At 39.9% G+C, this 121896-nt stretch overlaps 1 protein-coding gene across 10 annotated transcripts; it reads right to left on the bottom strand.

Annotated features, from left to right (window-relative positions):
- Positions 1-3476: 3476 nt before the first annotated feature.
- On the bottom strand, positions 3477-109379 carry FGFR2 (fibroblast growth factor receptor 2). 10 transcript variants are annotated; one of them, XM_039480764.1, is made up of 19 exons: positions 108790-108882; positions 108377-108636; positions 94203-94460; positions 79744-80004; positions 78952-79026; positions 70869-71038; positions 61608-61731; positions 43410-43600; positions 40670-40814; positions 37796-37992; positions 24355-24506; positions 20556-20677; positions 19791-19901; positions 18790-18980; positions 14770-14892; positions 13155-13225; positions 10584-10721; positions 7840-7945; positions 3477-5235 (listed from the first exon to the last, which is right to left on the bottom strand). In XM_039480764.1, the coding sequence occupies exons 2-19, from the start codon at positions 108420-108422 to the stop codon at positions 5071-5073; spliced, it is 2646 nt and encodes an 881-aa protein (XP_039336698.1). In that variant the 5' UTR covers positions 108423-108636; positions 108790-108882; the 3' UTR covers positions 3477-5070. The 10 variants fall into 10 exon arrangements, with proteins under 10 accessions (XP_039336698.1, XP_039336697.1, XP_039336700.1 ...); XM_039480763.1 differs by having other exon boundaries at positions 37790-37992; XM_039480766.1 differs by lacking the exon at positions 40670-40814 and adding an exon at positions 42410-42548.
- Positions 109380-121896: the final 12517 nt, after the last annotated feature.

A 121896-nucleotide genomic window follows, 5' to 3' on the forward strand; every position in this document is an offset into this window, starting at 1 on the left:
TACAGATGAATACAAGAAGGAAAAGAGTAGCTTTCCAGACTTCCTCTCCAAAACTGAGGTCATATTATGCAAGAACCATGCTAAGAGTTATATGGAAAACACAGTTAAGCAAGGATTTTGCAACTGTAAAAGAAGAGGAAAGAAAGCTCACTTTCTCCACAAACAAAACCAATTGACTTCTTAACCTGCATTTCATTTCCAGATATGACTATTACGTAAACTCATAACCAATGCTCTGTATCCATATTTATAGGTGAGGCAGGGTTAACAACCAACCTTCTTAATGTGAACTGTTAGCTGTAACTGCATGTCATATTTTTAGGAGAACAAATTTATTTCATGAGGAATATTTTCCATATAAAATAATTATTCATAACAATTGGCTCATTAGAGTTATATAACTTCCATTTTATAAGAAGTTTCTTTATATTAAAAATGTTGGTTACGATTTTTTCTTCTGATACTAGTAACCTAATCAGTTTTACATTTGTGTCTAGATTTTTTTTTAAGTTTCCATACATAGTTCATAACACACAGCAAAAACAAAAAATAAAACAAAAAAAACCAGAAGAACCAACACCAAGAAAGTCCCTGGAACTTCTTCCTCAGAGATCTGTGTCTCAGTAAGTTTTTTCAATAGTTTCAATATGTAATGTACAAAATTTTGCAATAAAGCTGCCCATTTGATGAGATGCTTGATATTCACTTGCAATTACTTGAGCAACCGAAAAATATCTAGCTTTGCAATTCGGTTTCTTCATGACAGGGATTTTTCCTTTCATAGAAAGAGCAATTGTGATCATCTAGTCTGACCTCCTACATAACGTAGGCCTTAGAACCTCACCCAGCAGCTTATGCACCAAGCTCATAACTTCTATTTCAGCTATGACATATCCTTTAGCAATCTAGCCAGTCTTGATTTAAAGACTTCAAGTGATGGCAAATCCACCACATCCCAAAGAAAATTGTTCCAAAGATTAATGACCCTCACTGTTAAAAAGGTGTGCGTTGTGTCTCATCTGAATTTGTCTAGCATCAGCTTTCAGCCATTGATTTTGTTATGTCCTTTTCTGTTAGGTTAAAGAGCCCTTTACTCTCAGAAATTTATTCCGTGTGTAGGTAATAGTAGACCACAATCAAGTCATCTCTTAACCTTCTCTTGTATAAACTAACCATCTTGAGGTTCTTTTGCCTCTTCCATTATAGAGCATGTTCTCCAGTACTTTAATCATTCCTATGGCTCTTTTCTGAAATATTTCCTATTTTTTCAAATTTCTTTCTGAAGTATGGATGCAAGAACCCATAAGATCTCCAGAACGAGTGCTCATATTATTTTAAAGAAGAAACCAAACTTTTCCCCATCTTTGACCTTCATTCATAATTTTGAGTATTCAGTGTCTTAAATTAGGTTTTGACCAATATGAAGTGTAACATCCTAACAAAGGATGTGAGGTAAAAACAAGACAAGAGGTAAAAATGAAAACAAGTGAAGGAAACCTCCTTATAGACTGCAGCTATATTATCCTGTGCCATAATCCTGTCTTCTCACATGCTAAGTGGGGTTGGGCTAAATCAGTATTTGGATGGGAGACAATCTAAAGGTAAAGGTAATAATTGGAGATATACCAATCTCCTAAAACTGGAAGGGATCTTGAAAGGTCATTGAGTCCAGCCCCCCGCCTTCACTAGCAGGACCAATTTTTGCCCCAGATCCCTAAGGGGTCCCCTCAAGGATTGAACTCACAACCCTAAGTTTAGCAGGCCAATGCTCAAACCACTGAGCTATCCCTCTCCCCAGAAACAATTAGATGCTACAGCAAGTGGTAATGGATATTCAGTACATGAAACTTTTCTGAGTCACTTCTTGAGTCATGCTCTAGTCTATTGTGAGGACATTGTAGCGGTGGTGGCCCCATGTTTCAGGTGAGATGTAAAACCAAATTTCTGACCTGCTCATGAAAGAGCCATGGCACTTTTTTCAAGATTAAAAGGTGCTTTCCCTTGTGTCCTGGCCAAATTCTAACTTTAATATTTATATTCTACCTGCCTAAACTGCCCCTGCAATTCCAACTAAATATGCTATTCTTCACCTCTTACGTAGGAGTTGCGCATTGTTTCTGTGCTGCTGCATTCTGTTTCAGAAATGTCTGCCTCCAAGGGCAGTAATTACCTCCAAGGGATGGAGAAGAAATAGGGTAGCACAAAGAATGTAAATAGAAGTCATGAAATGAAATTAGGTAAAGGGAAGAATGTATTCCATACATCGGGGAAAGTCCTGCCAGTGAGATTTATGAAACTGTAGAAAATTTCACATAGTAAGAGGTGGAAGCCTAAATCCTTGGGTCATTTTAAGCAAGAATGAACAAAGCAGCAGAAAATATGCCATAGGAAACAATCCTGTACTGACCAGCACTAGTTTAGATGACCTAATAGATCTTTTCCATTCAATTTCTATGAGTCTATGAATGGTTTAATTTTAAAGATGGCCTGAAAGTTGGGAAGAGTCTTTAAAAAAAAAAAATAGATTCTTCTTATAGCCCCTAAGAAGAGCCTCTCCAAAACAGAACTGAGGTGCCACAACTAGATATTTACTAGACGTTTTATGAATTCTTTGGGTCTGGAGCAAGCATAGCAGTGGATGACAACGGATGCCTCATGGATCTAAATAGCTCTTTAGGGCACTGAACATCTATTGGTTATACAATACAAATGTTTGAAGCTTTATACATAAACATTAACTTGCTTTGTGATGTGTGTAAGAGGCTATGAAAAAACAGCATCTATGGCAAACTCCCCTCCTAGCGCACAAAAACTTCTTGTTAAATTGAAGCATCAGAACTTGTTTAGCTCTTACGCTTTATATATGAATCTAGGGTTGATAGGTAGCATATAAAAGTCTAACTAATAAAGGGGGGAAATAATTTGCCATGGAAATAATTCAAAATTCTAATTTAGACAGACCTTCTTTCCATCTGCTACGTTTGTTAGAAAGAAGCTCCGATTATTCCTAAAATTGTGTATAAGGTATCAAAGCAGGAATGTAGGGCAAAAATGAAAGACTTATGGCAATTTCCTTTCCTTTCGCAACAACCCTTGACACAAAGGATAGTACCATTCAAATATTAATATAAATGCTTACTAGCAATGGATATACGCTGGCTGGAACAAACAAAGATATTTTCAGAAACCAAACATTTTCTTGGCATCAATTTGTTACGTGGGCAAATCACACAACATTTTCAACTCAAACTAATATTCTGCAAACACCAAAACCTATATATATCTTTACTCAGGTAAGTAAAGTGACTCGTGCTTACATGTTTGAAAGACTGTGTACAAACCCCTGCACTAAAAGAATGTTTTGCTAGTATGAGATCTAATGTAAAGCCAATAAGAAGAATTACCGGATATGCCCCATCATTTTAAGAACAGGAAACCATTTTGTAAGACACACAGGATTAAAAAAATAAGCTGCATGACATTTATTTTATAATGTAACATTAATATCTGTAGAAACATTTTATTGTCAGTACAAAAGTTAACAGATGTTAATACTTTCCCCCAAAATTTTAATAAGTAAATCAGTGTAATTTGCATTTGTATTGCATGGCTGTATCAGTGTGAATGGGTGTTTTGAAAGTAAAAACACAATACTTAAAAAAATATATAAATGAAAGAAATGCGGTAATATTTTGTCTGACACCAGCGGTATGCCTGATATTAAGGAATAGTTTGGAAAAATATACTGGAGCCAGCATGAACTAATCCCTTAAAAAGATGGTAGTATTCCTACGGCAAATTGTCATTATAAAAATCTCTCTCTTTTTAACTTATGTTACAATATAGGAACAGCCTGAAAGGCTACTATCAGGCCAGAAGATCTGGAACCCATTATCAAGTCAATGAAGACAATACTAGTTAATTTGATGCATGAGCAAGGCAGAGTGGAAACTCAGCTCTCTTTAGAGCAGTACATTCTGCTATGGTTATAGACAAGTTAATGTCTTTCCTTACTTTAGGAACCCATTAAAGACTCTCCTTTTTTCTCTCCATAGAACCATTGTGTTATTTTGGCCTTAGAAAATATTGTTCAAGTGTCACACATGCTTTAGTGATAGCTACAAAACCAGACAGACATACAGAAAACAGAATACCTTCTTATTAAAGGATTTTTTTAAAAATAGGGGAATTTTGATATTGATAAGAACAATCATCTGGCACTGAAGTTTAAAACACAAATAAATCAAAAGCGTAATTCTCCCCAAATTAGTTATATACTGTAAATATTTCTTTTTTTAAAGATCTGACAACTACTAAAGTCTGAGCAATATATCTACTAGATCTCTGTGCTGCCTGCTTAGAAATGCCATTTAAATTACAAAAAACAACCCTATAAACGATTAATTGTTTTGTACATTACCAATTAGTTAATAAATTAATGATATACCATTTTCCCTGAAAGCAAAGTATTTTCCACCTTTGAATGGTGAAAATTAAGAAATTCTGTGTAAGAACAGCATTTAGCAAATAGCTGTTAAAAAAAAAAAAGAACTAATTTGCTAGGTGGATTGGAACATCCATTTTTAAATCAATACAAAAAATAATTCATTGTAAATATATAATATATATTTATACATATTTTGAATATATTTACATACATCCAGCACCTATATACTGCATTTGTGCTCTGTAAGTGTGTGCCAACATATATTTTCTCCAAATATTACAAAATAAACAAAAAAGGCAGACCCAGAGTTTGCCTTAAGTCCAACTGGTCCATGGTACAAAGTCCATTGCAGCTTGCAGTGAGCCAGAAAATTGACATGGTGAGGTACGTCCATACGTGGCCCATAAACATTCTCCTTCTTTTGGAATTGCTTAAGAGTTCCAAACTATATAATTCTTTACACATGTTCTGACCATCTTCCTCCAAGATATTTTTTCTTCTTCTTATATTTCATATGTACAAACAGAAACATTAGGGTCTTGGAGAAAAGAGCTCTTTACTTGTGGTAGGTGGGTTGGCATTCTTGTTTCTTTATTCCTCTGAGGAATAAGAATGCTTTCCTTTCATGTTTTAACACTACCATTTATGTGCTGGTACTTGGGAAGACAGGGTTCATAAGGCATTGGATCAGGAGAAAACACAGAGTCATCACCTGAAGAACACGAACTCCTAGTGTCAGGATAACTGGGTGAATACTGTTCAAGAGGTCCACTGAGGTCCAGGTATTCCTGAAATGGAAGAAAGAAATAATATTATTTATAAAAAGGACAAAAGCACATAGCCACATGATTTGGCTTTGTCATGCAGTACGTATATTTCACAGACAAAAAAATGTTCAGGCAATTCTATGCTAAGAAAGATCAGCTACATTCAAAATTGACTGGTGCCTATACATCAGAGAGAGAGAGAGAGAAAAAAGAGTCCGTCAGTCTAAGGCAGACGTGTCATTTCCAACAACACGAGCATTAACCGCATCAGTAGAAATAAACACACTCACCACATCAAAAGAGGACTTTTTGCTTATAATGATAAAAATGAAATTTTCATCCTAAATAGAACCATTTTTCTCTAGCATATGGTAATGATTTGGAGAAAAAGATACTTCCATTTTTATATTCCTTTGGTCAGTTTGACTATCTGGTTTTAAATTTAGACTTAAACATGTACTGCACTAGCATACTTATGAGAACTGAAATGAAAAATAACAAAACCATATTCATTGAATTTGGGTTCTTTACACTAAATATTCTGCCACTTTTTTTTTCTTTTCTTTGTTGTTGCCTCCTAGAGCAGAGGTTCTGTGTACCATTGGGGGTATGAAGAGGTCTTCCAGGGAGTACATCAAATCATCTAGATATTTGCCTAGTTTTACAACAGACTACATAAAAGCACAAACAAAGTCAGTACAAACTAAAATTTCATACACACAAAATTAGAGTGCTGTGACATTTTTGTAAGCAAGTAGTTTTTAAGTGAGGTGAAACTTGGGGATACGCAAGACAAATGCGTCTCCTGAAAGGGGTACGGCAGTCTGGAAAGATTCATAACCACTGTCCTAGAGTAGCCATGACCAAATCAGTATAACAAAAAGGAAATAATTTCAGTTTAATCCAAGGTTTGGGTTAAGCAACTTTTGCTAGAAACGGCAATTTTGGCAGGAGAATAAAGTTATTTTTTCCCTTGAAATGTTCCTTCTCTTTCAACTTCTGAAAGGCAGCTGTATTCATTTAATGCTATCTCTTCATTTGCTAAACCACAAGTTATGATCATGCTGATGAGACAAATCTTATCAGTCAGTATTTTATACTGCAGTGGATACTTTCATTTAATTATTTGATTAAAATTATTTTTCAAAATCATATCTTAAAGTGTCAGGACTTTATGGTTATAGCTTTAAAATGAGAGCAACAATGGAGGTTTTAAAACACACACACACATAGCAGGCAACAAAATGGTTCCTAGACTGCTGTTTTGATCTAATATAACTTCATATTTCACAAGCAATTTTTTTTAAAACTGGCCTCTGTGGCTGTCTGAAGACAGGATACACATGTATGTTAGGGAAACAGCTCTAGGGCACCAGAATGATCTGGAAATTTCTGACACAAATGGAAGCAGGAAGTACTAGAATATGAGAGAGAGAGAGAGAGAGAGAGAGAGAGAGAGAAACTCATTCTCATGAGATTTCTAGCCCAATTTCGCAGATCCAAGAGTTTCACATAATTCAATTAATCATCTGGGCTGAGATCTTCACCCCGCAGTCCAGCCTCTTTACACCACATATCAGAGCCAAAGTGGTGTAAAGGGACCTAAAAGCCTCATATCAAGCTGGAGGAAGATTACTGGTGCTGGCCTGGTAGAATACAGTGATAAGATTGCTCCCAAAGACCCCTTGGCAAGCCCCAGTGCAGGTGGTGTGCAGGGGAGGGAGGGGAAAGGGACATGGCCGTAGCATTGTGGAGATTATGGGCAGCTCAGCAGCCCATAGGTTAGCAGGCAAATAGGCCTCTGTAGGCTCTGTGGCCCCTAGAGCAGCATAGAATCGGGAAGGTGCAAAGATGGCTTTAAGCCCCCTCTCTTCCTCTTAGGGATGCAGCATTTATCCAAACCAAACCACCAAACTTTTTGGTAGCTTTACAGTGGTAAAAGAACTGAAATGATCCCTATCTGTATATCTTAATGCATTGCTTGCTACAACTAATAGATTTTCAGATCTCTGAAAATAAGGTTTAAGAATAAAATAGCGTCATGTATATTGCTAACAGGAACGGTGCTCGATGTTGCCCTTGTAGAATTGGATGGTTTCTCCATATTCCCCTCTGGGTTCTTGTTTTCCCAGCAGAACTATTTCAATGATCCAAATTAACTCCTAGACAGATCATTTGAAATCTGCCATTTACCTCGGCTGCTTTTTCTGACCTAACTACTATAACTGAGAATCAAACTAAGTTGATAAATTCAGAATAGCATAAACTCTAAATCTCTCCCGCACAGAAAACTGTAACGTTGAAATATAAATATCCTCCCCGACACACACACATTTTCCTGGATGATATGCTGAAAATATTATGAGATATGCAGAGGGACAAGTGAAAATGCTTTTGTGTGTGTGTCTGTGTCTGTGTGTGTTTTGTTACATAAATCAAATCCTCTAGAAGAAAAAACATGATTTCATTAAGCCATATAGTTTAACTATGTGAGACCCCAGTGGAAAACTGATAAATAGAACAATAATAAACTATGAAACTCTGCTCTATTTCTAATACATTACATTTATCTCGTGAACCTTATGTTCTGATCTGCTGGTTAGGAAGTGAATACATTTTACTTACCTCATTAGTTGTGAGAGTGAGAATTCGATCCAAGTCTTCTACCAACTGCTTAAAAGTTGGTCTCTGCGAAGGCACTGCATGCCAGCAATCTCTCATCATCATATAGCTGTATAAATATTTCACTGGGTTAATTAACCTTATATATCCTTGTTGCCTGTCCATTTAATCCACAATTATTATTATTTGTATTACTGCAGTGCCTAGGAGCACTGGTGATGGACCTCAGTGTGGTCATTGTACAACACTTCACTTCGGTTAAATTAGGGCTTAGCAATGAGCTTGCATTTCTAGTTTTATACCACTGCACATAACTGAGAAAACCCAACATCTAGATCACAGCATTTAGGCCCAGATTCAGGGAAGCACTTAAATTCCATCAGTTTCAATGGAGCTAAATCAGATGCTTAAAGTTAAGCACATGGTTAAGTACTATGCTGAATTAGGGAGTTTAGTCTCTGTGAATAGTAATTATTGCTCTCCCCTACTAGAAGTACAATTTAATGCAGTGGTGCCCCAACTTTTTACCTTGTGCCCCTTCCCTTACCCCTGTCTGTGCCCCTCCCCCTCCCCCACTCTGAGCTGAGGCCAGGAACAGGGCCACGGCTCTGGGCGGGGGACTCAGACAAGGGTAAGGGGGCTGAGGCTGGGGCCACAGCTGTGGGGGGGACCGGGAGCAGAGCTCGAGGCGCGGGATCAGCAGCTGGGGCCGGCAGGTGGGGCCTTGGGCCGGCAGTCAATGCCAGGAGCGGAGCCAGGTGGTGCTCCCCCTCCCGTTGGGGTTGGCCCAGGCCCCAGCCGTGGCCCCCGAATTTTCCGCCATGTCCCCCCTGCACGGGGGACGCCTCACAGTTTGTGGACCTCTGATTTAATGCCTACCTTTGGACATTCGCCGGGGTATAGCTTGGAGGGCAGATCTACTCATTTCCACAAAACAGCATGCAAGCAGAGCATGACATTTGCCATGACACGTACGGATTCTGGTCATAAGCCTGACAATTCATTTGACGTATACAGCCCCACTTTCACAGGTGAGGAGCACCCACATCGCCAGCTGAAGCCAATGGAATTGCAGGTGCTCAGCACTTCTGAAAATCTGGTCTATTTCATATCCAGACTGGACCAATCATGTTAAATTATTATAGAACTATATACTTAACAAACGGCTCTGCACTTTGTACTGCACCCTAACAGATATAGGACATTTGTACAGAATTCTGCAGATACACAAAAACACAGCCAGAACTAGTTAATTCAATGCTTGGCTTTGCCTAGACTGGGGAGCTAAAGTGCTATGGTGCAGGTATGTACCATTAACTTTGCATTCTGATATCTTTCATCTGAATAAAATATTTTGAGGGGCCACAGGGTGACCTTGTGTCTATGCTGTGCATTCCCACAAGTCTCTGGCTTCCTAGGAGGCCAAAGGGTAGGTGTACCTCCTAGTGACCCACTGGGCTCTTGACAACAGGAAAGTGGCTTGTAGAATTCTATCCTGCCGGGTGATTAATAAGTGGTGCAAACAGACTCTTGCACCTCCTCCTCTTTGGCTGGAGGAATGATGGATACTACAAAGGATCTTGAGGGTGGAGAGAACAAAATAGGGGGAAATGTGTAGCAAAGGCAGTCAAGGGTCATATTCATACCTCTGTCATCAAATGCAGAGAATGGTTTGTCAATAGATTTTAATACACTAGGACTGAGTATACCAAACAAATATACCAAAGATTGACTCATTGAGATTTTTTTTTAATTGTTTTTCAACAGTACCAAAGTTAAGTGAGTCAATGTCTATCCTGTGTCAGACTTTTCCTGGAAACATGTTGAAACAATTTCTTTTTTATATGCAATGCTACCATTTATAGAGTTAAGTAGGTTAGAAAATGTTGGATTCTGCATGGGATTCAAATCAGTATTAGGGTATGGCTACACTTGAGAGTTGCAGCGCTGGTGTGTGGCCACACTCACAGCTACCAGCGCTGCAGTGTGACCACATTTGCAGCATTTGCAGCGCTGTTGGGAGTGATGAATTATGGGCAGCTATCCCAGCGTTCAAGTGGCAGCAACGTGCTTTTCAAAAGAGGGGGGTGGGGTGGAGTGTGACAGGGACCGGGGGAGAGAGAGAGAGTGGATTTTTGGAGCCGACACTGTGTATCAGCTCCCTGCCTTGCAAAATCAGAAAATTTTCCCGACCCCTTACTCAACTGCAAACAGCCTACAGACCAGATAAGCAGCTGCTCCAACGGACTCCCTTTCTCCCCCCTGCCCCCGCTGTTTCTATCCTCAAGCAAACACTCATCCCCCTGCCTGCTTCATTCACAGCAAGGTAGTGGGTTATCTCATTTGATTGTTCACAGTCAGTTACAGATGTCAGTTACAGCAAACAGGAGCTGTGTTTGTTTTTTTTAGAGAGGCAGCATAACAAAACAAAGAGAGTAATTTAGTTAAAAGCATTCTGGGATATCTCCTAATACCCTGGAGGCCAATAACAGTGCTGGTGTGTGGCCACACTTTACGAGCAGCGCTGTAGCACCAGCGCTGCAATCGTTATACCCCAAGCAGACCCAGGTGTACAGCCAGCGCTGCAGCCAGGGAGTTGCAGCGCTGGATGTGCCCTGCAGGTGTGGACAGTTACTAATTGCAGCGCTGGAAAGCCTCCACCATCGCTGCAACTCTCCAGTGTAGCTATACCCTTAGTTGTGTGACTATGCTAGTGTTGTATTACTTTGGTAAATAATGGTCCTTACAGTTCATTGGTGCAGTTGGCAGGCTTATCCATTCTGTGCCCTTCTTTAAGCAGCTTAAAAAGTTCCTCCACTGGAATTCCTGGATAGGGTGAACCTCCCAAAGTGAAGATCTCCCACATCAACACACCAAATGACCAACTACAGAATAAAAGGGAACAGTGCATAATTAAATTAATCTTACCTATAAAAGCATAGGCATATCCCTGAAAGAGACAGAGAACAGTGATTCCTTGTTACTTACTACAGTAGTTCTGTGTTTAAGGGCCAGATTCCACCAGCCTTACCGTGTAGAACCTGTCTCCTCGAATACTTCCCATTTCACTGAGATGATTCATCAGATAAGGAACTACTCAATGTGAGAAACAATGGCAGAATCTGGTCCTAAATTTGGCCACAATTCAGCAGTCCATCCTTATTCAGAAAAATAGCTAAGCATGAAATTAACTTTATGTATTTGCCACTTTATGCATCTGCTGATTTGAATGGGACGTAAGCACATATTTAGAGTTAATCATGTGCATAAGGGCTTTGCTGAATAGGGATTTTCTTAAATGTTTCCCTGAATTGAGGTCTCTGTTCGATGTTCTCCAAATTCCCAAGTTGTCAGTTTCCAGGGCTATTGTAAATAAAACTGAAATTGTAATTTACGGTATAATTATTTATAAAATACATATATGGTAGAGCGGGTTGGAAATGTTATGACAGAACATTTCTCAGTCAGAAAATGCCAATTCATTAAAAACAAAATGTTCCACAAGAATGTGTCACTTTTGGCCAATCTTTGTAGGAAACCAGGCAGGAAACCCCGAGGAACTGTGGAGCTGGGCTTTTAGAGTCCCAGAACCTTGGCAAACTTGAAGACTACTAAAAATATACACAGATAAAATATATTTGTCAAGGTAAGGACTATATGTAGACATATGGCAACTTTTATTGCAAGTTTGCTCAAAAAAGTTGCTGAAATATGAACTCTCTCTCAAAAAAATTAAATCAGCTACACCTCTACCCCGATATAATGTGACCCAATACAACACGAATTCAGATATAATGCAGTAAAGCAGCGCTCCGGGGGGACGGGGCTGCACACTCCGGCAGATCAAAGCAAGTTCGATATAACGCGGTTTCACCTATAATGTGGTAAGATTTTTTGGCTCCCGAGGACAGCCTTATATCGGGGTAGAGGTGTACCATGAACTTGTGTTAATGGTGTTGTTTACAAATAATGAAAAAAACCTGCCTGAAAAACAAACTTACATAATACATTATTAACATTTTTAAAATGAGTACACATTGACTAGGTTATTCAAAATTGACAAGCGATTTTGGGAGCCCAGCCTGCCACACATTAAAGGTGGCCCAATTTTCACAGGGCGAGTGCTCAGCACTCTCCGCAGATCAGATGCCTCAAAAGTCAAGGCACCCAAAAATCACTACCTATATTTGAAAATCTTGGCTCTTGGTCTTAATCCTTCAGTTCCTCATAGGTGCATATGGTTGTTGCACTTCTGTGTAAGTGCAAGTGGAGGTTATCTACAGATGCAAGTGCTCTGACTAGTGCAGGATCAGACTCCTCCCATCCTGCCTTTTTTTTTTTTTTTTTAAACTTTGTGCTTATATGCTCAATTCCTCATGTCTGTGCTGTGCAGCATGAAGCCCTTTGGGGGTTAATAGCTCTTCATGTAAAAATAAAGAAATGTGCAATTTCCATCAGCACTGTATAAAGACTATGCAACAAAAGCAATGCTTAAATCTTTATGAGTAGTGTCAATTAGTGCTGTGATTCTGAGACCCAAAGTGACAGAAAAAGAGTTCTTCTGCTTAAATCAAACCAAAGTATAGGAACCAAAGAAACTGGAAAACAGTAAACATGTACACCATAAAAGAGTTAATTTTGTTTCAAATTGTAATCCCAGAATTATAAGGAGTGCTATAATTATCCTAGAAAACTTCCACAGAAAGTAGAGCAAACCCCAAGAGGTTATGCCAGCTAGATACAGTGGGGAAACTTAAAAAGTTTGTTCCAGTTTTAGAGGTATTAGTGATTCCAGTTATTCCCCATACTTAAAATAGGGAATGCTTCTGGAAGCAGTAATACCTCTAAAGGAGAATGAACTTTTCAACTAAGCCCACTGTATGTTTTACCTAAATCAAAGCCATTTTTAGCACAAATTTCAACAAGTGAAAATTTCAGGATTATTTCCTTTTTTTAAAAAAAAACTGAAGGAAGTTCCAAATATTCCCAAAGCCAAGCAAATTAGATACATGCTTTGTAGCTGCAGATCCATAAGTAAGTTCAAGGGGGGGAACTTCCACACTGACAGAAGGAGGTTAGCATTCTCCACCTTTCATGTGCTTTGAAGCCAGGCAGATTAGTAACAGAGCATTGGTTAGCAGTCTACCATAAAATCCTCACTTTCTAAGGGCGGCTCCTGCTCCTTCTATTAATGTGTGAAACAGAGAAAGCAAGCAGTTAAGATTTAAGGAAAGCAGGAAAAGATATAAAGATTCCCAAAACTGTAACTAAAAAATAAAATAAAATAAAAAAAGGCTACAGAAAATGAAGTTACTTACACATCACTTTGATGTGTGTAAACTCTGTCAAATAGGGCTTCTGGAGCCATCCACTTTACCGGCAGCCGGCCCTGGAAACATGAGGGGGAAGTGGGTGAGAAATAAGAAACACTGAATTAAAATTGTAGTTATTCACAAGGCAAATTCAGCAATGGGATTTCTAAAATATTCAATACTGCACTATAAAAAAACAAAGGTTAATGGCATGAAAAAACAAAACAACACACTGTTTACCTCGGTATTCTCAAAGAAAACAAAGACCGATATTCTCTAGACCCCGGGCTCATATAAATAGATGTAAAATTTTCAGACAAAATTAGCTAAGACACAGAGGATCCACAGAAAGAACCCTTACATGCCACATATCCCCCAGATTGCCTGTCAGCGGGAGGAAGAGGTGAAGAGAGTCAATAGCCTCATATGGGAGGGCCTTGCCCCTGGGACCCTCTGCAAACAGATGAATTTCAGCAAATCATAGAATCTCAGGGTTGGAAGGGACCTCAGGAGGTTATCTAGTCCAACCCCATGCTCAAAGCAGGACCAATCCCCAGACAGATTTTTGCCCCAGATCCCTAAATGGCCCCCTCAAAGATTGAACTCACAACCTTGGGTTTAGCAGGCCAGTGCTCAAACCATTGAGCTTTGGGACTAGTTGGCAGGTGAAGTTAGGGCTACTGGATTCACATTTATCCTGCTCCAGTGGCCCAAACCCAAGCATGGTGGGCACAGTGGAGCTGCAGAAGAGTAGAGACTGGGCATTTCCAATGACGACTCTGCAGAGGGGCTATGTCTTGCCCCAAGATTGATGATGGATTCTATTCCCTCCATGATAAAGAGCATGGAGTTGCCCACACAAAGCCCTTAAAAGTGCAATGGATGGTAGCTTAGAAACTCATTTTTATGAATTAACAATTTAACATAATACATTATATTAATATTTTGCACTAATACAGCAACTTGAATCAGAGGATCTCAAAGCACTTTGCAAAGCTCCCATTGACTTCAAATGGAATTGTGGTTGCTCAGGGCCTCTGAAAACTAGGCACAAGGCATCTCAAATTAGGTATCCCAAATCAGTGACCACTGTTTTGACCTAACTGCCTTGCTCAAGATCACACTGCAGATCTCCCATTCTCCTAACTCCAGTCCCACTTTGCTACCACCAAAGTAAAGTGTTTACAAACCTGAATACAATGAAAGTATAACCCAAAATATGTACAGTAATGTACATTATTCAGGTACCAGAAAAGGAAAAATTTTACTGTTTACTAAAAGTTTTCAGATGCCCCAGGGTCTGAGCTAATGCCCATTGAGGACAATGGGATTCTTTCCATTGATTCCATGGACTTTGGATCAGGCCCTATAAAAAGCAATACTGAATTTTATCAATCATAATTAATCATGTAATATATATTCTCTCAGGTTGTGTAAACAGATAACATTCATCGCTTAGTAAAAGTGCTTAGAGATGCTTTATGCCTTTGATTACTATTTTATTTTCTGTGATTAAAAGTTAGGCTGGTGTACAAGAAGTCCATTAGGATTATAATCGCACTACTTTAATGACCCACTGAAAGAAATACTGGTTCCAGAGATAAGACTGCAATCCACTTACATTAGTAGTCTTTTTATAATAATCTATATTGTTGATGTCTCTGGCCAAACCAAAGTCTGCTATTTTCATTACATTATTTTCAGTTACCAAAACATTTCTTGCTGCTAAATCCCGATGAATGCACTGAAAAAGAAAAAAGAAAAATTAAATTGCTTCAATATATGACTTCATTTTCCCTTAAGATTTTCTTGAAGCAGAAGGTGCATTCAGCATATGATAATTACTCTACTATAATAAAAAACGACACAGAGTACAATTTTAATGTCTATTTTTTCAGTGTATCCAGTTTGAAGAATTGCTCCAGAAATCTTTTTGAAAAGCCATTTTTTTATAAGATTTTCAGCTCAATTTTGCCATATCCAAAGACTTGGATGCTTACCTTAACTGAACCAAACCTTCTGTGATTCACCCATCACACTATATCAGAGCCAGTTACAGGTATAGGTCTTCCAGCTTTTTAAATATAAATTCTGATAATGAGTGTTTAATTATTTTGGCTCTTTCATATTACACTGGATTGACAAAGCTTCAACCTGACACATTGGATCAGTGTGTTAGCCTATGCATTTATGTCAGGCATAGTGCACACCACACTAATGGGTATTATATGCACGTGTTGTGAGGTTACGTTAACTGAATATATTGAGCTCTCCCCATAACTCTCTTCACCCATGTCAACTATCCCCAACACTTTGCAAGGCTGAAGTCAGCTTTGGCATTAGAAAATAGAAAGCCTGTCAAAGCCAAGACATGTGAATGGTGTGACCTAGCACAGGTTGGGATGTACCTCTATGTGCAATTGGTTTGGAATGTACTATCCAAAACAGAGACAAGAAAAGTACATAACAAAACAACAAGGTAAAGGACCGCTACAAACTGGTTGGTTGGATTTTAATGATGTGTAAATAAATTTGTAATTTGTAAAATCATACTATAAATACTGCTGGCTGAAATGTGTACCTTTGCAGCACACCTTCTGTGTAAGGTGAACATGCTGAGAGCTAAGAATTGCTTCCCGGAAGGAGGGTAGATTTGACTACGTTCGGTTATTTCATCTCTTGAACATTTTTAAAATTGACCCACAAGTATAGTCAAACAATTGGCTAAACACCTTTTAGTCAATAAGTGCAACCATTTTTGGTATAAAAGTTGTTAAAATAATAATAATAATAAAAAACACATACCATGCAACATAAAAAACTGAGGCTGTCAAATGGTGTGTGTGTGTTTGTGTGTCTGGGATGTGTGCATTTACTTGATCAACTGGATTAAAAGAGTTTAATTTGTAAAATACCATTTGGGGAGGATGTTTTGCTTTTGGGAAGGCCCTCATGTTGAAGATGAAAAGTTACCTCCTCATAACTTCATGTAAGCTCCCTCCTGAAAACTTACAACTGACCTTTCCCAGCTCTGAAAGGAAGTCTTTGTTGCTGATTGATACCACTGTTATGTTTAAGCAGCTCTGTCACGTGTAATACAAGGTAGCAGCAGAGACATGTTGAGAAACATTCTGCCTGAAGAAGTTCCCTCCTCCTCTCTCTTCTTTTTTTTTTTGGATGATCTCTTTATTCTAGCTTTGGCCATCCCTCCTTACACGGACTAGGGAAACCTGATCAGGGACATCAGGTGTCAAGTCGCCCCAACACCTTCTGCCAATACAACTTCTGGCCCCTTTTTTGCCATTCATTTTCTAAACAGCCCCTCACCAACACTGCTTCTTGCATGCCTCCCACCATCAAAATGGTGCCCTTATAAATAGCCATCTTTGATTATTTCCATTACTGACTGCCTTGCTGTGATGATTTGCTCCACGTCCCTTTTGATCTGGTCCAAACCCATGTCTATGTACCTGACAAGTCTCAAACTGTGGTCCATGGAATGACACATTCTGAGAACCACGCACTGAGTGGCTGGAAGATTTGGAGAAGAGGCATCAAGGGATCTAGGGTAAAATTTTAAGATGTGCCTAAGTCCCATTTTTCAAAAGTAATGATGGTACTTAGGAACCTTAGTCCCAGTAAAGATTAATGGGATGTGAACACCTAAAACCCAACTTGAGCTACCAAATCTCTTAGATGCTTTTGAAAATTTTACCCATAAATACTATATACTATGTGTGTTGATTAAAATTTGCATTTACATTTTTCATGGGATTTTTTTAATACCACAGTGAGCCATTTTTTGGTTTGAAATAACAAGGAATCTGGTCATCTCACAATGTCTCAGTTCATAGATGGTGGAAACACTGTAAGATAATCAGTTCTCTTATTATGGCAGCTCAACAAATGGCTCCCTGAAGGAAAAAGAGCTAATGAAATACAAACACAAATAGTGAGATCTTTGAAGAATTGGAATGCATAATCCTACTATATACTCCCTTTGTTTTCTCTCTGCTCTTGGCCTTGTGCAATGGCTTACCTTTTGTCAAGTTCTACGCTCATCAAGCGTTTCCAGGACTGGGACTAACTCAAGGGTGGAATGGTGTATGTGTGTGGGGCGAAGGGGAAAGGTGGCTTTCCTAGCAGTATCCTACAATAGCATTCTGGTGTCTCTGATCCTAGAATGTACCCATTTGCACAAGACGTGTCAATCAAGAGGTTCATTTTTTTCCTTTCATACTAGTTGCCTGCGTTCTTTAGTTGACCCCTCCACGAAAAGGCTATGGGTCACATCCAGTCAAGTGCTTCACTAATAATTTACACCAGCCTCAGATGCTTCACTAATAATTTACACCAGCCCAGCACCTAGGGTGCTCTGCTTATCCTGCACTCACATGAATTCAATTAGTAAATTTCACACTTGTAGCTTGAGTGCCTTCCAAGTCTTCAAGGTTGTACTTGGACATTTAGTCTCTCATAATGTAAGGATAAAACAAATTTGGACCAGATCTACAGGGGTGCAGGCACAGAGATGCAATAAAGTCAGTATCTCCCTGCATAGCAGGACTGGAGGCTCATACTCTGGCTGTCCTTGTGGGTGGATATGCAAAGGACCTGGTGTCCACATCTTCTCAGCCTTAGAGAATCTGGCACTAGGTCTCAGCCAGGACCCATCTTATTCCCAATTCCCTGTATTAGCATAGCAATATGGTGTGTTTGCTGGGTTGGTTACACAGTACTATTTAAGTATCAGAGGGGGAGCCGTGTTAGTCTGGATCTGTAAAAGCGGCAAAGAGTCCTGTGGCACCTTATAGACTAACAGACGTATTGGAGCATGAGCTTTCATGGGTGAATACCCACTTCGTTGGATGCATGTCGTTTGTTAGTCTATAAGGTGCCACAGAACTCTTTAGTACTATTTAAGAGTTTCCTAATTATAATTTAATCCAAATTACAGGTTGAGAAGGTTTTTTTTACCAGAAGTAGGTCTCTAGGGACTGGGTAAATATGCTCTTTCACTAAGTTTGCTCTGTTGACAAGTATTGGTTTTAAGTAGAGTTGAGTGCATAATTTGCAGTGAATAATGTATTCAGGGTTTTTTTCACCTCTTCTTCTGTTCACAAATATCCATGAGCAGTTTCAGATTTTCTCAGTATGGTTTTTATCATTCTCCAAATAATTTTGGAAACAGAGTCCATTTCTTTAGCATATTTAATATTTGAACTGTGTTAATAGATTTGATTGGAAACATAGGTGACATGGCATGTTTCTGTTCCCTGACTGAGGAACATAACTCTTATAATCAGGTGAATGCCTGTGCTTATGAATTCAATAGTTCATTTCAGGGAAATATTCTCCAGTATTTACTTAAAATGGAATGTTCCCCAGCCCTGATTTAGCCAGGTACTTAAACATGAGCATAACTTTAAGCATGAGTCGAGTACCATTGACATCAATGGGACTTACCATGTGCATAAAGTCATGCATCTGCTGGAACAGGGCCTCCATTAACATTTCTTCTGGTAAATACATTCTCTAGCTAACACAAAAGGGGTCAGACTAAAACTTAAGTGAATTAGTTTAAAGCATCAGACAAATATTCCCAGAAAGGTTTGTGCAGCATTTGCCTATTTCTACCTACTTTCTGTGAAGCCAAGTACTCCATGCCCCTTGCCAGTTGGTATGTGCATGATACTAAGTCTTTGAAAGTCATCTGCTCTTCTGGTACTCTGTTGATATCAAATGAATATTCCATTCCAGGGGGTCGCCGTGCTCGCAGATACTCCCGCAGATTCCCTTTAGAAGCATATTCAACTATCACATACAACGGACCTTTAGATAAACAGAACAGGCAGCATGAGAGTTGAAACAGGGACAAAGGGTAAAATGATTTTTAACAGAATCTTATATAGTGCTTTCCATCTTCACAGCACTGTACACACATACATTCACCAACTAAGCTTCACAGCAGCCCCGCAAAATTGGCAAATACCATTTTAAAGATAGGGAAAAAGAGGCAGTAACATTGTTAGGTGATTTGCCCAAGGCCACACCACAAGTCAGTGGCGGAGCCAGCATTAGCACTCCAGAGTTCCTAAATCCCAACCTTGAGTTTATTCCTTTCAGACCATGCTGTCTCCTGCACTTTAAACATTTGCAAAACAAAAATTGCACGAAACCCCCAAAAGATAACACTGCTTTAAAAAAAAGTTAGTTTTCCTGTCAACTTTACACAGTTCTGGACTCCCTTATACCTCAAAATTAGTTTGTAATTACAAAGTGGTAAATCATTCACAGAGTAAAGTGATCCCTTCCAAATTACATTAAAAGTTTCACTAAAACAGGACTGACAGTGTCAGAATAAAGTGTATAAAACTGCTGTAAAAAACACTTTTCCCTATAGCAGGTTTCACACTATACGAAGGTTTCACACTATATATTATCCCTCTTAACATTACAGCTGCAAAGCCTGTTTATAATCAGATATGGAAGTTAAAATATTGCTGCTAAGCTAAAGAAATATCTGCAAATCCCATCACAGCACGACTGTTTCCTTAAAAACTATTGAAAAATGATGACAAATGAGACACTTCAAGACCTGTTTGAATGAGAGCAGTGGCTAGCTTTCTGCTTTTTACTCACCATCCTGTGTACAGGCTCCAAGAAGATTGATGATATTTTTGTGCTTCCCAATCATTTTCATCATCTCCATCTCTGACACCAGGTCAGATAGGTCTTTTTCTGTAGCATCATCTGCACAAGAGAAAACAAGTTCATCTCACATTTTCTGGCATGCCAGCTTAACTTGGGTTGTCAGCCATTTGTCAGCTCATGTGACATCATCTAAAGGACACAGGTTTAGATGTGAGCTGCTAGGATTCATGTCATGTGACAAAGCCATGTGACCTGAAAAGCAGTAGTTTCAGTCTCTTGAAACAGGCTGGCCAGTCGCCCCCTCCCCCACCTCCCTTCAATAATATTCTATGTTTAGAGGAAAAAGCAAAAAATATGGGGAGATTGCCAAGACACTGCAAAACCTGAACTGGACTCTCAAGCAATTAACAGTTAAATCTTTTCTGAGAGCTAATCTTATAGCTCAGTTTATAACAAACATGTACCTGTCTACTTGGAAATGGAAAATGATGGGTATATCTAAATATATATCGTCTCTCCTGTGAATGAAACCAACAGACAAGAAAACTGAACCGTTCTAACAAGACTTTGATTTGCTTGTAAATTCACATTGCTGAAGATAAATAGGCTGTCAAAGGCACGGATTTATACTGAAAACTGCTGACGGCTGAGGTCAACTATGTGAACTCTGACCCCCTAAAATACTAGAGTTCAGATGCCACAAAAGAACTTTCTTGATAAAAATTACTACCTTCCCCTCCCCCCACCCTTTACCTTTCAGCATCTTCACTGCCACAGTAACCGCCTCTTTGGGTCTGTCCTTGTCGATTCCCATTGCTTCTGCCATGACAACTTGCCCAAAGCAACCTTCTCCCAGGGGTTTACCCAGTGTCAGCCTAGAGGTATAAACAGAGGATTAGCACACAGCATCTGGTTAAGGGATGTAGCCAGTGAAATTCCAGAGCAAAATATAAAAAGCTTGCAACAACTTGCTATGGCATGAATCATTTATCATAAAGAACAAATGAGACTCCTGGTGCATACCAGTTTTCATGCACACTGTAGCATGTTTTTTTTAGTGACACCACGGTGAGCATCCAAGACTACCCGAACAGTTACTAAACCAGTTTTTGAAATCTCCCTTTATGTAGAACAACAAACTATATCTGATGGCTAGCTGGTCAGATCTACAGGGCTCGCAAGCTGTAGTCCTTAAAAATTGCTCAACTAAAATGCAATGTTTCAGATTGGCCAACAGCGGCTGAATTTTTCACATCACTATAATGTGGTCGTTTTCTTCTTTTCCAGCCAGAGTGCCGGGTGAGGAGAAAGGGTTTATTTGTGTGTGTGGCTCTGTGTTTGGTTTCAACTCTACTTGTTAACTTGGAGTTGGAATGATTCTTGTGCTAATGGGTGATGATAACACTTTGGGGATCTTTTAAATATCAGTGACTCATGTGGTATAAACCCACCGTCTGGAGGCAATAGAAACAAGTTTCTCTCTAATGACATCTTGAGCTGAAGGGAGTAGGCAGCACAGAGACAGTGCCCCACAGGCACCATACTGGGTCACAACCCCATTTCTCCCACTAAAGGGTCCAGGGTTGGGGACAATGAGGTGACCAGACAACTTTCTGCTTATGGGAAAAGAGAAGGAAGACATAGGCAAGAGGGTATGGAAAGGGGAAATTGCCAGTGACGACCAAGCAGCTAGTCCAGAGAGAGTGGGGGTTGGGAGGAGCTGCTTCTGTAAAGCAGCTGTGAGAGCATACAGAAAGCTTCTCTCTAAATGCCTCCAAGTCTTGAACCACTGCCAGGAGCTGCCAGTGCTGATGGCTCTCCCGGCTCTGCTCTTCCCTTGTGAGCGCTGGCACCACTTACACAGAAGCAGCCTCTGTCCTTGGCTGGCCGGTTACTGGTGTAAGTGCTCTCAGGAGCAGCACCTCCTCTTCCCAAAGTGCTCCCCTGCAATCTGCCCTCTCCAATCAGCAGTAGGATGCCTGCTCCCACTCCTTCAGCCCCTCTCACTAGGGGAAGAGATCAGGATGTTACCTAGAGCTGTGACCCAATATGGTCTCTGTGGGGACAATTTCCATGCTGTATGCTCTCTCCTGCCCCAGATGTCATATGACAGAGTCTCCTAGCCAGGGGCTGGGGAAAGGAATGTTTGATCATAATACTTTGACCACAAAAGATTTTACCAAGAACATTCAGTACCCAGATCACCAGCATGTGTAAAATGCAGTGTGGGAGGACACCCGGGAGGCAGTACCCACTAAAGTGTAACAGAGAAATTTCATTCTCAAATTGGGGGGGGGGGGGGGAAGGATAAATAAATAAATAAAAACAATTGCAAAACTAGGAGATTTGAGAGAGTTCGCTGCCAATATCAGTGTTTACCCAAAGCTGCAGAACTACAAAATCAGTGCTTAAGGGCCATGTTCTGCTCTCTTTACTCACATGGAGCAGTATGTTATTCCACAAGTAGCCCCACTGGCATCAATGAGACGACTTGAGGAGTTTGCTGCTGCTATTCAGTGTGAATAAAGGGATCCAAATCACAGCTGCCAACTTTCACGCAGTAAATAAGCAGCCCGACTTTCACAATAAGCCAAAAATCAAGCTAATCCCATTTCAGAACAAGGCCAAAACAAGCCAGTCCCTAAGAACTCCAACACTCTACGTGACTAGATCCCCCTCGGGTGCAGTCTGGGACTGTAGTGGGCCCGCTGTGCACCCCTGACTCTCTCCCCCACTTGCCTCTGCTTGCCTCTTGCCCCTGCTTGCTGGGAGCCGATCAAAAAAAAAAAAAGCAACAAGCTACAAGCCAAAAACTAGCCAACAAGCAACTCACAAGCCAATTAAGCCAAAAACAAGCCCAATGTCTGCGTTTTTTTCATGGCTTTGGCATGTCTGATCCAAATATGGCCCTTGACATACAGGGCCATAAAACCTGCTATTGACGCTGTGTGTGTCCACTTTTGGAAGTAACATCTATTTCATATTAATAGATATATAGGATGGGCTATTCAGAAGAAAGCACTGATCATTGGTTTCTATCTGTTACCACTGAAGTAAAAGGGGTTTTTAGCACAGTGATGAACAGGAATACATTAGACCAGTGCTAAATGATTTTAAAATCTCACCTATTTCCTTGGATATAACAGGGAAAGCAATAGAAAGATATTTCCGGCTGGGGCAATTTGATGGACTTTCTTCAAATATTGTTTTTTAATTGAACCATAATACTAGTGAAAATTTATCAACATGCTTTGGATCTGTTTTTAGTGTGCACGCTAGCTTAAAAGGTACAAAGACTGAAAGGCAAGGTATGCTACGCTGAGGTCATTCTGCGTTTTATCCAGAACTATAATTGAATTTAAGATCTTGGCAGAGAACAAACATTTGCATTGGAAAATGGTTAATTTATGTGTTATTGCACTGCTAGCACCAGCATAACAATCCTGTCATTGTGTGCTTGCTGCCCCCCAACCTAATAAAATGCCTCTAAATAGCCTCCTTTCATTGCAAACCAGCTCCACCTCTATTTGTGCTGAAAACTGTTTTTAAATGTTTAGCACTCTAAAATGTTCCGCATTTAGTGAATCCCCCCAGGGTGAGGGCTGACAAAATTATGCATACAGACCCTCACTGTTGACCAGAACATTGCAGGTGGTAATTACAGTGTATTGCACCAGGTTTTGGCTACATAATTCAAATAATTTCCATAACTGTTCTCAAAACATACATGATTACAACTCCTCTATCCAACAGTTATTAGCCTGATCTTACGAAGAAAACTGTTCATGGTAAAAACAAGTAGTTTTCTCAAACAAACCTAATGATTTTTTTTAATTAATACTAACTTTACTCTATGTTTTTGGTTTTACCTGTGTTAATATTTCATAGTTCTCACGCATACAAATTAAACCCTGGATGATATTTATGGTAAAGATTATGCTCCAGCTCATCTTGCAGATACTCAGCTTTATTACACTCTTCAGAATAGATTTTTCAGAATAGCTTTATTCAAAAAAAGAAAAAGTTCCAGATAGGCCAAAACTGATTATCTCCATTAGCGTTGTACTACATTTTCTATTTATTAATTACCCAAATTGATTAGGAGACATGGTTTAACGGAAAGGATTTCCATGGGTCTGATTGCCCATTAACTTTAACTACTGCTAACAAGATATTACCTATTACTGATCCAGATTGTATAAACTCTTGGCTCATTGCTAACTCACAATTAAGATTTACTCCTTTGCTACTAACAAGTCATAGTTATATGGATTTACTAAAGTTTTCTACAGGGTGGACTACCGTTATCTAAATGTCTCTGAGGGACATCTGAAAACTTTAGAATAAATCAGAACTATAAATATGGGATTCATAAAACAGAACTGACGTTTAGAAAGGGTTCAGATATTTGGGATTTTTATTTAACCATATTAGGGAAAATACATACAACTAAAGTAATCCTTGAAGAGTTTTGGAAAGAAAACCGCTTCAAAGTACCATGTTGTGATTTTCAGATGTCTGTAAGTGGTGTTAATGGAAATAGCCTACTTACTTATCTCTGGGGAACTCCCATTTTGGATCCTCTGGCAGTTCATACTCTGAGACACCTGCCAGCATTGGGGCATCAGCATTTGATGAGAGACGAGTGGTTATCCTCACCAGAGGCGTGTTGGAGTTCATGGAGGAGCTAGAATCTGCAGACACCTGTTATTGGAATACAAGATGCAAAAGGAGGAGATGTAATATTGGCCCGACTATTGGACAATGGCAATACATTGTAACCAAACCAGCTGATATTCAAGAAAATGAAGAGTGGATGAAACCACACACTTCATTTGGACATATTTATCTTCCCTTCTAACTAAAGCACTGACTCTAATTCAATTGCCAATAAGGATGAGTCAGTAGCACAAGCAGAAAACTGTAGAGAGTGCTAAGTGTTTAAATACACTCACTATTAATTTAGTTGGCATCAGTTTTCCTCTTCCATTTCCTAGATGATGAATTATTGAAACATTGACATTCATTTTAGTTGTCCTTTTTATTATTTTTACTCTATGTACACCTGACTACATTTTTATTTTCTAAGAATTTCTATTTACTTGGTGCTCACCTGTATCACTAAGCAAGTGTAGTTTGGGAGCTCAACAGAATAGAGAGAAATCCTATTGTGAGGACAGTCAGAGCCATACCCCAGCTGATTAAATTAATCATTATATTTATAACACATCCCACATGAGATTGCATAGGGATGCATGCAACAAAATAAAAAAATAAATAAATGTGAAGTTAAAAAATACCAATCCCCTTCCATACAAACACAACCAAAAGAGGAGTGAATTTCTGACCTCACAGAAGTCAATGGAATTACTGCCATTGCTTTCAGTGGGCCTTTTCACAAAAACCAACTTGTCAGCATTGATTAAATGTTTCATTTTGGGGGACAATGGAAAATGTAATGAGTTTTATTGTTAGGGCTTTTTTTGTTTTTGTTTTTTTCCCTAAACTATCATCAAAAATATCAAAGAGGATATCAATATTTTTGGTTTACTAAAAAACAAGTTTTTGGATAATGAAAAATTTCAATATGCATAGTGATAATATTTTTATTTAAAAAATATTGAAAACAATTCATTAAACTTTTTGGGGGGGGGATGAAAAATGACTCAATTTCAAACACTGCAAAATTAAAGGAACTCTGGCATTTTGATTTTTTTTTTTTTTTTTAATGAAAACAGGTTTTAATTCACCCCCCTCCCCAGCTCTATGGCTAGATTCACAGCTCCTCAGTTGGTGCATACAAACATCCACGACAGACATTCAGGAATTCACAACATAATGTTAGAGGCCTTTAATGCTAAACTCTAAGCAAAAATAGCACCAGCAATGTCACAGGTTACATTTGTGAGATAAAAATAGTTTCTGCACAAAATAAAGAGAAGATGCCACCTTACATATGGCGTTTCCCTTGCATGCATCCCACTGCTGTTCAATCTCACTGTTGCAAGATAATTTAAAAACAAAATAGCGATTTTTCTCCCCCAGACCTCCTCACGTCTCAGGCATCTCTAGTGTTGTTGCCACCCTGTCTGTCTTTAGTTTTGAGTCCACCTTTTTCCTCCAGGTATTGACGGTCTTTCTGGAAACCGAGTATCTTGCTGGTAGGGTTAGATGGAGGATTCTCTTTCAATGCTGCCATCAATACCGATCCTCACAAATCAGCTGGCAGGAGGTCCTCGAGGGTGGCATGGCTTGCTCCCATCCCAAGCCAGAAATTGAACACATCAGTATGACTAACACACCTGATCTTTATCATAGTAGGGAGCAGGAGTCTTGAGATCAATCCCCAGCCCACGGTTCACATGTGGCTGAATGACATGTGGCAGGCGTACAGTATTAGCAGGCCACATATTTCACATGTGTTCCAGATATTCAGCAACACAGTTAAATGAAAAAATTATTATAAATAAAACAGATCCCAACCATAATGATTGATCCAGAGCGAGAAAAACATTCTCCTGTGAATGTCACTGAAAAACACACAGCATCCTTGCTGCCTCTGTGACATCAGGCTACTGCACTTTGGTTCCCACCTATATTAAACCCCAGTATAGTTACAATGCCACAGCTCACTAAATTGCTCAGTGCCCAGGAATAGAGTTCTAAGGTGGGTGGAGGATATGGTGGGGGTAATGATGCTCTCAACGTGGTATATTTTGATATGACTAAGAGTCTCAGAAATACATTTCTAATCATGACTTTGGGTCTCCTAAGGGGGACATTCTCTTTTGTTTTGTTTTTCAGAGGAAGATCCCCAAGATTGTGATGTGACATCAGGTGGATTTGGCCTCTTGGTGCAGCTCCCTGGGGGCTGCCTATGTCTAGAAACGGAGTGAGAGGTGCTGTGGTTTGCTTTCAACAAATTAACATATTAGGAAACCATTCCATTTTACAGCTGATTGACAAACTTGCCTTCAAAAGAAATCTGGTTGCCATGGATCAACTCCAACTTCTGCATCTGTGGTATGTGTACATGGGTACAGGTGACTCTGACAACTCAAATTAAAAAGTCGTCTTTTTACACACAAATGAGTCTCTCTTCCTCAACATCATTAAAGTCACTATCCATTTACAGAAGATATAAATACATGCACAGAGGACTCTGCACTAAGGAATAATAAATACCTTGCCCACTTGGTATATGAATAGGCCATTATTAATACTGCTTACACAGCTATACTAAACAGTGAATGCACTTTAACCAAAGAGTCCCCACAACACTACAGTGAGCTAAGGATAATTATCCCCATTTTGCAGATGGAAACAAGCACAGTGAGGTTAAAGAACTTGCCCAGAGCCACAAAGCAAGTCAGTATAAGACCCAGGATTAGAATTTGAGTTCCACTTTTCCTTATCTATTTCCCTTCACAAGTGCCTTTTAAAAATTATACTTCATAAAATGAACTGATAGCACAACTAGAAATATACAGAGCAATCTGAGAAAACAGAACTCCGCTATCCCATATGTCCTTCAGGCTCATAACTTCAGTGTTATCCTTGATTCCCCTTTTTCCTTCTTCTCTCACACTTCTGTCAGTATTTCCATATATCTCCAGAATCCACCCACGTCTCTACATCCCTACTGCCAAGACCCTTGCCCAGGCCACTATTATTTTCCATTTCATCCCTTCCTGTTATGCTTTCCATACTCTCAGCTCGGGCTTCTTCAACCTGCCCAAAATGTTCTCTCTCAAGGCATCTACCTTGCCTGCCACATCCAGTCCCTCTTCAAATCACTTTTACAGGCTTCCCACCATCAAAGGCAAACCTCCTTGTGCTCACCTTCAATCACCTGCGCAATCTAGCTCTTGGCCCCTCTGTTCTCAACTCCTTTCATTCCTCCCTTGCCTAGCCCTTTAATTTCCTTCATTCCGGCTTCCAGACCTCCTGAAAATTCCTCCCTGATCCAATCTATCATCCTCTATGCCTTTCCCTCTTTAAAGCACACTTCTTCCTAGGCCCTATAAACTCTAGTCCTTTCAGCAGAAGTGCTAATGTGCCTGATTCACTGAGGATACAATTCTGTATACAACTCCCAGATCAGAAAATTAGACCTTTAACTCAAGTTGTAGAGGCTGATGCTTTTAGCTCTAGAAGTCTCCTGTTCAATCCCTGGTCATGACCAAAATGCCAAATCATCAAGCTAACGAATGATAAACACCAAACATAAATTGAAAGAAACAAAACCTGTGAAACTCACAAGACGCTAGTCCCTCTTCATCATTTAGTCACACTGCTCTTTGTTCCCCTTACTTTGTTTAGACATTGTTTATTTTAGACTGAAAGATCTTTGGGGCAGGTATTCTGTCTTTATACTTGTCTAGCACTCTATCAGTGCAACAGAAATTAATTTTTTTCTATACTTCTACAACAAGGAGTAGGTGCCTTAGGTGAGATCCTTGCCCCACTGAAGTCTATGGCAAAACTCTCATTGACTTTAATGGTGTCAGGATTTCACCCTTTATATCCATACCCTATATCACTTACTATTTACAAATGCCTGTCTGCCCTTCTGTGTTAACTGAGACACTCTTAACTGATACAAAGCAATGAAATGACATGCAAGTGAACAGCATACTTCACAAAATCAGGCATAATTTTCCACAACCACAAATAGGTAGAACTCAGGGTGGCAAGCAGTTACTGAGAGAAGTAGTTTAAAAGCATAAATGGAATTTGGAATATTCCATTCAAATTTGCTTGGGCACCATTAAGTCCCCAGTGTTTTGGTAAATGCAGCAAGAGTGACCTTCTTGATGCGTGGCAGGTAGAATTATTCATAGGCGATGATCAGGCTCACCTTTAGTAGCAACATAACAATCAAAAACAGTCCACATTAAAAACACCAATTTGCAGAACTCTGAGTAAAGGCTATTGTGATCTGACAGATATTTTACTTAATCATCATAGCCACTGCTGTTTTCAATGGACACTGCACCATGAAGGTGTGAATAAAATGGTGCGTTACTTAGTTAATACCTCATGCACATCAAAGAATGATCTGAAATGGGTTTTCAGAACTTTATTTCATTGATAGGATGCCATTAGTACAAACAACTGTCTCTTAACTTTGATCATTTGCTTGTCAACTTAAAAGAGGATTGTAGTCAGCGGTTTTACTCGGTTAAAAACATGTTTACATTTAAACTTGGAAGAAACTGTAAACCTGTAAGTGTATTTTGAATCAGAAAACTGCAATAATGTTGCAGAAAAACAGCTGAAATTATTTGCCAATTTCCATTTCGATATAACTGAACCTGTTTAATTCATACTGTAACTATGTAATTGACTAACCTCTATATGATGGATGAGTGAAATCTAGAGGGATTCCCCAGTATTAGTCATAAGGAAAGGAATAGACCAGGCTCGCAGGGAATATAATTTTGATTGATTAATTGGAGCCCTGCAAGAAGTTATGGGAGCTGAAGGGCTATAAAAGTCTTGCTTGAGAAAAGAGGAAGGCAGAGTGAGTTGGCCCTTGGTCAGAGGAGGCCCTTTGAGGTTAGACAACTATTTTAAAATGGCCTTTCCTTCCTTCTGTAATAGCAAAAAATAAGCCTTTGAAATCTACATCAAGTGTTTTTTGTTTATCAGGCACTATATAACAGTGAAGAATATTCCACCTAGGGGAAGGTCAATGACATATTACTGCAGCTTTAACCTACTTGAATATTTTTAAGGAGTAGTATGTAGGAAACACACATTTTCTTGCATATTATATACCCCTTTTTAAGTAGATCACTGCTACCCCATGCTTCTGGGGACATGGGCAACCTCATCCCAGAGCTTGCTGCTTTGCTGAGATATGCCCCAAAGTTCAGAATGGAGAATTCATTTCAGCAATGGGAGACAGCAGGTTTTGGTTTCAACTGTGTAATGATCTGAGAGATTTATGGTGTAAATATTAAAGGCTAGACTGTGCCTTTAAGGCAAAGCCCAGTGTTAAGGAGATGTAGAGAAACTGCACTGTAGTGAAAACCCAAGGCAGAATTTTGGCTTACTCAGTCACAATTCATGATGCAATAGATCCATCTGCACCAACCTTTAAATGGGCTAGTGTGGTGCACATTCTCCCCATTCCTTCTTGAGCAGGTTCACTGAATACTACACAGGGGATTGCAGTTATGACCCTGCTCTTACTCCATCTCTTCTCTTTGCAGGATCATTCTAGAACCATATCTAGAACTATATCAAACTTGTATAGTCCCTTAACTCCCTAGACTCTGTGGATAGCCCCCCTGAGCAAGCTTAAAATGGGGAGCAAGGAGTCTTCCACTCATTCTACCCCTTATGCATCTACCCGAGTGAGTCTTTATAATGAAGTAATTGTCCGTGGGTTGAATGCACTGAATTTAACCAGTTCAGAAAAAAAATAATTCATATACTGTATGTGGTATCAAAATATAAATAAATCTTGGATGGGAATTCAAGTTTAATGTGATGAAATTAGCTGTGGAAGAGCATGTAATTTTCAGTAATTGATTATGAAGGGATGTTTTCCTGCATTTATGATTTATGCAGCTCTAAAGCCTAGATCTGTCAGTTCTGCAATGCAGGCTGTGAGGGTATAGCAGTGAATGTCTACTTTCTGTCTCTTTGAAGGCTTCATTCTAAAAGCTAATCTGAAGTCACACGCATAATTAGTAAGTAAGCAATGCAATCAGCTATTGACAGAAATCCTGATAATACTTCCCATCTGAATGACTGCACCTAAGAAAATACAAAGCAAATTCATTAAGTGAGGAGTCTTACTGTAGTTATAAGCATTCAAGCCATTTACAAAAACTGAACGGCCATACAACTTTCAGAAAGAGTTTCTGCTCAATGAAATAACAAAGAAGAACCTGAACAGCATTACTAGGCAAGGCAGCTTTCACTGCAGAGAGCCAATGATATTAAAAAAAAGACCAAAATAATATATACTTTTACGATAAAAGTATATATTAAGACAATCCTGTGAGTCCGGAGACAGAATAGACCCACTGTACCTCCGGCATGCCGTAAGAGGCGACTAAAAGGGGGCTGCATGGAGAGGGATGGGCTCCACCAGGTTAGAAATTTGCCCAAGACACACCATATGATGAGCAAGTCAATGTTGTCTATACCGGATTGATCACAGCCTGGGTTAATAATGACCGCGCCATCCGTCTCCCACCAGGGCATATGTGACAAATACACTACTGCTGCAACCCCAACAAAGAGGATCTGTGGAAGAAATAACATCACCATAGCCACATGGAATGTAAGGATATTGAGACAAATAGGGAGGTTGGAAGAGCCCGCGTACGAAAGGGAACAATACACCTGGTACCTCCTAGGAATCTCTGAGGTCAGATGGAAGAACTTTGGAGAGGCAGTAACAGGAAAAGGCCATGTACACTATTACAGTGGAGAGAACAAACATGTCAATGGCGTAGGATTTCTTGTGCATAAAAATATCAAGAATTCAGTATTAGAATGCCACCCAATGTCCAGCAGGCTTATTTCCATCCATCTATAGGTAGTACTGTTTAATATCACAGTGGTACAAGTCTACGCCCCTACAAAAGACTATGATGATGAGCAAATTGAAGATTTTTACAATAAGCTCCAAGACATCATTGATAAGGTACACAAGAAAGATATCCTGATTGTACAAGGAGATTGGAATGCTGAAGTGGGCAGTGACACACAGGCAGATTGATGAGATTATTGTGGCCCTTTCTGTAATGCGGTAACCAATGAGAACGGATTGAGACTTTTGGAGTTTGCCAGCTATTACAATCTGATTCTTGAAAACACATTAGAAGCACATAAAGCATCCAGATGATCAACATGGCATGCACCTAATGGTCTACATCACAGCCAGGTTGATTACATCACAGTGCAAAACCGATTTCGTTCTGGGATTAACAGAGCGAAAACAAGGAGCTTCCACAGGGCTGATATTGGAAGTGATCACGACCTTGTGATGCTAAATTTTTGGCTGCCAAAGTTCACCAGAACCAAGTTTGGTTTAGAAATTCTCAGAGACCGAAACATTGCAGAGTCATTCCAAGCAATGATCGGCGGAAAATCTGCCCCGCTGCTTGCTCTAGAGGAAAACGTAGAAACAATGATCAACAATTTCAATGAATGTAATGTATATAATGTGCTGTAATGAATGAGGCAGCAATGGACATCCTTGGGAAACATCGTAAGACGACAGAACCATGGGTCACAAATGAAATACTGCCAATGTGTGACATTAGAAGAGAACTTAAGAGAGACAAGAATGGCACTGAGGGAGTTAATAAATACAGAGCAATTGGCACAAAGATCAAGAAAGGAATGAAGGTGGCCAAGGAGATATGGATTGAAAAACAATGCTCTAAAATTGAAGTGTGTATCAATACTAAAAATAGCAAATGAGCCTTCCAGGTTGTAAAAGATCTGACGAAGGAAAGATGGACCAAAGCTAACACAATTCAAGACAAAGAAGGGAACCGTCTTACAGAAGAAAGGAGCATCATCAATAAGTAGATAAACTACGGCACTGATCTGTACAACCACCAGACAAATGGAGATCCCAATGTCTTAGACAGCCCAGATTCAACAGAGGAGGATGACTTTCCAATACTACGTGAAGAAGTGGAGACAGCTGTGAAATCACTCAAGAACAGAAAGGCTACAGGTATTGACAACATCCCAGCCGAACTGATGAATTTGGAGGAGAAATAGTAATAGTTGTACTCACCAAGATCTGCAACAAGATCTAGCAGACCGGTGAGTGGCCCTCCACATTGACACAGACACTAATCATCACTCTGCCAAAGAAGGCAACCTGCAATTGTATCAAAATTACCGGACCATAAGCTTATTTATCCATCCCAGCAAAGTGATGTTGAAAGTCAAATTGAACAGATTGAAGCCACAAGTGGAGAATATCATTGCTGAAGAACAGGCTGGCTTTCATGCTGGAAGAAGTACCACAGAACAGATTTTCAACCTTCATGTGAGAAGTATTTACAACACCAGCAGGACATCTACCATCTCTTTGTTGACTTCAAGAAGGTGTTTGACAGAGTATGGCACGAAGCAATCTGGGCAACCATGAAGAAGCACAATGTTGGTTGTAAGCTTATTCTGACCATTAAACAACTGTATGCCAAGGCCAGCAGTGCAGTTCTTGTCAATGACACAATAGGAGAGTGGTTTCACGCCACTTTGGAGTCCAGCAAGGCTGCCTTCTTTCGCCCACACTGTTCAACATCTACTTGGAGTGCATAATGACTGAAGCCCTAGAAGATCACACATGCACAGTCTGCATTGTGGGGCCAACAATCTCAAATCTTTGGTTCGCTGATGACTTTGATGGCCTGGCAGGCAGCGAAGATGAACTTGCCAACCTTGTGAAACGACTGGATGAAACCTCCAAAAATATGGCATGGAAATCAGTGCAGAGAAAACCAAGCTAATGACAAACAAACGTGATGGGATCAGCTCACATATCACTGTCAGTGGACAAGAGCTGGAGACAGTGAAACAGTTCAAGTATTTGGGAGCAATCATCACTGATGAAGGATCCAAGACCGAAATTTGGGCAAGAACTGTGCAAACAGCAGCAGCAGTGGCAAAGTGAAGAGGTAGACAGAAGAAGAGATGGATTGACAACATAAAAGAGTGGACAGGAATGGACTTCGCGAAGACTCAAGCACTGACACACAATCGTCAGGAGTGGAGACAATTGGCTGATTGCTCATCAGTGATGGTGCCCCAGTGACCAATGCCATTATGGGAATGATGATGATGACTGATGATATATTAAGACAAACATTTTGGGCCATATCCTATCCAGAACTGTTTGTGTGAGTATTTGTGGGCTGAAGACCAAACTCATAGATCAATACTACATGAAATATTATAGATTCATAGAAATGTAGGGCTGGAAGAGACCTTGAGAGTACCCTGTGCTGAGTCAGGACCAAGTCAACCTACACCATCTCTGACAGATGTTTGTCCAACCTGTTCTTAAAAACCTCCAAGGATGGGGGCATTCCACAACCTCCCTTGGAAGCCTATTCCAGAGCTTAACTAACCTTAGCGTTAGAAAGGTTTTTCTTAATATCCAACCTAAATCTTCCCTGCTGCAGATTAAGCCCATTACTTCTTGTCCTACCTTCAGTGGACATGGAGAAGAATTGATCACCACCCTCTTTATAACAGCCTTTCACATATTTGAAGATTGCTATGAAGTTCCCCCAGAGTCTTATTTTCTCAGGACTAAACATGCCCAGTTTTTTTAACCTTTCCTCATAGGTCAGGTTTTCTAAACCTTTTATCATTTTGATTGCTTGCCTCTGGACTCTCTTCAGTTTATCCTTATCTTTCCTAAAGGGTAGTACCCAGAATTGGACACAGTACTCCTGCTGAGGCTTCACCAGTGTCAAGCAGAATTACCTCCATATCTTACATATGACACTTCTGTTATAAACCCCAGAATGATATTATCCTTTTTTGCAACTGCATCACATTGCTGACTCATATTCACTTTGTGATCACTGTAACTTCCAGATCCTTTTCAGCAGTGCCACTACCTAGCCAGTTAGTCCCCATTTTGTAGTCATGCCTTTGATCTTTCCTCCCTAAGTGCAGTACTTTGCACTTGTCTTTATTGAATTTCATCTTCTTGATTTTAGACCCAGTTCCCCAATTTGTCAAGTTTATTTTGAATTCTAAACCTGTCCTATGAGGTTCTTGTTCTAGTGTCTTTCCAGGTATTGCAGTTAGGCTGACTGGTCTATAATTCTCCAGGTTTTCTTTGGTACCCTTTTCAAAAACAGATACTATGTTTGACCTTCTCTACTCCTCAGCTATTCTCCATTATGCTTAATCTTAACTTCCTAAATCTGAACTATTTCTTTCTCTCTCTTCTTTTTTAATCCTATCAAATACCATTGTTATGAATGATGTTATTTCATTTGGTGAACTCAGTCTTTAGACCGGTAAGTCTAACGTCTAGTGAATATGGAAGCCACGCAGGCCAAGGAACTTACTGGCTGCCGCTTCCAGCAGCTCCCATTGGCCTGCAGCAGCAAACTGCGGCCAGTGGGAGCCGCAATCGGCTGGACCTGATTTAAAATAATTCTCTCTGTAAAATACCTTCCCTTCTCACAACACACAAAGGAGAAGGGATTGAAAATATTTCCTTCTGATGCATTACTGTAGTCAATACTTGGAAAATTTGCTAGGCATGAGAGCGTTCCTACTTATCCATTAGTATGTTTGTAACCCTGGCAAGTCACAAGCTATGGAACCCTAACGTCCAGAACATTAAAGTACAGAGTCATCTATTTTATTAAAAAGGCATAAAATTGTTCCACAAAACAAGTGAAAGTTCTTACTGATGTTCAACCTTCCACTTTGGTTCTTCTGCCCAACAAAGTGACTATTTGAGATCTATGCTCTGACTGGTGTCATAATACCCAATCCCATAGGCAGTTCACCTCCCAAACTAGTGAGTAGTTACTCCCACACAGAATGCCAAAGACACACACCAGTGTAGGCCCAATTTGCTGTAACTAAGTAACAGCATTGGGCTCATAGGCAGTTCCTGTTCAAAAAGAAGGTACCAGAGCACAGTGAGGTCAGGGCAAAGAGTGGGGAAAAGATTTTTTTCTGATTAACTTCATTGTGACCCTATAACTTCTCTGGAATGTGGAAACAACTGAATTTTGGTAGGAAAAAAATCTTACATGTTAGAAGGATAAAATGTAGTGGAAATTCACTAAATAATACCGAGCAGTATGGTACTCAGCAGTACACCTCTTCCCACCTAGAGAAGATGCGATTCACTAATTCCTCCTCTTTGCCAGTTTCATTCCCATGCTTAAATCAGCCCCTTGGGAATTTGACCCATCAGCAGAGAATGTATAACACATGAAGAGTTCACTACTAATGGCAAATGATTAAACTGAGGGCAATTATTGGCACAGGATGTCACACACATACCAAAAGGACACCTAACAAACCACCAGTCCAAAAGTATTTTCCATCAGAAAAAAATGAGTTCACAATGAGCCTTAAGCCTGGCTGGTGACCGTGAAGGCACGCAGAGGGTTCCTATGGCATTTTCTCTGTCATCAACATTTTAGTACAATTCTTGTCATTCAGGCCACAGTCCAATACATGTCTTTTATTGTAGGAGCTGATACACATCTCCTTCTCTGGATAAGGGGCTACATTTAAAAGGCCTTCTTTGTGAAGAACAATTGACATAGAATTTTTAATATATATCTGTGTGGTGAAGAGAGACATGTCGTGACTCTTTCTGATCAATCAATCACGTTCCACAGTCTTAATTGGCAGTGCTTTAGGGGGTCACACCAAACTTTCTCTCTCCTCATTTGCAATCAAATGCAAATGCAAGCAAGTTTAGAAACAGAATTACAATGATTAGGGATGAGCAAAGAGATTCAAACAAAATCAGAACTGACACACATCTTTGACCAAAGAGGAAACCAAAAATATTTAAGGTTTAAAAAAGTTTGGGCATTTTCCCTCCCTATTCAAATTCTATGAACCTCTGCACTTCCTGTATTCAGGATCGGAGGACTAAAATATTGCAATAAAGGTTCCTCTCACAGTGTTTGTAACCCAGAAGAACTAGAAATCCAGCGAAAACAAAACAAAACAGAAAAGCGTAGCTTACTAAATTAAGACTCATTCCCACAATAAGAATCTAAACTTCTATATGCTTATCCACACTGAAAAACCAAACTTTCTGAGGGAGACTCATTATTACAAATGATATAATATTCTGAACAGGCTGCAAAAACAATGGGAATTTTGTACAAACTATTAATCTTATAGCTGGGCCAGATCCAAACACCTTTGAACATTAGAAAGCAGAATCTGAATCTAAATTTTGCTGATGGCCCCTATGTTTTTTATAATGAAGCAAACCCCCAAATCCAGACACCTCTGAACCCTGAGGCATTGGAAATCTGGGAGAGAATTTTTGTAGCTTAGGCCCATTTCTTCTGAAGACTTATAGCAAGAAAATTAAAACATATTAAACTACAACCTCAAAAGAAACAAGTCTTTTAAAAGACGATAGTGTGTGGGAATCTTGCTAGTTTGGCAAGTGATGGGCTTATGACAAAGCTAAAGCCTATTACTTGCTCGACTGGTTTGTAGTTCCTGGTAGTGCCCTCTCCAGAGACTTTTATTGCCAATGATGAGTCAAAGTTGCTTTAATAGATTCAATGAATGTTTCACGTGACCTTTTTTTTGTGATGTATGTTTCAAATTTGGTATTAGTTTTTCCCTACGGCCAGGTTCCAAATGCATCCGCAGCTTAATCAAATTGCCTTTGAGAATTTGTTTAATCTCTCCCCTACTATTTGATTATGCTCTTGTGTATTTCTGAAGCTGTTTCTGGGTCTTTGGTTAGCATTATGATGTACTGAAATTCCTTCCCGCTCAGTCTCTGGAAATGCTTCCTAAAAATGTCCTCTTTCTGTCTGGTATGCACTTACTAGGTACCTTAGAAACAAAAATTATAAATAAAATTAAATAAGGATCTGTTGTGACGCCCATTTTTGAAGCCAGCTGGAAATTTTCCACTGACTTCAATGAGCATTGGATCAGGCCATAATTGCATCAAGTGCATTTTCCCCTGTGGATTGCTAATATAGAACATGCTTCATTTTTAATGTCCCTTCCCCTGCCACCCACCCTGCTTTCTTCTTCCCTTGAGGCATATACTCTACATTTAGGATGAGGCTCTCCATATTCTGGCTTCCTAGGGTTTTAGGCACTGAAACCAACTCTTTTATGGCAATTTTGCGTACAACTGATTTGAATCTACATCAAAACTCTGATCTTACAAATCAATTTCATGGCTATCTCGCTCTCTTTTCTTTTGGGGAGGGGGTAAAAGTTTTTTAAACTCTTTATCTACTTTCTGTTACCTGTCTGCGCAGTGGAATGCGCTTAGTCAGCTTGTGCACGGCAGGCTGGCTGCTGAAGTCCGGCTTCTTGGTAGTGTTCTTCATGCGACACAGGATGACTGTCAGCACCATGCAGGCAATTAAGAAGACCCCTATGCAGTAAATGGCTATCTCCAGGTAGTCTGGGGATGACGGATACTCTTTTTTTTCATCAGGAGCTAGGTTGCAAGTTTGGAGGAGGAACAATCATGCCACAGAGTTAGCACACGGCACAAACATGTATCAGTACAGTAATTGGAACAACATAAAATTACATGGGGACTTCATGCAGTGACTTCATGAAATACAGAATACTGTCAATCTCCAAAGAATCTGTTTAGAACATCTCATAACCAGTACACTGGTCTCCCTCTCCAGATTGCTGGTTCAAGACAATTTTGAAGTGTGTGTGTGTGTCTGTCTGTCTGTCGGTCTGTGTGTGTCTACACATATATATAGTTGCTGGGATTACTCATTTTGCTTCATTGTGAATTTAGTGCTAAAAATTAAAACTACACCTAGGTTTGTTTTCCTGTTCTGACTTTTAAGCCAAGCTCTCGAGGAGGCACATAATTCACTCCAGATGAATAAATAGTTAAGCCAATTTTCTGATAGCAACAAATGACAGATTTAAGTCAAAATAATTCACAGGAGCACTGTATTTAAAACTTTGCTAACCAGCTGAATGCACATTTGCAGACAAACGTATTCATTTAGCTAGGCTAAAAGAAAGGCTTATAAACAGGGGCGGCTCCAGGCACCAGCACGCCAAGTGCGTGCATGGGGCACCAAGCCACAGGGGGGCGCTCTGCTGGCCGCCGTGAGGGCAGCAGGCAGGTTGCCTTCGGCGGCATGCCTGCAGAGGGTCCGCTGGTCCCGCGGCTTCGGTGGACCTCCCGCAGGCATGCTGCCGAATCCGCGGGACCGGGGACCTCCCCCGTGCAAGCTGCCGAAGGCAGCCTGCCTGCCGTGCTTGGGACGGCAAAATACCTGGTTATAAACTCCTAAATAGAACGTACTTTGGGCATGAGCCTGCGTTGCTTGTGTATCCAAGATTTCCACCTGGAAAAAAGTGCACAAGGAATGCAGAGTCCATCAGCCCCTTACAATAAGTGTGCTTCTTAACTCAAGCTGGGATGCTTAAATGAATTGAAGGAAATTAGCTGCCCAACTGCTTAATTTCTATTTCAGTTGGGTGCCTGATTCCCTTAGGCTCTTTTGAAGAGCCCAGCCTCAGACTAAAAAGAATAAACAAACAAACATGGTGACTGAATTGCTTTCTATACATTTTAATGATTCTCCTTCAGTCAGAGCTACATAATAGTTTTCATACTAACACAGCACTTTTTCTTTTAACCTCATCAATGGTTACAGGTCAATAAGATTAGTCCTTATTTTGGTGTGGGTGTGGGTGTGTGTGTGTGTGTGTGTGTGTGTGTGTGTGTGTGTGTGTGTGTGTGTGTGTGTGTGTGTGTGTGTGTGTGTGTCTTTTTGTAAGCAATTCTTACTGAAACCATTTTGAAGTTATCCTCAAGACTGTTATATATGCAAATACTCTAAGTTCATCTTTACCTAAGCCTTTATCTGGAATATGCCTCCAAAAAGGCGGCATTGCATAGCAATCAGTGGTCACTCTGCAAGCAGTGCACATCCAAGTTTTCATTTTCTTGTACCTCGTCTTCAGTTAACGTCATATTTCATTCAAGCAAATTGGTTAAAAGATGCTAATCAGTCACTTGCAAAATGCAAACACTGCTAGCAGAAGCAAGCTCAGCATAAGCACTGTCTGACTGCTTAGTGATGAATGAACCATGCAGGAGTCAGTTCACTAGGCAAGAGGCGAGTGAGATATAATGGAACTGTTTTGTCCAGTGCATTTTAATAATAAAGACAAAATGGCCAGTAGATATTAAGAACGTTTCACTTGTGTAGCACAAACCATAACTACACAATTATGCAAGACACACATGCAGATAACTGCACCTTTTTCTTAGGATTAAGAATTAATTAATGCTCAAGTACATAATGGCCCAGCAAACCTCAGATAGTTCAAGTTATCTCAAAGGTAACATCAAGGCAGTTACATTATAGCTAACAGTTATACATAAGAAAGTTTGACTAGCATAGAAATAAACTAAAAGGTTACATTTTCGGACAGCTAACAATTGTCGAGCAATAAAGCGCATTGATGTTTGTTTCTCCTAAGAAAAAACATCAATCCCTGCATTCCAGGACATGCTTTGCAGTAAAAAGCAAATTAACTATTCATTCTCTTAAAACATGCAATGTTGAAAGATGCATAGAACCAATTCCCAAGGTATATAATACACTGCTTCTGTATACATTCTGCTGGCTTTAAAATTAGACCCAATGATTCTCACAAGAGACTTAGGTTATACGTAAAAGTGAACCCAATCATATTAAATGGCTTAGAGATTTTGCTGAAACATACTTTATAATGGCCAAATTTGTTTCAAAATTACCAACGTAATTTTGAATTTCATCTCATGGGAAAAGTTTGTGGTGATCAATGTGTTGATTCTCAGTATCTCATTAAGCACTAAGAAGATGTATTTTCTTCAAATTTCTGATTAATGTTTGATGAATGCAAAGATGTTTAAATTAAGCCTGATACTGGTTCAATTTGTCCTTTACATTTTTTTTATAGCTGCAGACTAAGTGCAGGTCTGTAAGACATTCATAGACTTATCAAGGAAACTTTCTTTTAAAATAACAATAATTAAGAACTTTGAGGATAATAAAAGCCCCAGTTCTGAGACAGAAGCTGTGCTAATTCTGCAGCAATCAACAAAGAAAATAAAAGAGGAAAAACCACTGAAAGAGAGAAGGGTATACCTGGCAGAACTGTCAACCATGCAGTGTGAAAGGATATCCCAATAGAATTACCCGCCAAGCATGTATACTCCCCAGCATCCTCAAAAGTTACATTCCGTATATAGAGAACCTCAATCTCTTTGTCCGTGGTGTTAACACCGGCGGCCTAGAAAAAAAAAGGGAAGCAAGAGAAAAGCTAGACATTGTGGGAATTCTTGTGGACAGGGCTATGGAACCACAGGGCTTTGCACTTTGTGAAGTCAGTGGTGTGCAGATCCAAAGTTCCTTCCCCATCCACAAATCCCTCATCCAAAAGGCGTTTACCGACAGGTCCCAGCTCACCTCAGAGAGTAATCAACACCCTTCACCAGACCTAAACTCACCACCTAAACATGCATGCAATCAAATGACATGGAAAAATTAACCCACAACACTTAGTTTTCTTTCCTCTTTTTTTAGAATAAAAGTAGATTGAAAGAAAAACACAGAAAAAACAAAGTAGGACAGTATCTGGTACCACTCAGCTACCAGAGAGAACAATGCCAAACAAAAATATACATTGAACAGATGAAACCTAAGAGGCAAATTCTGACCTCAGCTACACAAACAACTTGTTCGCTATCTTGAGCGGAATATGGCCCTAAGAATTCCTTTTCCATTGTATTGTATTTAAATATGGCACATTATGCTGTGCTGCCAAGTCTCACCATTTTCAATTATCTAGCCTCATGATGTGCTTTTCTTAAAACCCCATCTCCTAGAATCATTTATGTGAGAATCTCAGCTGCTGCTGCTTCTTTTCCCCTCATGTTACCAGCCCATGATTGTGGAGAAAAGCTAGAAAGCCCTAAAGGTTAAAAAAAAATCAGGAGGCAAACAAAATAGAACCCAAGTATATATATAAAAATCTCAGCACATGTAAACAAATCTCATGATCTTTGATGCCTGAACAATGTTGTTTGAAAGTTTCATGTTGACAACACTGATCACGTCACATGTCATTTTTTGTATAATTGATTATCCAAACGTTTACAGCTAGAATTAATTCAGGAAGAGACTTTTAGCCCTTGATCCTGCAAACTGTTCAACAGGGGTAAAGCGCTGCACTGACTTCTAGGAGGAACTAGGCCAGACATATAGAGAACACAATTTTAAAACAAAAATAGAAACTAAATTGAAGTAAATGAAGGAGAAACTGAGCAAAATTTTATCCATCATTTTTTCCAGTCATTTCAGGTATAAATTGTCAATATGATGCTGCAAGCCTTTGTGTTTTAAATTATAGTTATTTTGTAACAAAGTAATGGGGGGGGGAAATCAATCACATGCAATTTATATGCATGTAATGTAGAAGGTCCGAAATGACTAAATATTGTGCTAACTTATGTCTTGATATATACATATGTAAATATTATATATTTGCTGCAGCAAAAATTAGACCTTAATATTATGTAATACCACCCTGTATTTTTTCTGATGAAATATACAGCATTAACAACAAACCTGAATGCAGAGACAGACATCAAATACAAGAGAGAATAAAATTGTTTAAGACAGATCAACTTCAGAAAACACAGAGCACAGACAGAGACTATTGTGAGAATTTTTCCATGGCTGCTGGTGTAATACCAGTTGCATCACCAAAGGAGGATTATAAATATACCAAGGCCAAAGAGTTATCCTACAAGCTGCCTGCAGTCTCCCAAAGCACCATTTTTTTCAGCTTCTACACATCCAGCTTTCTTTAAAAAACATTGTTACCTTTTGTAACAGTGAGCCAGGCAGACTGGTTGGCCTCCCCTATATAATTGGAGACCTTACAAATATATTCTCCAGCGTCCGCCTCTGTCACATTGTACAGCGTCAGCACTTCAGCATTGGAACTATTTATCCCCGAATGCTAGAATAGACCAATAACATAGGAGAACAATGTAACTGCTGCCCAATATGGACATTACTCTGTTTATGGTCCCACCACCAACACTCCATGAGAACATACCTTCCATTTAGTGTAAACACCAGTGTCAAAACATTTTTTTTTTGTTCTTTGGGTTTTTTAATTAGAAGTAACTAAGAGGAGTTGTTAATAGAAGCGGGGGAGGGGGAAAGGAAGAGCACCAGAGCTGGTATACTAGTTCAATGGAATAACATGGTATATAGCTGACCAGTCTGCACGCCAACTGGTTGGATTCTTGGCATCGCCAACCAGTTTGGAAAACTTCACAACAGAGAATTTCTTTAAACGAACTTCCTTAGAATGCCTGCCAAGAAGAATAACCTTGTGCCATTGATATGCCCCATCAAGTTGGTGAAAAATGGACATCTCTGCAGGCTCCACATCCAGAGAACCCAGCACTGCCAACAGTCATTGGCAGCAGATCTCACCATTACTAAGGGGCCTTTGAAATGAAGAGGCTCAAGAAATGTGAGAGACAGAGTAGATTCTCTTTGGTTTGCTTTGGATGCTCTACAAATAAATAGCATTGAAGTTCTTTTAGTGGCTTTTCACTTCTTTGAATAAAACATGCATAAATTATTTTAGAGATGGATTTAAGAAACCATGGAAGAACAATAGACTTCCCATAAGCTAGCGCAATTAGCATTTAAACTGCAAATTTCAGCATAATATTGCATTTGTAAGATATGTTCTTTTTTTAAGCTTATCAGCTTGAAAACAGAAGACCTGATCTCAAAACTCTTGGGTTCACACAACATATATTCCATGCGCCAAATAGCTACTTCATGTGCCGAAAAGCCTCACCTTTAAAACTTGAAGATACGGTAATCCATCTGGCCCATATTTACTGCCATTCTTCTCTACATGTTTTATCCACTGAATATGAGGCTGAGCATCACTGTACACTTTACAGACAAACTCCACATCACCCCCGACCACTGCAGAGGCATTTGCTGGAAGGCCAGCTTGGAGAATAGGCCTGTGTGGTGATCGTTCTGTTGGGATGGGGAGTGGGAGCGAGAGAGAGAAAAAATAAAGATGCATAAATAAATAAGCGGTGCTGCCAAGAACACTGTTATGAACTCAAGCCAAAAAGCCCTGTAAGCCTGTTGGCTGACTCCTCTGAAATAACATTGCAGCCAAAATGTATAACAACAATTACACTTCAAAGGAGATCACTTGAGTACTACACTTGTAGTACAAAGAATACTCATTTAGAAGGGTGGGAGGGGAAGGGAAAGAGGCCACATAACAAAATTTACATTTTTTCAAGGTTGGGCCACCATAGAATAAGGAAAATCAATTTTACTTTACAGTTCAGCAAAACAAATGCTTTTGAATTTTTATTTATTCTACTTAATATAAAACCAGGAAAAAAAACCAAAGTTTTATCACTTTTTAAAATTAAATAATCGTTGCTCTAAAATGAATGAAGTTATTATAGTGATCGCTAAAAGAGCTGCATAGGCATCAAACTCTTGGTATAAGATGAACAAAAATTAAGTAGGCTTTTGAAACACAGTGAACAAAAGTCAATTTTTATCAACTACAGTATCAGAAATACCAAAGTTGCTTCCTATTCTAAGTATAGCTATGGGCAGTGGCGGCTCCAGGCACCAGCGCTCTAAGCACATGCCTGGAGTGGCAAGCCGCGGGGCGCAGACCGCCGGTCCCTGCGAGGGAGGCAGTCAAGCTGCCTTCTGCGACCTGCCTGTGGGAGGTCCGCCGGTCCTGCGGATTCGACAGCAATTCGGCGGGGGGTACGCTGAATCCATGGGACCAGGGACCTCCCGCAGGCGCCGTGCTTGGGGCAGCAAAAAAGCTAGAGCCGCCCTTGGCTATGGGAAATATGGAATTATCTTCAATACCACGATGGGTTTACTGTCAGTTAACTATTACTTCTACAGTCTGTGAACCTACAAGAGGAGTCAATATACTACTGTCACTAGCAGAAAGTTGTTAAAGTATGTAAAGATTTGGGATGAAATCCTCGTTCCATTGATGTCAATGGATGTTTTGCCATTGAGTGCCACAAAGGCAGGATTTCACTCTTGGAGCCTGCTTCTACATTCTTTGTGTGCACAGAGCCTGATCTTGTACTTACTGGAGTCAATGACAAACTTCTCATTGACTTCTGTGACAGAAACAGCCTCCCAAAGCTTCCATTGGCTACACTGGGTGGACAAGGAACTCTGGCAAAGCTTAAAACCATTCCACCTGAATATGGTGTCTATTAGAGTGACCAGATGTCCCGATCTTATAGGGACAGTCCCGATTTTTGGGTCTTTTTCTTATATAGGCTTCTATTACCCTCCATCCCCTCTCCTGATTTTTCACATTTGCTGTCTGGTCACCCTAGTGTCAATTAAAGTTTTCTTAATGACAGCCCTGCACATTGAAATCTCCTAATTATCCACACATCATAATTGACAGGAGCAGTGAAAACTTCCTCACAGTACATCATTCAACTTCCTCAACTCTGAGCAGTCTAGAAGTGAATGCAGTATACGCTCCATACCCATCCACCCCTTGCCCTTTCTTCTGAGATGAACAGGGGTTCCAAGTGGTACTAATTGTGAGGGACATTTCTTGTAACCTGGATACCTATTAGAAATGAGACTAAGACCAGTAACTCACTTCATTTAAGTCATTAAATAGCTGTTGGATGGTAAATATTTACAGCTAATACTGATCTAGATCAAATTTGAACTCATGAATTAGAAGTGAAAGTCACATTGCCAAATCTCCTGAGCCATCCAGAGCCCCTTCCAAACATTTTATTTAAAAGATAAGAAAAGAGTAATGGACCTAAATATTTATAGAGACAATGCATTATAAGAGCTTAAATGTTATAAGTCAAATCAACTGAATTTCAAATCAAGTGTTCTTTCTTAAACATACTAGTTTCCAATAAATTGTTTCACAAGCAAACATTGTGAGTGTAATAGCAAATAATGATGCCCATTGAACAATGGGATCTTTCATACAGTCCAATATATTTGGCATGCTGCAAGCATCTACTGGGAATTTATTCACTGACGCAACACTGGCAGTGTACTACAAAGCAGCAGTCTTGTTTTACTTTTGGAAAAAGTGCATTTGTGTTGCAGTTATTAAATTATTCCATGGCTATCTGTGTTATTTTCTAAGGCCTAGGAACATCTTAATATTTAATTTGTAAATTACAGTAGAATGTATAAATTACTATTTTATAGTCCAGGAGAGAACTTATAAAGTTTCTCACCTTATGCTAAATAGAGTCTAATTCCATGTTCCCCTGCTCCTTCTTCTGGGTACAGAAACAGCAAGCATGGTCTCCCTTTAATAGAAACCTTACACCATCTTCCAAAACTTATTACAGCTGCCTTCAGTATAAAATGAAACCTTAGAGAATGTTATTTAAAATGTTTTTTAAAAGTCAGTAGGCCTCATGTTTCATTTCTCCACATCAGGGTTTGATTTCCTTTGTGACCTTACTCTCTGCCCTTAAACAAACCAGAGAATGAGGCCTGAAACATCTTGGAAAAGTTCCTACTACGCCAGCATCAACACACAAAACACGTTTGGTTTATCTCAATAGCCATCAACAATTTAATTTTTTATTGATGACTGTCAACCCCCCACCCCTCCAAAAAAAAGGCCAAGTAAAGAAGTAAAAGCAATGTTTATATTCCTGCTCCTAAATTACTAAAAGAGTCAGGTCAAATGGGGGTAAGGATTTGTGAAATTTCCTCTTGCTATGTCCTTAAATGCATTTCAGTTAAATGAATTAGAAGCAAATTAAAGTTTGCACACTGGGATATAAACTGCTGATGAGTGTTTGTTCAACTCCTATTCATCTACTTCCACTGGACAGGCAGACTACACAGATTTAGAACTGATCTCTATGATTCAGACCTTTTGCAGTTTATGCTTAATCCCTGATCCTGCCACTTGTTTCACACTATGCATGGAGCCTCGCTGAAGTCAAGCTACATGATACGAAGTCACGGGGGCTCTGTGTAAATCCTAGAGTCTGTGTTCATTAAATAAGGTGCAAGATCAGGGCATTAGATAATTACTTCATGTGAAACAGTATTTATTAATGTAGGGAAAAAGAAAGCTATGGAAAAATTAGTAAAATTGTGACCATGTTGCTGACTATATTTCTGTGTAAGATATTTTTGGGAAAGTCTCCATCAGAGCGCTAAAATTTCATATGCTGTTTCTGTGCAATGTGCAAAAACTAATCAAAGAGACTGTGCATCTTTATATGCTATCTCAGATCTTGTTTATGAATTCCAGGTCAATATGTGCATTTAAAACATAAGCCTTACATTAGTACGCAGCTATCCCCATGTTGACACTTGGCTGCTCAAATATCACGAGGCTATGAAATCTGCTCAATACAGATAGACAAAAGAGTTGACAGTTCTCTCTCAAAAATATCCCTCAAAGTTAACAGGAACTAATTATGAAATAAAGAGCTTGTCTGATGGATACTTAAAAATGTAGATTTATTTTTATCATTAACAATTGTAACTAAGCATTGTAGATAAACTAAATTATGGAGAATATATACGGTTTTGATCATTTCACTCAAAATATCAGAGGGGTAGCCGTGTTAGTCTGGATCTGTAAAAGCAACAAAGAATCCTGTGGCACCTTATAGACTAACCTGTTAGTCTATAAGGTGCCACAGGATTCTTTGTTGCTCTCACTCAAAATAGTAAATATTTTGATAACAACTTGGTCCCAACTGTCCTCTCAATTATATCAGCTTTACACTGCTGTAATTCCATTGATTTCAGTATACTTCCTCCTTTTACACCAATGTGATAGAGAGGTGAATCAGGCCTTTGGGAAATAAATCTTTGCTAATTGACCATTTAAATTTTATAGCATTCCATTCCCAGTGCTAACATAACATGTTTGCAAAAAAATAGATCAACATTATCTGCTATAACATGGGGGAAAGCCCTAGAGAGTAGAAAGATGTCCTAATGTTTTCAGGCATATTAAACACTGCAATTCTAGCACCATAAAAATTACTAGGCACTTGTTTTATTCCAACACATTAACTCAAACCCTCAGATATTTAATTACTGAACAAAATTCAGGTCTACGGGGTATTTCAAAGATCAATTCTGCTTTCTTAAAGTGTTTTTTACTAACTCACATTACATCGCTTTGAAATAATAAAATATATTTTTCTCTAAAATGATCTGGAACTAGCGAAGTCCAATGCTAGAAAAATATAAATTTGAGCAAGAGCATGTTAAATTTTACTTTCCTTCTAATTCCTCTTGAAGTCAAACACTGGAATATTTTACAAACAGAAAACATGGCTCATTCTCAGTAACTAAAGAGAATGTGGCAATAAGTAACTCGGAGTTTAAAAAAAAAAAAAAAGAAAGAAAGAACAGCCTATTCCCCCTTCCAAAGAAGTAGGTTTCTGGTCAACATCTAAAGAGTCAATCATTCACTAGAGTTCAATCGCTTCCTTTACAAGAGGCAGAGCCACAATGATCATCAGTGTAGGTAATGCCTTATTTCAGAGTTAAGATATCTAAATTACATACCAATATATAAATATGTTCAGGGTTTGTTTTCCCCTGCCCAGTTTTTTGGATTGTCTAAATAGAAGTGAATAATAGAATTGACATCTGAAATGACGGAGGTTGTAAACAATTTGCAAACAAACAAAAATACCCACCAATTTATAAGAAAGAGTCATATTTTAACAGATGCATTACTGAACCTATTCACATTAAAGCATCAGACCAGATTGCCTTCCTCCAGCAGAGAAATCTGCAGAAGAGAGCCAGGAAGTTCAGAAAAGTCCATGAGATTTACCTCATGGAGTTTCCTGCAGAGCATCACTTTGGAAGGCAGTTGGTTAGGAAATGAGACCTCCCAGACCCAGGAGAACCTGAGGCTCTGGGTGTGGGGTTGGAGGTGGGTGGAAGGACACGGGACCTCTTCCCTCTACAGAGCAACAGATACAGGATCTGTCCCGCAGATAGCTGCCCCTTCAGATGACTGTGCTTAGGGTGACCAGATATCTTGATTTTATAGGGACAGTCCCAATTTTTGGGTCTTTTTCTTGTATAGGCTCCTATTACCCCCCATCCCAATTTTTCACATTTGCTGTCTGGTCACCCTAACTGTGCTGGAGCCTCTTCCTTTCCTGGACATGCAATCGAGTGAGTGCCTCTGCAGCTTCTCAGCAGCAGCTATTGAGATGACTCTGCAAGAGTGAGTGACACTCAAAGCTCCCGCCATTATCAGCACTATTATGTAAGCACCTTTATTTTCAGTAAGATCAGTCACCTGCTAAATGTGCCTTGCTAATTACAAGTTGCAGAAGAGCATTAGTTCATTGCCTTTTCAAGGATCTCCCTAAACTCATGTTTGGTCTTGAATTCATTAGTCGTCTTTCATTTTCCAACCTTGTAACAAACATGCTATTTACAACTTTGACAGAGTTTTTGTGATGTGGACACTTGTTTCCTCTGATCATTTTAATTCTCTATTGCTATAGTTTATAATATTAATTCTGATTAACAGTTCATTTTCAGAAGCTAGTTGCCTATCTTCTGCACTCAAAACTGACATTAGAAAGCTTCATTTAAAGAGTCCCTAAGATACATGACTACAATTCACTCGGTCTGATGAATTTTCAGAAGAGTTTCTAAAGGCCAGGAGAAAGGTTGGAAATCCACCAGGGACAGATTTGCTGGTTGGTGCATGTGAAGTGTGATATCTTCATCCTAATTTCCACACCTCTATGCCCCTCACTCTGGATGCTGTAGAGGGCCCCAGGGACCACTGTGAAGGAAAGGGATGAAAAAGAAAGGCCATGGGAGACATCCATTGTCCATCGCCAAACACCTCAGCTACCAATGGTAAATCTATCCAAAAATTAATGAAGCCTCAGGCTGCATTAATTGTTGCGGGAGCCTTCTCTGCACTGGGGAATCTTTTTTCAAGTAGAGCTCTGAGGGAAGCTATGGCCATGGGAGTTCCAGCCAGAGTGGAGAGTTCAGATGGCCCTGTGTCCCCAGCTGCTCTCAAGTTGATCTGCAGGATCACGGGCTGTACATTCCTAGGTAGAGTGACATATGAGGGATCAAACTAGGCCACACTAACCCTAATCCGAAATGGCAATACCGATTTGAGCGCTACTCCCCTCGTCGGGGAGGCGTACAGATATTGATATTAAGAGCCCTTTATATCGAAATAAAGGGCTTCGTTGTGTGGATGGGTGCAGGGTTATTTCGGTTTAATGCTGCTAAATTCGGTATAAACGCGAAGTGTAGACCAGGCCAGAGTGTCCACAGAGATTTCCTCCCTCAGTGTATGCTCATATGGTGGCAATCCATGCCTAAATTTCCTTACTCCAGAACTAAGCAATGCTTTATGGGGGCCTGTGTCATTGAAATGCTAGAAGGAAAACGCTATTCATTCCATTGCACTTGCTCAGTGATGTGCAGAAGTAAAGCTGAGGGATGGCTGCTGCTTCAGGAGACTAGCGACAACTAAGCAGGTGTAGGCAAGTACTTCTACTAATTAATGTCATATATTATATACATATACTGAACCAGAGATTGAGTAGCTTCGACCAGCAGTGTGTCAGTTTGGTTTCCTCTTGTTTCACAAAGCACTGCATTCTGTTTATACCCAATTCAGAAGCTCTGGTGAACTGTGATGCTCTATTTTTATATATAAAATAATCATTCACTCTGTAATTTAAACTGGAGATAACCACATGGTAAACTAGAGAAAATATTACCTTCCAACACTGGAAAGAATATCTCTGCCATAGAGCTGTTTACTAACAGGTAACTCATAAGCAAAATGGACTATGGATTTTGCAGAATGGATTATAGTTTGGACCAATTTAGTTCATCAGAGCTGGTCATATAATTTGTTACCAGTGTTGGCATCTTTGATAAAATAATGGTTCCTCAATACATTTTTACTAATTATTCAAACAGCTTAACTATTCAGCAACAGTTTCTTATGAGTTACAAGAAGTATGGACTTGTTAGAAGATTTTTTTTATTACGTAATTATTGTTTTGCTAAGTTTTTAGAGAAACATGTGCCTTCTATCTTTTGATCATATTCTTCTCTTTTCTCTGTATACAATATTTCTGATCAGCTCAACACTCCTTGAAGAGGTAATACCTAAGACCCCAATCCCACAACTGTTTCCATGTGGGTGGACCCCTGTGCTTCGAGAAGCCCTAATGAAGTCAGAGTCTTCATGCAGGCACAGAGGTCTACCCATGTAGGTGCTGACAGAGACTAAAGTCTTTATCCTACGTTTTCTTCAGCATCTTCTTTGTTCCTCCGACCTAGCAAAAGTTTAGTGGCTCCAGTTTTGTAAGACTGGGGTGTTTCTTTCTGCTGCTGTTTCACTGCTTTGACATTTCTAATTTCAGGGCCTGACCGTCCACTGAAGTACTCTGGTTTGACACTAGCTAATGGGGCTAACACTGGCATAAGACTGGAATACCACACTGGAGAGTTAGGGGCAATACTGTTCCCCTAAAGTTGATTACTGAATAAGAGTTCTTAGGTAACATTATGAGACTCACAACTTTAAGAAAAGCTTGAACGGCTTCACTGGGGTTATCTGTGATTTTTAAACAATTATAGTTTTAAAATATAGAACATCATTCCAAAAACTTGGAGCAGTTGATATACTGTATGCAGTAAAGCATTTATCACCGTGTTTCTTTGTGCCATCTGAAAACTGTCTTCCTGGTTTAAAAATAATCACATCTAGGTCAGTTGAGAAAATGACAATACCTTTCTACCCTTTACAAAAATGACTCATGTGTTCAACTCTTTTGTTGTTCCTTTTACTTTTCACCTCAGACTTGAAATATTGATCCCTCTTTGGCACTCCCTATGTGGACAAAACACCCACTGATGTCACCCTGGCTTTTTAGATTTAATTGTGGTGGCTCAGTGTAAATAGCAACAGCTACCAAGCAGTCGGTGAAGCATTATTTTTTTTAAACGTAAGACTCTGGTCAGTGCTTGCAACTCTCAAGATTTATTCCAGGTGGGAGCCCTGACACGTAAGGGCATGAAGGGGAATTAAAACTAAGGCCTCAGTTGTGCAAACCCTTATGCATGTGCTTAGCTGTATGCACCTGAGTACTCCCATTGACTCCTAAAGGACTGCTCAGGTGCATACAATTAACCACGTGCCTAAACTTTTTCAGGATTAAGGACTAAAACTCCACTAGCTCCCTGCAGGGTGGGGATAAGACAGCTGTAGCAAAATAAAGTGGAACATGACACTACAAGGAAAAATGCCGCTTTTAAAAGGGCTGAGTGAAGTCAGTGGAAAGATTCTCACTGATTTCAACAGGCTTTGGATCAGGGCCTTATAAAAGTCATATCAAAATTAAATAAAATCTGTTCTTTAAAATCATGAGTGTATCAGAGGGTTTAAAAAAAAAAAAGACAGGTCAAGACATAGTCAAGAACTGAAGCATGCAACATGAACGTTCTTGTTTTAAAATGCTAAGTTGTCAACACAAGGTAGTACTTAATATTAGACTATCCTTAGTGCAACACCCTATTGTTAGCCTGCCACAGTATGCATTTCATCAGCCTCGCCAGAGTGAAAAAGTGTCTTAGCTGGATAAAGACTCATGTCTGCCTTACTACGCCTAGGAGTTCACATGTGGTATCCCTGATATGCTACACGTATAAGCAAGAGCTTTATGCACATCTGAGCAAAGGAGAAATGCCTCATTTTGGTCTGAAAAAAACATGGGAAGCAGAACAATGAAAAGCTTTCCACTGAAATTACTTCTGATTTGCTTCTTCTAAAAACTTCAAGAGAATGTGAAAAGCAGCATGTAACTTCTCATGGACAAGGCTGGAAAGTGGGGAAAATGTTACTGTCCAGACCATTTCCAGATGTTTCATTAAGCTCCTTGGGGGAGCTCCTTGTGTTCTGTGTTGTGGGTAGCAGTGAGCACCCAGTCAGCACGCAACCACTTAATAATGGCAATGATGGTGGAGATGAAGGGAGTGTCTTGTGGAGAAAGCACAGGGCTGGGCTCTATATCTGACTCTGCCAAAGGTTTGCTGTAGAACTCTGGCAAATCACCACCTTTCTGTGACTCAGTTTCCCCATCAGTAAAATGATGATAATAGTATTTTCCTAACTCACACGGGTATTGTGAGATTTAATTAGTTAGTTAGATGCTATAAAATGCAAAGTATTCATTATTATTAGTGTGGCTCCACCATGTTTTCTATCTCCACACTCTCCCTTCCCTGAAATGTGACTGCCTTCAAAGTAGACAGGAAAATACCACTGAAACCCTTTGAGTTCTTTTACGTTTCCACATTTCTCCCTCTTCTTACTGAACTGCACTATGGAATCTATAGTCTGTTCCAAATATTGGATCAGATCCCAAAAAGTGCAAAATATCCCCAGTTCCTAGTGGCTTATCAGGGAAGGCCCAGCAGCTCTTAGACGGGCCAACTGCAAACATATATTTTTTTCATCACCTTTAACTTAACTCCACTGCTTCAACAAACAAAGCTGAAGCAGCTTTAATAGAAAACATTTAAGCTGGCCATGCCTGGGCCCAAACATGCTTTGTCTTTGGTACATCTATAGTATGTACCAAAGAAATACAAAGTCTTTGTTACATAGATGTACCAAAGACAAATCTCCCATGTAATTTTCTTCAGCTATTAATCTCCCTTCTAGATTTGTCTGACTTTTAACATAAGCATTCTAATGGGCAGGACAGCACAACTTTCACATGTAACCAGATGCATGAAAAAGCACTAGAGCTATTTCCAGTCACCTGAACATCTATCAATTGTTTACGAGTTTACTAAAAAATAACCCAAACAAACTACATTCCTCATGCTAGAGGTGCTCATTAATTGACAGATGTACATGTTCCTCCCCTGAGGTTCAGAAGCATCATCTCCATCCTCCTGGCCAAGTGTATTTGATGGAAATGCCATCTCAGTAGAGCTGAGTGAAGAGCGGAAAAAAGTTGTTTGTTTGAATTTGAAAGTGAATGCGGACATGGAAGCATTCTGCATATATTCAAACCCAAGTACCTGTATTAGCACAAATACCCAGCCAAAAAAAAAGTTAAGATCAAATGCTCAAATAGTCACTGAAAACAAATTTATACTTGAAACTGACATTTGAAATATAAGTTGTGTTGGTTCCTAATGTGTCTCATCCAACCAGGGTTGTGAGTTCAATCCTTGAGGGGGCCACTTAGGGATCTGGGGCAAAAATTGGTCCTGTTAGTGAAGGCAGGGGGGTAGACTCAATGACTTTTCAAGGTCCCTTCCAATTCTAGGACATTGGTATATATCCAATTATTACCTTTTAAGCTGTTCATCAGCTATAGTTATGACAAAATAATTTGTGAAGGTGAGAAATAATTTCCAATAACTAATACATTTGAGAACTTTGCAATCTGCTTGCCAAAAAGAAAAACATAAAAGTAGTTAGTCATTATGAGTTTTCCATTCAGCTCTACTTCTAACACTATCAATGTTGTTCTTTAGTAGACCTGAATGGAGGAAATATTTCAAAGAGCAATCTGGGGGAAAAAATCAATTTTTATTTATAGAGCATTTCTCCTCCTAAAATATCCCAAAATTCTTCACAAACTATGTTTTTTAATAGGGCTATTAAAATAGAGCTTTAAAAGTTTAATTAAACCAGCTTTAACTGTACTTCCATGCTTAAAATGCAGCAACTGTTACTGAAGCACCTTGGGAATGGTAGCAATCCAAGGATGGTCTAATCTAATGACTTAAAATCCTCAACACTTTTGAAATGCAGCCACATCTGGAGTAAAAGGCACATGTCCCCTCTACTCCCTGTTGTGCAGAGTGCTATTTGCATGAAGGCTGCCAGGGAAAACCTCTTCTTTTATATCTTTAATGTCTTTGCAGTGCCCACAGAATTCCACATCTCATCCAAGAGATCTCACCCATTAAACTGCATGGTACTTAACTTGCCTTAGAAAGATAGAGCACCAACTCTTTTTCCTGATAGCTTTAATTATTAAGGCATGGGTAAACTGCAATATAATAATGTACTCGTGTAATCAAATGCACATGGACCAAAAGGAGGAGTTGAATGGTGGGACCTTCAGCACTAATAGCAGACTCATTGCTGGACACAGAAGCAAACTCATACACCTCTTATGTGAATAAGTCTGTGGAGTGGAGGGTCACAAAGACACTGATTACACAAAAGTACTTCAGCAAGTGCCAAACGCACATCTAGGGATACAACATGCTTACTGGTATTTTCAGACAACTCTTGCAAACTTCTACTTGAAGTTCCGTGAGTGTGAAGCTGGATGAATTAAAAGGCAAGATTAAAGATAATATTGCACAAGAGCTGCAATAATGTCCCGTTCATCGTTCCTCAAACCAAAAAGAAATACCTGTCTTGAGATGGTAAGAAAACAGGAAGTGGGACAGGGAGGCCAGGCCTCTCACAAAAGATTCGGCAGAAAGCATTTCAAACGTGACAAATTCAGCATTCACCCAATGGATGAAGTAATGATGCTAGTATATGTTCATAAAGTATCATTTAGCCAGACTACTCCAATGAAATCAGAAGCTTCAATGCTATAAAACTACAGTTTTGGAATATTTTGACTTTATTAACAGGAGCTGAGGGGGGAAGGATGAAGATCAATTCACTTTCCCTTTGCTGAACCATCACACACCAGTCTTTATTCTCAACAGTGAAGCACACAGCCTCAAGCACTGAACAATCTGTGTAATTTCTTCTCAGAGTTGTACATGTGTTGCCAAAAGCCCAATGCTGGGTGTAAAGTCCACAGTCAGGCTTATCAGTACGTTGAATAAAACCTTCTTTCCTTCTCATTTTAACCAAATACCTGAGGGCAGTATGTATTCCTTCATTCTTTCAGTCTCTGTCCCATCATGTCCCAGGCTGCATGCACTCAGGTGAATGTGTCAAGCTAAAGCATGCTCATGTAAAGATCTAGTCAACAACTTTCATTCACGTCTGCCAGAAATGCAAGTTTGGGCTTGGGTTGTAATACCTTTACCTTGGGTTGTAATACATTTAACTCCTGCCAGACATGGATGATACAGAGGGGAAGCTACAAATTTAGGCAATTTAAGTCATTATTGCTCCTACATATAAACTGAATACTATATTTAAAAAAAAAATTGAAGGGATACAGGCCCTTAGGTTCTGAAAAGTAGGTGTCTACAAAATCTAAGATCAATGGATAGGTTTCCCTGAATTTAGAAACAACAAAATGGAAGTATGCCTCTTTAAAAAGGAACAAAAAACAAACCAAAAAAAAGCCTTGCAGTGTTTTTTGCAACATTACAGCACACTAGAACCTGAAAGTGAACCTGACTATAAACAACAGTGAAGTTCATTCTGATTCCCAAAGAGAAATACAAAAAAGAAAATAATCAACAGTGAAAAGTAGATTGGCTGTTTAGAATCTTTGATGGTCTAATAATGTAACATAGTTAAGAAAATTTGCTTCAAAAAATAAGAGGTCTAATCCTGCAAAGACTTCAGTATGTAACTTTACACACATCAGTCAATGGGACTACTCATATGCATAAGTCTTTGTAGTAGAGCTAAAAGTACTCAACTGCATTTATTTTTATATTCTACTAAACAAAAACTGAACCACAAGTATGAGCCAACTGGATAATTTAGAACTGATTAATAACCAGCTAAACAGGTTGCAATAGTACCTTTAAAAAAAGACAAAAAAGTGTTTTTGACAAATTCTATTAATTGTATAGTAAACGGCATAGTCTTCCTACACATTCTTTCAGGATGTTGAGCAGTTGTTAGCTGCTTATAACACCCGGTAGATGAGGTAATATGAAGCACTTAAACTGAAACCTAACCAATCTTTAGTTCCCTAGATAATTACATTACATAAGACAAATTGCAACCTACAGCCTGAATGTTCAGTGAATATCTCTTTTTTCTGTTAAAATATAAATTCAATTAGTTGTAAAATTATTTCCATGCTTAAAGAGAGCAACTGCTACCCAAGCTGCACCCTGGTGATAATGACAATCTAATTATATAAAAGCCCCAGCTCTGCTGTGTTCCCATGTTGTTTTCTATAGGCTGAATTTGCTACATACAACTGGTACGTGATAACTGTAATTTCCAATCATTTTCCCTTTAGACTGAATGACTTTATACATGGAAGGCATCTGTTTAGTGAGCTTCCTATAAATAAAAGTTTCTACCTGCAATTAAAAACAGCAGAATAAAAAGGTACTTCACCTGAACTGCTGATGAGCAAAAACAGCTGATAAGCTAACATTTACAAGAATGAAGGATGGTCTTATAATTGAAGGCACTGGACTAGGAGACTTGGAACTGGATTCAATTCCTGGCTTCTCACAGGCTTCCTGTGAGACCTAGGGTAAATTAATTTCTCTCTGTGCCTCAGTTCTCAATCTATAAAACAGGGATGATAATACTTCCTTTCTTCAATTCTTTACGTATTTCAATTGTCAGCTCTTACTATTTGTACATACAATGCCTAGCACAGGGAGTCTTTGATCTTGTTTGGGGCTCTAGGCACTACCATAATAAATAAGAATATAATTATTCTCCTCTGGACAAGGCTCAACATAGTGATTTATACAGGGAGTTTTGCGAGATCTCTAGAGGAATGGAATCCTTCCCACAGGCTATGGAGTCCCAGAGATACAGCTCTGTGTCCACTATCAAACCTCAGGACTCAACTTTTTGTTGCCATCAACAAAAATAAGCACAGTCACTTATTACATGATGTTAATGCCTTCTCCCACCTCTGTGGTAACATTAAGTACTGTATAGGGTTTTATTTAATGCTTGAAGATCATAAAAGATGATAGCCCTTTGACAATACAACTAACTCTTTCACTCATGTTTTCCTGGTGCTCTGGTGAAAAGAATAGAGTGGGAGACACAGAGATGAGAGAAAGACTATTGGTTTCCAGAAAACACACTTCCCAGTTTACAGGGTGAGATGGATGGTTGAAAAGGTGTGTGTGTAAAACAACTGAGCTATATTAGAACTTTTAAAAAAATGTGTCAGGCCTGTAATAAATCCTCATCATCTGCTGATACTGCAACCTAATTTTCTCAGGGTGAAATTCACCCACTGGCAAGAGACCAACCCAAAGCCCAGGGACCACTTAAGTCCCATTGTGAAAGCTAATGTGGTGTGAATTGCATTAGAACTGGTAAAAAATTTGGGGAGGTGGGGCATCACTAAACATTTCAAGAATCACATTGTCCATCAAAGTTTCCTGACCAGCTCTATTGTACAGTTAGAAATTATCATTGTAAATATGGCCAAGTCTTTTGTGATATATATATATATATACGGATGGCTAATAATTTGCTACTTTTATTTCTATTCCCACTTGCTGTAAGAAATTCAGTCTGACTGTGTGCCAGGTTTGTAAATTTGAATGAGAATGTCTGAGCCAACTGAGTCCTTATTTTATAAGGTTCTTCCAAGTAATTACAAGTAAAAATGACTATACTTCACACCTACATTTTGACTGAAAACCTCTCATGCTCTGCTGGCTCTGGGCTTCTATGTGTGAAAAGGGTTCAGGGTTTGGAAAGTTATTTGAGTCGAGTAATAATGGATATTCCCAATTAGCATTGTGTCATTATTTGGCATGAATTTTGCTGGGATACCTCCCAAAACTGTGACATAATCAGAGGTTTCTCTACAGTACACCGTATAGTCAGCTGCTCATTTTATTATAATAGAGTGCCATGTTTAATACTATTCCTTATGACTTACACCAAAAATCAACTCTGGAACCAGTTCAACCATCTAGGAAAATCTATTTCAAAGAGTTTCAGCTGACAGTTTTCAAACATTCTGAGCATACAACTTGGCTGAAAATGATGGCCTGAAGTTTGTGAGAGGTGATCACCAATGGCTAAACATACCAAGGAGTATGACTGACTCTCAACACACATCCACAACCCTCCTTAACCTTATGAGAGCTGAAAATGTATAGAGCAGAATAGAACAAACCAAACTTCTGTAGAAATACACCAATACAATAGAGAAGGGCTGACAGAGGTCTCCTTCTATGCTTGGCTTAATTCAGTCCTCCACTCTGCCCCCTGCCCAACCACCACACTCAGTGGTGGCTTTCAGTACCTCAGCAGCCACAGAAATCTGCCTGACCCCCTCCCAACAATCCCATCCACATGCATTCAACCGAGGGTCCTAATCCAATGTCCTAATCAATACAAAGACTCATAGTGGCTTCAGCAGACACTGAATCAAATGTCTGTCTGTACATGTACATATAGGACTTCAAGTCAAACTAGAAATGTGGCAGTTACATACATCCCCCAAAAAACATTTTACACACACACACACACACACACACACACACACACACACACACACACACACAGAGTTATTGGGCACTAACATGATTATGCACACTTTAAATGCTAAAATGTCTAGCTTCCAAAAAACATGAACTGCCACTTTCAAAAGTAACTACTGATTTTGGGTGCCCAATCTGAGTCACATGAAAGGGGCTTGGTGTTCAGAAAGTGCTGCACACCCGCCATCTGAAATGAGGTGTCTCAAGTGAATATCTAAACATGGAGGCACCAAAAAATCACTAATCACTTTTTGAAATCTTGGCTTCATTATTTACTTTTCTGCTTCTCTATAGGAAAGGAATAGACATTTATATAAATGACATAATCCTTGTTACCATTCCATTCATTCATGCAGGCCACTGTGATTTATTGCCAGGAAAAATAAACTTCTGCATAATATTCCTGAATGCATGACATTCAGAAAAGGCTTAAAGGGGAGAGGAGGTAAGGGGTTTCTGGCAAATATTTACTCAAGTGACAGCATTATCCATGGTGAACACATTTGCTAGAGAACTGGGTGAAAGGGTTCACAGTCAATGTGAAACTGGCCAGTTTTGGCGCCTTTTAATCAGTTTCACTTCAGCTAAGAAAATTCCAGGCATTTTAAAAGGGTCCTTTTTTCCCCCCCTTGACTTGCTACAAACATTTTGTAACCTCAAGCAAAATGGAACAAAGCCAGGACTTGAAGGGAAAAGAAAATCACTACAGAAATCAGTACCACTCTGTTCTTACTTTGCTAGCATTCCCTGGTGAGCTAATGTGGTTCGACTGCACCCTTCCACCAGCTGGTCTGCAAAGGATGGAGCCATGTGTAATACAATTTACTACAATTCCTGGCAGCCGTTGGTGCTGCACCCTCAATAAACTTTGTTTAAACAAGTGTTCAAACAAAAATGGCTTTGTCCCTAAGTTAGTTCACCTCAACTGTATGAATGTGCTCTCTATGCAGACTACGAAGTGTTGCTAGTGCTGTAAAAGGGCCAACATTTGTTTGGGTCTTAGCTCCATAAGAAACTGCATCTCTCTTCATGAACCAAAGCTACAGCAGTGATCTGCTAAACAGCTCAGATTAACTAATTTTTTAAATTTAAATGTCTGGGAGAAGGACATCTTCATTCAAGGGCATTCTCTGCCTCTACTGGTCAGATAGGGCCAACTTTCTTGAAGAGGTGTGAAGCTCCTCTCTTCTCTCAGGGTGGGAAATTCAAAAGTCCCCAAGTCAACAGGATATGTTCCTAAAACCCCGGGGTGCTTTAGAAAATCTCACCCTCAAAGTATTCTTGGGAAGCATTTGTATTCACAGCTGAATGCAGGGTTGAATTTTTTGCAGATTTGGACAGTTGTAATCTAAACGCAGCATTGCTTTTTATTAATTCACTTACAGGTATCCAGAGACAATGTGATGGGTGCACTATTATTTGTATAAATACAATGAATGAATATAGAAATGACAAAAATGGGTCACTGCTGGCCTGATCCCTATCCAAAGTCAATGCTAAGACTCCTGTTGATTTAACAGGAGATGGAATGGACCACCTATCTCTAGTCAGAACTGGCCTGCAATTGCCCAAAGTTACTTTTCAGTGCTGAATGATCAGTGGTTTTATTCACTAAGCTTCCAATGCCCACATCATTTTCACCATCTGGTGTGAGCATGAGCTACTTTCACATATGTTAGAAACTAAGGACCCAGCTCTATCACCATAGTCATGTTGAGTACCACTACTTACTTAAGTATGTACTACTCAGAATAAGTATGTGTGGCCGAATTGGGTCTTGAGATTCTAGGCCCTAATTAAACAAATCACTTAGCATGTGCTTCGATCCTATTGAAGTCAGTTAGCCATAAGCACATGATTAAAGTGAAGCATGTGCTTAAGTGCTCTCCTAAATGAAGGCCTTAGTATTGATAAGAATTATCAAAAAAAAAAAAGATTCTCCATCAGCTAAATGATTTCACAACATTTATCCTTTATGTTTCAATAAATGATATCAGCACTTCACAGACCAAATTCTGATCTCATTACACAAGTGTAAATCCAGATTAATTGTACTGACTTCAGGGCCAACACTCCAGAGTTACACAGGGTGTAACGGAGATTAGGATCTGACCCTTTACAGGAAGATTTTTTTTCAGCTATAATTACAGTAGTTCAGAGAACCATGTGACAATTCTGACAACTGCAGTGAGATTTGAATTATTTACACTTCATAATGCACTTGTAAGTGTACTGTAGCATATTGTATAACAATAATGAATTCATAATATAAGACCTCATACACTTGGGTACCACATCTTTGTTGAGACGCAAGGAAACTGTTGTGCGAGTGTAAGTGTGTGAGAGAGAATTTATGTATAAGGTGTGTGATCAGTGAGGTTTTGCTGTAGTTGCAAACAGCTGAAATAGCCTCAAAGAACAGAAGTTACATTCTTATAGCCAACCCTGAAACCATCCTTAAAATAAATAAAAAATATCCATTGCATTTAGTTTTAAATAAAGAAATAAAATTAAGCCATTAATTTAAAAAAATTCTTGTAGCAGATAGAATTTTACTCACCGACAACATCTAGGTGGTATGTGTGATTGATGGATCCATATTCATTTTCCACTATACAAGTATAATTTCCTTTGTCAGATGGGACTACACTCTCCATAATGAGACTCCAGTGCTGGTTTCGCACCTGATAGGATTTCAATAAGAGTGTTTTAAAAAGTTGATAGCACAATTTTGTACGTGTCTTTCCCACATAAAAGGAAGATATTTGTTTCCATTACACAAATGTTTTTAAAAGCCACGGCAATGCTGGATTGACAGTTCTGGAGACCAAAATCCTTTATTTAAACACAGAGCAGCTTCAGCATAGGCAGTAGCAGTGAATGCTGCCACATCCTCCTTTACCAAGGTACTTCACCCTTAAGTTGGAAAAATAGTCTTCAATGCACATTCAGTCCTCAGCCATTCTATTTCAACTGACAACAAGGGTGCCACAATTAGTACCAGTTCGGATTATGGTTTTATGACGTAGACACCAGTCCACAAGAAACTGAATTTAGATTACCAAGACATTTCACATCTGCCTCCAAAAGTTATCTGATGGTATTGGCTGTCTCACTCTAGCAGCCAGGGCTGGATTTTTCCACCGATATCCAAGGCTCTAACCCACTGATCATAGCATTACATATACAGAGTTGTTATAGAGCAAAACAAAAAACAAAAGTGCAACATTCATACTCAAGCAGATCTATTATTCTAGGAATCTAATTTATATCAACAGAGAATCTTTTCAAGAAAACAGTTCTAAAAATTCCTGTCTGATATGATATATAAGGCCATCTGAATGTTGCAAGGACAACCTTTGGAAGGTAAAAAAGGAAATTACGCCGGCATTAAAAAAACCCCTCAAAGTGGTATTGTGAAATTAACATATAGTTAGATAAACTCAAAAACTTTCTAACTTTTAGATTGAGTGATTAAATTTCTGATCAATTCTATGAACTATAAATATATCATGAAAATTATATCCAAGGTCTGTCCATCACTACCCAGGGCCCCCAACAATCTCCACCTGCCTCACCAATTAACATGAATTTGAGTAATTTTAATCATGCAAAATGGAAAACAGTGAATTCTCCCTTCCACAATTTTGTGTTCTAGAATAACTTTTAGGGGTTACAGCCAGGGGCGGCTCTACAAATCATGCTGAAAATCTGTGTCTACTAAGCTTCTTGAGTCCTTACTAAGCTTCTTTTCTGCTGTATAGTATCTGACAGTATCGCTGTAACCCCTAAAAGTTATTCTAGAAATATGTATGAAATCCTACTTATAGTATGAAATCCTACTTTCCTTTTGGTTATTATACTGGTCTTTATCTGTCAGGAAGAAACTAGTGTTGTCAATACTGTACCCATGGTGCCATACAGTTTAGCTCTGCACTTTAAAGCACATGAAAAGGTATTTTCTTTTCTTTATATCTTTCTGCTCTTTCAAGTTGGTGACAACACCAATGGCCTCCAGGGTTCAGGCATTTTATATAAGTGAACTATCAGCTCAGTCAAGGACTCTCTGTCTTGCCTTGTACCTTCACAGCTACTTATTATCTACCAGGAAATAGTCACTTTGGTTATGTGCTTTAAATAGGCCAAATCCTGGAAGAAAGTCCAAGTCTATGTGAATGGCCTGAACACTAACCAAACCACTCAGAAACGCTCTGAGTATGAGACCAGAATCTTCAGCCCTTGCTTACAATGACCAGCATGCATCTGGACAGCTGTTGCTGCTCCCAAATAGGTGGGGGTTGAGGGCTCTGGATTCATAAAACGTATAGATATAGTGATCACATGCTGGGCCTGCCCAGACTTCCTCCTACAACCTGTGCTGTGCACAGAACTACCTTGGAGCTCTGCTCCACAGGGTTCAGGGAACATGGAGTGCCCACGCATTGGTTCTCCGCTGGCTTAATCTGCCAGTGCAGTGGAAAAGTACTTGGAGCCTACTACCATGGGCAATGAAGCCTGCTCAGTATTTGCCCCTACAGGTGAAATTCAAACCTTTGCAGACGCGCTGCTATACTTACACCAGTTATTTTGCTATAAGTGGTTTAGAGGTTCTGTGCTGGCTCTATGCAAAATTGTTAATTTGTTCTATATTCTCCTAAGTATTTACAAATTTTTCATAGTATCAAGAGTTTATAATAAATAACTATTATATTCTATTTTTATGCTGCTAAGCAGCTTGCACATTACGTGTTTGGGGTCGGAAGAATATTACTGTCATATTGCCAATAAATAATGGTGGCAATTGCCATTTATTTTGGAGGCTTTACTGCTTCATGGCCTCTATTGGAAGGAAGAAAGATGAAACGTTTTCTATGCTTTTTGCCTTTCCAAGTTATATTTTTAGGATTATTTCCCAGAATAGACCAAGAATTTTTAGCCTCGATGATATCAAAACAGGACAAACAGATTGTGGATCCACAAAACAAACACCTATTCAAATAATTAATTTGGGAAGAAAATACAATCAATTATGTAACTTTTGATAGGAAAATCAGGCTTATAGCTACAACGTGAATGTAACTGATGTCAGTATAAAAAAGCAACAGTGGAAATATCCTCTCATATCCCAGAGGGGAGAGATATTGTATCTCCAGATTAGACACACAATTTAAGCCTCTCTAAATTAAACTAATCAGTTGCTGTAGAGGCCCAAAGCATTTATGACATCTTGTCACGGAATCAGATTTTTGGCTGCTAACTTGATTTATCTTGTTGGCTCACTGCCTCCATGTTGTAAATGGAATGGGGAAAGCTATTATCCTGCATTGATGGACGTTTCTCCTGATGAAGATTACTGACCTGAATGGTTAACTATAACCATCCCTAGAATCTAACAGGTCAGCCATGATTCTGAGGTGGTCCGACTTTGTTACTGAGTGCTGTACACTGTTACACTAGAAGGTGAGAAAATTTGACACACTCTTAGGTAACCTGTCTTAACCTGAGAGCTAGGGAGACCAGGGAATGAAACTAGCCCCTGTGGAGGAGGCCAGGTCAAGATCTAAACAGCACTTAATTTCCACTTATAATCGGGCCTATGTGGGTCTTATGTAGGACACAGGCCTTGTGCTGGCCTTCACAGGGGTGAATTGTACCACTGAATATGAATAACTCCAGTGACAAAGATTCAGTAACTCTTTTTGGAAGAACATTCCATACACCATTTATTAATCTTTAGCTAGGGAAACTTTTTTTTTTTTTTTTTTTACACACACTGTCCACCCTCAATATTTCCTTGTCCATTATCACCCTACTATTTCTAGTGATACCAACATAAAGCTGTCTTTAAGGTTGAGTCTCTTCAAGTTATTTCAGCATATGCACACCTCACCAAGACTAACCAGCTTTACTGTCCTTCACTTTATCCAGTTTGTCAAGGCCTTTTCTTGACCTGGGGTACCCCAATATTCCAAACACTCTGGTATTGCAGCTGTACACAGAAGGATGATCACATCCTGGCCTGTAATGTTTTGCAACCAGACCTCACTGCGAGCCGATGTCTATAATTTATAATCCATCCCTCAGTTTAGTTTTATCTTGGTATTTTTGCTTTCCAAGCATCATCTATTCATTTTATAGCCATGCTTTGCAGTATTTTCCCCCGAAATACATCACCTTGCATTTTTCCAGGTTTCATTTACTTTCTTTCTATGCTCAGGTGTTTACAGCTCCCCTTACCTTAACATCAATTTTTTTCTATTTTCTCTGCAATACCATTAATGAAAATAGGATACAACAGTGACCCTTGCATGACCCCCAATAGCACTCTAACCAAATCAGTGAAGTACTATTTTTGCTTAGTCTGTCAGCAAGTTTTTGATTCATGTCCTAGTCCTATTACAGGCCAATTCAATTTTTTTAAATAGAATCTCACTAGGCACCATATCAAAACCATACAAATTCACCTTTACGCTAATTGGAAATCTAAACTGCTTCAATGCTGATAATATTACTTTTGGTTCTAAGTAGAGCTGGTCAGAAAATGGGATTCCCCCTCCCCCCACCACCACCACACACACACACACACACACACACACACAAAATATTGAGTTTTCAGCAAAAAAATTTAAAATAAAAAACTTCTATTCAGCCATGCTGCTAAGGTGCCTCATGGGAGGTCCTAGCCACGGTGCATCATAAGGGATGTAGTCTGGCTGATGAATCCAGCCCATAAAAGAAAATAGGAGGCATGAGCCAACTGAACTACAACTCCCATGAGGCACTGCAGCAGCATTTCTGAATCAAAAGCTTTTCAGTTTTGGGGTGTTTAGTTTATTGAACAAAAGTCAAAATCACCTGCAAAATGCAGTCATTTTACAGAAAAAAAACGGTTAGTCAAAAATCCAATTTTCCACTGAAAAACAAAATTGAGAGAAAATTTTAACATTAAGAGGATGTTTGCTGTAACATGGTGAAAATGAGAGCAGACAGCCGTGTGTCGGAGTGAAACAGAGGGGTAGAAAAACGAGCACTGAGCCCTAAAAAAATGAAAGCATCATTTAAGTTGCTTATCTTCCCCTGAAAGTACTGGGCAGAGAAACTAAACAGAGGAGAGAAAAGACAATAGTGGTGACTACACAATTAAATTGTTCACAAAGACAAGCCCTATATTCTTCATTACACTTGCACTATGCTTGCCAGACTGCGAAAACAGGCAAATGTTGTTTTATTTTTTTTAGAGTAAACTTGCTCCCTCAATAGGTTTTTGCTAAGTTCTAATAACAAGCCCTTCCATGACTAGAGCTGACACATAACTGAGATGACTCATTAGCATAAAATTTTTTTAGTCCCCCAATGAGTTCCAGGGATCAGCTAAATTGCTGAAACATATTGTGTTTCTTTACCTCCCCATACAGGATGTGAATTCAGACTAGTACCAAAGCCACAAAATTCAGATCCAGATTTCAAAGCACTTTACCCCTCCCCAGTGTTCAGATCTGGGGATTTGGTTTGCCCCCATTATAAAGATGATGTCCAGTCAGCAACTTAGGTTTTGGACTGGGATTCTAAACCCTTCCAAAATTTATGGAGTTTCAGATACACAGATTAAAAATAAAATACAATGTAAATATTAAAGGGGAGTCTGAACCAAACCCCCTGAAACTAGCATGGCTCTGTATCAGAAACAGATCGACTAGTCATGCATCAATAGTATAGCATGAAAGTATTTTACAATTTCCCTGCTACTGATACTCAGTTCCACAGAGCTAGTGCAAAAAGATACATACAAAAACTATATACTCTTTCAGTTCTTACAGTTCTAAAACTATTTGTTTATCCAATATTTACCCAAGCTGAACTTAAATGTGTGAAAAGGGCTGTGGTGATGTCGTTTATCAAAACGCAGATGTGGAAACAAACACCTGTTAATACTTAAACAGTAACAACAGATAGAAGTAAATTTGCTTTCTGGGTGGTGTAGAGAAAAGTAAAGGGTCTTGTGATCTCACACAGAGTATATTTTCTTTTTAAAGTACACACTGAAAAATTACAAAATCTCTTCAAATGACCTAGCAAATACCATAGTCATTTCAGGGGGGGCAGAGGGGATCAAAAAGGCTTGGAAAAGTAAGGGGCCATTTTTCTTTGATATATGAACTCTGAGTACATCATAAAAACCATAAAAGGTTATATTTCCAGGTGTTAAAAAGCAAAGTTACTCACTGTGGAGGAATTCCCTTCTGGAGCCTACCTCCCTTCACACAGATACCCATTCTGCTATCAGGCTTGAGTGAAAATTGACTCACCACACACCTCAAATGAACAAAGTACTGGGTACTGCTATCTGATTGTGATAACGAGAACAAAAAGAAAAGAGAATAGTTTCCTTAGCTCAAGAGGGGAGGAAAAAGAAGCGTGTGGGGAGGAATGGAGGATCAGTAAACAATTTTAAATTTTCCTTCCTCTTGCCTGCTCTTTATATCTGTGTAGATTATTGGCTCTGCCAGAAGAAGAAAAGCACAGGCTGTCATGTCAAGTAGCAATGGTGGATGCGGAAGTTCTCGTCTAACCATTCTAGATCAGTTAAGTCTTTCTGGATACCTTGGTGTATTAAATTCTACAGCAGAAAGCTTTTATGTACTTTAGCCCCCGCAAGACTTTACATACAATCCAGTTTACTAAAGTCAGCATAAGATGCTGCCATGCCTGGTTAAATATGGAGCAATATATATTTAAAAAAAAAAAAAAAGTCATGTCTTAAATGTCTCCCTGCCCTACTTAATTATTCATACTGAAGTTGCAAAGTGCATACCAAGCCTTATTTGTTGGTAGGACACAAAGTTTTTCTGATTCAAGGAATTATTTTGAATAAATGTGTAATACCTCCCAAAAATCTGCTTTGGCTTCATTCTGTAACACGATCTTGGAGCACAATTTACTCTGCTTACTAGGACCACTGTCATAATCTAGGCTAAAGGTAATTATGGCAAGTAGGAAGACTGCTTACGGAAGAACAATGATGAATATGAAATGATCTGGAGGCATTTATTTGATATATGCTTGCTATGAGAAATCATAATACCGCACTCTTTTTCCATCTGTTAATCTTAAAATGGGTAGGATATTTTATGATTTAGGCTTATAGGAATATACTTTATTTTGTCTTACATCAGCTTCAAAAATACGTGTTTGTGATTTGTGGGTGAGTGGTATATATGCATTTTTTACATATATTTTTATACACATGATCAAAATTTAATTAACCCCACTTAATATTTTTAGGCTAGATATCTGTTTCCCCCCCTCACATGGTGCAAAGTGTTCAAACAATGTCGATGTTAGTACTAAAAAATGGCTACTGTTATGCTCCAAGACAGGATTAATTGTTTCTTAGTTGGCTTCAGTTTTCTAACAACTCTAAGAAAGGTGTAAACCACTGAATTGTAGCCAATTCATTAACACACTATAGTACTATGAAAGACAGACGGTGTTGCCAAGTGTACACTAATAAGGAACAGTAATTTATGGAGTAAGCAAATCAGATTGAAAACTTTTGAAGAAATAATGTTTGTTTAGGGAAATTTTCTGGGAGTTAACTCTGTGGAAATGCAAATATTGGAAAAACTGACACCTTCTACAGTAAATCTTGGTAGAAAAGAAAAAGGGGAGCCTAGAATCTGACTTCCTTAGCCCTGGGAAACAATTTTTTGCAATAGGGATGATCTGACTCAACAGCACGTGAGGCAATATGCGTGCTTGCTACAGCAGGGCATTTCAAGACAAAGCACCTTAATCTTTTAGCCTGTAAAGCAGTAATATGATTTCATCAATCTGAGTAGGGAAGAAGTGCATCGTGGTTAGAGCAGGGAGCTGGGCATCTGGGCTCTTGTTGTCTAGTCTGGGCTCTGCCTCTAATGTCTGGTCTACATGGAGGGGGGGAATCAATCTAAGTTACGCAACTTCAGCTACGTGAATAACAAAGATGAAGTCGAAGTACTTAGATCTACTTACCACAGTGTCTTCACTGCAGTGAGTTGACAGCTGACGCTCCCCCATCGACTCCGCCCACGCCTCTCACTCCGGTGGAGTACCAGAGTCGAGAGGAGAGCGCTCGGCGGTTAATTTATCGTGTCTAGAATACCCAATCCTGCGGGAAATGTAGACGAGCCCTATCTGAGTGTATCACCTTAAGCAAGTAACTTAATTTCTCTCAGCTATTTCATGTGTGTGAAAGTGCTTTAGGATCCTCAAATAAAAAGTGCTACAGTGTCATGTACAAAGTAGGAGAAGGATGAAATGCCAGGACAAAAGACTAAGCTAATCTCTCTCAATTCTTAGGAAAAAATACCTTAAATGATTAATCCAGAGGAAAAAGGAGGAAAAAACCTGAGAAAGTTAAACAAGTATTTGCCACATTCCTTGGCATTGTTATGCTGTACGCTTACTTACACTAAATTTCATAAATCAAACTGAATTCAGAAGTTTTACAACTCGAAATCACTATATTCACTTCTCAACTCAAGAAATATGAAACAATATAATTAGATGCTCAAGAAAGTCTTTGCATCCATGAAGACATTTCTTTATCAAAGCAATTTTCAGAAGCTTTTCTGGAGATGCTGACATGAATTGGATACAGACTGTGCTAAGGATGAGTAAACTCCTTACATAAGTCTACCTGTAAATACACCCATAATGAAGGTTTCCTCTATGCTCCCATCTGCTTATGTGCGCAGATCACAACTTTTTTTCTTTGCTTTTTTTTTTTTTTTTTTGAAGGCGGGGGAGAAGTGACGAGCTAAAGGCATATGCCATGCTCCCCACATTCGTTAAAGACCCTACTGTGCAGTCCCCGTATATAGATTTGGTGGGAGTGGGAGGAGACAAGGATTCTGCCATAATGTATACTACTGCCTCCTGCGCATGTCTGGAAACTCTTCTCCCGTGGTGGGATTTCTAGAACTGTCTGAGGAAGTCAGTGGCAGCATGGCTGTGGCAGATGCCATGCTGGATTGAGCTGGCCTGGAGCTGTGGGGCAAGGTGGAAATTATGATTCTTGCGCAGACACTTCCCCTCAAACACGTTCAATCCGGTGTATGAACAAATTCATGTTCAACAAAGGCTAGGATACACTGACCAAATTCTGACTTTTGATCTGACCTGCTCCAGAGGTTAAAGGTTAGTGCACTACACCAGTGCACTACCTGGTCCCCCTAAACCTCCCTTTTAATCAGTAACTACTAGTTGAGACTGAAACTTCTTATCTTAAACTATTTAAAATTCAAACAAAGCCTTGTAAGTAAGTAAGTAATTGCTGTTACTTTCCCTCAAACTCTGCTTCCCATTTCAGTTTCACAGACCATAAACTCCACAGAAAATAACAACTTTTGACTTCCGACCCTTCGTTCATTAAACTCTCTGTAATCACCAATGTAGCTTGTTGTATTTAACAATGCAGCTGAATGTTCCATGATACTAGAGCTGAAAGCTTGGGCTGCTAAGATCTGATCTGTAAAAAATATGTTCTGCAAAGTTATTTTTCTCTTAGTTTTCCAAATAAGCCCTCAAAAGTATCTTCAAATATATTTATATTCTCTGAGACTGAATCTGTTTTAAAAAAAAAAGTTTTAAAACTGAGCTTGCAAGCTCAATAATGGCCAAAATAGACAGAAGAAAGGCAAGATGAACTAATTTTCTTTAGAGGACTTTTAGTGATTCAAAGCCTGATCTAAAGTCCTTTGAGAGATTTTCTGTTGACTCTAATAGGCTTTGGATCAGACCCATACTGCAGATGAGAAATGGCAATAAAATGCAATCTTACCTTGTATCCACCAATGCGATGCTCTTGTTTAAATTCTTTTCCATTCTTTAACCATCGCATGGTTGGTGTTGGGTTTCCCATAGCCGGGCAACGAAATTTGACAGTGTTAGCTGCTGGGACTGCATGCAATCTTTTCTCCATTTTGTCAGTGTGTGTCCAGTAGGGCGCTCCTGTTTCCAAAAATTAAATATTCAACAATAAGTATCTACAAACTGTTCTGAGCTCCCTTCCCACTGCCAGAAGGTTTCGCTCTTGGTTTTGCAAGAATTGTCCGTGGGAGACAGTGTCGTTTAGAATTAGCACATGAGTGGGGGGGGGGGTCTCATGCTTCTGAGTTCTAATCACAGTTCTGCTGCTGACTCACTATGGTTAAGAGAACTATACCTCTAATTTACTTCACCAAGTCTCAGAAGTTACAAGGATCTAAAAGTGGGAGACATTACATGCCAAAGGGCAAATTTGGACTCAATTCATTTTTGCATATGTATTTTGACTGGCCACAGCTCAGTTAACAGAACTTCCCATGTCAGGAATATGAATTATCTGAGAAGATGCGGGTGGCCAAATCAGTCAAGTACACCAACAGCAAGAGGCAGACCCTGTCCAAGAACACTCTGCTGTGTAGGGTTTGCAGAGTGGTGGTCTCAGCATGGATTTGGAGGACAGCCAGACTCAAGTCAGCAAAATTGCTTTCTCATCAGGACGTGGCCTTTTTTTTTTTGGGGAGGATGGGAAGAAGAGTGCGCAGCATTCAGCCACAATTTGGCAACATCTGTATTAAAGGTTACCGGATTTTAAAAAAATGGATGATACAAGGACAAAGTTGCAACCTTTGGATTTCTTCACTCTCATGAGTTTGTCAAGATCCTTCAAACCAAAACTTCAGTGGATAGAAAAGCCCAATGTGGTTGTACAAAAATGCTCACATATCTGTGAGCCTACATTTACATGGATGACTATCATTACTGCACTCAAATGGATGTTTAGACCTCCAGATACTCGTTTCCATCTGTAGTTACAGCCAGTGCTCACACACATAAATAAATGTGATATGTGCGTGTGTGCAAGAGGGCTTCTGGTGTCTAAAAAGTGGGCCCTTAATATAGCATGTACCAAAATCATAAACGTGATAAAAAAATTGAAACCAGTCTGTTTTTACCCTGTGAATGCGGCGTTTGGAAAAAAATTACATGTTTGAGATATATATATACATACACACACACACACATATATACACACACACACACACACACACACAAATAGATAATAGCTGATGCCCATGAGTCATGGAAGTCTATTAGCACTGTCTATATAAGCCATGCACAGTACCAGTTTCCCACACACTGTCAGTTCAACTCAATTTTGAACTGCCCTAACATCCCTATTACACTAGATCTAGTCGTCTCAAGCAGAGTGTGTACTACTTGAGCTAAACTGCATAGTGGTTTCATAACACAGTTTTAATTAAGCCACCTTACCTGTTTAAAAAAAAAAATCAAGATCTGTTTAACAGTAGGAAATATTAATTTATTTTACAATGGCTTCTTCCTGAAATCAATCAGATTAGCATGGAATTTTTAGGACTAAAGGGGTCTAGAAAAATAATTCTACTTCTCTCAGCCCTGTTTCATTTCCTTCATTAACAGTCTAGCACTCCACTATAAATAAACTCTTCCGTTCTTCAAATATTTATAGCACTTTTTACAATTGGTAAAAGCTCAGAAATCCTGTGACCGCCCCCCCCTCAAAATAAAAATACAGCTGGACAGAAATACAGGAATAATTTATTTAACAACCTCTACTCCATAAAGAAAAACATTCCAAAAGCAAGTCTTAAAATGATGCTAGATACGATAAGTGGTTTTTTTTAGCCTGAAGAAGCAATTAGTGTTAAAATTAATGAACTAGAAAAGCAAAGTAAATTTGCACATGTAGTTGAAACGTAAGATCAGGTAACATGTAACTATTTGGAATTAAACTGCAGGACCAAGAAATTGCTAAATGATCCAAAGTGAATAAAGATGCAGAGGAAAACACCATTAAAATTATCCGCTAAAAACAGTATTACCCTTACACACCAAAGGCTCCTTCAACAAATTGAAGTAGTAAGACTAAAGGAATTTACTTCATATAGCAAAAAGTGAATTACATTAAAACTACATCAAGCAAAGGGAGAATTACATTAAAGTACTAATACATAAAAAGAATATTTTCTCCACACCATTAAACATATTCAACAAGGTAGTGCAATGTGATCAAACAGATATGCTCACTGGACCAAATCCATGATTCCTGAAGTCAGATTAAACTTGATTTTCACAAGCAATCCACTAACCTACCTGGCCATTTATTTATTCTGGGCTCCTCACTGAGATATCTGAGTGCCTACAGAGAGCTGAGTGCATGCAATCCTTCCTGCCATGTGTGTAGCACCAACCCAGCAGCTTCACAGCCAATACTATAACCAGACTTGGAAGGATTCAATTTTTATTGGTAAATGTCAGGAAACATTGATTTCACACACACAAACCAATGAAAAAATATTTCCATCAAAAATAATCAACTTTTAAAAATAAGCATCTGCTTGAGAGTTTATCAGAGTTTGTTTTAAGGATATTTACGTTGTATTTTTTGACGTGATGTTCAAAATTTGTGTTTTAACAGTTGTAAAGCTTTGAGTGTTTGAACCACAGCATCTACCGTCATTAAATAATTATTGTTTAACCTCCCCATAATTTCTGCAACTGTGAAAATTTTAAAATCAATAAAAAGGAAAAAGCTTCAAAATAAACATTAATATGATCCATCGAAATTATCAAAAATAAAAATCAAATTCTGCCAAGCCTAATGATAACACACAGGCTGTAGTCAAGTCCACGGCATGCACTGACTCGAGCATACAACATGAGAGAGTGTGTGTGCATGTTTGTGTGCGCACGGGGTTTGCAGCTACCCAGTGGAACCCCATAATTGCAGACTCTCCTCCCCCTTCCATATTGTCATGAAGGAAACTGCTCCACAATTTACTGGGCTGGACCGAGTCCTCCTGGGAGGCTTGTCTGCAGAATATTCCTCCCAGCACAGTGGAACCAAGGCAATCAGGGTCCAGACCTTAGTTGGAAGAAGGGTCCCAAAACCAATGCCAGTTTGGGCAATTAAATTTCTAGTTAATTAGTATATTTCTACTGCACTAAGACATATCTTTTCGTGTTAATAATCAATCCTTCAAAGGGCTTTATGGTATTTCCTTAGACAATCATTGAGAGATATTTTAGCAACATACCAATTTTTTTTTAAAAAACAGAAATAAAAAGAAAGAGACAGAAGCATTTACAGACCTGTAATATCCATCTTCATTTTGTTTTGGTTTATTAACGAGAAGAAATTATCAAAGAAAAACAAGGCAGCTTTTCTTCCTTTCTAGATTAACTTCTGACCAATTGTGCTTTTTACTGGCTTAGGGAAAAATAACTTTTACCAGATTGTAAGCAGGGTTGTTACCCGCTCCTGTTCTTCGGGGCTTAAAACAATCCAGGGGAGGGTTGTGGCTGGGGCAAGAAGCCTGGGCTGATTGGGGGAAAGCAGGCTTAGCTGGGGCCATGCCCCAATCAGGCCCAGCTGGCTCCTATAAAAGGCTGTGAGCCAGAGGCCCAGGCAGTCTCCCGCTGGCTGTAGAGGGAGAAGGGCCTGGCTGTAGGGAGCTAGAGACAGGGTACCTGAGTGGAGCAGGGCTGGAGAAAGGCAGAGGAGCTGGGGAGCTCCAGCCTGGAAAGCCCCAGGCTGTGGCCTAGCATAAGACCAACAGGTACTGGGGGTTGCAGAGGGAAGCTCAGGGGTAGGCAAAGTCAGCAGGTCCAAACCCAATCTTGCCAGTGATGAGTAGGCTGATACTGCAGTCTGCCCCAGGGCGTGGGGGCTAGACAAAGACTGGCAGTAGCTATATACTGAGGTGAGGTGGGAATAGTGGGTGGGGTTTTCCCGGGGAGGGGAGACCCTGAGAGAAAGGGGTTACTGCCAGGGGGCAGCATCCCAGCTAACAGGGCACCAAAGTCCAGAGAGGGACACGGGGGGCCAAGCAGTAGTGGAACACCGGCCTGCAGCGGGTGCTCCAGGCTGGAAATAGAGTTAATTCCCAGAAGTCACCAGCAGGAGGTGCTGCAGGGGTGAGTCTGCACATCTACACAGATCTTCTAAAAACAAGACTCAATACATGTTAATACTTCTGCAGGATCTTTTTATGAGTGAAACTGATCACATACGATCTTTGCTAACTAGACACTTAAATGTATACAGGTAGTTACAGTACATCACTTTAAAGTTCACAGATGAACTGGTGAGAATTACTGATTACTTTTAGAAGTCACCTTAGCTAAGAAAATATTCTGCTGACCTGCTGGGTACTTGACTACAGATGTATTAAAGCTAATCAGGCAAATCCCGTACAGGCAAACTTGAAATTAGACAATGCAGAAGACTCTTTTGCTTCAGGATTTACAAAGTCTTACAAAAAGTATCCAATAAACACAAATATAAAAGATGTCAACTGCACTGAAGCTTGACTAAAATCCACCTCCAGCAGGCAACACCCCACTTTAAGTGACCACCTCAAACTATCCTGAAGGTTTCCAGTGCAATTGAATTTGACCTTTACTTAAAAACCACTGCTACTGGACATCCAATTTTTGCTTCTCCCTTGAGAGGGTTTCCATTCTCTGCAGTTTGTTTGCACTTTTTTATCACTTATCACCATATAGACAGACATAGCTTATAACTATATGGCTTATCCTTCTGGATATTCTTCGAGTTTCAAAAGGAAGACTTCAGGTTTAAATACAGGATGTTTTAAAACAAACGCTCATACTGCCAATATATTATTATTTAACTGAAAGGAAATGGTTTAAAAGGAGATGGAGAGGAAGGAACTGGATGTTCACAGGACTAAGTTGGAATATGATGCCTTTCATATATTAGAATTCAGTCCAAGTCAGAAGTGACCTGCCTGATGGTCATTCAGTGGCCCATGTGAAATGACAGTTGGGGGGCTCAGTCCAGTTATTCATGGACAAGCATCCAGATCACACAAATCATCCCAACTGATACTCATGTCAGCATTCTCGGCAACAAGCACAAGAGCTAAAACGATCCGTCAAATTGCTGACCGCCCGTCAACTCCCATTGATGTCAGCGGTGCATTAAATATGATGTGACCAAGCAGCAAATGGTGGCAATGCACTCCCATTGAGGCCAAGAGAAGCTGGGGATGCACGGCACCATGTAGCAGGCATTCTGTGACTTGCAAGACTGGGCCCGGAATCAGCATTTGTGACCAATAGCCTTGTAGCCCCTAGAGGTGGCCCTCAAAACCAGGATGGAGGCAGACTGTCAGGTCAGTGATGGGGAGGCTTGAACTGGCACTAAAGCTATTCCGTGGAGAGAGGATTTTATTTTCTAGTACATTCAGCCCAGCACCACTAATCACTTAAACAAAAGCTGGAAGCAATAGAAACCCATTCAGGAGACTATCTGGGACAAATCTACCCCACTGTTTTCTGACAGTTCAAATATCTGTCAACATGTAAGGATACCAAACACAGAATTATATATTCTGTGCACGCCCTTCACTTAAAAAAAATGCACATAGGCCAAAATGATCAAACTTAGTTGCCTACATTTATGCTCCTAAATCCATGTTTAGTCACCTACATAAAAGCAGCCTGGTTTCAAAGCTGCTGAGCACTTGCAGCACCCATGAACGGCAAGGGGAGTTGTGTGTTCTTGGCACCTTTGAAATAAGACTGCATTTATCTACAGATTTAGAATCATAGATTAGGGTTGGAAGGGACCTCAGAAGGTCATCTAGTCCAACCCCCTGCTCAAAGCAGGACCAATCCCCAGACAGATTTTTACCCCAGTTCCCTAAATGGCCCCCTCAAGGATTGAACTCACAACCCTCGGTTCAGCAGACCAATGCTCAAACCACCGAGCTATCCAGATTTAGGTGCCTTCATTTGAAAACTTCGGCCATACAAAATATATTTGTAACCAAATAAATGTATAAATAGTATTTTAAAAGACATTTTTTAAAAGTAGTGAATAAAACCACATAAAATGTTTGCTTTATTTCTAAGCATCCAGGATTGAGAATGCCAAGGTTTGGTTTCCTGAGAAGGCACTGCAGCCATTTCCTTCCCCACCCTTGCAAGAACCAGGAAGACGACCTAGGAAACCAGGAAGACGATCTAGGGCTTCCATTTGCAGGCACGAAGAGCAGTTTGGGAAAGCCTTATTAAAGAGAACTCTAACAGTTGTCTTTCCTATCACAGATTCTGTTTCTTTGTGTTTACGCCTAAAAATTAAACAAACTTTTATTTTGCTACACAAAATGAGTTTTTAATATGCAAAGTCTAAGGTTACATCATCAGTGTCATTTTGAGCAGCAAGAATGCAAATGAACCTTGCTAATCTGGACATCCTAAAATCATTGGTCTTTCTCCCTCTTCTCAGCAAAGAGTTAGCAGTGGCCTACAATGAAGACTCATATTACAAGAATGTCACTACTGTGGCAAAATACACTACAGAACATATAAATAATAGTAGTAAATTAAACTTGTTAAATAAGCAAACAAAGCACTTTTGTGAGGCAGCAGTCTGGACTTTGCCTCTTTGCTCACTTTAGTCATTCACAACATTCATTCCATCAAATGTCTCTCCCACAGTTATTAGTGTGGTTCAGAAGCTCCACTGTATTGACTAACTTGTTAAAAAATGCCACAAAAATCTTTTCAGCAAGTGTAAAACAAACTTGAAGATGGTAGTTTAAATATGGACGTTCCCTAAAACACGCAACACAGAATTATGCTCTCATGTGCATTTGCTATATTCACCAGCTTTGACTATGAAACTCTGTTTTTAAAGGAAATGTCTCTTTTCCAAACTTGTCAGTTATCCTTGCCACCACATTCCTTTGTCAATGCAGCCTAGAGCTGCTTAATCTCGGCCACTTTAAGATGCACCTGTGAATTAGACTGGGTTAATCGCACTGACAGATGGCAGGGGCCAAACAGTCAGCTAAGAAATTATATAATTTAAATAGCATCTAACGTTTCACAGCATATTATATGCCAAAGGAGAGCTAATTACAAAGCAGCCTGAAGAATGAATGTACTGCTTGACTGCTACATACTGTAACGATATGACACCTCTAATGCATGATCTTTAAGTAAGTTAATGTGAAATGTAACAATCTATGTTCTTTAAGTCAGTGATACTACAAAAGTGTGCACAATGACACACTACCAGTAATCCACAAGCTTTTGATAATAATTCCGTGAAGCCACATAAGAAATCAGTATGAATATATTTTTGCTCCTAGTGATTGATCCATTTAGGCCATATTAATAACTCTCTAAATAATCAAAAGGGAAGGAAGTTTAATGTCCACATAGGTTTCAGATTCTTTTAACCCACTTTCACATTAACTGAGTAGCATAAATGTTCAAGTTTAGTTGGACTAATTAGAGAAAGTGCTTTCCATGGGATCAAATCCTGCAGTCCTCACTCCAGGAATAAATCCCATTGTCTCCAAGTCCATTAATTATCTCCAGTAGAACTTCTGCCTGAGTAAAGGCTGCAGGATTTAGTCCATTAAGGTTCAGTTAAAAATAGTTCCAAACCACCTTTTAATTAACTCATTCTCAAACAGATTATTTTTCTTTAAACTTCAAATCAGACACAAGAGCAGAAAGTGAAAGGGGATGATAGTTTATAAATTGGACTCCATAACACAAAAATGGTTAACTTTAATTTAGGAAGAAGGAAAACTACTAAAAAGTTAATGATAAGCTAAGATAGAAAGAACAGACCAGTAAAACAAACTGGGTATGCAACAATGTTAGTTTATTTTCATGTTCCAGTGTCATGAAATATGTTATACAGAGAAAACAGTTGGGAAAAGTTATTGCTATTTGATATCACATGCATTAAAGAGCCAAGAAGCCAAGTAGTTGACAGTGCAAAAGGTTAGAAAGCAACTACTTTCCACATGGATCCTGCCAGTCACCTCCAGCAGTCAGCTGTTACTTACTCATATGGTTGTTGTCATTCACAAAATCCTCTGAGCCATCATTGTCATCTTCATCATCTCCAGATGAAAGAGCATCTGCATATTAAAGATGATCATATCTTTTATACGATGCATTTTGTAGCACACACAATTTCCTACACTTTAGAACACCTAAACAAGGTACATCTGGATTAGATTTTCTTTAAATGTGCCGAAGTTAAATGAGCAGCAAACCCAATCATAAAATGTGTATTATTCTTGCAAAACCTATTAAAACTGGGTAATAATCCTGAAATTGCTGTAAAGATTTCAAAGCAAGGTTGCTAATTACAGAAAATCTATTTCTTTCCAATTATGATTCTTTTCTTCTTAAAATCTCTAATTGTCTCAGGAATGATTTGTCACTAGACAGATTATAGGATGCAGGTAACACAGCAACATGCAGAACTGCGTGGTTGGTTCTAGGATATGCTTATACTTCTCATAAATACATTACACAGGCTGTTTTATCATTGTGGTCACTCTGTATAATCTAATCCAGTAATTTACACATAAAGCAAAAGGTCACATCTTCAGGTGGTGTAAATCAGCATAGGTCCATTGAAGTAAATGAAGTATTATGCCAATTTACACCTTTTCAGGATCTGGCTCAAGGGGAAAATATTAGAAACTTCACTATATGAAAGGCTATTCTGTGTATCCTACTTTATGTCTCACTGGACTTCTTCAAATTAGAACAGAATGTAGTTTCATATAGCACTTTTAATACTGAAAATTGCTACTACATGCAAGATCTGTGTTCAGCTCACTCACCTGTAATATTTACAATGAAGTATAGAGTATCACTTTCTGTAGTCCTAACAGCAGTGCAAGCATAGAGGCCCGAATCTCTGGGTGCAGCATCTTTAATTTGCAAGTATTCCCCACTAATCACTGTTCTATTATTAGGCCCCAACTGGACCCCATCTTTAGTCCAAATGATGGCATCTTTCAACTGACAACGTAACTTAAGTGGATCGCCTGGAAGTGCTGAGTACACATCTGGCTGAGAAATTTGGTATTTGGTTGGTGGCTCTGCAAAAGTGGAAGGAAGGAGGAAAAAGAAAAAGGGAAAGGAGAGAATTGCCAACAAAAGTCAGTAAAGGTCCCTTTCATCCACAGAAATTAAGTTATGTTAAGAAAATGTTTAATTATCAGATTCTCCCAGCAACCTGTTTCATAAAATTGAAAGGCATGCAGTTATGGAGCACATTTTGCTTGTGAAAAGTAAACCACAAAGAAAGTCCCTGCCAAAGCATCAGTGGTCCTTCCTCTCTTCATTGGGACAGCTTTGCGTGTGATTATAAAGAGGCACATCACACAACTGTTTCTTATTGTATGTTAATCCTGTAACATTCTTATTGTGTGTTAACCAAAAGCTGCCTACAAAATATTCTAATTCTGGACAGGTGAATGTCTCAGAGTCTGAGATTCTGAAGATCTCAAGGCAATTTTGGGGAGGGGGGTGACTCACAAAACTAATTCAAAATTGAGGACATTTACTTCATCCCTGTACTTAAATGAATCAATATTTTCCCCAAGAGAAATTAGAAATAGAAACAAAACATTTTTCTACCTGAGAGGTTCTGAATAGGGATAAGGTGATACAAGAACAAAATCTAAGCTTGCATAAATCCATTGCTTATACACAGCATACATGACTAATTTATCCCCTCACTCTGGCACCTCTCTGCTCCTTTTTCAAACTTTCTATATTTGTTTTCCATACTGCCCACTCTCTGCTCCAGCTTACAGTCATATTTTTCAATTGAATTAGTTCTCGTCAGTTCTTATTTCACGCTCTCTCCTGAGTAGAATGTGAACACCTAGTGACATGTGAGTGAAGCTTTCAAACTAAAGATCAGACAGTTCACCCTTCTGTTCCCTTACTGTACCAGGATATTCACAAGAACTTCAGCAGCTGTTTTCTTAAAACAAATCTGATATGCAAATTAAGTTTTTCGATATTTATTATGAGAGAAATCATCTTCTCCCAAAATAAAACCCAAAAGAACACTGAAAATTCACTTCACAGTTACCTCAGTATTTCCCCCTCAAGTGGGACAGATTCCTGTCCTTGTGAGAAATGGAGCATGAGAATTAGAAACCCCACAAAGTACGGAGGAATTTGCATAGGGAGTTGGTCCCTCTGTACCCATGGGCTCCTCCCAGAAGCAGTTATGTAGCCACAGTCTACTCTCCTCCACACTTGTACTCCTCCTCCCTTTCTCCAGAGTGGAATCGCAAGCAAAGAAGGGGAGCATCATGGACACTGAGGAGGGTGTGTCATGTGGAGCAGCTGCTCTCCAGCTCCTAAGAACCCCAACAAATATCCTTCAACATGCAGACACCAACTGTGCAGTATGCCTATATGTATAAATAAAATATACATATTTTGAAGTTGGGAGCCAAGCATCATCTTAAAATAGGTGATGTCAACTCTTACTTCTGGGAACAACAGTCTTTAGCCAAAGTCTTCAAAGAGCTATAATACAGCTTGACACTTTTTACAAACTCATTTTATCTCACCCACCTTAGACTTGCTGGCATATTAAGAATTCCATGGATCCATTATACAGGTTAAACATAGTGCACCAAATGGTGCTATTACAAAAGTGATTTCCAGATGGAGGACAAGTGGTTTCTAGATATATTTCATATCAGTAAAGATTAAACCCAAGAAAACTAGAAAAAACTCACATCCTAGTGCCAAAGATTTTTTTTAAGTTACCTGAAATTGCAAAACAAACAAGATGACAAATTTACTCTGCAGTACAAGAGTTGACAGACTTCTCTGTAGCTTCTGTAGTGGGCTCTATCTTCACAGTAAATTTCTTTTACTGAATTACTCTATGCCAACAATTTACAGGCGTCTTTAAAAATGACTTTGTTTAAATATTCAAAATGCCAATATAGGTGTTGATAACATTATTCAGCCTTCCCTTTCTCTGTTACAAGGGTTTTGTACTGAACAGTTCAAGAAAGCAAACAGTCCGGGCTCTCTGGATCCCTTTGCAATGTCTCCCCATACAGATTACTCCAACTGTGACTACATGCCGTGAAAGATAAACCATATTCAAACTCCATCCCTAAATGAATTCTTTTTAAATGGCTATCCTACTTAATCTTTCAGCACAAGTCAAAAGTCATATTTAACCACAGCTCTAAAAGAAAAATTACTAGTAAGCCAACAAAGAATGGACAGCTCATATACTGAGCTGTACAAATTAGTAATCCTTGACCTAATGCATTATTCTCTATTAATATCATCTGCAGGAAGGCAAAGCACCAGGAGTTGTCATGAAATAAGCAGTGTTTGGAAGGAGTGAGCTATTTCAGGTAAGGCTTTGTGTTTATAGTAGCACTTAAGACTGCCACTTTTTATAATGTTTGCCTATAAAACTTTTCCAGTGTGGGTGTTGAATTGGTGCCCAAATGCAAACAGGGAACAGGTGGGACACTGAAGCACTATCCTGTCCAATAGTTTCATAGTGAAAGGTCAACAGGTTTCAACTGTTAACTGTTCCTGCCAACTACAGTACTCTACAAAATTACCCTCCTCTCCAAGTACTCTGCACCCAGTTAATAAATATTTTTACACTCAGATAAGATTTAGAGCGAGGAATACAGGGCCAATTTCTGTACTCACACACTGTGTAACCCAATTAATGCTGGCCCTTAGGCCCACACTGGGGCTGTTCCTGCAACCCAACCTCATATGGGTGCACAACGGCACAAGGATCTTTGGCTTCTCTTGTGCCTGCATCCTGGAGTTTGCCTCAGCTGCAACCTTTATAGTTCCCTCAAGCACAAGGCCAGCTCAATACTACCAGACATTTGGCACCCCAAAAGGGGTGAGGAAAAGGCAAAGCTATGACTCCCCACCATCAAGGAAATCTTCACAATTGCAGAGGTTGGCACCTCCCTCCGACACAGCTCCATTGCATATAGGTCCAATTTGGCCCCTAAGGCCAAGTTTGTAAGTTGACAATTTACTCAATCGGGTGTGGAAGACGGATGCAGCCAAACACTCTTTGTGGGTTCTTATATCGCCCCTATTACCATGGTATCTGAGCGCCTCCAGTGGTGCATTAAGCAATGTAACTCTCTGTCCTCCTACCCTCAAAAAAAAAATTTTTTTTAAATGATTTCAAACTGCAGTTCAATTCTTAATTCTTGAAAAAAAACTCCTTTTCTTTTACATTCATGTCACTCATCTGCTGACAGTTACATCATTATTTTAAGGTCAGACGTGAAAAGAAGGGCCTGTGCATGAATATACCCATGACAACATAGGTGGAGAAAAAGCAAGGGAGAATTCCTTGCGAAACTGGGCACCTCTGGGATAAATGTTTGACAAACAGGCTTGGGTGTCTTTCCCCCCAACCCCGCCCTCCCCATGTCTCTCAGCATGGTTTATGCCAACCAACCACCCTGAACAAATGGTGTAAATGCTGTTTGCTTAAGAGCCAAGTGGCCAGAAGAGAGGACTGTGGAAATTCCCACAGCTCATTTTCATATTACTATGAATTCAGTTATATTCCAGACAGCATTTCCATTTAGGGCATGACCAATCTAAACAAGAGACTTATATATGTATTTTATTATGTTTTCTACATTTATTAAAATATTAACAACAAGCAAAGAATGTGGATATCATACTTAGAGTCAAACAAGCTAACCATCAGCTAACAACAGATCCCACCCCAAAAATAAATGAATAAATAAGCCGCAGCAAAGATTCCCCAAAAGCTCTCCACCTTCACAAAAGCCTTATCCCCTCCCCCCAGTCAAGCCTCTTCCACTTCAAAAGCCTTAGTAAATAACCAAACACCCTCTGCAGCACAAAGACCCAGCCTGCAGTGATGAATCAGAGAGGCTGGTTGCAAAGTTGACAGCCCCTCATAGAGAAGACTCTGCTGCCAGCCCCCTCTCTTTTCAACTGGGGGGGAGGGGATTGTGTCATTATGGGATGGGAAGAGTGGCTATCCTAAGGCTAATCTAACAGAGAAAGGTATAACAAGCCAACTTGGCTGGAAGTTGAAGCTAGGCGGGTTCAGACTGGAAATAACATGCACATTTTTAACAGAGTAAGTAACCATTGGGAGAACTTAACCAAGGGTCATGATGGATTCGCCAACACTGGCAATTTTAAAATCAAGATTAGATGTTTTTCTAAAAGATACGCTCTAGGAATTGTCTAGGGTCTATGGAAGTCAGTCTAGATGACCACAGTAATCCCTTCTGGCCTTGGAATCTATGTCACTAATAAAGCACTGAAAGTCCCAAACCATTTGGGCTTCGTAGGTCAAAAACAAAACCTTTAGCACTATCCAGAAACCAACAGGCAGCAGGTGAAGATCAAGGAGCACAGTTCACAAAGGGTGGGCACTACCACCACCACCCCTCATTTAATAGTGCGGGGATCATTCTTGCCACATCTTCCACTTGCCACCCCCAAACTACTAGAATCTCTTCATAGAATATCAGGATTGGAAGGGACCTCAGGAGGTCATCTAGTCCAACCCCCTGCTCAAAGCAGGACCAATCCCCAGACAGATTTTTGCCCCAAATCCCTAAATGGCCCCCTCAAGGACTGAACTCACAACCTTGGGTTTAGCAGGCCAATGCTCAAAACACAGAACGCACTCTCTCTCTTCCCCTCCCCCCCCCCAGACTAATTTTTTCCTCAAAAATAAAATTTTAAAATGTCAGTACAATCAGAAGCAAAAGTCTTTATAAAATAAATAGCACCAAAGAATGAGAACTGGACATCATTCTGACTGTTACAGACAGAAGAAAAGTGTGACAAATTCCAGTACTCTTTCAAAGAAACTACTGAACAAAATTACTTATACTACTGTATTTCAAATCGTAGCCTCATTTACAAAATATGTTAAGAAACAGATTCCCATAAATTGAGGGATTTATTTTTCTGGCATCCTTTAACCCTTTGATCTTTAGTCTATAAAGAAGTGGACTTCTCAGCTAGTCTGAGGTATGCAGGGCTGTACCACCAATGAGATAAGATGAAAAAAGGTGTAGCTCTGAGATGAAAAATATACATTAGAAAGCCATTTCAAAAGGGAAAGTGACTCTGCCCTGGTGGAGGAAACTTGCAAAACAAGTTAAGTTATGATGTCATGTTCTGTACGCCTCATTCTCCAATGAGTGTATACTTTACAGCAACAGTGAGTAATTACAGTGTGAGCCTACAGGACCATAATAATGTCTCTCCCATGCTACACACACTAGGACAGGGAGGGGGGAAAAAATGAATCTCCTCCAGTAGAAATATTTCCCAACATCATCATGGGAAGGGGAAAATATTACCCGGCGCTGACTTGTTTTCCTAAGCACTGAGGACTTTAAAAAAAAAATAATGATGGAGAAATAGCAAAGTGTTCCAACATTTGAAGATCCTACTAGCAAAGAGGAAAGCCTCAGAAACACACCTAAAATGAATCCCTGTGTGATTACTTCCATTTCAAGTAATACTGGTTGGAAATTGGTTGGTTATCGATATGAGAGAAGTAATGCTGCATACTCCTGCAGAGAGCTACTTTCAGCTCTATTTAGTCGTGGCAGTGAATACCAGGATGTAGATCGTGCATGGCAGAATAGAGCATTTAAAATAAATAACTGCAATTTCTGTAAAAGAGCTGATTACCCAGGATTCTTATTCACCATGTGTGAAAGTCACATTTCCCCCGACGCGGCTAAGGAGGGGACGGAATACAACAGAAATGACACCATTCCACTGCTCGAGACAACATGAAGTTATTGCAAAGGAACTCCAGAGTGCTCTGCAGGTGATGGCATTACGGTCCAGGGTGGCCCACTGCACAGGATGCCCCAGCAGGCTCTTGGGGAGGCAATGAAGTAATGGAGTGTGGCCAAACTACACAGTCTCTAGCTACAAACCCTACATAAGGACGAGGGAGGGCATAGTGGGACACAGAAACTATTTCAGGCACTGGACTGGTGGTTGCAAAGTGGCTGCCTCAGTGTCACATGTCCTGCCTCCAGGTTGGTGAGTGATGGTTGCATTTCACAAAACCTCTGCGTTGGTCCCCTATTTGTTCAGGCTTTGCACAGGAAGTGAGAATTTCACCCAGCATTCACAGTCCACCTTACTGCAGTAGAAAGAACCTTACCACAGAAGTGACCCTGGAGTTATGGCTGCAAGAGTACACAATACACATGGGAAATGCCAAGTCTTACATGTTCCTGGGTTTAGCTACGCACTGCGTGCTCTTGGGAGTCACACCAGTTACTTTATTAAGTATCCTTTAATTATACTGCAGTTATGGTGACCAAACCACATGTCATCAGCAGGACTTGAACCTATGACGGTCAGCTCCAAAGTACAGACCCCTATCATTGGAGCTAAAGTAATAACTCCATTAGCTGGACACATTAGTAGATTGTTATCCTAACATAAGAATGGCCATACTGGGTCAGACCAAAGGCCCATCAAGCCTAATATCTTGCCCTCTGACAGTGGCCAATGGCAGGTGCCCCAAAGGGAATGAACTGACAGATTATCATCAAGTGATCCATGCCCTGTCAACCAATCCCAGCTTCTGGCAAACAGAGGCTAGTTACACCATTCCCGCCCATCCTGGCTAATAGCTGTTGATGGACCTATCTTCCATGAATCTAGCTAGCTCCCTTTTGAACCTCGTTATAGTATTGGCCTTCACAACACCCTCTGGCAAGGAGTTCCAGAGGTTGACAGTGCGTTGCATGAAAAAATATTTTCTTCTGTTTGTTTTAAACCTGCTACCTATTAATTTCATTTGGTGGCACCTTGTTCTTGTATTATGAGAAGGAGTAAATAACACTCTCTTATTTACTTTCTCTATACCACTCATGATTTTATAGACTTCTATCATATCCCCCCCTTAGGCACCTCTTTTCCAAGCTGAAAAGTCCCAGTCTTATTAATCTCTCCTCATATGGAAGCCGTTCTATATCCCTAATAATTTTTGTTGCCCTTTTCTGAACCTTTTCCAATTCCAGCCCTCCTTCCTGGCCCCAGCTCTGTGACTGCTGTGGCAGGGCAGAGACCCTCCTCCTTCCCAGCTCCAGCTCGGGGGCTGCTGCGGTGGGGGAAAGAGGGCACATCGATCGCATTAGAAAGGTAATACTACTGATATTAAAATGAGTTGTGTGCTATTTATTTGTAGAACAAAAAAATTTAACTATTAATTTTTTTATATAGCACTTTTATCCCAAGTGTTTTAAAATAGTTAGCTAATAGTACAAACAACATTTGGAAAGATCATTAAGTGGTCCGTCGAGACCCTCAGCAATTTTCAAGTGGTCCGCGAAAAAAAAAGTTTGGGAACCACTGCTTTAAGTATTTTAAACTGCAGAATCTGTAAACTAGTCTTTACTACCTCCCACTTTACTCCCAGATGGGCTGTTTTTTCAGAGCATTCCCTTTCCTGACATGCTACCTAAGGCTGTCAGCACAGGCCTTTTAATCAAATATAACCACTTTGGTTAATCAGCGTTAAAGCCTGGTATCATATATCTGTATTCATATTGCTGTAGTACCTAGAGGACCCAGTCAGGATCAGGGTCCCAATGCGCTAGAACTGTATTAGCACATGGGAAGATAGTTCCTTATCCAGAGAACTTATAGTCCACCATTCTGATCCTGCAATGTACTGCATGTGATCAGACACCTCCACCTGTGCAAAGCCCCACTGGCTTCAATGGGGCTCTGAGCATAGGGCTCTGTCTTTGCAGCTCTCAAAGCAGGGTCAGGACCGAATTTAAAACAAGATGCAACCAGTGAGAGTAACAAACAATAGCACTTGGGGGAAGGGAGGATGAGGTAACAGGAGGAGGCAGTTACACAGTCTAGATATCTGCACAGCTTGATGGTCCCAGAGCTATTTTAAAAGGCATGGATATTTTTAATACAATATAAATAAATATCAAAGTGATTCCCTGTCCCAGAACTCTCTCCTTGGCAGTACGTAATATTAGTGAATTGGGTCAATTTTTTTTTTTAATTGCTAACTTAAGATGCTGTATCTACCACCTAGCAGTGATGTGCTATAGATTTACAACAAGAGCTGCATGTTAATCCTGAACGTATTACAGAAGTATCTGCATTTCAGTGGTGAGTGAAGACTTGCAGATGTATTTGAAGAAGCCTAGAGAGCTAAGGGAGGTAGGCAGGAGCTATGGGCACAGCAGGAGAATTGCTGAGGATTGATTCTGCCTGCCTGGTTTAAGGGCCCTGAGCTGCAGACAGTGCAGTGGATGGCCCTGGGTTCCCTTAACTCCCCTTTAACAGGAAGTTAGGATCAGAGGGGGCCTCCATGAGCCTTGAAGACGAGGACCAGCCAGCGTGCCCCCCTCTATGTATAAGAGGAGGCCTTTGCACAGAGGGATAGAAGTTAATATCCTTACCCCAAGGATGTGCTACTATATAGATTCAAACCAAAAGGGTCGACTAAACACCCAGCTGGGCGGACGGGACACAGTGCAAGGCTCAGCCTGACCAGAAGGCAGTGGTGTTTCACTAAGGCACTAGAATACAGTTAAGTATTTTCTTTATATTTCCGTCTGTTTCCAAACTAAACATTTATTTTAAGCAAATATTAATCTTTGTGTATTTGTATATAGAAGGAAGGGGATTCAACTACTTCTACTGAAGTTGGAAACCTAGGTGTAGAAAATATTCATTACAAGTCATGCCACATTTATTATTGCAGTGCTATAATAGCCCATTGTCTCATATATATTACAACCTCACATAGTTACAATAAAAATCCTGACACAACTGCAAACTCTGTCTTAATGAGTTTGTATCTTGCCTGTACAAATTTAAGTATGGGCTAAAATGTAGTTATAAGTTCTCTACTGAGGAGTAACTATTTTAAAATTAGAAAAATGCACATCCATTGAATTGTTTTAGTTTTTTAGTCATATGTTAAAGCAAAAAAAGAACTCAACCAGTCTGAAATGTTTTTGGCCCAGAAAAAAATAAAAACCAAAAAGTAAACCCCAAGATTATAAAAAAGGGACAGGATTTAAAATGTAGCAAATTAGCCTACAATGTGCAATTGTTTCTGATACTTTGAAAAAAATGCAAATATAGCTGATGTGCTGAAGTTTTAACACATGCTAGTGTGTGATCAATACAGCAGTTTAATACGCCCATGCCTGTAGATTTAGGCCTTGTCCATGCTAAAGGTTCATAGATTTAAGTCCAAAATAGATGTTCATGATCATCTAGTGTGACTTCTTGTATAACATAGGCCATAGAACTTCACTCAGCAATTCTTGGTTCAAAACTTGCTGTTGAACTAGAGCATAGCTAAATCGTGCTGTAAAGAATACTTCTGATAGAGAATTTACCACGTCCCTTGATAAATCTTTTCCAGTGGTTCATTACCACAGTTACAAATTTGTATCTTAATTTCAGTTCAATTTTTTCTGAGCTCAGCTTCCAACCATTGGATTTTCTTGGAGCCATGCTAAAAAGAACCAGGGGCAGTTACTACCACCGTTTAATCCTTTAATGGGGACAAGGCCTCAATGTCCATGACTTTCACTATAAATGGTTCGAAGTTTTATCAAGTCAAAATTATTTGTGTTCACATATCTATAGTGCCTTGCCTTTTACAAAGCATGCAGACCAAACTGAAGTATTTTTTATTGTCCTATCACCTACCGACCACCAATTTGAAGTCACTGGCAGAGGAGAAAATCTTTGTAGCTATGCTGAAGTGTAATTTTAACTATCCTTCTTTGAGTTCAGAGAAGCAGATTAAAACTAAAACTAAGTCGGTCTTTTTAAAAGTCCAAAGGTTGCAGTGAAATAAGATAACCTTTAGTGAAGATGCTAGGCGTCCCATAATCCCTAGCACAGGGACCTAAAGGAATCCCCAGTACTATTCACAAACAGGGCACATCTCTGTACATCATGTAGCTTGTCTCCTTTCTCTGTGTTGAGGAGGAGTAGGAAGGAGGATTCTGATGCTTCATGCCATTCCACAATGCCTTTAGATTGGGAGCACGAACCATGTAACCACAACCAACCAAAAAATACAATACTTTAGGAGCGGCAACCTGGCACACATGCACATGGAGTCTGAGGAACATCTTACTAGATCCCAGGGTATGAATCAAGACTCAGGGTGCCCGGGATTCCCAGAGCAATAGAACCCATGGTGATTAGAGAATATGTGTGAGACTTTCATAGAGTTTGAGTGTAAGAGCCCAGTGGAAGTGGCCATCAGACCATTTTCTAAACTGCTTTAGTATTGTTTAACAGAAGTCAAAGCTAATGGCTTACATTTAAAAATTAAACCTGTTCTTTAAATATTGGAGCTCTTTTTTATGACTGTGAGTGTTTCAAAAGGTGTCACATAAACACAACATGGCCACTTCCACACTCGTCTCAGAAATACCAATTGCCTTTTTTTCCTCTTAATTATAGTTTATTCATGCTGACAAGTACTTCTTACCTGGTGAGCTGTCATACCACTGGGGCTGAGTGAAATGGATGCAGTTTTGCTCTAACATGCTATAGTTACACCATGCACGACTCAAGTGAAAACTGAGTTTAAAACAGAGATTTATCTGCCCCATCACGCATATAATTTAAAAGGGAAAATTGGAACTTATTTTCTTCCCTCTGAAATTCTCTTATTTCTTTAGATAAGAAGACATCCCAAAATGCATCATTCTGTGACTTGACTCATACCAAAAGTGTCAGTGCTACCAATAGTATTTGTAGTGTCACAAAAATATGCATTCTGGAATATCTCCTGCAATCCTGCGCATAAGAAGAGGTTTTCACACAGGGAAAAAAATAAAAGCTATGTTAAAATGTGGTGTTCTGCTGGATTCCCCTCACAACCTGCATAATAGGGGACTTTAACTCATTTTTTATTTTTATTTGCTCTTCTTTTCATTTCCGATGTCTGTCCCTCCACCGGCGAATCAAGGCTGGGTAGCAATGATGAAAAGAATTCTGACTTAGATTGGATTGTGCTACTTGATTTAATTGTGATTGGACTGTATTAATCAAGTGACTTTTACATTAAGCACAGTTATTTGCCGGTGGATTATGAAACACTTTACAGATATTAATGAACAGCTTTAGGTATTTAATTGCACCAGCTGGTATTTACATTCATTTACTATCAGTGAATACCTGTTACTGAGTTAAATATCAAATGGCAAATTATTAGTCACTTGTGTGTCTAACATAAGCATAATAACCCCAGGTGATACCCATCTGAAGAGATTGTTGTATACCCTGCTACTTCCTTGACTCTCTTGAGTACACTTTAAGACTAATTTTAAACTATTGTGTTTTTCACAGGGCTTGGAACTGGGCTGTGCCTTACGGAGAGTTTAAACTAAGGCTTTAAAAACAGAGCGAAATTAAAAACAATTGTTCCTGAGTTTGTGAGGAAAAGGTGGAAGTAGTGAGTCTGGGTATATAGAGCGCAGTGTCAAAGTCCTGCATGGAGGGGACTAAATTAGCTAGCCAGCAGGCTTCAGAACAGACAACTTGGGTGAGGGAAGGTCAAGGGTTAGCTTGCCCTTTATCAAATGTGTGTCTAAACTAATTATTCAGTTCACAAAGTAACCCTGTGTGTGCGGTCAACTTCCCCCCACACCCCACCCCAGCATTTTAAGGGCTGGCTACAATCAAAAGACTGCATAGTGTGAGTGTGCAATAACAGAAGAACTCCATTATATGCTGTTGAATATACTTCTTTCTAAATATCACAATCATTCAAAAGTGGAGATTGTGTTACTCCCCCTGCTCAGAACTACTCTCCCCCGTAACATTTAGTGCTGGGTATAATTCTATAGACACACAAGCGGGCTTAAAATGAGTCCTTAACATTCTGCTGCTGCAAACACTGCTAGTGTTAGTTCTTACTAGGACTTGCGGTAGGACGCACTCCAATCAGCAGTAAGTGTTGGCAGGCAGAGGTGCTGGAACTAGGGCTGCTGGGAGTACGGCCGCATCCTCTAGTCTGATGTGGCTTCCCTCATATACAGAGTTTACAGTTTGGTTCAATAGCTCTCAGCACCCCCACTACACTAATTGTTCCAGCACTCTGCTGGCAGGATCAGGCCCTTAGTGAGTATACATGACACTGCAAGATAAAATGGCTTGCTTTTGATAGATGTAGTCTACTGTGTAAATATTATTTATTACGGTACTGCCTAGAGGCCACAGTCAGAATTGTGCCCCACTGAGCCCGTTGCTCTATAAACAGACCGAGATGAGCTCCCAAAGTGCCAAGATATATTGGAAATAAGCAAAAAGGAGTTTTTGTTTCCCAAATCTCCAATATAATCTCACACAGTTCCCTCTATTCTGCAACACGAAAGCTATTATGCCATTAATTCAAAAGCCTATTTTCGCTTTGCTGGTAGTAATTCAGTGTTCTCACATCTGACATTGTTTTATGTAAGTGACATTCTTTTCAATAATTTACACTCTGATAAGATCCAGATTTCATCCCATGGATACTCATTTTGTAGGCATCATATTTTAGAATTGTAAGTTTAAAATAAAAATAATGGTTATTTCTTCCCTAAAAAACTGAAAAATGATGACGACCGTAAGATGAAAACATTTGTCTTCTTCCTATACTGCCCTGCAATGAAATCACATTCCTGCTGCATTAACCCTAAAACTATAAGGCCTTGCCATAAACAGCAGACGTGAAAGCAGAATCATTCATGATTTTGTCATGCTCTCAAAAAATCAAGAAAGCACCTAGTGGGCTATTAAACAAACAGGTCCATTAAGCAGTGATGAGAGTCTGGCCCTTTTTTTTTTTTTTTTTAATTTAAATTTTCATATTACCGTGAGCAAAATTACTTTGCTACCAATAATCTCTATTGATGACAGACTTCAATATTACAATACTTTGTTAATATTTTATGAATGTACATGAGGGCAGAGCACTCATATCTAAATAATTCAACCTCACTTTTCTATAAGAATGTACTAAGAATTTATTTTTAAAATTCACTAACTGGTGAAACCTATTTTTAGACATAATGGGTTGAAACAAATAAGTTATGCATTAAAATACATTGAAGAAAACCAAAGCTGTTTTCTTGTAGGTGAACAATATAACAGAGAGAGGCCAAATTATTTAAACAATGCTTTTGGGAGAGGAAGTGGCCAATACACAATTATTTTGAGAAGACTGGTTTGACAGCCCAAGTATTAGAAATGTATCAGTGCGTTGTATTACAAGATAACTTTATTAAGAAAGAACCATCCCTATTGAGGTGCTTAGGGGGCCACTGAGAGTGCTGTACAGCATAACAAAAAATATACTTAAAATACAATAAACATGTTATAATAAAAACACCTTCTTAAAATTCAACAAATAAAGCAGTTTGGCGCAAGGATATCCCTAAAGAAACAGTATCTGACACATTTAGACTCAAAATATTAGATTTTATAAGAACTTGTTTGTATAAAACATACTATCAATAGAAATGTTCCCATTACTCTTTGTTTTCACTGGAATTAATATATTAACACAAACTAAATATGTTAGCACAAACTCTGGAGTGTGTGGTTTGCAAATCACACACACACACACTCTCACTCTCTCTCTTTAAGCATTCCCCCCATAGAATTTGCAAACCAGACACTCCAGAGTTAGTGCTGGGGCATTAGAAACAATAACGGAAACTGACCGTAAACAAAAATAAAACTGAGTAACCCATTTTCAGTCTCCTAGCAGAGTGAACTGCAAAATTACATAATCAGCACAAAGGATGAAAAATAAATGGGATTTTTTAAAAACATTTATGCTTCTTTTTTATATACACATATAAATAAAAGCTCAGAATGTGTAACAGATGTGTACAAACACAGTGGCTCCATTTAGCTAGGAGATGAATTCTCTTAAAGGAAACCACAGACCCATTCCTGCAATCATATACTCACGTGCTTAACACTACACATGAGCGAAGGTCCCAGTGAAGTCACTGACACAACTCACCTGCATAAAGTTTAGTATATGCATGTTTGCCGGATCAGAGCCCATATTTGGAAGGGAGAGAATTAGAATACATGAAACTATTTCTGGACTAACCTGACACTTTCTCTATGTTTATCTGGGCAAATAAAGTAATTTAGTTATATTTCAGGCACCATTTCAAATTACCGGTAACTTATTTTGAAGCTGAAGTATTCTAGAGTGCCTTACCTTCAGGTTCCAAAGTGGTGTCTTGAACAACTGAATTGTATGATGGCCGAGCCACAGACAGTCCGACCATGGCGACCACCACCAGGCATATAAGGCAACCCGAATTGCAGCTGACCATCTTTTTAGTGCCAGTTCCTGGTCCTTTTCCATATATCCATGTGGACTTTAATCCCATCTGAACACTTCTACACAAGCATGGACTGAAAGCAGTGCCTTCAGCCTTGATAAAAAGCTTCTCACTGGGAACTGTTGCTGCTGCTGTAGGGAAGAGAGAGATTTAGTAGTGTCAGTGAAATCATCTTGAATGCCAGTTGAAAATCTTCACAAAAACCCAAGGGGTGTGGGGGGTTGGGGGGGGGGGAGAAATAGTTTTACAGCTTTGAAAGCATGAGAAAAGTGAGTGATTTTTCATTTTCTGTTAACAGTTTCCATCATCACCTCGGGCATAACCAAGCCCTTCTTGATTTCACAAAATTGTTTCTCAGCACATATTTAAAGAACTATTTTAATCACAGAAAAATATACAGCTTGCTAAGAAATACAAAGGCACACATGTGCAGACGCATAACCCTTAATGCTACAAAATTACCACAATTATACAAATTCTATTCTTGCTATTGTTTGAACATATGTTTGAGTTTGCATGGCCTTTTGGTCCCTCACCTATATCGCTGTAGGGTCAGCTAAGTTTTAAAACAAACCAATAATGGCAAAAAGTTTAAAAATACTGTATTTCTACTTAGATCTTCCTTGAGATTTTATTTTATATTTGGGATTCCAACTCTCCTGTATATTTACATTCTTCTGCATTAACTTCACTGTCAGTGCAAATGTCTGCATGACTGGGACAATTAAAATGGTCCAGTTTTTGCAGCTGCACTTGCTAACTTCACTGTGTTTTGGAAAATGAAAATCTGAATAATGTTTGCCACAAAAATACATTTCTGCTAGAGATCACACAAGATCTACCATTTCTATTTGTTTACACGCAAAGTATACATATAAATACACAGACTGTACATATACACACAGGTATCTAGAAAGACTTCATTGAGACAGAATATAGATGTGTATTAGTAGACGTTATACAGGCAAGAAAAATAAGCTTATTTCAATCTTTTTAAAACAAGCCACTTAAAAGGATGAAGAGCACCCTTTATGAAACACCAATGTACTGGAAAAAATGGAGTGCCAAGGAAACTTGCAGCTCCCACAATGGACCTGGTAATCACCACAATGACGTGTCAGGCATGGATCAAAATGCCGGCACCAACACAGAGTGGCTTAACAACTGGACCAGACACAAACTTTTCTCTTCTCCCTCCATCCCCTGCCCCCAAACACACAAAGACTACTCCTCAGGGAATGAATAAATCAAGTAACTGCATCATTAATTCTGATCTGTGTGACCTGGCTAATGACTAATCTTAGTTGTATTAAGTCCTAACTGAAATTTCAGTGGTGGTAGTTGTGAAGAAAAAAAAAAGGGAAAAAAAAATCTAAAATTCCTTTTTCATTGTCCCTCTCTCTCTCCTCCCCATTCCCATCCTCCAATATTTTTTTTTTAACTGGAACTTTCTCCAAAACATCTATCCATAACAAATTCAGCACCCTGGTTCCTCGGCATTTAAACAGTTTGATACATGGATTCATCCTTTAATAAGTATTACTGGGTTCATTCAGAGTCTGTCAGTCTTCAGATATCCTGTTTAAGCTATATAATGCATAAAACCAACCATCCTGCCTTAAATGGGGAAAATGTTGATATCATATTTTCTGCCCCTTCAGATACTACACAGAGTAACTCAGGTTTCAGATGCAGAAATGTATTAAACGTTTTTAAAATGTAATTGCAGGATACTTTTTGCTAATTAACACATGATGTTTCAAGCCACAGCTTTTTTTCTCCTTATCTCATGCACATCCATTCTCTGTGAAATGAAATTTAAACATTGCATGAGTTTTCATAATGTATATTGAAACAGCTCTCATTAAACCTTCAATGAAACAAACACTAGATCACTGCAATGAATGATTGTAAAGAGGATCTGAAAAAAATGTTTAAATAAGTACTAACTAAGCAGGAGTGAATTTGCTACCAGCTTAAGTAACTTTTGTCTCTGACTGCCTAGCAATTAGAGCACAGGAACCAGAATACTGTACCTGGGCTCTCTTCCTAACTCTGCCATTTGAGTCACTTCTTTGTGAGTTTACCCATGTGTAAAATGGGTACAATACTTAATGACTTAGGATGGTTGTGAGGCTAATTTACTAAATTTCTATAAAGCCTTCTTTGAACTTGATTAAAGGGTATATAGAAACGTAAACTATAATCACAGGCAAGTAAACTATCATTGCAAGAAAGAAAACGTATCACATTAAAATGTTAAATGTATTTAAAACAGATCTGGAATATAATTTAACTCTGGTCACATTTTAATCATTACAGATTTTTAGGCTACATTAAACCCCTGAAAAGGTTTTAAAGTATATAAATTATTCCTGCTCTCATCATAAACATTCTTGGGTCCAGTAACACTAGGCTTCTGTCAAGACTCCTTCACACCTGAGTATTAGCACGGTCTCTGCATCTGAACATTTGCCAGGAGAGAATAGGCTCTCTTAATCCGTGGTGCAAAGGCAGGTTTAAAATGCAGCAGATCTCTCTTACAATTTAACAGCAAAGCTGAAATCAGAGATTTGCATCCAGGCATTAAGCAATTTGCATTGCAACATGTCAGGTACCAAAAAATGTTAAAGCAGTTCAAGAATCCCCCATTTCAAAGCAGTCCTCCCCGCCCCCAAAAAATGAAATGAAACCAAATTCTTTTCATATTTTAATTGCCACTGTTGCTGGTGGACAATTCTTTGGAATTTGGAAAGACCTCCTACTCTGGATAATTATGTACCTCTATCTCAATGTTTGGAACACAGCCCCAGCATGCTTTTGGCCTCTACAATTCTGGCTTCCTGACTACAATACCATAATCCCTCCTGGAGTCTCAGACTCAGTGAAAGCCACACGTAGTGTTTATTTTTCCCCTTGAAAGGGAACTCTGTCTCTCTTCTCAGCCTACACTTTGGGGAGGAGCTGTCAGCCTCCAATGATTGATCGCCCTCCTTGCCACCCGCTCATCAAGTCAATTTTCACCTCGTCACATACCTGCCCAAATTTCTTTGCCAAACTGACAAGCATGGGAAAACAACCTGGGTTGGAAGCACAACCAAATTCCTCCAAGCTGTAGTTCAACTTTACACACACACAGAGTACTTGTTCAGCAGTGGCTTTAATTAAATTCAATCGCCAGAGCTCTTTTTAATCTCGTCCCATTGTTGTGTATATGATGCTTATCACTCCCCAGAGAGGTTGCAATTTGTACACAGCATGTTATCCAAATCAATACATTGCACACTGTATAAGAGTTAGGCATCAGGGGATACCAAAATCTGAATCAAGTATGGATCTCTCCTAGAAATCATATGACTATCAGCTGTATAGCAGTTAAAAAGTGACAGTATAATTGAGCTAATGTCATATACCTTATATAGAAATAAGACTCATCTCAATTCAATCTCTAACTAGATCTGAGTATCAGAGCTATTAAACATGAACCCTAGAGGACTAATGGGAAGGGGCTAGCAGTTTCGGTGGTACTTCATTGTTTGAACTTTTCATTTACTTTCCTGGACTATCCCGTTTTTCTCTCGTTTTGCCACCAAGAGATCAGGGGGGGGAAAATCTGCATTTTAATTGACATTCCAGAGAGGGAGAGAGGTACAGAGGCTACTGATTGCTGTCTATTCAGCTCAAACAGGCTTTTCAGATGAAAATGAGTAAAGGCTAGTGGAAGATTTACAGGGATTTGGTACAAAGGAGACAATGAGGTTTTAAATGTTGATAGCGTTTCACACCAAACTCATAATAGGGCACTGTTTGAAAGGGCAGTTTTACATTTAAATATATATTTCATTAAGAAGGGGAAATTATGTATTGCTTTAAAAAAAAACCGAAAAAGTATCTAAATCATGCCTGGCTAGATGAGGAACCTCTTATACTTTTGATTTTAATAACTTTTGCTCCACGTTTTCACTAAGCTCCATGCAAAATTCTTCTCTCCATTGACACAGATTGTTGCAACTATTGCTAAAAGATTCCATGTGTTGATTTTATACTGTGGCCTTCTACAGCCAGATAGGTTTAAAAAACTGCCACACAAGCTTTAACTTGTTAGGGGTTTGGAAGACTTAGCCCCACTTTTACTGCAAGCAAGTACTCTACCTTTGCCCCCAAAGATTAGCTCCCCTTTAATTAACAGTATGATAATGATTTACTGATAGGCCTGCCAATTTAGATCCTGTTGTAACCTCTGAATATTAATAAGAGGGTTTCTATGAATTGGGTTAGAAAAATGGCATTCAATTGCTAGGAATAAACCCCGGATAGGAAAAATAAGGGAATGTTAACGTTTGTCAGGCTTCACTGTAATTAACAGCAAAGATGACCAAGTCCACATGCAATAAAGACAAAAAAGGCAGCCTTGGAGTGGATGAGGTAATCTCTTTTATTTTACTTGTAGTAGCAGAAACGATACATGAGGGATGCGCATTTTCACTGACGCTCTACCGGGCGCTCATAGCCAAAGGCCACTGTATGAAAATGATCAAACATTCAAAATCAAGCGTCTTCTTTAGGCGTGGGGGGGTCCCCCCACTGGACTTTTTTTTCTAGGTGCTTGGCCTCAGTTCCCTCAATCCAAAACAAAAGACACCCCCTCATTAAATAAACCCGCAGGGCTGAGATCAGGCTGCCTAAGCTGGGGGGGGGGGGTCTGCAGATACCCACAGAACTCCACGTTCCTGCGAGTCTAGGGCAGAGCCAGATTCGCCGCTGCCCGGCTTGTCACCAGCGCAGAGCTATTGTCAGTGGGAAAGGCGCAGCGGTTTGCGCTGGCGTGGACAGGACTGCACAGGGTGCAAGGCAGGAGTGGATGGGGCCCACGGACCGTTTGTAAGTAAAAATAAAAGGGGAGGGGGCCGCGCTAGAGATGGGAAAGGGATCCGGAGCCACGGAGTCCTTCCTTGCTGCGTTTCGGGTCCTTGCGACCCCAATCCCTCTCCGTTAAGGCGCTTCCTCCACCCACCGCTGGTGCAATTACCTTGAATGAAAAGGCTCCGCGTAAGCGATCTGCTTTCCCCCTGCAGCAGGCGTGTGCGCAGGATGAATCAAAGTGACGAAGACAGGCTCCCTTGGGGGGGAAACTTCTCCAAAGAAAAACAATCGTGCCTTGGTTAGTCCACATTCAGGCGCTCGGACCCTCGGTGGCAAACCCAGGCTGTGGGACAGGCGCGCCTGAGCCGCGCAATTCGCACGCAAGTTGCCGGGAGAATATAGATTTTTAAAAAAGATTAAAACGAAATAAGCCTCGATTTAATCATCAGCAAAACTTTTCTTCCCTCCACTTCTCCAGTTAGGGGCTCAGAGAGGAGATCCAGCCTTGGGGAAAGGGAAGAGTAACTTCCATCCAACAAAACGGCATAGCTGGGATTTTTAAAAAAGTCCTAGGTCCAGGTCCACTCCATTCAGAATTCCGGTTGTAATCTCTAAAGCTTTGTCAAGTCTACAAACCTTTTTTCCTCCCCCTACACACTCCTCTCTCTCCCCTTCCTCCCTCCCCTGGTCACTCCCCCCTCGTTGAAACTCGAGCCATTTCCTGGACAGTTCTACTTTCCTCTGCCAATCACAGCCGTCCCAGGCAATGTTTAACTCTGCAGACTCTTCCCCCTTCGATGCACAGGGACTCGGAGCGGGGATTTCTCTGCCTCCCTCTCTCTTTTAGAGCATTCTCTCTGAAAACGCCTCCAAGTGGCGCAAATAAATGAGCAGGGAGAAAATCCCCCTTAAAAATCCGCACTGAAAGAAACTTACAGGCTCGTGTGCTGCTGCTCACCGTCTGCGAGGCGAGTCCTCCCCCAGCTCATGCTGGAAACCGATCGCGTTTAAAATATCAGGATATTTTTTAAAACTACCTAACCTCTTCCAATTGTTTCATACAGGGACTGATCCTGACCCAGTGAAGTCCACAGAAAGTTGACAATTAGATCAAGCTCTAAATAGTAGTGAATTGTACCGGGACTATCCATCATAATGTATAATATTACTGGGAGACTTTATCCACTTGGGAAGAAGAGAGTGAAAAAGACACAGGTGAAAGCTTATGGGTAAAAGCTGATTTTTTAAAAAAATTATCCAGCTAGGTCCCGATTCAGCAACGCAGTTTATCACGTGCTCAGCTTCTCTCATTGAAGGCGATGGGCAGTGACACCTGTTTCAAGCTAAGCATGTGCTGAAGGGTTTTGCTGAACTTCGGACCCTAATTTTTCATGGGAAAACAATCTTGCACAAAATCAGCCATATTAAACGTCAAGGATTCAAGCTCTGAGGGGTATTCTAAATAAGCAGTAAAATAGGTAGCTTGCATCGGACAGTCAACCCTTGAAATTTCAGCACTTTTTAGCATCACCCATTAAAACAACACTGAAAAAATATCATTACTTATGTTTTCAAGAACACTTCCGATGGTTAAAACTGAAAATTGTAAAAAAAAAAAAACCCTATTTTTCCACCATTGGTGCTGTTTGTTTATGAACTTCATTCACTCTCAGTCTGGCCAAGGAAAACAGACTCATTAATTTCAGTCCTACTTTTTGTCACTTTCACTTTCTGGCTGTCATGCACTGGCACAGTGTGAAAAGTCTGGGTTGCTAACACTGCAGAGGAACGTTTAAATTCAAACAAAAAAAGAATTCGGAAAATAAATGGAAAACTTTATATTGAGAAAGTTTTGGGGACAGGAACTGCACCTACCTGTGTGTGTGTATAGCCTCTCACATAATAGGCCCCGAAATCCTGACTGGGGCCTTTGGGAGCTACCACAATAAAATAAATAAATAATCAACCTTAGGTTTTGCAAAGCCTTGTATGAAACATAACATTAGCATCGGGTTTTCACTGACCGTGCCCGTTTAAGAAATGCACTCCTGATTTCTAAAAAGAAGAGTCTGATCAAATAGTTCAGCAGAAGTTATTTGCCTGGACACACAGATTTAACAACAATGCATAATTCAAACATCTTAAACTGCTACTAAAATAAAGACTAATAGCAAAAAAGTTATTCAGATGGATTCTATGTAATGCTTGTTCTGTGGAATCAGCTTGACAACAAGATCAATATGCAATAGTTGCTTCAAATTAAATTAGAGTGTTGATCAATTTAATATGAGCTTATTTAAGCACAGCGCTACTGCACATTTTCTAATCTGCATGCAATGTTGACAAATGGGCTCTTTGAAGACTGTGAACACACAACACAGTATCTCTCTGTTCACATACTTTGGGACATCAGAAACTCATTTTCAGATGTTCACAACTATATGTACATGTCTCCCAGGAAGTATTTTTACCTTGTCACCATCATTCAAGGGATTTGGAAGGATTTTCCGGGAGAAGATTGGCTATGGCCCTGGGGGTTTTTTCCTTCGAAGCATGGGGGCGCATGGGGCAGGGCTCACTTGTGGGGTGGTGGGTGCTTATGTGGCCTGCATCTTGCAGGAGGTCAGACTAGATGATCATAATGGTCCCTTCTGATCTTGAATTCTATGATTCTATGATTCTATGATTAAGACAAGCTATGGAAGGGATGGGGACAAGTTTGTAATTGATTGGAATTCTTAATTTTCTCCCTAAAGTAATGGACATTGGAATGATCTAATTGAGAAGCCGAGATGTCACAGTCAAGATCCAATTTCTCCAGCTCCAAGCATGTCCATTGCCCATTGAAAACACTCAACGCATTCTCACATAAATTATTGGGCAACACAGGAAAAGGCAGTTTCGCCATTCATCAATACCTTTGCATATTCTGAAAGAACGAAAAGGAAGCATTCCACTGAAAATGACAGATAAGGACATCTGTTTTTATGCCTGGAAACAGTTCTCAGAATTTATTTTTGGGAGGGATGAAAAGACGGCAGCTATCTATCAACAGCACCCTATTCTCTTAAATGAGTCAATTTGCAAGCTGGCCCACAATAGCAAAACTTTTCAACCTGAGCAAAGCAAAAGCATGTTTAAAATTAAAAAAAAAAATTAATTCTGTCATCATATTTAGGCTTCAAGTGATTTCAGTGAGCCCAGGGAGCCTTTCACACCAGTTAGGCTGCTGAATGGAAGCATAATCTCCTTACAATTCTCCCCCCCCACACACACACCCCTCTCTCTCTCTCTCTCTCTCTCAAAGTGGCTGGAATCTTTTTTGTCAACCCTGTGGCAGGAGAATGATGTGGCTAATAAGCATATTAACGAGGTTCCTCAGTGGAGTGTGAATAGGTAAATAAGCCCCAATCTGTTGAGGTTCAGGAGCAAGGGCAGTAAAGCCATCAACAACTAAAAGACAGTTTGAGCTGAAATAGGAACAACAGCTCCAGGTTTCCAGCAAAAGAAAAGTCAGAAGAGGCACACATTCAGAATCTTTCTACCCCCTGCCGAGTTCTATTTTCTTCCCCCTTTAGAAAGTGTCTTGAGTAGTCACCCGGTTTTTCAAAAGCTCTTACATCCTGGTAATGATACCTCAATAGGGAAGGAGGAAAATGAGGACATCAATACTTCTTTCCACCATAAGTTTCAAAAGCATGAACTGTACTGTCTCCTAGCATATGGACTGAAGGAAGTTGCAGAGTGGGGGAGAGAGAGAAAGGAGGGAGGAGGAGAAAGTTAAATTGAATCTTTCAGTGGTCTGAAATCTTTGTCACTTCAGTCATCCGGCCTCCCTGTTTCTCCACTCCATAAATAGACACTGATATAATTAACATTCAGACTCAAATTCCAGATGAAAGCACAACTGTAATTAGAGATGAGTTCAGTCCAAGCTCTAGATCTGAACACCACTCAGACTTTGGGGAAACTAGGATCTGAACTTAAACTTGTACCTGGTCCTGGTTTCTACCCTTCATAACAGGATGAGCCAAAACTCAGGTTCCATACACCTTCACATTCAAAGGCCAAAAGGCAGTTGGGTGCCCAACTTCCATTGAAGACTAATGTGAATTGGGCTCCTAACTCCCTCAGGCCCTTTGAAAATCTCACCCTAACTGTGAAATGTAATGCAGTTACACTCTACAAGCTATCTGTCATCAAATGTGGTCTAACTACAGCCCTTAGGACCTAAAAATGGACCACTTTAATCCTAAAAGTTCCTGTGGCATTTTTCAAATGAGTAGGAATGTTAGTTCCAGTTACGTGAGCATCCTGGGCCACCTCCAGTTATTACAATCTGCCCACGTACCATTTCTCCCACTTTGGGTAAATTGTTCACGTCTTGTCTTAAAATGTTGTCTAATAATGCTGTGCACTATGAGACATTTGGGCCAAGATTTGTTTTAAATATAACCTAAAATTAGGCTTCGAAATCCATATTTAAGCACCTAAATAATATGCCTGTTTTTCAAAGCACCTACAGCTTCCATCAACTTCAGTGGGAGTTGCACCTTCCACTGACATCAATGGACATTTTTGGTGCTCAGCACCTTTGCAAATATAGCAGCTTCATTAGATGCCTAAGTTTGGATTTAAGAACCCAACCTCAGGCATACATTTTTTAACATCGTGGCCTCAGCATTCTTCAACCTTCTTTTTCCAATGGTAAGTGAAGTGATTGCTATATACATTTTCTAAGATACTTTGGGATGGAAGTCACTTCAAATGATATAAATGATTATTATTAAAGCTGTTCTTTAAATGAGAGCGCCCATCATAAGGCTTAAATTATTAGACTGCAACATCAATAAAGATGCTGCACAGCTGAAAAACTGTGGTAAGAATTTCTTTATTTTAATGCCAGTAGAACCAGTCATTACACATCAAAGCATGAAATGGACTGGGTATCAAATTATTGTGCAACAGCAGGTTATGCCAAGAGCATAGTCAGAGTTTTCCAGCTTGCCATCCACAAGAAGATAAAGCTATACTAAGCATCCAGCAACAGTAAGACCCTTTTTTCTTTAAACCATGGTTTGTGGCAATGTAATTGCTTATACCTTTCAATTTTTGGTCTACCCCATTTTCATTATGCCACAGCAGAGTCTACTAAGAGAAATACAATTATTTTAGCTAATGCATTAAGACAGTTTGGACAAAAACAAATGATCATCTCTTATCTGCATTCACTATAATGCCAACTGACCTCAGCCAAGGATCAGAGCTCCATTGTGCTAGATGCTGTCTGGCTATACATTCTTTAGATTGTAAATCATGTAACCTTCCTTGACAACTGCTGAATATTGTATATTTATTTTACCTAAAGGATTCCAGAATTATTTTAAAAAATTATTTGTATAACTTTGTTGCATGACAAATTTAAAGAGGAAGAAGGGTGTAGTGATTTACACTAAAAATTTAGGTCAATATAGCTGTGCTCCTGGGTATGAAAGTGCCATAGCTACGCCAGCCTAACTCCTGGTATAGACACCACTAGGCTGATGAAAGTATGCTTCCATTAATCTAGCTACTGTCATTTGGGAATGTGGCTTGCCTACTCTTATGGAAAAGCCCCTTCCGTTGCTGAAGTCTAGATCTACATTAAGGAACTAGAGGTCTCAGGTGTCTTGTGCGACCTTGGACTTAGGCCTAGTCTAGAATTAAAAATTAGCTTGACCTACCTATGTTGCTCAGGGCTGTGAAAAATGTTGTGCCCTGAGCATAGACACAGCTAGGTCAGTGGAAGAATTCGTCCATCGACCTAGCTACTGCCTCTTGAAATAGGTGGATTACCTACATCAATGGAAAACCCCCTTCCATCAATGTAGGAAGCGTCTACACTATGGCGCTACTGTAGCGGTGCTGCTTTAGACATGGCTTGAATCTCTCTGTGACTCAGGTCCTCACCTGGCTAATGGGGATAATAGAGAATAGAGCCTTCTTTTCTCCCATCCTTTGTCTGTCTAGTCTGTTTAGATTGTAAACACTTCAACTTTTACTATGTGTTTATACACTACTGAGCACAATGGAGCTTCTAAGCACTACCCATAGTACAAATATTCAATAAAAGAAAATCCTCACTTTATTATGGAATCTTGTGTAAACAATTATACACAGTCTCCTCTCATAGGGCACATGCACTACTTTCCTTCAGTACTGACTACAAAGTCATTGTGGTTTATATTTTAAAGTTGCACCAAAACTCAGTGTAAACAACAATAAATATTCTGTTACTGATGCAATACCCTGAGGAGACCACTTATGAAACAGCAGGTAACTTTAGGACCTAACCATCTTCTCAATCTTTTAATGAATAATAATGGCACATTCAGTGATTCTGGGAGGTTAAAATTTAATAACAGTTGGATCTAGTCTGAGAAGCACTAGGTGCTAAAACTCTGGCTATGAGGGCCCGATAGACAGACGAATAGTTCAACAGATTCCATGACTGCAAAATAAAATAGACCAGGAAATGTTTCACATAGTAGATACAAGTAAGCAGGCTAGAAGCTTGATTTCAGGGGAATGTAATTAGATATTCATTGGAATGACAGTTACGCAAAAAAAAAAAAAAATTAGAGGTGTATGTATGTGTTGCTGCAGGAAGGGCAGGATTCTTTTACCACTGCTTCTGTAGTAAAAGGTATGGATGTTGGTAGGTGTGTAACACCGCCCTCTAGTGGAAGGAATATTTCAGACTGGCTCGCATAGACATTCCTTTGAGATACAAACGTTTCTTTTTTAGCTCACCAAGTTCAGGCCTGTGTTTTTGGAGCCAAAGATTCTACATCCAACACTGCAAGTATGTAGTTATCTGATGACCACAGTGCGCAACACTAGATTAACAAGGGCAGGGCTGTCAGAGTGTACTTTGGGCTTAATCCTCAATTAAGGGAATTTTATAAATTCAGTTCAATATGGCAAGCTTTTCCTTCCCTAAGGGCTGCACTTTGTCATGGCAGGAAGGCTAATATGTTCTAATGACCCTGAGAGCTATACTGGTGGGAGTTTTAACTGCTGGAAGTGCCACCCAGGCTGGCCAGGTCAAAGAGTAGGAACCAAATGCAAGTGGCCCGCTCGTCCTCCAGATCAGAGGGGGTCAGCGATCAGCCAACTACCTATCCTCTTAGAAAGTAAAGTTACAGAAACAGATCAAGGTATGCATTCCAGCAAAAAGCATGATAGACAGGGATGGCAGACCCTTGTGTGTGCCCATGCCTTCCATCCTATGCCTGGGAAGGATTCAGGTGGCAAGCCTCAGACCTGGCGATCATTAGATCTGAAATAATCATCAATGCTAAGAGCAACAGTAAGTAGCACACAAGCTGTTGACTTTGGGAAAGCTATTAAGACTATGTGGGAACCCTAAGGAATTCTGATTGGAATCCTCTAACAGAAGGTTGTCAGAAGGATCCAGTCAGTGCCAACTTTAGCATGAAGTTGTGGAACATAGCAATGGATTATCCCAACTTGCGCTCCTCTCTTTCCCATTGAGTATTTTGTCTTCAGCCATCAATCACAGATCACACCAAGAGTTGTCAACAGATAACATCAATCTAATTAAGATGAAGAAGCACATGCTGAGACATGTAAGGTGGGCCTGGACAAATTAGACACTCGACACAGAGTGCTTCTCAGACTAGATCCAAGGACAACCCTCAGACTCTTGGTAACTTGCCAGCATGGCACTCAATTGGGAGTTCAGCAGTATCGTGTGTCAAGAGTTCTCCAGTTGTTTCAGTCATTGGACCACTGTGTAAGAGGGAAATCATCTCATGAACCAGCTCCCCTCCCAACATCCCAGCTCCCCACTCTATGCTTCTCAAAATATTTTATGCTGCAGACCAGTAGTCTGAAGAGCCCATCCAACTGCTAGCCCACAGACAGACAGTAAATCTACTGAAGAAAATAAGTAAATGTTTTAAATGATCCTGCCAATATTTAATGGGATATTTATTCCAATTAAATCTAAATAAGGGAAACAAAAAAAATAGAGTGGTTAATTTGTGTTTTTAGCCATCCAGGAAAGTGAAGGACTAGAGATCCATAAAAATAAACAGATGTTAAGTCAAGAACTAGAGAAGCAGAGAGAAATAACAAACTTTGGACTGCAGAGACTATTTCAGCTAATAAGAGTTCTTCACGGTGCACAGAGGGTCAAAACATGATGGCCTAACTAAGCATTTATACAGGAGTAGGAACTGAAGCAAGGAAAAGGGCCGGTAAATTATATTCCCTGAAGCCTTACATGCAGCAAGCTATTCCCTGAAAAATCAGCTCTCCCACCCATTCAGTATGCAGAAACCCATTACCAATTAAATTCTGGAGAACAGAGAAGCTGACACCTCTTCATCAAAAACTGCTGCAATCTCCAGAAAGACAAACTCTCTATACAACAGAAGAGAAAACTAAGGGGGAGGGGGCAAATTGTAGAATAAAATACAGATTAAAGCAGGGTAGCTGTATTGGTGATTCTAAGCCTCTGGAGGAAAAATATAATTTACTGGTAAGAAGTGACACTATCCTAGCCTATGTCCCCAAATCAAATAGAGAATAGTAACTGCAAGCACCAGTCAGCAACAACCAATTTATTTGCACTTAGAAATTGTATTTACATAGACATAAAGCCCCGATGTCAGTCACTGTGGTGGTGGTGTCCCTTTGCTTTGCAATTTAGCTGTCATTGTGTACAAATTGCCTTGAGATCTCAGAAGTGAGATTCTCAGGGTGGGAGAGAAGGAGGGGTTGGCAGGAAGGAATGACAGGTTTGGCTCCTCTTGTTTGGAGGCTACAAGGGACAGTATTTGACCCTTCACATCAAGGATCAGATAAAATGTCTGCTAGAGGATTCATTGTAAAATGGAAAAATACTTCCTTCAACTCCAGGACAGGACAGGTTCCCTATTATTCTTTACTATTCTGAAACAGGAAAAATAGTAACACAGGGTCCAAAATCCACACAGAGAGAGGACCCTCAACACATGGAACTCCTCACCCCCAGGCAGGAAGGAGTCTCAGCAACCACACACTTCCCAAGCAGGGGGCTATGTGCTGGTCTGAGCATGGGTCACAGAAAAAGTGGGCAGTCTGGGAAGGAGCAGGTGGGCTGGGGTGAATGGTAATGAATAACAAAAGGACACACCTGTAGGTGCTTGCATCAAAGCAGTAATCAAGCCAGCATCTTGCATTGGAACATGGGCTTCTGCAACAATAATTCAGGTCTCCTGAGGGCCTTCTGGGGGATCCATTGGATTTGGAGTCAGGCCAGCCCAGCAGCTTGTTCTGCAGGGGAAGCGAGGGAACGGGGCAAACCTCATCTTCCCGATGAAGCAATTAGGGAAAATTCCCAAAGGAAAATCTTGCTGTGACTTCCATCTCTTTTGAGTTCTCTGACAGGTTTTACTGGAGTACGAGAAAATAGGGCCCACTGATATTTTATATCTAGAATGTAGGCAAAAAAACTTCTCCATTTCTTGGGTACCAAGAAAAACAGAGATAATTGCAGAGAAAAATCCCCATGATCTTTCACATCTAAAAAACTGACAGATCCACTACCTGTCTGAGATCCTCCTTTAAGAGAAGTGGGGTTGGGATGGGAACAAAACTGCCAAAGGAAAACATTTGTAGATCTCTTCCAAAATCCAGGTGTCCAGTCACAAGTAACACCATTGCTAATTCATTCATTGAGGAATCTTTTCAGTACATTGAATGGTAGCTCCCACTATGTTTTATTCAGTGTAGCACATGACCAGATTTCCTACTACTGCTTACTTATTACTGTGACAGGTGCTGCAGAAAAGCCTGATGGCCAGATCCTCAGCTGGTGTAAATCAACATTGCTCCACTGATTTGTTCACCAATTCACAGCAGCTGAGCATCTGGTCTCAGTCAGTCATTCTTAGGAAGCTTCTTACTACTGCATGGCTACAGGTACTTACTTCCCCTGTTGCTTTATAGAACTAATAAGCATAGCAATATGATTCTTGCTAGACAGCAGTCAGCACAAAAAGTCATTATAACTGGTACTGTCTTCTCAATATAAACCAGTAAACAAACCTGCAAAGAGACTCCACTACCTCTTAGCCACAGATAGGGTGGTCCCTTGAGGTCAAAGTTGTACACATTAGCAGAGTGGTGAGGGGAAGCCATTTGCAGCTGTTTGTATGATACATATCTTGTGAATAAATAAACTTAATTTTCCAGTGCTGCCAATCTCTAAACATCCAGAGACACACATTCACTCAAACATTTTACAAATAAACACAAGGAGTGCTGCTTGACTGAATCCTCCCCCTAGAACTCAACTTCAGTGTCACAAGCCACAAGCTTTTCAGCAGATTAAAAAATTTTGCTTCTCCCTCTCCCCCCAGACATTTCAGTTCCTGAAGAACAATTGTGACTAACTGTCTCATTTTTGGATTAAGAGATGTCTAGAGAAAAAGCAGATTAAGGTTTCTAACACTGACACTAATTTTTACAAATTTAGTTGGGATGGAAGAGTTAAGTGCAGCAAATCTTAAAATTAGCCTAAAATGCTTCGAGTTCCAACTTCAAAATAAAGTGACTTCAGTAACTTCAAGAATGCAACAAGAGTAGTCTTAAATCTATACAAAGTCCCCTTTTCAAAAGAATGGATTGAGGTCACATTTTCTCTCTCTCTCTTTTTTTTTTTTTAAACTGTGACAGATCTCCTTCCAGCTTGTTAAAAAGCACCTCTGATTTCCAGTAAATAGGGACACTCTCTGCAGCATAGTGGCTGTGACATGGAGACTTGAGGGTAGAAGGGGGAAAGCAACATATTTATCTTCCCAACACACTTGTGAGGTATGACTTGGAACCCAATAGGATCCCTGTGAGGTAGGGAAGCATTATTATGCCCATTTTACAGATTGGGAACTGAAGCACAAAGAGGCTAGGTGATTTGCCCCGGGAAAGAAACTCTGGCTGGTCTACACTACAGATTTAGATCGACATAAGGCAGCTAATGTCTACTGGTTTATGTCCATGTACACACTACAGCCTTGCTCCTGCTGATGCTGTCAAATTGACAAGAAAGCCAGGCTGTCACTGGGGCAGGTGGGGGACTCCAGCTAAAGCCCGGCTACCCCTTGGCTCCCCATTCCCAGCCGGGCTGTGCCTGCCCTCCTCCCCACTCAGACCCTGGCAGCCCCCTAGCTTCCCATTCCTGGCTCCCAGCCCAGCTGCTCCCAGCCGAGCTGCTGCCCAGAGGCTCCTGACTCCCTGCTGCAGCTGGCTCCTGGCAGAATGCTCCGCGTCCAGAGTCCAGGCAGCTCCTGGGCTCCCATCAGGGAGCCTCAGTGCAGCCACCAGGCTCCCTGCGGTGAGTGAGCGCCTCGATGCAGCCAGTCGGCTCCCTGTGAGGAGCGGGGAGCCAGGCAGGCACAGCCCAGCTCAGAGCTGGGAGTGGGAAGCTGAGCAGGTGCAGTCTGGAGGCTGCTCGGAGGCTCCCAGACTCCAGGTATAGAGCTCACAGCCGGGAGCCTGGCTGCGGCGGGGAGCAGGGAGTCGACAGCACAGGGGGACAGCTGGGCTCCCGGCAGCAGGGAGCTGAGAGTCTGGGGGGCAGCCAGGCTCCTGGTGGGGAGTTGTGTGTGGAGCTCAGAGCCCAGGTTTCAGCCCCCCACACTACTCCTCTTAAGTCAGTGGAAGAGCTCCTGTAGGGGGTAGCCTGGACATGGGCCAACTTACGTTTCTAGTGCAGACATGCCCTCTGACATCTTCAGTGGGGACGGAGAGGGTCCGAGTGGAGGGAGGCTCTCTGTTGTGAGGGTGTCTGCAGAGGGTCCCCCCCAAATCATCCATTCTCAGACTATAGCCTGTGAACTGGCTGGCAAAGTGCTTGCTGATGCTCTGTGGAGAACTGGCTGGCCACATGGTGCTGCCTCTCCTTGTTTCTAGCTGCTAAATTGCATTTAAAGACAGCTGCAAATCCATTCAGTACTTTCCTAGTGTCCTTTTTCCATGTAAGCCATTGCTGTATCTTCGCCAGTGCTGGGGTTATAAAAGGGAATGCACTGGAACATCAGAAATTCTGGGAGTAATTCTGAGACCCAAACACTCCAGAACTCCACTGGGTTGTGCTGGCAACCCAGATAATCTCACCTTCTTTCTACAGCTAAATTCCCATGCTCCCCTATTAAATGAGGTACACAAGGTGCCCCAATGTGAGTGAGGCAATAAGAGCTGCTCCTCTCTGTGATGCTCATGAGTGGGAGTGGAGGCAGGTCCACAAGACACGATATATTAAGATGTGGTCCATGCAATGAAAAACCTTGAGAACCCCTATTTTAAAGATTTGGGTCCAGATTATGCTACTGTTGCTGACACTGAGTAATGTCTTAATACTCAAGAATTAAAAAGGCAAAATACAAGCAAAAGCTCCAGAATCTTGCCCTTCATTTGCAGGCTTTTGCAACAATATTCTGGAGATCTCACTAGCTGTACGATGTCTCAGAATTCAGACAGAACGGTGAGGCACCTGCGGCCCCCTGACAAATTCCCACCTACCTATGCTCTGCTGTCACATGAAGTTTGCCGAGGACACACCCTGCTTGCTGGAGTGAACACAGATAGAAATCCCTTTGAAGTCCCAGGGAGGTTAAAACAATCTGAAATTAATTTCTGCAGAAGAGTAATGTACAGCATGTTTAGGCATGGGTAGCAGCGGGGCAGAGAGGGGGGAGGGAAGGTGCTGGTGGTTTAGATTAGATTAAATAGACGCACTTGCCTTTTTGGGGCCCAAGACGGTCCAAGGTCGTCAAGTATAATTAACTGCGGTTCAAATTGTAACATTTGACTTTGGTTCACCCACAGATCTGAAGGGCCTGGTTGTGCAGTAAATAATGCCAGTCATGTATGTGTTCGAAGAGGGATAGTTAGAATTCAATTATCTCTAGATACGGTATGTATAGTGCCCCATCACTGAAGTATCAGAGCAATCAACAATCTTTAAAACTCTCCCTGTTAGGTTGGGAAGTGCTGTTACCTTCACTCCATTGTACAGGTGGGGAACTGAGGCACTCAGGGTATGTCTACACAGGGATAAAAGACCTGTGGCTGACCGAGGTCAGCTGACTCAGGCTAATGGGGCTCAGGCTGGAAAATTGCTATGTAGAGTTCAGGCTCAGGCTGGAGCCTGAGCTCTGGGACCCTTCAAGGACTGTACTATGTGAGGGTTGCCCTGTTGTACTCTGTAGTGTACCTACACCTGCACAGATTCTCCAGTGAGCTAAAGGTCTAGTCCTACCAATATTTAAGCATGTGACAAAGGTTATTCCTGTGTTTTTTTCTTTGCAGGATCCAGACTTTAGTTAGTTCTTCCCCTGCTGAAACCGTCCCGCCCCCCATAAACATTAAGAAGGGATCAGGAAAAAATATTTAAAAGAATATCATTTAACAAAAAATCAGGATATACCACTATTTATAGAGCACTCCAAGAAAGGTTGTTTGTTTGTTTTGTTTTTTAATTAGTCAATTTCAAACCATTCAAGTCGGTATTGTCCCTGCAAGGGAAGATTTATGTTTGTAAGGCAAAGTCAGCTATCAATATATTACATTGGACTGTCATTTTTTTATATGTAAAAAGTTACAGTGCTGACCTACAAAAAAAAGTAATGAGGAAACTGCAGTGCTCAAGAATTGTTGTACTGTTTGTCAGCAGAAATGGAAGAGACTGCTCACTTTGCAAACTCATTTTGCAGTGAGTACAAGCTTGAAAAATGGAGGAGGGACAGTGGGTATAAGAACAACAAAATAAAGGCTTGTTTTATTAAATAATTTACTGGGTATACTCAGTGAAGCAAGTTAGCAAAAAGCAATTTTGAAAATGGCCTATACTTGTCTAAGACAAATATAATATCTGCTCTAGCAAAACAAAAAAGCTGTACATTCCTAAATGTACATTTTGAGATTCCTCATGTTCCTCAGTGCCCATCTGCTCCAATAGCTATCCTCCCTGCTCAATATGTAGCTCTTTCCTGAGATCACACTCTAACAACGCCATCATGGGCTTCCATATCAAATGTGCTTTGTTGACAAAATAGAAAGATGCCTTGTTCCAGTTGCCAACTCTGAACATCGACCTGTGATCAGAGTCAAGCCTTTCTGGCTTGCACATCCTCAAGAAAGATACTTCAAGGTAAATTCTTCTCTCACACCTGTGCAACTCATTCCTTTGGGAGGTAGAGGTAGAGCTGGAGAAAAAAAATTCCCTCAAACATTTTTCAGCAGAAAATGGCCTTTCTTTCCCAAAATGATTTTTTTTTGGTAGAAAATTTTAATTTATTTCAAACTTTGTCAGTTTTTGAAGTCTGTTGACTTCTTCAGTGGGGTTTGGCTCATGACTTCATAATACAGGGTGCATTTCTGAGGTTCTTCTCTATGCAGTGAGGAACAATCCAGCATTGGATTAGATAACCTTCTAAGACCTTGGCTTTAAGCCTGATTCTAAGTCAGCGACTCATTTTCATATATTCACTACCAGTGTGCTAGTTCATTATCTGTGAGAACTTGCTTTTGACTTGAACAAATTGATCCCTCCCTTTTCTCCCTCCCCCCCAAGTTTAAGTCGAAATACTTAAGACAAAATACTTGTTTGACATTTACAGTTAGCAAATAGCAATGTCCCCTATAATATGTTCAATAATATGTTTTAAGCATAGCAAGAGTAAGTCTGACTAGTCTAGTTAGAGGGGAAAAGTGTTTAAGGATTACTCAGTACCAGTTGGGAGAAGAAATAAACTTAAGAATCTGCATCCTGGGAAATGCAAGAACCACCATATAGATTTCCAGAAAGCAATTTCTTATCTGCCAGAGTATTAAAACATGGATCATTCATTTACAACCCAATTAAGTGTGACAATTCACAGCTCATGTATACATTCACTCACTGCTGTCATTAATAACAGAGAAAAGTGACCCATTTTAAATAGCATTTTCTTTTTTGGGGGGTTTCCTATAGGAAAACCAAAAATATAGACCAAGGCTCATCAAGGTGGTAGTCACCACTAGAAGAGGGAAACCAACAGCAGTAACAGTGATTATATCAAAGGTTAGTATAATAGCTAGATTTCTATAATGAACAAGTCACGATTTTCAGTCAACGATCTACAGAATGATACTTCTAGACATTTTCAATCCTGCTCAGAGCTACCTTAACCAATCCTTAAGCTGTTTGCACCTCCAGAAAGCCATTCTGGTAGCTAGTGATTGCTGGAGAATGAGGTGGTAAGCAGTGGAGAAGCTCCTGTGCCACCTGGAGAATTCCCTCATGCTAAGGGAAACCTGTACAGGCCAGTGAAGCATACATTATAGCAGCCATGGTGAAGGCCAAGATCTGGCCTTTAAAAGAATTGTATATGACATGGCACTACATAGACAGTTGGGAAAATAAAACACTTGCCCCCTAAAGAACCCGCAGTAGCAATCATTAAATCATTTGCTTTCTTCAAATACTTAAACACAGACAATTTTTGTCATTTTCATAATAAAACTCCACTTTCTGTGACTGCAAATACTATTTTAAGTGAGCAGAAAGTGAGTAGAATAAAGTTTTGGAGTATATTACACTATACAATTTCGTCTATGGTATTCCCTGGCAAACTACCACCTGGCATGATACCATAAAGACACCCAACCTGACATGTAAAAGATGGAACCAAAGGATTGCAAAAAACTTTAGAAAAGCTTGTATTTAATGCCTTCTAAATTGAGGCAATTTAATTTCACAGCAAGTTTGTTGGGGGAAATGGGTAGGGAAGGAAGATCACCACAGATAATTTGAAAAGTTTATTTTATTTTTCACCCTAAACACTGATTTACACATTTTCTACATGTAGGGGGATTTAATTAGACCCCCCCCCCAAAATAATCAAACCACTATGGTAGATGGTATTTCAGTATAACATCTAAAACATACTATTCCATCGATTTTCATAGTCCAGTCCCCTGCACTCATGGGAGGACTAAGTATTATCTAGACCATCCCTGACAGGTGTTTGTCCAACCTGCTCCAGTGATGGAGATTCCAATGATGGAGATGGACAACCTCCCTAGGTAATTTATTGCAATGCTTAACCACCCTGATGGTAGGAAGTTTTTCCTAAGGTCCAACCTGAACTGCCTTCCTACAATTTAAGTCCATTCCTTCTTGTCCTATCATCAGAGGTTAAGGAGAACAATATTTCTCCCTCCTCCTTGTAACAACCTTTTATGTACTTGAAAACTGTTATGTCCCCTCTCAGTCTTCTCTTCTCCAGACTAAACAAACCCAGTTTTTTCAATCTTCTCTCATAGGTCTTGTTTTCTAGACCTTTAATCATTTTTGTTGCTCTTATCTGGACTTTCTCCAATTTGGCCACATCTTTGCTGAAATGTGATGCCAAGAACTGGACACAATACTCCAGTTGAGGCCTAATCAGCGTGGAGTAGAGCGGAAGAATTTCTTCTCGTGTCTTGCTTACATTACTCCTGCTAATACATCCCAGAATGATATTTGCTCTTTTTTTGCAACAGTGTTACACTGTTCATTCATATTTAACTTGTGATCCACTATGACCCCCAGTTCCCTTTCTGCAGTACTCCTTCCTAGGAAGTCATTTCCCATTTTGTACGTGTGCAATTTATTGTTCCTTCCCAAAGTGGAGCACTTTGCATTTGTCCTTATTGAATTTCATCCTATTTACTTCAGATCATTTCTCCAGTTTGTCCAGATCATTTTGAATTTTAATCCTATCCTCCAAAGCACTCACAATCCCTCCCAGCTTGATAAAGTTTGTGGATGATATAAGTGTACTCTCTATGCCATTATCTAAACCATTGAAGTTAGAAGGGCCATTTTGATCATGTAGTGCGTCCTCCAGCATAATCCGAGCCATAGATTTTCACATTAACTACCAGAGGGGTAGCCGTGTTAGTCTGGATCTGTAAAAGCAGCAAAGAATCCTGTGGCACCTTATAGACTAACAGACGTTTTGCAGCATGAGCTTTCGTGAGTGAATGCCCACTTCTTCGGATGCATTAACTACTGCATTCATCCCATAACTTCTGGGTGAGGTAGGAGAGATCTTTTAGAAAGACACCTAGTCTCAATTTAAACACTTCAAGCAATGGAGAATCCACAACATGGCTAGGAAAATTGTCCCACTGGTTAATTAACCTTAGTGTTAAAAATGTGCACCTTATTTTTAGTCTGTACCACAGTTGCCAACTTTCACGCAGTAAATAAGCAGCCTGACTTTCATAATAAGCCAAAAATCAAGCTAATCTCATTTCAGAACAAGGCCAAAACAAGCCAGTCCCTAAGAACTCCAACACTCTATGTGACTAGATCCCCCCCGGCTGTGCACCCCTGACTCTCTCCCCCCACCCTTACCCCTGCTTGCCGAGAGCCGATCAAAAAAAAAAAAAAAAGCAGCAACAAGCCAAAGAAGGAACAAGCTACAAGCCAAAAACTAGCCAACAAGCAACTCATAAGCCAATTAAGCCAAAAACAAGCCCAATGTCTACGTTTTTTCATGGGTTTGGCATGTTTGGTTTGTACTTGTCTAGCTTTGGCCTTTGGATCTTGTTATGCCTCAGTCTGCTTGATTAAAGATCCCATTATAATCAGAAATCTCTTCCCTGTGTAGACTCATAGACCATGATCAAATCAACTTTGTCTCAGATAAGTTAAACATACTGAGCTTCTTTAGTTCTCATTGTAAGGTAGGCTTGCAGACGCCAAATCATCCTCGTAGCTCTTTTCTGAATCCTTTCCAATTTGTCAATACCCTTTTAAAATGTGGACACCAGAGTTGGACAGAGTATTCCAGTAGTGGTCTCACTAAGACTATATAAAGAAGAAATATCTCCTCTCTACTTCTGATTGATAGTCCCCTGCTTATACATCCCAGAACTGCATTAGCTCTCTTAGTTACCACATCACAATTGCAGCTCATGTTCAGCTGGTTATCTACCATGACTCTATATCCCAGTCATTGCTTTCCAAAATACTCACTGCTCACCCTCTACACTGTGATGTCTACAGAATAATATAACTATAGCACTTAGCACTTCTGGAGTACTTTTCTTCTTCCATTACATCATCCAACATCCTTGTGAGGTAGGTTAGTATTAGGGTATGTCTACACTTCAACCGCTAAAAGTGGCAGAGCTGCAGCTGTGCCGCTGCAACACTTCGGTGTAGACACGCACTACAGCAACAGAGAGGTGGATTAACAACAGCAATGGGAGAACTCCTCCCACGAGGTGGTAGCCAGGTCAACAGAAAAATTCTTCCATCAACCTAGCACTGTCTACACTGGCGGTTAGGTTGATTTTTCCACTCCTGAGAGACCTAGCTATGGCAATGCAAAATTCCAGCATAGACCAGCCCTTATTCCTATTTGACAGATCAGGAAACAGACACTGGGGTTGCAATTTTTCTGAAGCTATACAGCAAATTGGTGACAGTGTCAGAACTAGAACTTGGTCGTTCCTGGCTCCCAGTACTGTGCTCAAACCAGCCTTTGCTATAAGATCCTTCCATCTGGAACTTGCATTGAAAACCACTGCCACAGCACTAACAAACCCACATCTTCCTTGCATCTTCCACTGCTCAGCAAATAAAACGAAGCATAGTATAAGTAAAGAAACATTACATCGAAACACTTGGGCAAAACACAAATGCTTCAAGAAGCTCAGCATAGCATATACATGCAAACAGCTATTTTTACCAGAAGCCTAGTGTGCAGAATGATGTATTGTACGCAGTTAGGAACCTGCAGGAACATGTGCTACGAAGATGCTCTTTCCATGACAGTCCATGCATTGCAATTCACAGAATGTCTATGGTGTTTCACAAATAAAATTTGAAAACAAACTATACAATACCTGTTTGCTTTTTTCCACTGAATAGGCAAAGGCTAAATGAATGTCAAACACTAGATCAGGCAAAGCATTGCTTCAATAGGTGTGTCTAGGTGTCTTATACATGTTGCTGCCTGCCAGTTCTCCCTTTTTGTGTGGGTGGCATTCACAAAGAGGCAGACTTGTAGCTCAGAAATGATATCACAATGCAAAGTTAACTCACTGAGTGCCTTGAGATTGCACGCCACCAAGTAATGCTCAGCAAAACAACACATTTCCTTCCTTTTGTATGTAATAGCAATCAAATTTACAACAAAGTTATTCAGTCATTAACATATGAAAACATGGGTGAATGGCGAGAAGTGCAAAATATTATTGGGATGGCTTTTGGAAGGGCCGACCTCGGGGTTTCTGTGCAGAAAGAGGTAGAATTTGGAGGGTTACGTCTCGACTACAATGAGGTATTTGCTTCAATTCCAGCCAGCCATGCAGATGCACTAGCGCAAAATCCTAATTCGGACAAAGAGAGATGAGATTTGTATCCACAGAGCTAATTTCTTGCTGAAGCTGTCATAAGCACAAATTGCATCTTTCCTTGTCTGCACTATTATATATACCAATTACGCGATAATGATGGCAGGCTGCTGATTGCTGGAACTGGGAATTAGCCCAATGTGGCCAGGGTTTTAGTGCTGGCATACTTGTGTTTAAAACACAGGAAAGGGGGACAAGGTTGTAAGCACACCTGTTGCATGGAAGCTGCCTTTCATTTCCATGCTCTGCTCTTTGTTATCAAACAATATAACACATAAACATGTTTTGGGTCTGCCTGAGGCAGCTACAACATCAAGATTTCCACAATTTCTGGTCGATGTTACTTTAAACGTTAAAAAAGATGTATTTCTTGGCCTGGTGTCGCAGAGAGTGAAGACAGCCATTTGTGGGGGAAATGAGACATAATTCAAGAGACCAAATGGTTGTAGGGATTGGTAGAGATACTAGATGAGATGATGTGTTGTACCTCTAAGTGGTGCAGCACAGAAGTCACAGCACCTGGGGGGAGGGGCACATCTTTATGCTTTCCTGTTCCTGGGCTTCCCCAGGGGGAGAAGAGGCCGGTGGCATACTTTAGCAGCCTCACAAGACTGCCCTATGGGCCGTAGAGCTGCCCAAAATCTGGACACCACTGTGTATTGCTATTTTTAGGTGCTCTCTCAAGCGGAGCTAGCACTTGTATGTTGTACCCACAGAGGGAATGACACCTCCCAGCTACTGCATAGACATACCCTTTGAATCCAGTTCAGGTCAATAGTCAAACAATGTTACATTCCAGGTCATGCCTACATCATTCAATAAGTTTGCAGTCTCATTGCAGTTTCTAGTGGACAGATATCAACTTTGTGGGGCAGCAAAATTCGTACAAATTGACACCCTTGATGATCTTTCTCGAGGGCAGCCAGGGAATGAATAGGTATGGAAACTGAACTGCTGCACTCTCCTATATGATGGATCTCCAGTCCCAGGTGAAACACATTGCTGCAGAAGTGCAGGGCAGTTTAACCTGCAGCTGCCTGTGCTGTACCTGTTCCACAAATAAACAAAGGCTTTCAATTGTCAGACTGCCAATCCAGCACTTTACATGATCTCTCACTTCACACTATACATTTGAATGATGCATTTAAAGGATTCCACTTTATTTAATAAGCAACATCTTCAGCAGTTGTGCTTGATTTCTTTAAAATACTTGAAGAGTGTGATTCAAAATGAACTTTGATCCAAAACGTATCTGAAAGCAAAGAGCTTTTTTAATTCTCAGTGGCTGACTGAAAGCACTTTCCTCTGCAGACACTATGCTATAACTGCCATCCTAGATGCCACCCTGTGGTGAGATCATCATTCTCTTTCATAAAAGAACCAGTGATGTGGCAATGCTCTACATTAGGTTAACAGGGCATATATCCCCTATTCCAGTACAGCACTTAATTAAGCACATGTGTCACTTTAAACACAGGAATATCCCATTGGTTGCCACAGCTCACATGGTTTAAATATAAACACAAAGGATGCAGAAACATTTCCAGCTTGTGAGGAAACAACATACTAGACTTCAGACACTTCAGGATGAAAAGGCCAGGTAAAGAATGTGTCTAGTTCCAAAGAGTTCTATAACACAGTTAAAGAAAAGGAAAAGCACCGCTTTGAGGAAAGGGGCGTACAGTGAAAAACAAACCCAGGAACCCAAGAACTTAAACAATGGTGCAGGTAAAGACAGAATCCTGATTTAGAACTCACTCATTTCCGAGCAAAGGAATAAATATTCTTGTCTGTTATTTCTCCTTATCTGGTAAGATGTTTCTAACAAAACCTGCATTTGGAATAAAGATGTGTGATGTTTTTATTGCCACTGTCGACCATCCAAGATGATGGGTCTGGTTTGAGAGTCACAAAAATGTTCTTGTTAAAAATGCTGCCAAAAAACTAAATGAAACCAGCACACCCATTTTGCAGCACTATCAGCGTTTATTTTTTTTTCCAGGGGGTGTTTATATGGACTAAGATTCATTTAACAAGGCAAAAGTTGGAGCTCTCACATTCTACATTGTGTCTCCGCAGGTTCTCCTGACGAGGGTTAAATCTTTACATCACTTCCAAGTGAGGCAGCCAAGAAAAAGAAGAAACAAATGCTGCTGCTGCTGCTGCTACTACTACTGAGCACAGAGGCCTCCTTTTCAAGAAATGTGATTTATGGAATGAAGTTCCTGGCATGTCTGCCACAGAGTGTCACAATGTGTGTCTAAAATCCAAGGCTGAAATATGATCCCTGTTCCTTCCAAAACACATTGTGGCTTCTAGCAAGTTCTTTTGAAAATTGTAAGCAATCAGTTTCTCAGGAGGCTGTATTCTCTATGCCTTTTGCATTCTGAAGGGCATATTAATCATCCCTTTTCTTTTTCAATGCTACTCATAATGTTTCTGGGGGATTTGGAGGGGTTTCCTTATAATTTCACAAGAGTTTAGTGCTTGTGAAAGCTGCTTTTTTTGAAAGCCCTAGAAACTGTTGTTTTTTCTTTCTTGTTATCCAGAGATCTGATACAACTTGGACAGCAGTAGAGCAAACCTCTCCACATTGCCATACCAACCTCTCTCAGCACAGACCGAGACACCACTCCTTGTAAGAGGGTAGCTAACCCTCCATGTTCAGTCAGTCCTTAGCCTTTCAGCAGCCCACTGTTGTGTATTAGACCTTTGCCTACTGGGAACTGGAGGGAGGTCATCAAAGTCAGTTCACACGAGCTACCAAATGGCCATCAGGTAGAAACAAACAAAAAGCCATTTCTGACCTTGGGCTGGATTTGAACCATTCACATAAAGGGCTTTTATGCTCCAACACCTAATGCTCAGGCCCTCCATTCTCTTTCATTTGGGGCAAATGTTTTTATAAATAGTCACCTTTTCCTCCATTACATTTCGTATCCACAACATATTTTATCAGTTAAAGAATTCCCTCTCGCTCTGCTACTGGCCGTAAAAGCACAGATCTGAATTTCTGAAAGGATCAAAGAACCGGTAAAGTTATACATCACCAATACTATTTTCTTTGTAGAGCAGTAACACCCAGATATCCTCTTCAGGCTCAGGGCTCTGTTATGCTTGATTCTGTACAAGCCACAGAAAGACAGTCCTGGCCCTGACGTGCTTTCATAATTTGCTGGCTATTTATTGTGGACAACATGGCAGCAGTGTCTGAAGGCCAAGAGAGGTAGTAGCCGTATGAATTAGTTCAGAGAGGGTGTT

Source organism: Mauremys reevesii, linkage group 7 (genome assembly GCF_016161935.1).
Source record: "Mauremys reevesii isolate NIE-2019 linkage group 7, ASM1616193v1, whole genome shotgun sequence".
Taxonomy (NCBI): domain Eukaryota; kingdom Metazoa; phylum Chordata; order Testudines; family Geoemydidae; genus Mauremys; species Mauremys reevesii.

What these genes read in the sequence shown, in the direction of transcription:
- FGFR2 (XM_039480763.1), bottom strand. Translation starts at nt 108,422, where the DNA reads ATGCAAGATGCTGGCTTGATTACTGCTTTGATGCAAGCACCTACAG. An exon ending in CACCACTTTGGAACCTGAAG is followed by an intron (nt 80,005 to 94,202) that starts GTAAGGCACTCT and finishes CCACTTTTGCAG; the next exon opens with AGCCACCAACCAAATACCAA. An exon ending in TGGGAGTTCCCCAGAGATAA is followed by an intron (nt 20,678 to 24,354) that starts GTAAGTAGGCTA and finishes TTATACCTCTAG; the next exon opens with GCTGACACTGGGTAAACCCC.